The sequence below is a fragment of the Lichenostomus cassidix genome, chromosome 6 (assembly GCF_008360975.1).
Source record: "Lichenostomus cassidix isolate B80296 chromosome 6, HeHo_3.0, whole genome shotgun sequence".
Classification (NCBI taxonomy): Eukaryota; Metazoa; Chordata; class Aves; order Passeriformes; family Meliphagidae; genus Lichenostomus; species Lichenostomus cassidix.
This window is the reverse complement of record NC_139487.1, coordinates 7754398-7868634: the sequence shown is the minus strand read 5'-3', so window position 1 is coordinate 7868634 and position 114237 is coordinate 7754398. Positions and strand designations below refer to the sequence as shown.

Here is a 114237-nt window from a genome sequence, read left to right as displayed (position 1 = left end):
TTCTGAGACATGGTCATGAAGATGCCTCTCCTTTTTGCAAGATCCAGTGCACAAGTAATGACTAATAGAATCTTCTTCCTTAAGTAAACAGCATCACATTCTCCAGAACCAACCCCTACACATTATGTCAGAATCCTCCGCACCCACATGCCATGTAAGAGTCAATGCAGCGATGTTAATCAACAGCTTCACTTAGCACTTGCTGGGACTTCATTCCTTATTCTGATTTGATTTAAAAGAAAAGGTGAAAAATTTGCTGGGCATCAAAAATCTGGGCTACATTTCAGTGCTGGGATCAGCCGTTTTTCAGTGGAACACAAAGTTTTTTGGAATCCAGAGCACTGTATAAATGCTGTTTTATTTAATAATAAATAAATTGAAAAAAAAAAAAACCTTAGCAGACAAGCTTTTTAGTGAAAGCAGTTGTATTTGCTATAGCAGCTCAGCTAAAATAAGCACTGGAATCTCTCCTGCAGTAACATCATAAACATAACAATAGAAAAGCAACAGTATCACTGAATAATTCAGATTGGAAGGGACCTCAGGAAATTATCAAGTCCAATCCCCTACTCATAGCAAGGCTAACTTTGATGTTACATCTGATTGTTCCTTTATTTTGGCTAATTTATTTTTATATACATATAAAAGCATTCACATACCTATATGTATGAAAGCATCACCTACCTAGTGATGATTTCTTCAGTTCATACCATGGATGACCTTGAAAACAAGAATGTGCTGCATAACTTCACTTACAAACATTAATTGGGAGAGTTATTTCAGAGCAAGTTCTTTTTCTCCTCATTCTTTCTAGCTGTTTGGAATTTTAGAGCTGCAAATGCAAATTTGGGGGTCCTAGAAAATGCTCCTTGAAGCCTGTTGTTTAACCCCAGCCAGCAACTAAGCTCCACATAGCTGCAGGCTCACTCCCCTCCCCAGCAGGATGGGGAGAGGACTGGAAGCCTCAAGCTTGTGGGTCAAGACAAAGACAGTTTAATGTGACAGAAGAAATAATAATAATAATAATAACAATAACAATAATATATAATATACAAACCCAGTGATGCCCAATGCAATTTTTCACCACTTACTGACTGATGCCCAGACAGTTCCCAAACAGTGGCCCCTGGTCAGCTTTTCCTCAGTTTGTATACTGAGGATGATGCCATTTGTTATGGAATAATCTTTGGCCAGCTGGAATCAGCTGTCCCAGCTGTGTCATTCCCCTGCCCCCACCAGCTTCTTGCTGGCAGGGTATGAGAAGCAGAAAAGTCATTGACAATAGTGTATACTCAGAAACAACTAAAAATGTTAGTGCGTTATCAACATTGTTCTCATCCTAAATCCAAAACACAGCTCTGTACTAGCTACTAGGAAGAAAATTAACTCTAGCTGAAACCAGAACAAAACATTTTAACAGATCCTTAAAAACAACAGTGGAATCTTAGAGAAAATAAATCTGTAAACCTTTCAGCGCTATCATAACTATAAATCTTTAAATGTCCATTATTTTGGGAAAGATAATACTGCTTCAGGTAACTAAACAATGTCCTAGCCATCACCTCTAAAGCAGCAAATGAGTCAGTCATATGAAGGCATGTGTCTAGAAAAACATTAAGCTGGGAGCATAAATGGAAGTAGGTTGCGGAGAGAACTCATGCCCTCAGCTTTACCCTCCAAATAACATTTTAAAGGCAAATGTCTAGCCCTTGCTTTGCTCAAATTATGCTGTGCATTCCATCTTGCTAAAAATACATAAAAAATCATGTGTGAAACAGAGATAAGTAAAAATGGTGTCTTTTCAGGAAGCAGTGCCATGCAACACTCACTTGCTAATTGCCATGCAGCCCAAGTCTGAGCTTTGCTTTCAGAAAGGCTTCTTTGCCCCTACTGCTGCTGTTCTGCAGCTGAGCCACAAAGTTCACACAGCCTTGCTGCTCTGTAACACAGTCACTTCAATCCCAAATGCTTCTTATTTGGTCTTGAAGTTATTTAAAGACAACTGCAGAGACATCAGTGTACTCTGGCCCCAACCTTTTTAGGATTTGTGCTTTTACCTTGCTATACACTTTGTCTGCAGTCCCACTGATGGTACCTGTATGTAGTTTAGTGTGTTCCAGACCTGACAGAATTTAATCTGATTTTTGCCTTTTATTCTGTACATTTTTTTTAGAGCAGGATTAAAATCAGGTTAAGAAAATAGAGCCTGGTTAGAGTGGAGTTCTTCCTTAAAGGCAGAAAAAAAGGATTTTTTTGTACTCAGCTGGACTCCCCACAGCTCTAGTCCCAGAACTGATGCTGACAGTTCTGACTCTTGTAATACCTGTGCTTAAGCCAAATTTTCATCTGAAGAGTATCTTATCCCCAGGAGGCAGCCACAGATACTAAGGGAATGATAATGACAGGTCACAGAGTGAGTCTCTCCCCAAACTGCTTGCAGTTGTGTTAAACAAGAATTAATTACCGTACCTCTTAATTAGCCAGCCATAGCTCTCATTTGGCATGTACAAATGCTGAGGAAAACAATTTCTGAGTGAGAGAAGAGAACTTACCATCTGAAAGACAGACAGTCCTACACAACAGACTTGTCTGCTGCAGACAAGCTCTGCATTGCAGAGGCAGAGGCAGAATTTGGCCCACATTTTTAAAAGGTTGTAGTTCTGGGTTTTGGCTCATGCATTGTTATATAAGAAAAAGAAAAGGAAGTGTTCCTCTAATTGCTCAGTTTTCAGGTGACATTTGTTAATTAGCCAGAATATTTTTATAGCTTTGCCCACTGAAAGGGCTTACAAACCTGTGTTTTCGCCTTTAGCTAAAGAAGTGTTAGCAACTCCACTTCAAGGCAGAACAATGAGGTGGCTCAAACAAGAGATGTGCTGAACAACACCCCACACTCCTCTGAGACCACGGGTGCTCAAAGGGCCACGTCTGGTACTGCCGAGGAGGAGGTGGCAGCAGAGTCCAGCTTGCCAAATCCTATCTTCTGTATCTGCCAGAAGACTGGTCGGTTGTAACGTAATTACTGTGGGCTGAATTGATTCCTGCATTTCACATCACAGCAAAATTACATAAAGAGTTATTATTTTCTTCATTGGGAATCTCTTTCATTGTGTAACTGTTTTATTCTGAGCAAGCACTAGCACAGACAAAGAAGTATTTGTCCCACTCAGTGCTTGCAAGGCTACACCTGGGATGCTGTGCTCACTTTTGGTCCCTGGATAGGCCAGAAAGATCATGAAGATTTGAGAAGCTTATACAGAAGGAATGGCTGAGAGATGTGGGCTTGCTCAGCTATCAGAAAAGAAAGCTCAGGGGAGGCTTTATCAGCATATTCCAGTATTTAAGGGATGGCTACAAAGAAGATGGAAATTCCTTTTTTTACAAGGAAGCCCATGGAAAAGACAAAGCGTAATGGATAAAAATAACTTCTGGGGAAATTCCAATTAGACACAGGAGTAAAATGTTTCACAGTAAGAAAAATCAGCCATTGAAATACTCTTCCCAAGGAAGTGGTGGATTCCCCAGCACTGGACAATTTAAAGATTCAGCTGGACAGGGTGCTGGGTCATCTTGTCTAGATGTTTTAAGCCACAAACAAAGCCTAATCTTTTTTTGAGAGACGTTTGAATGACAGAGAACTATTTCTTAATATCTTACTGGTATTAGTTCTTCGTAGGCATGAGGACTATTGGGCTAATCTTAGGGACAAAGGAACAAGGGGCAGGGAGATGATGAAGGCTGCATGATCATGATTGCCCTGTCTCTCCACAACCTCCCACATACAACCATGCTTGCTCTGATTTGCAACGCTAAGCAATCTGGCAGATGGATTTCCTGAAATCCCACCTAATACCACTTAATTTTCCCTCTTGTTGTAAGAGCAGCCTCTGATACACTCAGCTTCTCCTCAGGCTGCAGCTCAGGGCTAGAGGTTCACGTGAGCCAGGAAGAGTCTTTCCTCTGATTTTGGTAGGTGGTATCTGAACCACTGAGAGAAAACTCAGTGACCCTTAGGTGTGTTGCTCGCTTTTCTTTTGAGAATGCTTAGCAGGGAACAATAGTTTGGCAGACAGGATCCTAGACTTAAACACAGATGATTTAGACTGAAATACTGTCACAGCCAGACTCCAATTGACTTAAGGCAAAATAGCTATGCTTCAGCTACTTCTCTGTGAACAGAGATAATTACTCCCTGCTGTACAGAACATGTAAGAATAAATCCACTTTAATAATAAGTACAACAATGTAGGCACTAAAATAGATCAGATTAATTTATTTTTGGTGAAAGCTTAATTGCACAGTACTGGGAACACCTGAGATCATGTCTGAGTAGTAGCATAACTGCAGCAGTCTTGAGGATGAGGTACATTTTTTCATGGAGACAGAGACATGAGGGTGGGAAACAAAAGTTAAAAGAAGGGGAAAACACCTTGTATAGAAAAGAGAGGAGAAAGAACAAATGAAAGCAAGAAGAGGTTGGAGAGATGTTGTATTTTCTAGGCTGCAGGGCAAAATTAAAATACTTTATAAAATAAAAATGCATTAATTTTATGTTTCAAATTTCATCTCACAGCCACCTTCTGAATTTGTATGAAATAAGACTGAGGTTACTAGTGCAACCGTGGGTAATTATGTCCACAAAGATGCTCAGAGAGCTGGAGCAGCTCTACTGTGAAGTCAGGCTGAGAGAATTGGGGCTGTTCAGTCTGGAGAAGGCTCTGGGGAGACCTTAGAGCACCTTCCAGGGCCTAAAGGTACAAGAGAACTGAAGAGGGACTTTTATAAAGGCCTGTAGGACATGGCAGAATGACTTCAAACAGAGAGGACAGGTTTAGATTAGATATTGAGAAGAAATCTTTTACTATGAGGGGGGTGAGGCCCTGGCACAGGTTGCCCGGAGAAGCTGTAGATGCCCCATCCCTGGAAGAGTTCAGGGCCAGGTTGGATGGGGCTTGGAACAACCTGGACTAGTGCAAACCTCCTCCAGCCGCCCCTCCCTCGCTGCGACAACCACGACAGAGAGGATGGCGGCACGGCCGGCTGCGAGCGGCCGGGCAGCCCATGCCCCGCTCCGCCCCTAGGGAGCGGGATCCCGCCTGGGCGGGGCGGAGGAGCAGGCTGGAAACGTCCCTGGCCTGCGGAGGCCGCTGCTTCCTCTCCTGCTGCTGGCGGCCGTCGAGTGAGCCTCGTGGGGCGGCGGGGAGGCGGCTCGGGGTGAGCGCTGCTGTGAGGGGAGAGAGGGGCAGGGGATGGCCTGGGGGTGAGTGCTGCAATGAGGGGAGAGAGGGGCAGGGCGGCCCGGGGCTGAGCGCTGCTCTGAGGGGAGAGAGGGCAGGGGGTGGGCGCTTCGCCTTCCCCCGGGAAGGAGCCGGGGGTGAGCGCTTTGCTGAGGGGAGAGAGGGCCCGAGGTGGCAGGGCGGCCTGAGTTTGGCTGGAGGCCGTGGGACGGGGCTGTCTTAATTTTATTCAGAGTTAATTAAAGTGGTTTAATTTAAATATCACCTGCGGTCGTGAAAGAGCGTTTCTGGTTGGTTTGCAGTGTCACCTCGAAGGCTACTCTGCTTTATTTGCAGGTTCATTTTAGTTTGTTTTGTCCTATATTTTTCATTTGAAACAATTATATTGCGTCTTAACGTTTGCAAAGCAGGTACTGAAAATGCATTTCAGCAGAGCCCAGGGCAGTGGTTCCCTTCAGGCTCCCTGCCATGAGGAACCCAGGAGTGCAGCCTGTGCTTTTTATTACTACAAACTTTTTTACCAAAGTACAGTGAGGTCTCCTCCAGAGAGACACAGCGAGCTTCATGTGCAGGTGGTGATGGCCACTCCTGCTTGTCCGTGTGTTCCTCTCTCCTAAAGGAATTTTCGTCATTTAATCTCTAGTGTTCATTGCTGTGATCTTTAATGCAGAAAGTATTTTGCTGTGCAAACAAAAGAAATGGACAGTAGAGAATTAGCCTTCCAAAATGAATGCTTAAACATAGCTTCAGAACATGACCCAAAAATACTTTGATTTCTGAATTAATCTTTAAATCCATGCTTTTGCAGTTACCTGGCCCACAGCCCTTTGGTCATATTCTAATGTCAACCTTTACATGATGGCAGAACCACTTAATCTTCAACATAATGAAGTTGCAGATGCAGATTTAAGCAGCAGGGTCACAGGTACCAACTTACTGTTGCAAAGTTTTTAGTTTTGAGGCTGAGTTTCTGAAATATCTGATAAAAACCAGTATTTTGTCATCAGGCAATACAGGGTCTTTCTGACAGGTGTAGAAACAGTACAGAAAATTTTAACAGCAGCACAAGTGCAATAAGAGAGACTTGGTTCAAAGTTTGACAGAGGTATCTTGGCTTTGTTTTTCTGCGATTGTGAATATGCTTGATTATTGACATACATCATCAATGTGAGTATGGCTTATAAATACAACTCCTAATTATCCAAACTTGTGCCAGCTGAAATGCCTTAGAAACTAAAAACAACCACCAGGATAATCAAAGTATTAGGGAATTTGGACTGATATGTGGGGGTTGGAATTCCTTCATAAATGTTTCATGCCTCTTAAGTGCCTTGGTACTGTCTCATCCCTGTTCTCTTACTTCATGCTGGGGAGAGGGAAAGGCTTCATTTTGGGAGATCCAAACTAGCTTTGTATACAAGCATCTTGGGTCTGGAGAGTTCCTGAAATTTGATTTCATGTTAGGTAAGAGTTTTAGTTCAGGCAAAGTTTACAAGGTTAACTTGCTTCCAGGTGGGAAAAAAAGGGCCATGTAAGCTTTATGTTGTTTCAGTGGAGACCTTGGATGGGCCTGCAAGATTGGAACAAGCTCTGAATGGCACGTGTGGCCTGTAACTGAAACAAATTCTTTGTAGGTGGATGAGTTGCCCACTTATAAAAACAGAGCTCCTACTATATAGATATGCAGACTTAGCTAAATGTCTTGTAAGAGTTGTTTGGTAAAGAAAAGCTTGCAGGAAAGACCACAAGGTTTATAAGGCACTCACTGGAAAGTCAGAATCTCTTGTTTGAGTGTTTCGTTTCTCAGTATTGAGTGATAAGCACAGAATGGTGGAACTGTTGTTTTAATAATACCACTAATTGCATTATTGAATAAATGTAGTATCAGAGTGAAAACAAGTGACTTCCAGAGTGTGTCATGATCCGAGCATCTCAATTCGCTCAAATGGGCTGACAGAATAGTAGGAGTGGCCAAGAGCCTTGTTTCTTCCTGCAAATATTCCATAACAGAGACATGTGTTAGTGTTGTTAATCAGATCCCTTTGCAAATACTTCTGCTTCTAGGAAGTTCTATGGAAGACAAAACTGGTAGAGAGAACTGCATAGCTGCAGCTGATAAAGGAAATACTGTGAGTTATTTCGCTTTATAGTTGCCTCAAGTATTCTGAGCATTTCTAGATAGCAGAAATTATCAGCATGTATTTCTCCTTTGAAGAACTTTGAAGTTTTGTCTCTTTTTGTTGTCATATTTTTGTATATTAGAATATTTCTATCCTAATAGGCAGCTTTTTTCTAGGGAAAATGACTTCAGGTTTTTCTTTCACAGGTGTCACATTCTGATTGGATTAATGAGAAGCCAAAGAACTTGCAATATTTCTCTAAGAGTGCTTTTTCTATTTGCTGTGATAAGAGTTTCTTGAGTTTGTTAGTCCCACCCCATAAAGGGGGCACTTGCCATCGTTGTGGTCTGTTTGGTAAGTGCCTATTGTCCTGTAGTCTGTGACATACAGTACATTTATCAGTGAAACCAGACCAGGTTTGCTCAGAAATGTCTTTAAATGGATATGTATTTTTAACTCCCAGACACAAGTATAGACTATTCAGAACATAGTAGGAGTAACAGAACTGACAAGTAGAAGAGAGCATCTCCTTATCAAAAGTGATGGGTTTTTTTTCCTTTAAGAGTAGAAGGAATTTGGGACATTTGGGCAGCAATGTCTAATAGCTATATGTCAATACAAATACCTATTTGTGTGTGCTTAGAACTGCAGGGGAGCTGTTTGGTAAAGCAGTTATTTAAACAGCTGTTGTCCCTTCCAGTACATATTTTGCTCAGATATCTCTTTATTTGTTTCTTGGTTTTTTTTTAGGAAAGCTCAGATGTTCACAGTGTGTGCAAACATACTATTGCTCTGCAGATTGTCAGAAAAAAGATTGGCCAGCACATAGAATAGTTTGTGATCCCATTAAACAGAAGTAAGTTTGTTGAAAGTTCTGCCAAATAATCTTCACCAAAAGACAACATCCCTCGCAATACAACATAAATGACCATGGGAAAGCACTATTACAGTAAAATATGTTGCTTATTCTTAGTACTGCATTATCTTATGCCTGTTATTATTACATATTAACATATTTGCCATTCTGCATTTTCTTGGATGAGGAATAAGTGTTGGCAAAAATCACATACTATGAACGCAGCCTTTTATCTCTATTTGGAAGTAGATTGTATTATTAATGCTACTTGTCAGTCTTTGAGTCTTCAAATTGTCATGTTTTTCTTTGATTACAGTTTAAGTAATAACAAAACTGAGACGGGAGTTTATCTAAAGGTATGGAATACAATTTTGAATATGTCTTGAATGGATCTGCTGTGAGTGAGTGGCAATGTGCTTAATGTAACCTGTACAGGAAAGGAACAAGTTGCTCCTTTTAGAAAAATCAGTGCTTCATGTGAGAAGTTACTGGGAGCAACATTCAGAAAAATGTTGCTTCTAGAGCTCTTAGAAGCACTATCAGACAACCCTGCTTTTGTTTGAAAAAAAATTGTGAAAAAGTTAAAAATCAAGATGTGTGATGTTGCTAGAGAAATACTGTGGGAAGGAAACAGATGTAGTGTGTCCAATTCAGAAAACTTTTGGTGTCTCGTTTCTGTGAAGAAACCATGAGCTGATTTTTGGAGCTTTGGAAATTTATTAGAGAAACACGTTTAACTGTACTATTGTACAGTAACAGATAGAGATAAGCTGTTGTTTCTCTGCTGTAGCAGGAACTAAAGATGACACAGTTCTCCCTTGTAATGTTTTGAAGCCTTTCTTGATCTTACTTTGAGCCAAACATTTCTTCCAGTCTTCCTATGAACTCTTCTGCAGGAGTTGATTTTTCTGTCTTTGTGGTTTCTTGGGATCACATTTATGCAGGTGAATAAATGTGCATACCTCCAACTAGCCTCATGTTTGCACTGTAGAACTCCTTTGTCATGTACTTACTTGAAGTAGCTTATTCATATGTTTAACTCTTTGAAGGAATTTAGAAAGGAGGCTTCATGTCATGAGACTTCTGTTATTCATCCTGTTAGTTCCTGTTGTGTGTGTGCTTGTGTCTGGGTTCTGATGAAACTGATAACTGATGGTGAGGGTCCTTTATACCAAATGGTTGTACAATATGAATAAAAAATTTGCAGTAAGTTTATTTTCAAAGAACATAAGGGGTTTTTTTTCCTTGTTCACCTTTTGAAACTCACATAAGTTCTACAGAAGGAAGAGAGCTTAGATTGCATGTTGAATGATATTTAAGTAGTTTACATTAAATTGTTAGAATTTTTAAAAATGGATGCCAGCAGTTAAAGGAGTAGCTATAATCTACTCTGGTGTTTTAAGTCTACAAGGAAGCAGGTGGAATTCAATTATTCTTATTCATGAGAGGATCATAAGTGGAAATTCTAGCTGAGTTGTCCTGTAAAACAGATGTGAGGAGGTGAATGTGTGAGCCTTCAGCACTTGTTTTTCATTGATGTTCAGTATATCTCTGCAATGTTTCTTGAAGTGATAAAAAGTTCTTTCATTTTGTTTGTTACTACAAGGAGCTACAGCTGAACAACTCCAGATTAAAAATAACTTGTACCTGTTTTAAACAGGGTGATTCAACTTCTGTGGATTCTTACTTTTTAGCCTTATTTCCTAGTCCTTTAGAAGAGAGTTAAGAAGTTAGTTGAATTGATAGCACTTCAAGCCCCAACAGCAGCCTTAACTTTAATATGCAAGACAATATTTCTGAAGGCCTTAATTATTTAGTCACTTAGGGGAAAATAATCTGCTATCTCCTCTTGTTCTAATTATAATTATTTCCAGTCCATTAAGTGTTTCTTTGCTAATTATGATCCAAAGGGAAAAGGATGGAATGAAGGCACTGCCAGCTTTTTTCCCAGCTCATGGAAAAGCACTATTCAGTAATTGTTACTGATCTATTACAGGAGGAAGTGAGGTTGAGTTTTGCTGTAGATGTTGTTCTTCCAGATTCTGGTAAGTGCTTGGTTGTGTGGGTAAAAAAAACCAACAGAATTAAGGCTTTTATGTTCACACCTCTCCCCAATACCTGTAAAATGGGAGAATTTTTTCTTTTGCCCTCCTCCCTCTTGTCACTCTCCCAACCTCTCCCTTGACTTCTTGTTTTCCAATTCTATTTTATTTCACCTTTCCATAGAATGTCAGTGCCTGAAATACCTTGTTAGGCTTAATAACCTTAAATTACTTTTCCAATAGAATTACATTAACTTCAGTGTGTTCTGGATTATCTTGTTTATTTTTCTGTTTTAATAGATGCATGAAAATTTGGTACCATTTTGTTTCTTTATCTCATGCATTTTTAACTCTTTAAAAACTACAGTATCAATGTCTAGTTCCACACAGGATTTTATCAGCTTTCATTTTATTTCATACATGCTCACTAAAGTATCCCAAAGAAAGTACCATCACTGGATATTGCTGTATCTAGTTGGAGAGCTCTATAAGCATGTTTGTATTTCTAACTTAGCAGCCTCAGTGAGAGACAAGACATGCACCAGAGTTTTGAGAACTCAGAATTCAGATTTTCAGTTGAGCTGGGTGGCTTTGATTGTCAAATCAGATCAATACATGCAAGCTGTACCTTTTGTCACGTGAAAGACTATTATTTAGGTTTTCCTCTGGCTGCAGAGCAGGAATGATATAATGCCAGGAGCATATTCATATCATTGATCTGCAGCCCACAGGAACTTTGAAGGATGTGGTGGTTGATCCTCTTAGCTTGCTAAACTTCCTCATGTGCAGGAAGCTTATCTCCATGTCATACTCTGCAGTCTATAAAAGGATTGTTTACCTAAGTCCCATGTAAATTCAACTGATTCAGGATTGTGCTGGGCATATTTCACATTTGGTTGCTTCACAGCACACTAGTGGCAAAGTGATACATAACTTTCCAACCTTTTGGAGAGAAGATCATATAAATACCACTGCATTCTTGAAATGTTCCATGCATTCATTCCAAACTTCACAAACAACTGAAACACCTGTATTGAGGTTTTCGTTTGAAAATAATAGTATTGAAAGTTTGGAATACTGCTTCATGCATCAGAAATGGAGTATGTAATAACTAAGAAACCAAGATTTACAAAGACATCTTGACTAAATCATTACATACGCAGTGTTGTAAATGATGACATGAGTTACAAATCCTCGTGTCTGAAAAGCTGTAAGCAGTTTTTCATCTAACAGTTTTTAGTGACTACACATGAATGTTGACTGTTACTGCTTTACTCACTTAATGAAGTCAAACAATCTTGGAGCTATGAATTTGCTCAGAAAACTCAAGTGGCTGAGCTACTCTGAAATTACTTTTGTTTTGCATTTTAAACATATTAAGTGCTGAAAAAAAATAGAACATGCTCACCTTGTGATAGAGATATAGGTCAGGCTCAGAATGGTTCTGAAGTGAAACGAACTGATGGCTGTTTTGCTATAACTGGTGGATATATATTTATTCTTACATCTGTATTTTAGAAGACTGCCTAAATAAGGCTCCCTTAGAAATGAAGTCTCATTTAACTCCAGGAAGTAATGCCAAAGGAGGCTCTCCAAGAGGTAAGCAAGCAAATCAAACTGAACTTGGGGAATTCTAGTTCCTGTGCTGCATGATATTCTAGCTGCTCACTAGTATCACTTCAGACATAAAAATGTTGGCGAATGGAGCTTCCTTCAGGTCACTACTGACATGAGCTCATACACTTCTTAATGGTATAAAATATTTGTTTAGAGATTGTTATGTGAGTGTTAATCTCATAACAACAGGAGCCTTCAAAGTCTGAAGAATCAACAGAAAGAGTGAACTAATTCAGTATGTTTGTATTTTCAAAGTCAGCTAGCTTTTGATTGTCAAAAATTTTTCTTGTTTGTGTACAGTATCAGAAAACCATTCAAAGGGAAGAGAAAAAAAAATTCCTGAGGATGAAGACCCTCCTCACTGTGCTAATTCAGTTGCCAAGTTTGTCTCTTTAAGTATCGGAGATGAATTTTCTGGTGTGGTTTCCCACATTCAAAATCCAGACACCTTTTTTTGTCAGCGGATACAAAGTGCCCGTAAGTGATGGGTTGGAAATGGGATGTAGGATGTCTAGTAAGGCATTTTTCTCTTTGGTAGAGAGTGGCTGGAGGAAGGTGCTGCTATCTTGAAGCCTGGCCTGAAATGGTGATTCTGTGGAACTTCAGTCCATGCCTCAGTCAGTTAAGAGCCATGGTGTTACAGAGGATAGTTTTTGGCAGTGTTAGCTGTTAGTATCACTTACTACTCTAAAAGGTACTGATTTGTTTGAGTAGTGCAAAGTAGAAAAATTATATGGCTTGGATTTTAGCAATCAGAAGCTAATTTGTATCACATTTAGTGTTAAATGCAAACATCAGGTGTTCCAGAAATGCTTCTGAGTTTGTAATGACTTCGTTTATTTCTATGTACCTCATTATTCCCTGTAACAGTGTTTAAGAAGTGTTTTTTTAGACTGAATGCGTGGACTGAAATTTCTTGTTACCTAGTATGGGGAGAATACCCGAGTATGAGAAGGTCAGTGCCCAAACCCTGCTTTGGTGTTTCCTGATAGAGAAAAACGTGACTCTCTAGTGGGCCAGAGCATGAGGCTGCAGGGACTTCAGGTATATCTCCCACAGTGCCCATAAACAGATGTCTGGGGGAGAATAAAGAGCAGAGTAGGTTGTGAGATGTACCATCCTCCCAGTGCTGCCAGTGGGTTTTTGTCAGCTGAGAGTTTTGGCAGCTGGATGTGATCTGGTGTATCTCCTACAGTGGATTTTTCTTCTGTCTCCCTGTGCAGCCTCTTAATTCTGGCTAATCAATAGCAAAGTGTGTCCTTTGGGAAGAAGTGACCTACCTCATCATCTGCCTGTTGTTGGAGGAGCTGTCTTCCTTGGTTTCTTGGCATGCCTCCACCAGCTTGCTTTCAGTTTCCACTGGCTTCAACTTTGTCCCTTTGCTGAAAAAGTATCACTTGTTTTCCCTGTCTGCTCACTGCTGTGATTCCTCAGAGGCACATCAGGATTCTCTTGGATGTTACTGATTGAAGAGCCCTAGTCTGTTCAATGTTAAACATTTGAAATAATCTCCATTAGATTACAAGTTGTTATTTTAGGCTTTGAGCTTAATTATTTTGTAATAATTGCAAGACAGGCTATGTTCCAAAATGTATGTCTTTTAACATCAGGTCGACTTGCTGAGCTTGAAGCATCTCTTAATGAATACTGTGACAAGTTACCCAGCAGTCCATCTTTCCGTCCTGCTGTTGGCAATGTGTGCTGTGCCCAGTTCACAGGTAAAAATAGAGTGAAAATACTAAGTAATGTCACTTAAATTTATTACCAAAAAAAGATACATTTTGTAATTATATTTAGAAATGTCTCATATAGAGTTTATTTGTCTGTGGTTTTCAGCTGTGGATAATGCTTGGTAATGATTAGAAAAAGTATATCTATAAAATACCAATTTTAAAGTGTCCTTTTAGTGTGCAAACTCTTAACACTGGATTCAGATTATTTAGAATAGCTTTTTAAGAGATCATGGAGAACTTTGGGTTTTTTATGTTGGTAAGTACTATTTCCCCAGGACTGAAAATAAGTGTATTTCAGACCCCAAAAAATCACAGAAGAAATGGGGTTGTTTGTAATGATGCTGCTCCTCAAAATGCTGCTTAGCCAACACCTGGTAGTCCTGAACTGTACTGACATGGATGTATTTTTATATTGGTCTGTCAAAAAAAAAATCATTCTGTTCTCAGACATTACACCTGTATCTTCCTTTCTAGAAGACAACCTTTGGTATCGTGCTGCTGTTACAGCTTATGCTTCTGAAGATACTGTTTTGGTGGACTATATGGATTATGGTAATTCTGACTCTCTTCCGCTGACCAGACTTCGTCCTTTGATTCCAAGCTTAATGGACTTGCCAGCTCAAGCCATAAGATGTAGCCTGGCAGGTATGAAGTAAATGATAGACAGTTTCAAACAAGTAAAGGGGGAAAACAAGTGGTATTACATAACCATCACACCTGTAGTATCCCACATTGAAATATGGGGAAGGATGGAGGTAATGGTAGGCATTATTTCCAGAATTCTTAACTGTCATGGCATATCTACGAAAAGTGAAAAATATTGCTTAATGTGCTTGCAGTTGTTGTACCTTTCCACACATTGGTGAGACTTGGACTGACCTCAGGACCTTTCCATGTTATGTGACCTTTTAGGTGTGAAGCCACCATTAGGAACATGGACCTCAGATGATATCTCTTTCATGAAAAAACTAGTGAAAGACAAAGTGTTGACAGTAAAAGTAGTGGATAAAGAGAGTTCTAGATCTGTGGTGGAGCTTACAGATGCATCAGTTACTCCAGAAGTAAATATATCAAGCCTTCTCAGAGAGGAAAGCTGTGCAGCTGAGGAACTGAGGATGGCCTTACCGGCAGCAAGAGTGAGTGATGTTGAGCAAACCAAGGGTGAGTATGGTGTCTGTATGTGTCCAGGTGTGCACACTTAACAAAGTTGTAATTGCCTGCTTTTGGAAGTGGTGTTTTGGTTAGAAATGTTACAATTTCCAGTTGAAGTAGGATATGCCCAGTTATTACGTGCTTGTTCTTATGTCCTTCTCCATTAGTGCAAACAATATTTCCTCTATTTTCATCTTAATTGTCCTATATTTTACACACAAACACACAGACCTTGAAAATTTGACTGCAGTAGCTTATAAAGCTTCAAGGCTATGCTCTAAATTGCCTTGTTTGAATTTAGAGACCAAAGCTTTGATATGAGAGATTTGCAAAAGTTACATTGAATTTCTTTGAAATCTTGGGGAAGATTCCTGGCCTCTCTCATATGAAGCATGTTAAGTTCATTTTTGCCATCCTGTATCTGGCAAATATGTATATTCTCTTCTGATCCATTGGTACTGAAGACAGGGGAAGTCTTTTTGTCAAGTCTATGTTCAAATAATTTTGATCTTCCTCACTAGATGCCTTGTGGCCGGGACATGACTATTCCTTGTCTTTTTTCAGAAAAGGAAGGAATCTTACATAAAATTGAAATGAACAGTAACTTCCCTAGCTATATCTAAACATATTTTGTTTTGTGGCCCTCATTCAGGACTTGTTTTGTACTTCTTGGTTTCTCTCACCATTTTTAAATTCCCCTCACTGAGCAGGAGCTGTTGAATGCAGGTTTTAAACAGAGTGTGTTCTCCAATGTGCCATGATTTAGTGTTCCCATGATCTATTCTACAACTTGTATTAAAAAATAAGATTCTTTCAGGTACTTGAGTATAATAAACAGTGCAAATTTTTGCAGACAGTGTTTCTAGTAATCTTTTTTGTTCTTCCTCCTTAGATTGTTTCCAGTAGTCTTGTTGACAGATGTCTCCCTCTTCTATACTCCCTGCCCTGTTTCCCAGGAACCAAGTTTCCCCAGTGTTCCTCTTGCTTAGGCTGGTGCCATCTACTCTTTACCTCTTTGTATGATTACTCTTCCCTGTTATCTGTGGCTTCCCCTTTCTGGTAGTGAAGAAATACATTAAACAACTGGCATATTTCTCTTTCTTGGTTTTGCTCTGCAAAGAGGCTCTCACTGGTAATTGGTCTGTTGGACAATTTATAACAAGAAATTCAAGGACCTGAATGAGCATTCAGGATTTTTATTTCCTGTAGAAGTTACTTTAATTTTTTTTCATTCTCTGCTTTTCTCTATCCTTTCTAGAGGACACAGCGAACAAAAGAATGTGCAAGTGGATTAAATTAACTCTTAACCAAACCCTCAGTGTCATAGTGTGTACAGTGTACAATCCTGGAGAATTCTACTGTCAGATTTCAAATAGCCCTGGTAAGTTTATTCAGCTTTATTCTTTTGGATATTTTCTTTGCTTTCTGATTTCTCATTTATTGTAGTTCTAATGAATTACTATTTCAAGTGCACTTATAGCACAAAGGCTTACCTTTGAGTTTTTATCAGAGGTAAGAGGTTTTTATCTTTATGTAAGAATACAAGTGGAGTGACAAAGAAATTGGATCATGGTATTAAAAACTGAAAATGCTGAAGATAATTAGCAGAAGAAAGTGAAAGAGTTACCACAACATAGCCAAAGGATATCTCAGGTTTTTTTTTTCCACTGAAAGAGTGCATTGGAATAAGTTGCCCAGAAAGGTGGTAGAGTGGAAGTGTTCTAGAGGCATCTGGATGTAGCAGTTAGGGGTGTTTATGGTGGTGCTGTGTTGATGGTTGGCCTAGATGATCTTGAAGCCTTCATGATTTGGTGATTCTGTTAATAAAAGCAAATAACAGACATGTCCCCTGTGCTAGAACAGTATTTACTGGAGCTCTCTGCTAGTACTCTCTTGTAATTTATAAAAACCTGAAAAGATACAAAAATTGTAACATGAAAATGAGAAAATGGATCTATTGAGTTGTGACTTCCTCCTGGATAAGTTAAAAAGTAATTGTGTTTATCAGAAGTCTGTATAAAGACTTCTGATAGCCACTGGCTTTTTAAATACTAGAAAAAGGATGTGACAAAATTCAGTGGCTGGAGTGGGAGCTAAAGGCATTTAAACAAAAAATACTGAGCAGCTCTTAAAAATTGAGGGATGTTTATTCCTTGATTTATTTAGTCAAGGAATACATTTGAAGGTTTACAAGTAAACTGTACAATGAACAGTATTGATAAAGTTCAAGTCAGTTAATTTCATTGATCTCATCCTTGTTTTTTGTCTTTCTAATTTTCAGAGTTACTTGCTCTAAACTCACTTAATAAATCATTGTCTGAATACTGTCAAAGAATTCCACCACATGTTTTTGAGCCTGAGAATGGAGACCCTTGCTGTGCTTTTTACTCTGGCAAGTAACAGACTAAAATAGTTTCATTCTTACAGGGTGAACATTAAAAATTAGTTGATTGTTTGCATTGGCAGAAGACAGCAAAGAATTGTATTTATTTACTAACAAATGAAAGCTGGTAGACTTACTACATGTGTGAAGTAATTACTAATTCTTGTTTTAAACTTTTTTAAAATTAGGTGATGGTAACTGGTATCGTGCTGTGGTGCAAAATGTCACTTCAAATGGAACTGTTCGAGTGAGCTTTGTGGACTATGGAAATATTGAGGAAGTACCACTGGATAATATCCGACAGATCTCATCCTCATTCCTAAAACTCCCATTTCAAGCAATTAAATGCTGGCTCTCAGGTTAATCTTCTTCCTCTTACAAGAGCTATTGTATTTAGAGACTTACTGTTTTGGGGGAAGGAGGTCATGACAGGGAATACTGTACAGAGCTCTGTTCTTTTGGGTTTCTTCCTTTTCTCTGCACTGAGCTCCTGCCACAGTTTTGTGGAGTGATCTGCATGGATTTTGCTTAGTGTTTTAGTGGTCAAAGGGAACTTGTTTAGTTCTGCTTCGTCTGTGGTGCTTACTGGCTTTTGGTTGCTGCCTTGCTAGGAGTAAATGTGCTTTTGTGCAACTTTATTAAAATTTTTGCAGGCAAAGGAGCTAATCTGTTTAAATGAAGCTAGTTGGCCTTTTAGTGCTCTCTCTTTCATTTGAATCCTGAAGAGTTTGGCACTGTACTGCTGTTTCTCAATCTTCTGCAAATTCCTTTTCCACACCATTCAAAATTCTGCAGATTTTTTATTTCTTTCTGATGTAGTCTACTTGGTTTAAAAATAATAAAATGTGGTTTTGAGCTTTTTCCTGTTTCCACACTTTTCAAAGTGACTTTCGCTGTTCCCCCACCCACCTACCTTTAAAACACTTGAGTTTTGACTGCTTCTTTGATAAAAAAGCCTTATGATACTCATTCAAAAACAGTCTTGTTAGTGGTGTTTGTGCTAAGGCAAAGTACTTACTTGGTAGGATCATAAAATATAGAAGACAAAACTTTGTAGTCCTGAAGAAATGTGGTCATTTAGAAAAAAAGAGGAAGAGGGAGAGCAGTTAAGAGGATGAAGAACAGCGTGGTTCCCTAGGGTAGTAAAAGTAGCCTTGATATTTCAAATTATGCTTTAAAGAAACTTATTTTAGAAGGAAATTATAATGTTGAGGAAAGTCAGCATTAAGGAATGGAGATACTTTAACAATTATTTTACTTCCTAGGTATAAAGCCTGATAATAGCAAATGGAATCCAGAAGCTGCAACAAGATTTCATAAGTACACTTCAGGGTTAGAGCTTCAAGCCACAGTAACTTCCCTTTCTGAAGATGGGGCAGGTGTAGTGCTTACTGACAATTCCACAAATAGTCCAAAAGTGATCAATGAGATACTGACTTCAGAAAACCTGGCTGTAAAGGAAGTTGTACTGGATAAAAATAACTTTCCAAATGAGTCTGTTGATGAAAAAGGTAATTAAAGGAATGTTAACTTTCAGATTGAGCAAGAATTTTCAGTGTTCCAGCCCTTAACTCTTATCTTCTTGTTTAACTATAGTTAATATTGACACTAAACATGTATAGTTTTGCTTATATTGTCAGTTCTTACAGTTGAACACCAGCTGCCCTGCAGGTGGCATTATAGACAAAAAGAGAGATGAAAATCACTGTTTGTCTTAAATGAATGCTGTTTGACTCTTTGAGAGTTAGAGAATTAGAAATTTTCTATGACTGAAACTTTTCTCATGTTTGCTTTTCAATTTCTTATTTTTTCTGAGGTGTTTTTTACTTTAGCTACTTTCAAATACCAACAGTTTATGAGCAGGAAAAGGAGCAGCAGTTGTCTTGGTTTAGATTTGTCTTCCTAAAGGGAAGATATGTAGTTGTGTCTGAAATTCAAAAAGTATTATCAATATCAAATAAAAGAACAGTTCCTTAAAATATCTATATGCTTGGAGGACAGTGATAACACTGCATTTTCTTACTATTTGTATTAGCAACCTCCCTTGGACACTGGAAGTCAATTGAATTGGCTGTGGATGAAACAATGAATGTCTGGGTAACAGAAGTGGTAAGCCCAGACTTGTTCTATGCTATACCAGTTGCAGATAAAGGTAAGAAAAAGTGTTCACTGTTCCTAATACCAGTGAGAAGTCACTGTTGGAAGCTGGTTAATAAAATGAAAGTGTATAGTGAACTGAACCATGTAGAAATGTATCTTGGATGGCAGGAAAATATAAAAAATGTGGGACCAGGGGGGCTTAAAAAAATGCTCTTCATTATACCTAAATGTGGTTAGTTAGTGAATGTGGGCTTTTTTTTCTGTAGGTCAAAAGAAGCTCTTGAGGGAGCTGATTTCACTGGAAGACTATTGTAGATCTTGCAGCAAACAGCCCTTCCAGCCAAAACTGGGTGAAGCCTGTTGTGCTCAGTTTTCAGGTGAGACAATCACTTGTCCTTCCATTTCCTTGGCCAGCTTTAAGTTTTGCTTTAGACAAAGGAAAAACACAAACTTCAAAGTGCTTATTAATTGTTCTTCTTGTCAATTGGCCTTTTATGTATCCACCACAGTATTTAAAAATTCCTGGAAAACTCTACATATTCTTGTTTTCAGGATAAACTGTGTTTATAAGATGATTCTTCACATGTGACCATTCTTGTCCCAATTTTTTCAGGTAATGGCCATTGGTACAGAGCTGTTGTTCTGGAAGCTTCCCATTCTAAAGTGAAAGTACTGTATGGAGACTATGGGAACACAGAAACTTTACCCGTTTCAAAGGTGCTGCCAATCACTGATTCCTATTTAAAGCTGCCTTTTCAGACAATTACATGTTCACTTGCAGGTAAAAAAAAAAAACCTCACCAAAATAAGCAAAAAAACCCCCACCCCGAAACCCCCTGACTGGTTTCTTGAACATTATAAATTTGTACCTGTTCTGGTGGTAGTGTTCATTCTTTAATACTGGCAAACAACGTGATGATCTTCTGCAATAATATATTGGTAAACTTGGCAAGAGATGGTTTAGAAAACATGTTTTTAGTTCATTATCTCTAGAATTTAAACTATTTATATTAGGAAAATTTAGCATAATATTTTCCAAAACATGTATCTAAGATTCAAGTTATATCTTAAAGGAATTATTTATATAACAAACCTGATGGTTCCTTTTTTGCAGGAATAGAGAAAGCTGAGTGGTCTCCATTCGTGATTTGCAAGTTGAAAAAACTGTTACTGAAGCAGTATGTCACAATTACAGTGAAAGAGATTAATGGAAATGTCAATTTAGTAACAGTGGAGAAACGCTTTGGCAGTGCTTACCTGAATGTAGCTGACGAACTTCTAAAGGAGGGTTTGGTCAAATCCTGCAGTGCTGAAAACTCACACAGTGAACATCAAGGTACATACTTTGGCTTAATTACTTCAGTTTGCTTATTCTAAAGAACTTGTAAGCACATGGCATGTCTAAATCACTTTTCCTTTTAAAAATCTTGCATAATGCCACGTCACCTGTTAAATTAGGGAAGCAGTGTACGAGTGTATTTTGCTCATTCACTTCGTTTTTTGTAGGTAATGGAGGTGAGACCAGCTGCTGCTGCCTGGAATTAAAAGTGCAAGTAAGATTCAGTCCAAGCAATACTTTCTTTCTTATGTTTCCAGAATTCAAAAGAAACTTGTGTAGGAAACAAATGGGAGTAGGGGGATAATAGCTAACTGAAACATGGAAGTTACGTGAAATGTATTGTGACACTTCTTTTTTTGATACGTGGTAATAATTAGAGTGCCCTGAAGCTGAGGAAGAATTGTGTATAGAGCACACAGGCTTCATCAGTCTGTACTTTGCCCCACAAACAGCTCTTATTTCATTTTTTTAGAGTGTGAAGTCTCAGGAGTGTTACTTTTCTCCATTGTCTGATTTAAGATCCTGATATCAGTCCTAATTTGAGTATTTAATCAATTAGGTTTGAGGAAGCTGCTTCAGGAAAAAAAAAAATAAAGGAGGGGAGGGACACATACGTGGACAATGGGAAGTCAGCTACAATTCTGTTGCCTTTTTCCCCCTCCAGAAGATTTTACAACAGAAAGCAACTGTATATTTAATGAATTAATATGGTACTTAGCTGAGTTTGTCATGTTGGGATCTACCCTGCTCTGAAATCAGCAATTAAAAAAAAACAGAATTGTATATTTTTAATTCTTTCTGCTTATTCCACAGCTTAAAAAGCATGAACAAGTCCTACTCTTCCTTTTAAACAAGTTTGGGAATCCAGATGGATTCACTGAAATGAAAAATCTGTTGAAGCACTAAGTCTCTGACATGCACCATTTAATTTGCAAGTCCTCCAAGTTGTTTCAGTTCCTTTTTTGGAAGATCAAGTGCATCCATCAGCTTAAAAAATTTGGGTCATTGTGGAAATTCTGTAGTTTAAGTACTTGCATTTTTCTGCATGCTTGGATTGTTATTGTGACATAAGTATGTAACTTAGAGGATTGCACAGCTGCAAGCTAAAATTTCAGTTTGGTTCTTGTTTTATGCCACCATGTGCTGCTAAACTTTTTGCTTTTATTTTCCTGTTGAATGCACAGAGGTTTGTAGAATGGTCATTACATTGTAAGTCTGTTCTGCAGACTTGCACTGGAAATTATTGTAATTATAAGGCTCATTTAACTTTGGTACCATTAATATTACTTGAAAAAGTGTGTATCTTTTTGATTACTCTTCTTTCAGCCTAATTTCTGGCCTGAAGTTAGACTGAGATTTGTACTTCATAAACTTGATTTCACTATCATTAAAGGTTGAATGTTGTCTTGGACTGCATACAGGTAGTTCTCTCTAAAATCAGTAAACACTTTAATGTGCACAGTTCTTCCTTTACACTTACGCTGTATAATATGCATCTGTCAATGTTATTTTGAAGTGAATTGTGTTGGAGCTGTCTTGTGTGTAGCTACATCATCAGGATTTTTACCCCATCACGTTTTCACAACATAATAGAAAAGACCAGTTCTGGGATATGACAAAAATACTGAATCAAATTATTAGCAGATTTTCAGTATTTCTTCAGTTGAATACGTAGTTGTCATTTCTGCCTTATTCAGGAATGTCAGATTATTGTTTGTGGAACACAGTAGACATACGCTGATTGAAACTGCAGGGTCAGTTTGAATCTTTGTTCAGTCTTTTTGTTCACTTAAAATATATACTTCAAGTTTGGGCTTTTGCAGATTGGAAGAATCTTGAGATTAAAATTGTTGCAAAATATTTTTCTTTGACTTAATGTTTTATTACAATTAAATCGCCTCTGATTTTTTTCCCCTGTATCTTAGTTTTTGTTGCATCATACTCTTGAAGTAACTAATAATTACATGATTGCTTGCACTTGGTTTCTAGGGTTCTGTTTGTGCTCCTACTGCTGAACCAAGATTGTGGCTGTGTCAAGTGTCCTTTGACTCCCTGGGACAAGAATGACTTGCACGAGCATTTGCCCACATGCTAAGCACCTCACTGATGTTTTAGTCTTCCCACACCTCTTGTTCACTTGTCCACATCCTCCCTCTCCTAGCAACTACTCAGTGCGTTTCAGAAGATGAGTTTGACTGCAGTAGCCAACAGCAGCCACTTTGTCTGCATTTCCTGAGCAGGAGAAAGGAAAAGTGAATCTTGGCTTGTCTTACTCAAGTTAAAAAACCCCTGGAAAGCAGGAGTTGGTGTTTTCCTGAAGGCACCTGGCAGTAATTGGTGAAGTAAGACTTCATGTGGTTCAGATATTTCTTTCACCCCTTATTTTCAGATGAACTCTTGGGAGCATTAATGCAGGTACAAATCAAGCAAGAAGTGTGGAACCCCAGTGGAGTTCATGTAGCCTTGGGTTCCTCTTGCATTGTTTTTTCTCTGCTACTTTTAGTCTGTAACTGAAATCTTTTCTTGGAGCTACTTTAGGGCTGCTGTGAGGCAGAGTAACTATGTGTGGCAGTACATCTGCTCTGTGCTGCTGCCGGGTCTGCTGGCTCTGCTCCAGGGCTGCTGACATTTTCGGCTGCTGACAGTTCGGAGTCTATGGGAGGAGCGGATACACCAATGTTCTTCCTAAATCTAACCTACAGCAATGTGGGTGTTCCGGGGGTTGTTTCCCCACCCCCCAGTTCGTAGTTGTAGGTGTCAGGCTGTGGTGGATGAGGAGGAGAGGCAGTCACAGCTGAACACTGTGTAAATCCAAGCGGGGAGAAAGCTGCTCGTAACCCCCGCAGGTGCACAAGGGCTGCGCAGAGGCTGTCGAGAAAAGGTAAAAGTGCGACTCGGAGCGCTTTTTTTCCTCCCTTTTTTGACTGAGAACATCTTAAACCTCCAACTGGGAGGGTGGTGGCCGTGTGGGGTTCAGAGGTGCTGGGGGTACACTCGCTCATCGGAGCCGGGTGTACAGCGGGGTTCGAGGGAAGCCCCCGTTCGGCTTCTCCTCCGGCTGCCCCGCGCTGCTGCCTCCCCAGCCCAGCCCAGCGCGGAGCTGGGCGCGGCGGCGGCCGAGCAGGATGGGGAGGCGATGATGGAGCCCGCGAGAGCCTTCTCGGGGAGGGCTGGGGCTGGTCTCCAGCGGGCTGCGCGGTCCCGGCAGGGCCACCTTCCTGTCCCTTCGGCAGAGTGCGCGGGGTAGCGGGGATGGGGCAGCTGGGGGCAAGGAGGAGGGTGCAGGAGGCACCCAAAAGGCTGGTTCTGCAGCCGAGGTCCCATCCCGAGTCTGGAGGAATCCCGGTCGCTGTGCCTGTGGTCCCCCCGTAGGGACCCCCGAGCTAGGTGTGGGGATTGCTTTAGCTCGGTTGGAACACAGCATGAATCTTTTTGCTCCAGTAAATAATGCCGTGCTGTGCTAGTAAAATAATAAAAAAAACCCACCATCCAGAAAACCAGACTCAGCCCGTGCTCTAGTGGTTTAATTAGTTTGTTTCTAGCACTTTTTGGGGTGTGGCCAGGGGAAAGTGCTGAGCCTGCCAGGGCAGGCTTTCCAACAGGTTGTGTCTCATGTCCTTAATGAAAATCTTTCTGCAGAAGACACGAGAACAACTTGATTAAGTCTTGATGATCAAGGAATGAGTGAAGGATCTGGGATGATACCTGTAATGTGTCTGGATACTTGTAGTTCATTAAAGAAATGAGAGTAGCTTTTTTGTTATTTTGCATAGTAAAGATGAGGCATTACTGTGAGACAAGTCCTCCAAACAGTCTGATTTTCCCACTTTATTCAGCACGGGCAGTGTTGGAGAGGCAGTGTGTTTGCTGACCCACTCCTCATCTTCTGTGCATTGGGGTATCAACCATGTAATCTTCAGTGTGTGTTCTTACAAATGTATGGGTCTTCCAGGAAGACTCTAAGAGGAATAAGTAGATGGAATGCCTTGGAAAGTGGGCCTCTCTTGACCCTATCACAGTCCTAAAAAAAAAAAATTCACATGGAAGATCCCTACTGTCTAAAGTAGGGCCTTTAGGCAGTCTCCTTTAGGAAAGGCCCACAGACCACTGTCCTGAAAATGCATGCAGGTAACAGCTTGTACGTTTGTGGGAGTGATGCCATGGAGATAATTCCCAGGCTGTGGCTTGTTCTTTGGGGCTTGCAGAGATGCAGCAGGAAGATAAGGTGAGCATTGGGTTAGTTTTTTAAAAGGGGGTAGGTATGAGATGATCTCAGCACGTATTGTAATGTGAGCACTACACTGAATGTCAGAGATGTTAAAAAAGGATTTTTCATCTCTCCCTTCAGCCTCTGCTATAGGGAATCACTGAGGCTGACAGCTCTTCCACTCCATTCTTCAGGAACCATTCACACCTGCTCCAGGCTTAGGTAGATCAGTAGTTGATGAGTAGTTGATCCACCTCAGGTGTGGATGTTTCTGGCTGCTGCAGAGCATTGCAGGTCAGGCCAGACACCCAGCTGGAGATTCCCTGCCCAGATTTGTACAGCTCAGGTGAGGGGTGACAAAACCAATTACAGTAATTGCTCCAGAACCCATAGCCATGAACGAGTTCTCAGTCGGGTATGTGACCAAGTTACATGTGTGCTTTTATAACCTCAGTATAATTATATTGTTTGCTTTTTTATTTTCTTATGCTACTATTTGTCCTAAGACGCCAAATTCATGCAGATCACTCTTCCTTTTTTCTCAGCCACTCAATAAAACATTTCTTCCCAGCATCAAGTGCTTGTGATGCTTAGGCAGGCTTTGGCTCCCTTGGGTGGGTTTGCATGTGGCAAAAGATTAAAAATGTGAGATGTTCATTGAGACACTCCTGCTGCTCTAGCCACAGGCAAAGTCAGTAGCATAAGTACTTCTGTCAGAACAAACTACACACTAAGTTTAGCAAAAGCTCTCAGGTCAGAAAAGTATCTTTTATTCTGTAACTCACAGAGCCTGATCTGCAGCATGTTGATTTTCACAGTACCCCAATGTGAGCAGTGCTCCAAGATCAAGGTCTCCTTATGTACAGGAGCCCTTATCTTGGGGGAAAAGAGCCTCTCAAAACTCCCTCGCTGCAGAACCAGGTGGGGGTAAATAAATGAGCTGGTTTCGAAGAACATCTTGTGGAAATTTAATTGTGTTTATCACTTGGAGAAAAACATTGTCAAAACTTCTAAACTGAGATTTGTGCTGTTTAAGGAGAAATTAAACATTTCCCTGTTGTCTTCCTCCTTCCCCCTCTTCAGTTTCAGCTCCCCCTGTCAGTTGCCCCCCGGCAATGCCTGTGGCTGGGTAGAGCAGATGCCTAGGGCTCCTAATAGAAGTTTCCCAGTGCCTCCAAACCTTGGCAAGAAGAAAAAACTAAAATTTAGTTAGGGAAAACAAGCTGAGAGAGACTGAGAAAGGAGACAGCAAGGTTGGTCTCTTCTCTTCCCTCCCTACACCTGAACATCAGGTGAGCACATAGCAATGGGCTCCCCTCAGCAAGCCATTCCCAGCAGTGACAGCTTGACTTAAGAACATGTTTTAATGAGTATGCAGTGTAGTTTTTCCTTCTCTCTCCCCTATTAAAGCGGGACAGTTTGAAAAATGAGTGATATTTTGCAGCGTTGAAGGACGTGTTGGGAAGGTACTTGTCAAGAAGAGCTTTTTTTCCCCCTCTAACTCTCTCCCCCTCTCTGGTCTCACTCCTCCAAATACAGCACACATGGTTACTCTCTTACTTAGCTTCCAGTAAGTTGTCATCTTATTCATGTGTCCAAGTGAGAATTGGGGCATTAAAATAGGAATTTTGACTGTGGTTTAAAAAAAAAATTACTTTTCACTTGGTAGTGAGACTTTTTTGAAATTCCCTTTCTTAATGGCTGAGAGGATAGAATGAAAAGGTCCTTCACTCACCACCCCATCCCCCAGCAAAGTGCTGTCTAAGGTTGCTGCTGCTAATCCTGGGCTAATGCTGAAGAGCAGCAGGTGCTGATGAAGCTTTCTTTCAATTCCTGCTGCTGAGAGTTTGACTGGGCTAAAAAGCAAAGAGTTCATCCTGCAGATTAATTAATTTCAACCCAAGATAACACCAAGTTGTAGAAACATCTCGACCTGTCAATGTTTTGTATGAAAAGGACCTGAAATCCTCCCACACCTGTCACATCTGACTGCAAGCAGAGGCTTGTCCTGCTTTGGGTGATGTGCACTCTGGAAATAGCTCCTAGAAGGAATGTCCTTGAGGCATGGCAGAAGAATGACTTTTCCTCTGTGGCATGTGCAGGGCTTGAAGCTCCTGAGGGCCACACATTGGGGCTTCCCCAATAAAGTCACGTTTTGTGTTGACCTCCCTTTACTTAGCCTGGGATCTGTTAATTTGCTGGGAGTGTTGGGAGGATGTGATGAAGGGTGATACTTGTAAAGCACCTGGCACTGCAAGACACAACATTATGTCTCTGTAATCCTTAGTGGGGTGATCGTGGACGGGATTTCTTAATCCTTTCTTCGTTGTGTCCCCATGCAGGTAACTGAGCATGGCCTGCTACAGGTATCTTGCCTTGTCTGATATGTCTGTATATAATTTGCTGTAGAGACAAGTTTTTCCTGAGAAAAATCCCTCTCTGATTTCTTGGAAAAACAATTAATAGAGCTCGTTATCAAGAAATATACTTACTTGTCTTTACGTGAAGAAAATCTGCCTTTGCAATGACAGAGGCAGACATCCATTGGGAATCTGGTAAAGTGTGCTGTAGTGAGTGCTTTTAATCTTAAGAAAAGATAAATATACATATTTGAAATAGAAAGCCAAGAGCTCTACCAGATACATTTGGTCTATATCTGGGCATGCTTGAAAGTGTCAGTGAAATCCACCTATGATGCGATGGCAGTCTTGCTGATTTCAAAGGAAAAATGAGCAGAAAATTGACTTTGCTGGACAGATATGCATAAAAACATCTCCCCAGAGAGCCAGTCCTTGGCAAGCAAAAGTCATTAAAGAGTCTGGGGTTGAGTGTTGTTGGAGGCTGGTGATGGGGACACGCAGCAGTGCTGCTCTAGGCAGGAGCTGAGGGACAGCTCCCCTGTGCTGGGCTGCACAGCAGGGACGTGTCAGCCGGAGCTGATGGAGAGGGCGAGGGGAGGCAGCTCGGACTGTGCTCGGTGAACCCCTGGGGTAGCTGCGTTCTGCTCTCCACTGCTTTCCCCAGGGACACGGGGCCCTGGTGGGACTCAGCTGTGAGAGGGAGGTGCGCCGAAGGGGGAGGAGAGGTCTGGGTGGGCATGGAGAGGAGGGGAGGCAGGGCTAGGGAATCCTTCCCTCCCCCTGCCAGGCCTGTTCTCTCCAGATGTGATGGGAAAGGAGATGAGTATGTTGAGAGATTTTCTTTTCTATCATTCCCTCATTTTCATTGTTTGTCTTTCTATCTGTTCCCCACCCTTCTCCCCAGGGCAGGAGTTACTTTTGTCCCTCAGGCAAAATGTTTCTGAGTTCATCACCTGAGACAACCAGCAAGGAGATGCTCAGCTGCAGGTAAAGAAATTGGTTCTAGGAATTGGATTTGTATTCCTCTCTTCTTTTTTTTTTTTTTCCCTCCAGATTTGCCATCATGAACCTCTTGTCCTTTGAGTCCATCTGCATTTTCCTGCTTTCGCAAGGTATGTTTAAAGTTGTCATTTTGCATCAGTGGTTTTTGTCTTGGGTGCTTCCTCATCTGGCAGGAGTTCTTTGCTCTCCAGGAATGAGAGGAATGAGAGCCAAGTCAGTGCCTCTCCAAGAGGTTTAGGGATAAACTTCTGAAACCTAATTTCACACAAAAGTGGAGAAAATAATATCTGGAGAAACAGCTTTTCTGAGAATTTGAACATATGTGACCAATCTGTATGTAAAGTGTCTAACCAATATGGGAAAAGCTGATGTTATGGTATTAAAAGTACATAAATTTGTTTGCTGTTTATGGCTATGATCTCAGAAGCCTCAGGCTGGCCTAGCTCTCACTCTTGCAGTGTGTCCCTGCATGCAGTGAGCAGAGGGACTGTCCCATGTGCTGGAGTCGTGTCCTTGGCATTTTTCATGCTTTCTGTGTCCCTGCTAGAAGGGATTTCCTGACGTAGATACACTGCTGTGTCACCAAATTACGTTTTGCAACTGCGAAATTTATGCAGCAAACTAGCATTTTTGCTGTTACAGCTTAAATCTTGTGTGTATTGTTTATGGATGATTATCTGTTTGATCCCCCAGCTTTGCTGGTGTTGGCTATACAACAAATCCATGTTGACCATGAGATGATTGGCAAGATCTCAGCTGCTAGCCAGTGTAAGTTTGTTTTATAAAGCAAGCATTTTCTATTTCTGAATTCCTTCTTTCTTTGTTTTTTTGTGGTTTTGGGGTCTTTTTTAAAAGTGGGGGGTTTTTTTTGTTTTTTATTGTTGTTTACATTTATTGGTCCCCATTCAGTCCATAAAGTCCCCAGCAATGCTCTGGCAATCACGGCCCTGTGGCTGCTTCTGCCCTAGCCTGGCTTTCTTCCTCATTGGTGTTAGCTCTCCTGGGATGTGATCTACTCTGTTTTTCCCAAATTGGCTATTTGCCGACTGAATGGTGTTTCTGTCAGTTCCTTCAGAGCCTGTTCCAAGCAATTCTGATTTAAAGAGCTGTGTTTAATTAAAGACTTGATGAGACCTCCCACGTGGGTAGTTTTTTTCAGGCTATAAAGCCAGCACCAGTCAGGGTGCTGGGAGCAGGGCTGATGGGACTCTGGCTGGCCAGCATGTGTTCACCTGCAGCTCCCTTGTTGTACTTGCAGTCAGTTACCGATAAACTCTGTAGGGAATTTTCTCTTGATAGCCATGTTTTTTCTATTGTCTGTCAAAGGATAAATTGCATTTATTCCTATGCCAGGCATGCCCTCCAGCTCCATCCTATAGCACCATGCATTCAGCTCACACTTTCCATCCCAAGGTGCTGTGTTTGAGTGTTTCTCCTGGCTTCACATCCCTGAATCCCTTGGTGGTCTGCAGACATCTCCTGCTTACAAGTCCCTGCAGAAGAGCTGCACTGCACCCCTCAACTCCAGAGCCACCTGAGGAGTGTCCCTCCATGCTGAGCCCAGTCTGGGAGCTCAGCAGTTTTCTCTGTGCATGCATAGGCAGGGATAACAGCCCTGCTGCATCTCCAGGTTCAGCCCAGCTCTGAGGGCAAGGCTGACAAGCCAGGACAGTGCTGGCAGGGAGACTCTGCTCCAGCTTGTCCTCAATGCAGCGCCCCAGGGCAAGGCTGGGTGCCCTCTTAGAAGAGCCAGTGACCCAGAAGGGAATGCCTCACAATTTTCTATCCCTGTAATCTGGTATTAGAAAACCCTAATTATGAATTCAGGTTTTAGCTAGCAGGAATGATTTGGAAAAAGTACTGATAATAGAAAATTATAATAATGGGGTTAGAGTAATGTCAGAAACCAACACGGCTCTTCAGGACTTGGAATGCTTGATCTCTATTGAGCTTCTGGATTCAGTTTCCCTTGAAGTTGATTCTGGCAAATTCTGCAGAAGAGACTTTAAAATTTCCCTTTAAATGCTTTGAAAATGACTCTTCAGAGTCTGCAAACTGCCATTTATGTATTTATTTATTTGTGTCAGTGAAATTGTGGGTTTCCACTGCAGCAAAAGCACCTCAGAAATGTATGCTTGGGAGCAGTCATGTTCATGCAGGCTCAGAAACAAGACACGTCTCTGAAGAGGAGGTAAAAGGCAGATTTTTATGAAAAGTGTTTCTGTCAGTGTTTGGGAGCTGTTCAGAGAGTTTGTGTTCAGGAAAATAAGAGTCTGTTTTAAAAAAATGTGCTGCAGATGAAATGCATTGGGCACCATGGGACTCGGTAGACTTTCCAAGCACCCCCTGGATTTGCATCTGTGCCTTGGGCCGGGAGAGGCTGCAGGTCCCACTGGGCACAGCCACCTCTCCCTACTGCTCATCCTCCCTCCATGCCCTCTCTGGAAGAGCATCTCTCCCTGTATTTAGTGATACTTCACTGCATTAGCTGCTCCTTTGCTGTCACTGAGACCAGGCTGGAGCCCTGAACCCTGAGGTGAGAGGGACAAACTGAGAGCTGAGCTGAAGTTGCTACAGGCCAGGGCGGGGGTTCATATGGGTTGTGAGCACTGAGCTGCCCCAGTCCATCCTCTGCAATTTGTCTGGATTTTCAGCTCTTGGCTGCCTTCTTCCAGAGACTGGGGCTAACAAAGTGTAGTTTCATGGTGTATATATTTTTTCTCCTAGTGATGCAGTGCTCTGCCTCGTTAGATGTCCTTTTCCTCCTGGATGGCTCCTACAGCATTGGCAAAGGAAGCTTTGAAAGGTCCAAGCACTTTGCAGGCAGGCTCTGTGATGCCTTGGACATCCATCCAGACAGAGTGAGTGTCTGGAATATCTTCTCTCATTCTCAAACAGCTTGGCAATGTGTGGAAAGGCCAGTGGTAATGTGCTGAGTGAAATTGCAAAATTCAACTGATAATCTGTCATGGGGGCAGAGTATTTATTCAGAAAAATGCAGTTTTGAAGTAGTGTGGGATTGGAGGACACTTCTTGATTCTTCAGAGACTTGAAACAGTTCCATTTGATCCTGAGAAAAGACATAATGCTTCAGGTTAAAGATTATGATTTGGGGGTTTTTTACTGATTTTATTTTAGTAGATTAAAATGGTTGGATCTTTCTGTCACATTCCACAAAACTTCTTGTAAGACTTCAGTGAAGTATTCTTGATGTATTGCCCAGTACAGATCATTTAGTCTATTTGCATTTTCAACTATAGAAAATGGTTTTAGAGAAGATATTAGGAAAAGTATTGGTTTGTGTTGCCTGCTGTGCTCAATGCCAGAGGGAGCTTCTCTTAGTAATGGGAAGATTGCCTGCACAGTGTATAAATGGGTTGGTGTAGAAGGTGTTATTTATAAACTTAAAGCCCCTGAGGCTGTGAGCTGCTCTGAGTGGATAAATATAGATCCTGAGCTGACTGTAACTGCAGCAGAGGCTCCTGTTGTTGGCAGATAAACTTTTTGCTTTGTTTATAGTCTGTGTAGACAATACTGGAGTTCTTGCCCTATTTTGAAGTTCATTTAGAGTGCCAGTGGCTCAATAGAGCAAGCTCAAACAGAGCTTGCCTCTATGCAATTTAGTCTTCCCAGGTCTGTAAATTGATCAAAAGAGTAAAGCACAGACACCTTTCATGACCTTTAACCTTTTCTTTTAGGTCCGTGTGGGAATGATACAGTTTAGCTCAACTCCCCACCTTGAATTCCCACTGAATTCTTATCTAACCAAACAAGAAGTGAAAGAGAGAATCAAAAGGACTGTGTTCAGGTCAGCTTATTTTAAAGCTCTTCTTTTCTTCCTGGGCTATGAATAACCTCTGGATTGAGAGGTTTTTTGAGGTTTAGAAATCTCTGCTTCTGCTGTGCTTACACCAGTGTGATGCCCTTGGGGAGGGAGGTGAATGAGCACTGTGGTCCATGATCCACAATTCACTAAAAATGTGAAACCTGGTCTGTGTCAGTGAAAGGTGATAGGAGACAAAATTTTCAGTGTCTCATTATAATACAGTAAATAAAGAGTTTTCCAGGTCTTTATGTCTATTTGAACCTGGCAGTGAGTTACATCCTCTGTGGAAAAGCAAGCATGGTGTTCCCTCACGGCTGAGCAAAGGCAGCAGAGTGTGCTGCTTCATTTTTTGTGGTTACAATTTCCTTTGTCCTGTGAGTTAGTGACAAACTGCTGGTCTGTAGATATCTATATGTCCTTACTGAATTCAAGAGGATCAGTTTTTCAGACAGAAACCTTTTTTCTTCCTGAATGTTAAGACTTGGATGTCCTCCCATGACCTCGGTAAATGGAGCCAGAAGTCCAAAGAAGTGCTGTCCTGAGATCCTCTCAAAATAGACTTTCCATCTCAGAAAAATACATTTGGATCTACAAAGGGTCCAACAGTCACCCCAACATAACTCTTGTTTTGATGATAGACAAGGTACTGGTAAGGCCTGTGGATGTCTACTCTTTTAGCTGATCTGCATTAGGACTAAAGATTAGATCAACATTTCCCGTGGAAATGCTCTCAGCATGATGTACATATTGCAAGCAAATGTGATCACTTTTGCATTTTTCAAGCAAGATCAGTTGGCTGGATTTTGTTTTTGATGAGTTTAGCAAATCAAGAAAACCTCTCGTGTACTGTTACAGGAAAAACTTTGAGAAAACAAGATACATTCCTCCTCTCTGGTTGTTGTTGAAAGTCTGTGAGAGCAGAGAAAGTGGAGCAGCATTTTCTGTCTGGCACTGCATTTCCTTGATGACAACAGATGGATGCTGACAGATCAAAAAGAAATAAGGACTTTTTGCCTGGCTGTTTCATCTAATTTAAATGAAAAGCTGACATTCTGAAGTAGATAAAATAGTTGTGGATGTATTCCAGTTGGCTTCTGAAAAAAAAAATGGGTGTTTGACATCTTGGTTGAGAGATCCCTTGATGTGTTTCTGATGAGCCTTTGGCCAGTGAGGTATTTCCTGACTTCAGCCCAGAGCTGACAGCACTTGGAAGGAGGCAGCACCAGGCTGAAGTGAAGCTATTGTGATTTATTTGGAGACTGCCGGTCTCTCTCTGTGAATGCTGTCCAGATTGCTTTGGAATTCACTGGGCAGCTCCAGCCATACTCAGTGGTAATCTCAAGCTAAATTTCATATTAATTTCTTTCATATTAGTCAGCAGCTGGTTACAGGAGAGAAACTTTCTTGGTGCTGTCTCTGAAAAAAGACAATAGGTAAAGTCCAGATCTCCTTGTACTTTAGAAAATCCTTATTGGAGTAATGCCTCAAATATGCTTCCACTGTGTCAAAACCCAATGAAGCTCCAAATGCAAATTAATAAGCAATTTAATGAGCTCTTTATTAACAACTTCTAATCCTCAGGGCTCACATGGGCACAGTGTACTGAGTTGATCAAGATTTAGTCATCACACTGACTATGCTCAGTGTGTATTTTTCCTCATGCAAAGCACTTTTCATTGAAACATCTCACAGTTGCAGACATCTGGTCAGAAAAAGGCAAATTTGTACTTTCTATGAACACATGGTCACTGAGTATGCTTGTAAATGATGGAGTGCAGAGGAGGAAGAAGTTCAAAGCAGAGAGGTCTGGCAAGTACAGAATGAAAAAAGTTTCTGTGAAAATCAGAGGGTAAGTGGAAAAAGAGTGAAGTTGGGCATGAAGAAATGGTTTTCTAGAGCAAGCAAATCAGGAATCAGGTGGTAGGGCAAAGGCTGGATGTTCAGAAAGCAAATGAGGTGTGTTTGTGTCAATGCCGACAAAGGAGAACATGAATCCTCCAAGGAATGCATGACACTTGTGGTTTGATTCCCCTGGATTGCTCTGGACAGCAGTAAAAACAGCCCTACAGGGCAATCAGAGGAAATTATTTACAGCACAACTCCTTGGACAGAATTAGAAGACAGCTGGAAATGTTCACTCTGCTCTAGTGGCTTAATTATCACCGGGTCTGTGCCATGTGTGGCATGTGTGGGAGGTAGGGAATAGGGGCAGCTGGGAATGATCTCACCCAACCATCTTGGGATTCCACCAAGCCTCATCTTGCAAGACGGAGGTGAGACTACCTTCTACCTCCTCTTTGAGAGCTCTGTTATGTTAACTGTGGCTTTTACTTAAAGAAAAATTCAGTGTTCGGCTCAGAATGTAGATATTCTTTCCTCAACCTGACAGACATGATAGTTTTATATATAATTTTGATGACATTTCATGGTACATAGAAAGGAGAGCTCAGTCTTGAGTAGGCATCTCTAATAGTCATTTAAAGTTAAATCCTAAAAGCAGAGCAGGACAGTCCCTGTCCCATGAAGTTCACTAGAAAGAATTAACAATTAGAGTAAATGTGAAGCCCATGAAAATAGCCACACTTTGTCTTTCTCCTCCTGGACCTCTGTGTATATACAGCACTCCCCTTTTCTATTCCATTCTGCTTTATTTGTAGCATCTGCTGCCATGAGGAGCTCCTTCCCAGGTAACATCCAGTATGTTTATGATCCAGTTATTAAAATTATCTGAATGCTTCTGCCTGAATTAAGGTGTAAATGAGGCCATATGCCGAAGTCAACAATATGGGTTTTATTTAGCAGTAAATGAAAGACAGAGAGAGAGAGAGAAACAAGTAGAAAAGAGGTGGGGGGAGAGAAAGAGTGACAGAGACAGATTAAGTAGAAAACCTCATTGCTCTGGGGATCCAATCAGCATCTCATTGATGCTTTCCACTGGGGCTTCTTGGTGCTGAGGGTTTCCTGCAAACATGGAGTTCAGTGGATTGATGTACACTTTGTCCAGGTGGGAATGCCTAGGTAACTCCCCTGGCGGGAGGCAAGTTTGACACTCTTGCAACAGACTCTGGATCTGTTGCATCACTTTTCATCACGTGTAGTGCTCTGCTGCAAGGCCTCAGCAATGAGTTTGGGGAGCATTTTGGGGGTCTTTGATGGGTTATGGCACCTCCTCAGCTGCACCTCACAGGAATGTCCTGTGGATGTGGCCTGCCCCGGGTGGGGGTTTTACAGCTGAGCCAGTTTGTGTGAGGAAGGATGGGTGTTCATGACCTCTAACCAGAGGTCACACCACACCCCCCAAAACCCTCCTCTTCCCTTCTTGGTTGTGGGGGAGAGTGTGCACACCTGGCCTCAGCAGGTGAGCCTGTGGCCTATGGAGTCCCCCAGGCCAAACCCAGCCAGAGCTGTTTTTCAGAACGGCTGCTGGGTTTGGCTTTCTTGTGGATACATTCTTCTCCCTTAGTCTTGTTTCCTTGTCCCTAGACCTGAGGTAATTGAACAATAGTGTCACCATTATCTTACCATAAGTTCTCTTTGATGGCTTAACTCACAGTCCATAGCTCTAGTCAGGCATCTTCAGGGAGGGGTGGGCTTGGGTGGTTGCAGCTTCTTTATACAGTTTTGGTATAATGGTGTTTAAGGCATGAACCATTTCAGTCTCTGACAGAATGCCACCTCCATGCATCTTGCTGTGCAGACACTGGCCATAACCCTGCCTTCAAGCAGCATCCCTTCTCCTGGATGCACTCTTCTTCCAAAGGGACCTCTCTTGTCATTCCCCAGGCTTTGTGCTGATGTGCAGCATTACGTCCCAGACAAGACAGCTCTAGTGTCTACAGGCTCAGCAGGGCAGTCAGACTCTCAGGTTAAGACTCAGCAGTCAGCAAATCCTATTCTTTAATCATCTCACAAGAAACGAGTCTCAGGATTTCTAAAGCATCTTTGACTAAAGCTCTTCTCTGGCTTTATATCTTTTTTTCTACTTATGCTGCATTCAAGGTTGCTTTTCTGTGGGAGTTATTGCACAGCTGAATGGCTTGATGCCTGCCATTTCCTAACACTTAGCAGCAGCCCATTTTACCTGCTGATTTATGTCACTGCTGGAATGTGCCCCTTCTGGCACCTGAGTCCTGCTGTGGGTTTAGTACTTTGCTACTGAGAGGATTGGTGGCATTAAACTAATTGGTTTATACCTTAGGAACATTCCCTTCTCTGGGGAATAAGGAAGTTGCCAAAAGGTACATGGTTCCTTCTACCACCACAAACAGCTTTTGTAGGGCCAGGCAAGAGAGAGTAGATGGTCTTGTAGGGAAGTACCTGGGATCAGTGCTCAAGTCTGACTCTGTTGTCTTTGGTCCAAGATGACACTTAAAGAAATGACCCACATTTTCAGATGGAAAAACAGAAGCTGTAGAGACATTTGTCAATGCTGGAAATAAAATTCATATATCCAAGAGCTCTGGTTACTGAACCAATTGCAGAAACACTGTGCTGTATGTTAAAAGTCTCTTGGAGACCACTCTGGGTTGGAGAGGAGGGAGGTAAGGGTGAATAGATGGGAAGATAGGTGAGAAGAATGACAGGATTAGATATCCGCATGGATATGTTATGTGGCAACCAGCAGAAATAGGCTACATTTCCCATTACCAGAGGGTAAAAATTTGAAACACAAATGGTAAATTCAGTAGCAGGGGAGGAATTTTGTTTTCTTTTCTGATTATTTTCTGCTTTCTAGAGGTGGGAGCACAGAGACAGGTCGGGCTCTGAAGTACATTCTCCACAAGGGTTTCCCTGGTGGCAGAAACTCAAGTGTCCCTGAAGTTCTGATCATCATTTCGGATGGAAAGTCCCAGGGCAGCACTGCAATGCCTGCAATGCAGGTGAAGGAGAGACACATCACAGTTTTTGCAGTGGGAATCAAGTTTCCAAGGTACGAAACTTTCCAGAGTGGGAAGTAGATGCCCAGCTAGCCAAATGGCAAGTCCTGGTGAGGGGGGGCTCGTCTTGGGCTAGATATGAGTTTTGGAAAGAGAAAAGGTGTCCTAGTTTTTGCCAGGTCAGTGTTATATGGGTTTTTTTTTTTGCCATAGCTGAAGGGGTGTGGCTGTGGCTGTGGGTGTGTCTGGGAGATAATCCATAGCATGTTATCATTGTCAGGGGTTGGGAAAAGGGACTCTCTCAGAGAGGAAGGGGATTCCTTCCTTCCAAGGTGGGGAGAAAGTGTGGTGGACAAAACAGTCAGTATTGAGATGGACTTTCCAAATAAATTGATATTGTCTTACATCTTTTGTTATTAATGTTGCCATTGCTGCTGTTACTGTTTGATTTCTTATGTCATTTCTGTTCCCAGTAAATTGTTCTTATCTCAACCCATGATCTTTGCCTTTCATGTTTCTGGCTGGAAGTGAGAGGGGGAAGCAAGTGCTGGCCTGGTTTCAGTGGGAGCAATAAATTGGGGAATACCAATTAACCATGACAAAAAGGAATTTTCAGGGTTATACAGGCATGGAGGAAACACTGACTTGGTTGCTGATGTAGAAGGAGCACGAGAGTGGATGAAGAAAACCTTTCCACTGCATAGAGCTATGATACTGACCGAGACTAAACATGTCTTTGAAGCTGAAAAGTGCCACGGTTTTGCATCAACTCTCTTTTTTGCCCAGGGTTGGTTTTGGTTCTTGATTCTTTGTGGGGGAGACTGAGCAGCTGACCTGTCCCTTGCTTGGCAGGTGGGAGGAGCTGCACATGCTGGCCAGTGAGCCCCCTGAGCGGCACCTGCTCTTTGCTGGAGATGCTGATGATGCTGCCAACGGCCTGTTCAGCACCTTGAGTGACTCTGTCTGCACTCCCACAGCTCCAGGTGACCCTGCTGGCCCCACCTCCATGCCCATGCTTTTAGCTTGGACCATGGCACTGAGTGAGGACAATGAGGCAGTGTCAGGAAACATACAGAGGAATAAGCATGTGTTGTACTTCGAGGTAACATGCTTCTGGTGCCCAGACTGGGTGGCATGCTCTCCAAATACCTCCAAGCTGCAGAATCCTAAATCTTTCTACATCGTGGTTCACCTTTGAATATGGGAATATTGGCTTTTGCTCATGTGACAGGGGATAGAGGGATAAACAGAGTTGTGTTAAATTTTCTAATGGATTTGGCTGTGTGTTAAGGGGAGGCACCTAGGGCTTGCAGGAGTTACAAAGGATAGAACTGGGATGGTCCAGAGGTAGCAGAAACTCAAATACCTGAATGATGAAGGCACCAAAGGGACTGAAAAGCTGTCATTGAGCCCTGAACTCAGCAGTGTGAGATTTATAGTAAAGCAAAGATTGAATATTTAGCTCCCCAGAAAGTGGAGTAGGCTGCTGAGCTTTTCAATGGGAAATTTCTCCTCTAGGGTCTCATGGAGGCTCTTGGAAACTCTGTCCAGTCTGTTGTTGTCAGGTAGTTGAAAATGGTTGTCTTATCTCACAGCCTTTGTATTTTCAAGCAATTGATGTTAGTTTGCCTTTTACTTTGCTGCAGGCTGCAAAGTTGAGTCCCACCCTTGTGAACGCAGGACCCTGGAGACTGTGAAAGAGCTGGCTGGCAACTACATGTGTTGGAAAGGCTCAAAGCAACCCAATGCAGTGCAGGCTTCACTGTGCCCTTTCATCAGGTGAGCTGGACACCCACATTTCTGAAAATGAGTGGGGCTGAGAGATGAGAGATACAGTAATGGGACTTGTATCTGACCTTGTCTCTTTATTGGGATGAAGACCTCTCAGAAAACTGATGCAAACATGGTCTCTAGTCCTAGGAAGGGTCTCTGCTCTGATCATTGGCTGATCTGAGAAGTAATCAAGCAAACAAAAGGATTTGTTTTAATTCTCAAAATACATCCATAATCTTTAAATGTAAAGATTACAGTTGAATTAAAAAACAAAAGGTAGATTTGATGAAATTGTGGTTTTCCTTTTGCTACCTCATTTAGAATTGACTTTTTATTTTTAATACTTGTTTTGAAATACTGTGTTTTCAAAGGAAAATTTGTTCAATTGAAAACACAGTAAGGTCCACCTTGAAGGCACTTTGTTAAATTTTAAATTCATGATAGGTCTTGTTCTTCCCGTTTCAGGTGGAAGCGAGTCTTGATAAAACACCCATCCAGATGCTTCCGAACTGTATGTCCAGGTGGGAGTTTGCTTTACCAACATTTTAATTTATGAAGCAGAAAAGGTAGTAATTAAAGAACAAAAAGACAGGGATTTGCTTTCACTTCTCAAAAATTCTGTTCTGGGTGTGAGACTGTGATCCATTTTTTTTCTCATGGCAGATGAGATCCATCTTTTTTCTCTATGACCAGAGTTCTTTTGGACTAAAATGTCTCCCAGTAATTTCTCCTCCACTTGAGGAGCCAGTGAATCCTCATCTGTGTATGTCCCAGGAGCAGAGTCTTGCACTGCTTCCCAGTGCCTGCAGGGAGTCACTGCTCTCCAGCTGGAGGAACATGCAGTGGTGCCTTCAGCCATCCACTTGGTACCATGAGCAGCATCAGGTTAGCAGGGAGCCTGACACATGCTGATCATCAGCCTATTTTTGTGGCTGTTGAAGTAACTGTGGTTCTTCAGTCCTTTTTGCAAGTTCAGGTGACAGTGGCTTTATTTTCTTTATCAGTACAATGCTGTCCAAGCAGCAGGCCAGACCCTGACCCCTTCATTGCTGCTGTGGATCTGGCAGGGCTGCAGGACCTTTAGCAATTCTCTGTTTGTATGAATATGGTATCACTGGCATTGTTGCAAATCAAATGAAGTCACAGTCTGGTTTGCTTTCTTGTCATAGCCTGTTGGGGAGAGCCATCCCAAAAGGAAATTGCCATGGAGGTGAGGGTACATATGGCCCTGTGTTAATTCAAACTCTGTAGCAAGAGGGGCAGAGCTGTGACCTTTTTTCCACTAATGGTGATGCTCATGTTGGCAGAGGATGGGCGGGATAAGGTCCCTGCTGCCTCCTTGTTTTTCTCTTCCCTGGTCCTGTTTAGACCCTTGTGACTCTGAGCCATGCCAGAATGGTGGCACATGTGTCCCAGAGGGACTGGACAGTTACCACTGCCTCTGCCTGCTGGGCTATGGAGGAGATGTCCACTGTGGTAGGTGTGAACCTATGCTCTATCTCCTTCCCTCTGGGCTGTGTGCTGCCTTTGTGGTGCCCTTTGTGCCACCATGGGGACAACTGGGGTTGGGCCACAGTCTTTGGACTCTTCTCCAGTAGACAGGCCGAGTTTAGTCTGATGCTGATCACAACAGCAGTAAGAGGGTGAAGTTGTCATTTCTGATTTGAGGTTTGCCATTCAAAAGTTCATGAATTCCCATAGATATTTCCTGTCTCTAAAGGCTTATATGGTATCCAACCAAAATAAAGCCTGCTCCTGACACATTTGTCCTCCAGCTCATGATATGAGTGGCAAAATGTTTGGGTTACTGGATATAATGTCCCCTCTCCACAGGGCTTCCAGTAGGCCCCAGCTGGGGTTGCCCTACAAATGACTAATTGCCTCCTCCCTTTGCAGCAGCAAAGCTAAGCCTTGAGTGCAGCGTGGATCTCCTTTTCCTGGTGGACAGCTCAGCAGGGGTCACACTGGAAGGGTTCCTGCGCTTCAAGGCCTTCCTCAAGAGATTCCTCCAAGCCATGGTGGGCCAGGACTCACCAATGAGTGTGGGGGTGGCCCAGTATGATGACCATGTCAGGATACCCATTGAATTGGGCCAACACAAGGACCCATTCAGTCTCATGAAGAGTATTGATGCCTTGAATTTCAGTGGAGGAAGAACCCTGACAGGCAGAGCCCTGCAATACATTGCACAGCATGGTTTTAGGAGTACCCCAGTCTTTGCAGATGTGCAGGATGATGTCCCACGTGTGGTTGTCCTGCTCACCGACTCCAAGCCCCAGGATTCGGTGGCAGAAGCCACTAAGTACACAAAGGACCAAAATCTCTTCTTGATCGGCATAGGCAGCAGCTTCATGAGAGCAGAGCTGACTGAGGTGACTGGCAATCCACAGCAGACCATTGTCTACTCAGACCCACAGGACCTGTTCAACAGGATCCCAGAGCTGCAGAGAAAAATCTGCAGTGTGGGCAATCCTGAAGGTAAGACTGCAGTATGGGCATTGTGGGATGAGTTTGCCAAACCATGCAAAGGTGTCTTGAATTCCATCAGGGAGGGAAAAAGGACAGAAGAACAAATGTCATTGTTTTGTCAGTCGCAGATCCGGGGACTAACCTTCCATGAGTGATTTTTGTTATGGACCTCTACCTATGGGTTTGAAAGACACACAGATCATCCTTCAGTCAGTGATCAGTAGTGTTGAATTTTGCCCATGATTTCCTCCCACTGCTGTTTTTCTGTCAGAAAAAAGTACATATATATTCTGAGAGATACCATGTTTGTGCTGCTTTCCACAGGCTGCCAGGCTCAGTCTCTTGATTTGGTATTTGCTGTGGATGCCTCGGCTGGAGTTGGCCTGGAGAACTTCCTGCATCTGAGGCACTTTGTCAGGAGCAGCTGTTTGCACTTCGTCATCAACCGGGATGTCACCCAAATTGCCCTGGTGATCTATGGCAGCAATGCTCACACCGTGTTTGCTTTGGACACCCATACAAGCAACTCTGCTGTTCTCCAGGCCATCAACCAGGTGCCTTTCCTTGGGGGCTCAGGCTCTGCTGGCAGTGCCTTGCTGCATGTTTACAGTGATGTAATGACCGTGCAGAAGGGAGCAAGACCTGGTGTCAATAAGGTGGTGGTGCTGCTCACCAGTGGAGGTGGCATGCAGGATGCAGCTGCCCCAGCTCAGCAGCTCAGGCACAATGGCATCTTGGTGTTTGTGGTTGCCATTGGGGACACACAGAGGGACATGCTACTCAGAGTTGCTGGGTCTCCCAGCTACCTGGTCCACATCTCCTCCTATGAAGACTTGCAGTATTACCAAGGCCTTATCACTGAAAGGATCTGTGAAGGTAGGAGAGCCTCCAGTCCTCATTCTCTGTCAGTGCCACCAGCTGCTGCTATTGTAGGTTTTCTGATGCTTTGCTGACTGAGCTCCATAAGATCTTTTGCATTTTACAGATGGGGAAACTATGACACAGAGATCTGATGACTGTCCAAAGCAATCCTAGAGGAATAGTAACCAGCTTTCCTAAGGTTCAGTCCAGTGGGTGGGAGTGGGCATAGTGTGACTAGCTCTTTCCAGTCCTGCTAGATCTAGGTTCTGCTTTCTCTGAAAGAAAAAGAAGTTTGCTCTTTTTCTGATGTTGCTTTAAGTCTGTAGAATTTGCTGTGTGTTACTGTACCCCTGCAGTGTTGCTGGGGGAGGCTTAATGGAGCACATTTTTGTGCTGGTCCCTGAGGGAGTTCTCTGCTCTCTTGTTCAACAGCTTTGTTTCCAGGTGTTTGCAAAGTGGTGAGTCTGAAACCTTGTCACTCCTGTTCCTCCTTAATACCCCACTACTAAAGTTATTGTGTAGGCTTTCAAGATTTTGTGTTGCACAGTATTTATTCTTAGAATCAATCCATTTTGAAGCCTGCAAACTGCTAAACTAGCCCTTCAGACAAATTAATTAATCTTGTTTGTAGGACCAAATCCTTATCTTCAAAGTGGAAGAATTTTCAAATATTCGTATAAAAACTCAGGGTGGTGGTGGGGGAGGAAAGGTGCCTTGTTTTCTCATTCAAAATAGCCTGAGTTTAACATCTAGCTATTTGCTGTTGTTATGTTGTAATATGTTTGTAAGGTAAAAAGGAGAAGCATGTTTGAGCTTCAGCACAGAGTCCTTTTCATCTCTGGACAAGCCTTTATCTCCTTCAGTCATAGAAAGGGCTACAGCATCTTCTCTTTGGGCTGAGGAGTGCTCTCCTGGCAGGCTCTGCAGATGGTTTCCACCTGGAGTTTTTCAGTGTGTTTCTGTGGCAGTGGTACTTTCAGCTGTGTTATTACAAAAACAATGTACTGTACCTTGAAATCAGCTAAAACGCCAGGGGTGAAGGGGAAGAGACAGCAAGGTTCAATGAGTCAGGGTAATAACATATCATTTCCTGAGACTGAATTGCTGCTTTCATTTCTTTTGAAGGTAATCACTGTTTGTACTGGATAGGCTGAGACCAAGGGCGATGTAAAGATAAGCCTTTCACTCAATCTTCTACTCCCAAGTCCAAGGCTTAATAACAGAATCATTGTCTGTCAAAGGACTTTAAAAAATTTATGACTCATGTTAAAAGTATTTGAGAAACAGACCCTGCCTCTGGATACCTGGAATATGGTTTTAATTCTGAGACTCAGCTGAAAAGAGTCCAGAAAAAAAGGACCCAGGGTTTAGGAGAAAAGATCTCAAACATTAAATACATATGAATCTGATTAATGGAAATGCAAGTTATTGGGCTTATCAAAATGCAAGAACCTTATTAAGGTGTGTTAACAGCAGGCTTGAGTTCAGAGAAATAGTGTTGGGGCTCAGTGATTCCCCAAAGCAGGGACTGTGAGGTTATGCCATGGAGCAGCCCTGGAGAGATCTGATGGACACATGACATGTAGAGCAGAGCACCATGGAGCTCCCTGGGGAATGGCAGCTCCTGCAAGATGAGTGGTGTGTCCAAGAGATCCAGTTTTCATTGCCAGTGGCTCTTCCAGCCCGATGGAAGTGAAAATTTCCATCCTTGGGGATATACTATCAGGCAGGACACCATCTGAGATGTCCTATGGAGACAAAAATGTTTTTGAACCCAGCTTAGTTCCCTATAAACTCAACTGGACCTAACGATTGAGATGTCTCAGGTCTTGGACTGTCAAGAAAAAAAATTCAATTATAATTTTGCCAATGTTTGTTGTAGGTTGAGACTTGATGTGCACATATCTGTACAGGGAGAACGACTATAGCATGTGTTAAGCTGTGTAGAAAGCTCCCTGACAGATAGGGGATAGTGTTTGTATTCTTTCTTCTTGTCCTTTTTCTATTCCCTATGGCATTTTTATACCCCAGAGCAAAGAGTAAGGCAAGCAGCTCTACACCACATAGTTGTTGAGCAGAGGAATTTCACACCCTCACCAACACTGTGGTGGTGTTGCCAGCAGACTGGAAGCAAATCCCTCTGGGATGCTGCTACTTAACCTAATTTATTGGCAGCCAGGCAGCATTGGAACACTGCCAGCCCTGCTGACAGCTGGGCTCTGTTGTGCTAAGAGGGCTGGGAAAGCTGTCACATACTTCATAACAACAGAACTAATAACTTGGGCTGCACTTGCAGGCTTCTCTGAAACCTCCTAGAAAAGAAGCCCAGAAATTTTCCCTGTGTTGTTTTCCATTCATGCCATCCTCGCTTCCCAGCTGGCAACTTCTCCTTGTTCCTCTCTAGTAGAAACTCTGTCCTCCTTGGGGCAAAGTGAGGTTTGAACTTCAGTGGCATTTGGGATTGTGATCTTATTAGAGCAAGGCATGTGTCTTGCTGTGCATTGTCTGTGTCTGGATGTGGGGAGCTTGGGGGTACTCACAGCTCCAAACATGTTCCATGTTGCTTTTCTGTGGTATGCAGCCTAACATGATGTTGCTCTTTCAAGCTTTACTAGGAATGTTCTCCTCCAGATGAGGACACCTAGCAAAGCCACAGGGTTGTGGCTTGTACCCTCTGCCATCTTAATGTGTTTTTCCAGTCCCATTAGCCCTTGATGACATTTTTGCAGCATTCCTGATGGATGTATATCCTAGCTAATAACATTCCACATGTGCCTGAGCCTCCTGTACTGCTTGTGTCTGTTGCAGAAGCAAAAAGCCCAGTGAACCTGTGCAAGCCCAATCCCTGCATGAACCAGGGCGTGTGCATCCTTGGGCCGGGGAGCTACCGCTGCGAGTGCCACGGCTGGGAAGGACCCCACTGTGAGACCAGTAAGGATCAGCTGACAGCCCCTCCGAACTGATCCCACATCTCCACCTCTCCCTGAAGCAGAGAAGTGGCTGTAACTCTTGGGCAGCTGTTTGGTGGCCAGGTCTTGGTGCTGTGGTGGTCTCTATCTTATGGGAAATGGAGGGGTTTGGGCTGCTGAGGGGAGCAAGGGCTTTTCTCCAGAAGCCGTGTGTTTATATACATTCACTAAGTGAGTTGACTGTGAGGGGACCCCAAAAAGGTCTAATAATTTTGAAATCTTCCACTCTGTTCTGTTCTCGTTTTCCCTCTGCCCTGCTAGAAGAAACAATCTTTCCTAGCCTCCCCAGGTGGAAAAATTGGACTCCTTTTTAATGGGAGGGAGCAGTTTCTGTTGGAGCATGATGCCCTCCCTATTACTTTCAGTGCTGTCCATGGTGTAAAAGTCTCCCCATTGCCTTCCTTCTCTTCAGCAGGGGAGCAATGGCCAGGAAGTGGGGAGTCTCTGGCTCCCTAGAGGTGGCCCTGTGTCCATAGCAAGAAGTTCTCAATTTAAGTGGGTTTTCCCCTTGCCCAATATTTTGCTTTTTACCTGAACCCAGGAGTTCTGACTTCCAGCCTGTGGCCTCTAACATCTGTCAGCTAATGCTAAGGGAATGCTTGCTTGGTTGTTGTGGACTGAGTATGACCTTATCCCTTGCTCCTAAAGCCCCTATCCCACATCTGTGCTTCTCTTCTGCAACAGGAGTTCTCCGGGGTGATTCTCCAAGGTCTCCAGTTCTCCCTCCACCTTCCCACGTGCAGTGGAGTCCAGGAGGTTTGCAGCACTTCACCAGAGCCCTCCAGCACAGCAAAAGGCAAATGGATCAGAGGCACTGACACAGATGTGCCAAGTGCTCCAGTTCTCTGTCCAGGAACACTTACTGCCACTCACAGGCACCATCCAGCACTGCCCTTGGCAGTGGTGGTGTTAATCCAGCACAGCGACTGTGCTGAGGTCATTCACAGTTCCTGCATTGCACAAACTGGGCTTCCCAGTGCTCTCTTTGTTTTATAATTGAAGTAAATATTTGTGTTTAAGTATTTCTGGCATTTTGCATTTTCGCATCCAGTTGGTTTTTTTTTTTTTAACAGATTTTGAGAGATCTTTTAGTTAGTCTAATAATATGTAGAAATCTGAGCAATTCTGGAGCTCCTGCTGAAGGGGTGTAACACAGATGATGCACTTGCAGCCAGGTGCTGGAGTGAATGGCTCCTTACATGCAGAAGACAGAGGAAGAGGAAGGAGAACTGATTACAAGCCTCTACTCTGTTTCATATGTTGTCCATGCTGCTTTCTTCCCTGAATTTATTGTGCTGTGATGGTTCATATGTCTGCATAGACAGTTTGGCCACATACTTGCATGCTTTGGAGCATCAGCCTCACTGCATCACTAGATCAATTTGCCCACAAACCTGGGGTAAAATTTACATAGCTGCTGCCCCAAAGCCCATGGTTCCCAGTGTTGGGTTGTTCTCTGCTGACTTTCCCATGGTGTCTGTCACCTCAGGAGAGCACAACCAGGTCTGCACAGGGCCAGGGCAGAGGTATTAACTGTGACTGCCAGAGCTCATGAGAATAGTGTCTATTGTTCCCAGAAGAAGAAAAATCCCTTCACTCAGATGTCCTGGCCTCATGTTTGAATAGTAACATTAGATGGACAAAGAGAGACACAAATTGCTCAGCAGGTTTGTTGTCAAAAGAAAAATGGTCTGAAAGCACTCTCAGGGATGAAAGCTGGCACTCAGACAGGAAAAGCACTGTTGTGCCTTGTGGGAGAAACCAGGCTAGGAGGAAGAGGAAATTCTCCTTTCTTTCCACTGTCACTTTGGTAGATTGTCTGTGTCCTAAGGCATAGCAGAATGGAGGCTTAGTTGAAGGGCTGACATTTGGGATACAAAGGGAAACTAATCTATTAATGTTACTTAGGCATGGCTGTAGCTCAGCATTGCCTCTGCTGTTAACCTGTCAGTCTTCTGTTCACGTAGGGAGAATGGGCTTGATCAGAGTGCAGAAATGCCTGTGGAGCTGGCTGGATTCCTGACAGACTGCTCTGAAAAGTCTCCCATACCTCCTTGTGCATCCTTGTTTGTGTGAAGGGTCCAAGGGACCCCCCTTCTCAGCCTGCTGCCCTGGTGGGTTTGCAGGTCCCTGGGGCTTTCTCTGTCATCATTTGCCTAGCAGCATCATTAGCTCACTCCTCCCAGGCATTTGTCCTCTGCGGGATCAGTCTGCCCTCTCAAACCAGCAGTGTATTTTTACACTGTCTGGGACACAGCTTTGGAGCTGGGACATGCTTTCCTGGCCTTCTACAAGTGCCTAAAGACTTTTCCTTTTGCTGTTTGCAGGACAGTTTGTACAGTGCTGCTGAGCACTTTGCCTTGTGGCAAATTATGTGGTATAATCTGTGAGTTCTTTATTTTAATGCTCAGCTATTAAGTATGTTTTTGGCATGTGTGGGCTGTATGGGGGACAAAGCAGGCTTGCCTGGGTCCTGGGCTGGGAAAACCCTGCATTTTTATCATCCTGCTGATTTAAAGCATGTCAGGTACAAGCATCTCTGTGTGACTGAGGAAGAACAGACTGCAAAATCTCATGCTGGAGACGTTTTAATGCTGGATAGGATATATCTATCTCTGTGCATCAGTTTGTCAAGTAGAGCTAATGTGAGAGATTTCAGGAAAGCTGATTTCTAAACCCAGTCTTTGGGCTGTGGGTACATCTGGCTGAGGTGCCCAGAGTGCCCCAGGGATCCTCACGTGTCAGGGATCTGCGTGTGCTTCGACTGTGACCTTCCTCCTTACATACCTCCTGAAAGCAGGTGATTCCTGAAGCCTTGGATAGATGCTCAGACCTTCTCTGGCAGCAGCAGAACCCACCAGTTCGTCTGTATGGGACAAAGCACTTTGCAAGGTAAGAAGGTCATGGGGCATTGAGAGATGGGAAAAGCCAGGATGATAATTAGGATATATGGGGTGGTCTTGGAGAGACCTGCTGATCCTGCAGACAGGCAGGACACTCCTGAGCAGTTTTTGGAGCTGTTTTCTTTGTAAAATTTTGAGTTGAAAGTCCTGGCTAATTTCTAGGCACTTTCTCTTACAAATCTTAATTAAGTAGGTAAGTGACTTGGGTCTCTGACATAATTCCTTATTAAATTCAAAGACTTGCTTTGATTCAATCAGAAATATTTAATCAGACTTTACTTGAAGTGGGCTCATTCCCTTGAGGCTGGGTCAATATTTGAGGCTGGCACAGGCACTGAGGAGGTGGTGCCTCTGCAAAGCCAGCACTAATCCTGTTTGGCATCAGAAGAGTGCAGAGGATGCTGTCTGTGCCAGGTTGCCATTAGATGTCTGGGCTGCTGTTATTAATGGAGCTGTGAATTACTCTCGCTCTGTAGGGTTTTTGGGTGAGCCTTGACTGGTCATGGGCCATGTGCTGACTTCAGGAGAGAGCCTGTTTCTCCTTTAAAAAATCTTGGATTTAAGTGCCCTGATTTTCACCCCATTAAGTCTTGCCATTCCTCAGCAAGCAAAATCCTGCCTGTTTGTGGTGAGTAAATGTTGTATGGTGCCTGTACTGTAAAGGCTGCAGCAAGGAAGCTGGGATTTGATCCCATTGTGCCATTCTCCCTGCATGCAAGGCCAGCCTGCAAGAGGTCTGCTGATGATCCCTGTAAAGCCAGCTGGCTTCTTCAGCTTCAAAAACCTCTGCAGTCTTACTCTCTGCAGTAAATTAATTTGATTCATACCTAAAACAACTTACATAAACATTCAGGCCACCTTCTCCACTGATACAAGGTAATTTTTTTTTCCTTTAAAATCTGGCACTTCTGCATTAGTGGAAAATCAACATGCTCACGAGCAACCTTGGTGTGCTAGTCAGGAACCCCCAGGAGCTGGTGTAGGGTTGTTCTGTGTATCCAAAGCAAGAACTGTGGAAGTACTTAAGTGAAAAGGTTGCTAATGAAAATGGTTTGTAGCAGGAACTTTCCCTCCAGAAGAATATGGGCTTCTGCTTGAGACACTTCAGGCCCCATGGTGGCTTGGCTGCAGTGTGCACAGGTGAGAATTGCACTGGAATAACAAACAAAGCAGTAACTTTGTCAGCTGGAGCTGATACCAAGGTGTTCTAAAGCACCTGTAGGCAATGGGGCAGCGATGCTGGGGAAGGACAAAAGCAACTGCTGCTGCTGTCCATTCAATGCACAAAACCAGCCCTCCCAAAGTGAGTTATTTGGGGAGTCCTGAGCTCAGAGGCTGACAGAACACTAAGGGGCTCATGGGCAGGTTTGTGTCAAGGGGTGGGTAGGAGAGGCCAGGGAGTGGGACCTTCCCCAGGACTTTGTGCTGTAGCTACAGTGCCTCTCCATGGGAGTGGAACCACCAAGAGATATTTCACAGATGTGTCTGTTTTGGTGTTCATTCTGTAAAGGCCTCGACTGTTTTCTTTACCAACTTTTTTTCCCTTCCTTTCCAGCTAAAGCCCATCCCGGTTTTCCCTCAGAGACTGCAGCAGGCACTAAGCCTGCACACAGTTGCTATCTAGTGGCCACAGGAAGGCAGTGGAAGGTTTTTCACTGCTGGTTCTGTGCAAGAGGACTGTGCTATGGAGATACAGGCAGGAATCTGTTACATATATTCATATAAATTGTCGAGGTTACTGCTATTTTTCAGTATGTTAGATTTCTGAAAATTTACTTGACAATGCAGTCACTATTATTTAAGCTATAGTCCATTGCAGTTGTAGACTGCATAGCTAATAAGAACTTTGTAGTAACTAATAGTGTTGGGGATTTAATGTACTTGATATCTACTGGAAAATAGAGCAGGGACAAGCCCCATTACTGAGAAAAACACTGGTAACATAATATACTCAACATTTTATTATAAAACCCTCTAAAGCGCCACTTTATAGGTCACAGTTACAACAAAGGAAATGCCTTGAGTTAGGAAAACAATGGGGACACAGAGACATTGTGTAACATTTCTTGTTTGGGGAAAGTGTGTTGTTCAGGACTTGCCTATGTTTACCATTTCCTCATGGGGACATCCCAGCAGGACCACTGAAGCTGACTGGGCTGTGAAGGGGAAAGCAGAGCTGCTCTTGTCCATTGCTGTCTCAGTACCACTGTGAAATGTCTGGACAACTTCTGGAGGATGACAGCAGAGTGTACAGGGAGGGCACAGTACTACACGGATATTTAGGGTGTAGAGAGGGTCTCCTGCCAGCTCATCATGGGTCAAAAGCTTTATGGAGTCTGCAGCCTTCTGGTGCTCTGGAGAAGGAAGTCCCCAGGGTCCTGAACCAGAAGTGTCAGTGGTTTATTTGCATGAATTTTTCTTATGTGCAAAACCTTGCTTCCAGGATACCCTGACCAAGAGTTTTGTTGCATGCTGGTTCTGTGTTGGGGGGAAGCAAGCCCAGAATCCCTTGTCAGCCCATTTTCACTCACCCCAGTGACACCACCAGCTCTGGATGTCACAGCCCTGTGCACCCCACTGGCTGTTTGGCATTTGTGTGAAGAAAGAACAGCCCTTTATAGGTGGTCTCAGGCTTGTCAAAGATTTTCAAGGGTGAGGGAAGTACAACATTTTTCCTGTCTGTCTTTACTTGGGCTCTGATGTAGCCACAGGACCCCAGGGACAACCCATCCAGGGAACTGCTGCTGCTTTAACTTTGTGGGGTTGGAAAACAGCTCCAGCCCCATCCAGTCAACCCAGTTACTGAGCCTGGGCTCTGACACTGAAGGGCCATCAGAGGAGACAGGAAGAGGTGACTCCAGGCCATCAGAAATATCAGCAGGTTACAGGGAGGAGAGGTGCATAGATTTCTGTCAACCCCCTACCACCCTTTAAATTTCAATGTCTCTTAAGTTTAGCAGTTCCAAATATCCAACATCTTTCATTAGATAATGAAAGATTGGCCAGGGCAGAGAGCAGTGGGCTTTGTGGTCCATACTGCCAGGGCCCAAAAGCAGTACTAAGTTTAATGACTGGGAAATAAGGGTGACAGCACCAAGATGGCCAGCAGCTCAGCAGGGCCCTGGCAGTGCAGCCTTACTGCAGGGCAGGCTGCTCAGCCCTGCCAGCATGGAGGGACACAGGGATGTCTTCAGCACATTCAACAGCTGCAGCTCTGAGGAGCAGACACCACCACAGCTGGGGCAGGAGCATGGGGACAGCTTTACCTCTCCTCTCTTGGGAAAGGGCAAACCCTGAAGGATCCAGCTTTCCCATAAAACAGCTGAGCAAGCTCTCAAATATGACTTTTTTTTTTTTAAATTTTTTTTTTTTTTCAGAACAAACTCCTCAGGTGAAGTAGACCAAGATCTTCAAGAAAATGAACTGAATCTGCTTGGCAGATCTTCCTTGCACAGAGCTCCTGGTGCTGCCAGTCTGTAACACAGCTTACAGCACAAGAAGGTGAGCAGCTCAATATTCTAACAAATCTGCAGCTGGTAGGAGATGCTGGAATGCATCAGGATACTGGTTAAAAATGCCTTGGACAGGCTTGTGTGTGCTTCTCATTCATGTTTGGGGATAGCCCTTGTCTGAAGGCTGGATGAAATGCAGCTGAGTGATGACTGGCAGCAAGACAAGTGAGACTTTAGTTGACTCCATTTTATCAGGACAAGTTGAAACCCACCAGGCTGAGGAATAGTAGAGGCCCTTTCTGAATCCACTACAGTCACTAATATAGAAACCTTAATTACTCATTGATAAACCTTCAGAGTAGAAATACACAAAACACCCCTATGTACAGTAACATTCTTGTTTACATCAGCTGGGTTAGGACTTCAATGGAAGGATTGCCACTGGTTGTTATTGTTTTAGCTACATGATTGGGATTTGTCTGGAAAGAGCAAGTTCATTTGGGATAACTCATGTCAGCAGCTGTTGACTCCAGTGCTGTGTCTGAGCTATTGGCGCCACGTGGAGGAGGCACTTGGTGTGTGGTGGTGTTGAACACCCAACCTCCACCGACAGATGGTTGAATCCCCTGGGCCATGCATGGGCAATTCGAGTCTTTAGTCCATCTCTGAACAACGTGCTTCTAACTAGCTCCCTTTTTCTCCCATTCCTGCCAAGGAATAAAAGCAAATTAGTCGAAATGCAAATCAGGCAAGCTGCAGTAGCAATAAAGCGCATAGGATCAACATGATCACCTGGTCCGAGTGGTTTTGGCTGCAGAGTGGGTCAGGGATATCTCTAAGTTATAAACAATGCATATATTTATTAATTTAAACTGTAGGCAAGGTGAACCCAGGTGCAAAGACTGGAGGAAAACCAGGCTGACGTGCTCTGAATTGTGTTGGTCAGGGGTGTTTCCCAGATGTGAGACCCCCCAACAATGCCATCCCACCACAGCCAGTCTGCTCCACTGCCATGAGGGAAAAGCAGTGGCTGTCCCAGGTGGATTTTTCTGCTGTACTTACCTTAGCTTTTTGTAGGACTGTTCCCTTCCCTGTGACCATAACAGATAAAGGCCTGTTTTTTAAAGCCGTTGCTGAATTGACCGGTGAGTTCTCTGCGCTGGTTGCTGGACTGGCACTTTTTACCTGAACCTACAGTAAAAAACATAGAAATGGTTTTGACTACAGACTACTGAGAGAGATTGCTGCCTTTCCCCACCATCTCTTAGTCACAGTCTCATCCCATTTGCACTGAGGTGCATTTTTTCAGTGACGTGCCCATTTCAAAAAAACAGCAAGGAGGTTTGTGGTGTGTTTGGGTTTTGAGGACTCAAGTACAAGTACAGAGCAGGGTCCAGGTGGTGAAGAACTCAATTTCATGGGAAGCAAGTTCCCAAGAAGGAATTTAGATGCCTGAATCTCTTCCTGCAAAAACCATCCCTTAGCTCAGCCAAGTGCAGAAGGAGCACTAGATTGTTGTTACATTACGTGTATTATATATAATAATTACACATTTATACAAGATTACATTTTACAATAATGATGCTATTATTAATTATTATATTTGTAAGCAGGCTGACACAGTGTGACTGCCTAGCTGCCAGAAAGCTGCTGTGCCTCCCAGGGCTGCCCCACATACCCTTGGGGCTGCGTTCTCCAGGTGTGTGGTGTCCACCGCTGTGCCCAGTGTCACTGGGCCAGACTCTGCCTTCTTCAGGTTCTCCTTCACCTCCACCAGACTCAGCTCCAGGTCCACCCTCTGGTTTTCCTTCCTTTTGCATTCTTCATCTATCTCCTTCAGCCTCTGCTCCAGGCTCTTGTCTGTGAAGGGAGGGGAATCTTGGTGCCTGCTGAGAACTTGGGGAGTTCCTGAGGGGAGTAGGGACCAGAGCATGTCCTGTACTTTTTCCTTATGTTTTGTCCCTAGAGGGACTGTGGATCTTGCTCTAGTGCAATTGAGGCTACACGGTTTGCTCAAAGCACCAGGTTCCCCCTATCCCTTCTGGTCCCAGGAGGGCCAGGTTCACTGCCCCCTCTTTCCCCACCTTGTCTCATTTCCACATATCCCACCTTGCCCTGCTCTACCTGTGCTGCTCCCAAGCATTTCCTTCAGCTCCCGTCTCTCCTTGCGCAGCTGGGTGAGCTGAGCCCGGATTTCATCCTTCTCCTTCTCCAGCCGTTCTTTCTCCTCTGTGAACCGTTTCACCTCTGCCTCTGTCCTGTTCTTGCCCAGCTTGGTTTCCACTGCTGCTGCTGGAAACACAGCCCACCAAAAAAAGCTCAGTTAGGAAAAAAAGCAGGAGGGAGTAAACCTTATCTTTCAGGTGCTTGAGAACAAACCAAGTGAGGGCCTGGAATGCCACCAGCCACAAGACTCAGCACATAGACTGTTTCAGAGCAGAGGCAAGTTGAACCACAGGGCACCACATCCCTTTAAGCACCCTTAGGCCACCTGAGCAGCCCACTCACCTGGCAGTGGCATCTTGGGCCGGTGTGCAGGCACCAGCTGGGGACTGCCTGCTGGAACTGTGCCCGCTGGCACCTCAGGGGCCACCTGAGGTAAGGTGATGTTCTGCTGCTGGCTCTGGATTTTCACAGCAGGCACCCGTGGCAGGGCCTCCTCAGGCTCTGGCTTCTCTGGGTGTTTCTGGGGAGGGGAAATAAAGTGGGATGATGAGGTGTAGGGAACTGGCTCACTGATTAAGCCTGGCACCACAGTTTGGACAGTACCTGCTCCAAGGTCTCCGCTGCCTCAGTACAGGGCTCAGCCTCCTTGGCCACGGGAGTTGTCTCAGCTGTGCTCTCTGGGGCAGCCTTGTTGGCAGCCCTTTCTAAAGTTGGTGAGCTGAGGGGTGAAGACTGGCATGACATCTTGCCAGCACAGTGTAGGAAGGACTTCACTGGGGTGAGATCCAGATACACTCTGTCTTGGTCCCCCTCCAATTTGCTCTCACTCTTGGGTGCTTCTTCCTGAAAAAGAGACCATCTGCTGCAACCAGAAGTGCAAGAACCATCTTGCTGTAGAGCAGCACTATCTCAGGCAATCTGGAGTACTTTCCAAAAATCTTAGAGGAACTAAAACCCCAGTCTCTAAGTCATTCCAGAGAGGGCTTTTTGGTGTACTGAAGGAAAGGCCCCTCCTGCTCTCCTTCAATAGGTTTCTCTGATGGTAGCAGCAGCTCTATGCAAGGGTATCACACTGTTGTACATCCAGCAACCCTGCCAGATTCTTTGCCTTTCCTGAGGTAATAGTTCCACTCCCAGCATGACCCATTGTTTCTGTCCTTACACACAGGACTTGCTCTTACAGGCATGAAAATTAATTTTGAAAGGCCAGGCTTCAAAAGCCCACTATCACCAAGTAATTCATGCTGTTTGCTGATGAAAACTGGGGCATTTTATCCCAGCTGCCATAGGATCCCTACAGCCCCTTTCTGGAAACCTCTCTCCCATTCCTTAGCAACTCCTCTCTCCAGCACTTGGTTCTGTTCCACTGCAAAAGCCAGGATTTCCCCAGGGGCTGAGAATCCCCCTCATCACTGTTGAGAAACTCCTCCTTTCACTGCTGGAGACTCCTTGTGGCCCCATGTTTGCCACGGTGTCCTCACAAAGCTCCCTGCAGCAAGGTGTCTGTCTTACCACAGGCAGATCTGGCAGATCCACATCATCATACAGCTCCTCCTGCTGCATCTTGCCCTTGGGCAGGTTGTCGATGTAGGCATTGGGCTCAGAGTATTTCCTCTGCATCAGGCTGTGAAAAGGCAGCAGGACATTCCATCAGGAGGGATGCTGCATGGCTGTGCAGTGCTGCATTTTGGGACATCTGAGCATCCCCATCCTGAAGTCTGGGCAAGGCCAGGCAGCCAGATGCAGGAGAGGAGAAGGCAGAGCCATACAAGAGCCATACAAAGCAGTGTGATCACTGCTGCTGTTGCCCATTAAGCAGCTCCCACCAGAGTGGAGCTGTATTTCCCCTCAGCTCTCTCCCTTCTTGCCCAGCCCTTGGCCACAGCAGCACAGTCACCCTGCCCCAGTGGCATGGAGAACAGGGTGGCTGAGAGCCCAGCCTGCCTTTACAAGAGTCACCCAGACCCATTCCCCATGCCCCATGGCAAACTGCAGCTCAGGCCAGATGCACCCTGCTAGGACAGTAAGTGCTCTCCTGTCCCAAAAGAAAGTGACTGATCTGCAGCTGTGAATTTACCACCTCTTCCCATTGACAGCCAACCTCCCACAAGTGGACAGTGCCCTGCTCTGGCTTGCTTCCCTCCTACCAGCCCCACACAGCCCCAGCCATTACAACTGACATACAAGAAGGAATTCTTCGCAGCGCTCACAATGCAGGAAACCCTGTCAGCATCCACGTAGTCGTAGGTAAATTCCTCCGGGTCTGTTTTCGAGCCTGACTCTGACAAGAGGAGGCCCAGCCAGTGGCCCATTTCCTCTGAGGACTTTGCCTGCAGGGTGATCAGACAGACAGGACAGGTTGCAGCAGCAGTTTCTCCTCACTCACAGGGCTAATGGTGGTTTAGATTGGGTAGGAAAACATGCTGGAAATCCCCTGGGCTTCCAAGAGGAAAGATGAACTGCTGGGTATTTGTAATAAACCTGAAATTGCATTAAAAGTACCGCTTTGCATATGGACTGATTAAAAAATTTGGTAGCTACATAAATGTAGCTCTTTGCTCTACTCCTTCCTAAGATTTCTAGTCAGTCTGCATTTTTCTTTCAGTGGTGATCAATGCAGCTTCCTACAAGAGCAAGAGAAGTCTCTGGGGCTGGAGATGCTGGCAGAAAGCAGCTTTAGGTGAGAAAGGCATGCCGGTTTTATTTCGCACCAGCAGAGTGCAGCAATGGGATTGCCAAAACAGAGGCAAGGAGCCCCGAGCCTGCGAGGTCCTGCTGCCAGAGCACAAACCCCTTCCAAAGCTTTTTGAGGGGAGAGGAGAAGGGAAGAGTTTGAAGCATCAGAGCCCCTTGCTTTAACGTGGTCAGTACCCAATTCCCAGCGGCAGTGAGCAGTCTGACGTTTTGCAGCATGAAGAGTTAAATTCTGTGCCTTGAAGTCAGCTCTAGCAAATAGCCACATGCACCTCCCAGTGCAGGGGACTCCACCTGAAGCAAGAAGCAACTGGCTGATGCAGCCACCTTTTGCATTGATTTGAGGAGTGAGAGCAGTAACCACAAAGTAAAATTCAGGGCAAGTGAATATATATACACTTTCCAAACTGGAAAGTGTATTTTAAGCTTTCAGTCTGTTTTATTTAGCAGACTTCAGTCCCTGGGAATACTGCCAGCCAGTCAGTCTGTACATTGAATCTGACATTGAGTCTGACATCCCAAAAAATACAGATTCTTCCTTTCACAAAATGTAAATTTTCCCAGCACCTCTTCCTTACATCTGTAATTGGGCAAAATTTCTTAGATACAGACAGACCCTGAATCAGAAACTAAACAAAAACATCTTCCAATTTCACTGCATGCCCTCAAAGTCAGTTGTTTAGCTATAAATATTCCACCCACTGGAAAAATACAGGAAATTGCTCACATTGTCCACCTCCTACTCTAATCATGCTGTCGTCAGAGAGAAGTAAGATTAGAGATAAACAGTCCTGGATGCAGGCAAAGGAAAGTAACAGATGGAGATGAATTCACTTGCACTTTCAGGGGAAGATCTGTGATAAACTTACTTGGGATGCATGATCCATGGCTTTGAGGTTCTGTTGTCAAAAGATGAAGTTTTCTGTCCTTCCTAACCACAGACTTAAATCCCTAAAGTGGCATTTTTCTCAGATCTAACATTAACCATCTGCAATGCACTCCACAGAACTTAATTATCCAAGGTTATCCTGCAGTCAGTGGAGAAGGATGGGCATCTCCAGAGGACCCCCCATGAAGTGCCTGAAATGAAGGCTGAATGGTCCTCTGGAAGTGTCAGCATCAGGCACAGCCTGGATTACCAGCTAGGTGGGACACATTCTAGGTGACCTCAGGCAGAGAAACCAGTCCTACTCTTAAGAGTCTGTTTTGTTGGACTGAGGGTTCCTCTGGAGGAACTCACTGACATTTAGACCTCCTAAGGTACCCAAGCTGGTGACTTTAAGCAGGGCTTTCTTGGAGATATCCACCCTACCTCCAAAACCACCCGCTCTTCCCCGTTGTGCAGGATGCGGAAGGAGTAAAGATGATCAGGGCTTGGCTCTGGGATGATTTCACAACCTGCCAAACTCAGGGGCTGCTGAGCCAGCTTGCTTCGGTTCTTGTCCTGGTAGAAATGGAGGTGCCCATCTTTTATCTGACACCACCGTGACTTCCACTGGCTGTTCACCAGCACATTCAGGTAACCTGCAAGCAAGCACAGCCTACTTAGACACATTTTCCATTTAATCCATATTAATTTGTGTGCCTGGGGATGTCTAACGCATAAGTTATGAGATCACCACACAATACAAAGCCACAGGCACCAATAAAGAGAAAACCACAAAGATAAGCTGTCCTATCCATATGAAACAGGGTGAAAAGGGTAAAAATCTTTTGAAAATGAGACCCTTGAAATTCAGGATAGGTTTGGAGCAGCAAGTTGTCTGCAGATGATTGGACAAAGTTGTCCCAGGTGGTGAATACCAGCTGATCCTCACAACTCTCTCTGCAGACTCCCACACCCTGGGCAGCACAAATGCCCTCTGTGTGCATGACTGGTATTACCCACCCTTCCTCTTGGATCATCCTGTGAGCCACAGGCACCACAATCTGCATGGATTTACTGGCAGGACCAGCTGGCACAGGCAGGTTTGAGGAGGATGATGCCTGGTGCTCATCCTGCCCTGCACACTGCCATCCAGCCCCGAGACAAGTCCCTGCACAGGGACTCATGTTCCTACTTACTTGAAGTCTCCAGGGATCTCTCTGGGCTATCCAGGGAGCTGGACTTCTTCCTCCCAAGGTTCATCAGGTTGCTCAGTTTCAGGCCAGTTGCGCCCTTCTTCTTAACTACCAGAAATGAAAGACACATGCATGGCTTTCCCAGCTGAGGGTCCTGCCCCCACCTCACACACATCCCTTGCAGAGGGCAAACCTGTGACTCAGGCAAAGTGTAACAGTCCAAAGCCCAGGGACCTCATGAGCAAGATGGCACCAGTAAGGTCAGTTAGGGATTTGTGGAAGATGCCAATCTGTATTGCTTTACATGTGGGTTAGCTCTGACCAAAGGCCAGTCACTGCAGGAGCAGTGGGAAGTGTTTGCACAGCTCTTGCTGTGCAGGAACGAACCTCCCTTCACTTTCCTACACTACAAAGAATTGAATTAAGAACCATTACCCATAAACATTTACTGTAGTCAAGTCTTTCCTCTCTAAAACACAAGGGACACAAGGTAGGGAGGGGGAAAGCTTATGTCCAAAGAGTGTCTAGCATTTTTGCACTGAGCACATCAGTCGGTGTGTGAATAAGGTTGTGGAATCGTCAGGTAATCCTGGTAAGAAAATCAAATTCCCAGGCAATGAATGCACACACAGCTTTCATCAGGTCTGTTTGAGGTGGCAGTGGCAGAAGCTACAGAAGCCCTGGCCTCATGCAGGGTCAAGGGCCCATTTTCCCCGTTGTTCCCAGGTTGAGGTTTTACCATCTTTTGTCTCAGCTGTCTCTGGGTGGCCATCAGTGCTGCTCCCGCTCTCAGAGGCTGCAGAGTATCTCTCAGACACCTCCACCTGTCAACAAGCACCAGGCACAAGCTCCACAGATGCACGTGAGCCATTCTTCCAGCCAGAATGTGCTGCAAGGACCTTTTGCCCCCTCTTCCATATTATGAAGTCCCACCCTCTCTGTAGCAGATGCTTTAAGCCAGACATCCCCTGCTGGTTCACTCACACTGTGCCCTTCCCATTGTTCCTGAACATGCCCCACCCCAGCTGGGCTCACCTCTGAGGAGACACAGTGGCACCCCTGGTGTCACCCTATGGCCTCCTACCCTGCAGCCTGGCTGGTGGGGACATTTGACAGTCCCTGTAGTGGGACATGGGCAGAGGAACTGTCCAGGTGCCCAAAGAGGTTCATTTTGGGTGTCCATCAGAGACTTATGAAAGTTTCTTTCTCCTCCCACTGTTTTGGAACAAGCTGCTCTCAGGGGAGCATCCCCTAAACCTGGACTAGAGATGGCCCAAGTTCTGGTGTCCAAGGATCTGTGTCCCTCCCAAAGTTCTTGGTGAACACAACCATCCCATCAGATGAGATAGCAGCTTCTGCCCTAGATAGTGAGGAGCTAAATGCTGAGTAAGTCTGGGAGGGAAGATATGGCAACAAAATTAGAATTGAAAAGGAAAATGAAGATGGTGCCAAGAAAGCTCCTTTTCAGGAGCATTCAGGAGTACAGGAGTCTGGTCACACTCATATCAGTCTTTGCTTAGCTAAAACTACGGCATTTACACTATTTATTAAAGAAATAGGGTTGAAAAGCCTAAGTGCTAGTTCTGTCTGTAGAGACAAGATGTACCTTTGGGTAACTGAGACGCTGCGAGTCTGGGATGTACTGGTTGCCTTCACTGCCTCCTTCACAAAGCAGACCACTGGTCTCCTGGATTACCTGTGCAGAAGGAGAAGCCACAGCCTGTGAGAGAGCTGCAGTAACAGGATCAATTCTCCTCCCCTACCCAGGACAGGCAAAACCACAGCAGCCTGCAGACCCACGGTTTCCAGTCCCTGTGACCCTGGGGACTGTGCTGGTGCTGCATCAGGCATCCAGCAGAAATTGCTGGATCCAAGTCAGCTGGGAGAGGCTGCCAGCAAAGGCAGCCCTGGCGTCTCGCAGCCCTGTGGCTGTCCTGGGCTCCAGGAAAGCTCCTTCTTTTGCTGCTGTCTCAGGGGAAGGGCCACAGTTACCCCTGCCCTCAGCCAATTCATGCTGGGCACCCACCCCAGACATCCCCCCTGCCACAGCAGCTGGGCTGGGAGCTCCCTATGTGGCCTCCAGCACACTGAGGGCAGCAGGGAGCTGCAGGAACAATCTGTCCCACGACATGGAAATGAAGTGGTATATTTGTATAAAGGCTTGCAGTGAGGAAGGGAGCCAGAGCATGCAAGGACAGGGCTGAGATAAGATCTGGTCTCCCAGCAAAGCATGGGAGCAGTAGTGAGGCAAGTTTTGAAAGTGTCACTGACCCTGAGCCACTGCTCTGCCTGGTCTTTACTCTGCAGCCCCAGCACGATGACATCAGCGTTTGTGGGGATGATCTTCAGCTTGTGCTCTTTCTTCCTCACTTGCTTTTCCTTGTGAATGACAGTGCAGCCCAGCAAATTCACATCAAGCTGAGGGTTGTGGTCTTTGGAGCTCTTGTAGCACTGGGGAAGGAAGATGGGAACAGGTGAGAGGCAGAGGAGGAACTTTCCTGCTTGCTGGAATGAACTCAACCCCATAAGTGACTCAGTGCAGCCACATGCATTACGTACACTGAACACAAGAAAGTCCTACAGTTCTAAATCCATGTCCTAAAAAGTCTGCACAGGCTACACACATATAGATACACATAAATCTATGTACATGTGTGTGTACAGATACACACATCTATGTACAGATACATACATCTATGTACAAACATATATAATCTAAAATACCTTTTACTGACAGAGGATCAAGTATGTGGTTAGCCTCTGGGATACACATCCCCTCTGCTTAACCATCTCAAGAAATTTCTCCCAAAAGTGTCCCTAGAAATTTTGGGAATTGTGATTTTGGCCATAAATGTGCCCTTGTGCCCCCTTCAGGAGTCCCATGCCCACATTCCTTCTGAAAATGGAATAGGATCCCCAAGTCTCTGGGACATGGTTTTTGAAGCATTGCTTCTAAGGGTACTTTGTTTTTGCCAGCTCGTTAACATGGCCTGAGGTGTCACTTCCTTCGTCAGCTTATGAAAACAGATCCTTTTAGAAAGAGAGTAAGTAGAGCATCTGCTCACCAGCAACCTGGTGTCCTTGATAACACACAGCTGTTTTGCCCACTGTCCCAGCCACTTCTTTCTCCACAGGAAGGCACAGATGCGGGCGTCCTTCATCAGCTCAATGGTGGCCTCTGGGGATGGCCACTGATGGGTTGCTGACTTGCCTTTGCTGCTCTCTTCCTCATCGTAAGATTCATAGGAACTACTAACAGCTTCACCATCTTCTATAACAAAAGCAAAGCTCTATCATAAATCCATTTTTAGAATTACTCTGAGCCAAACGCTTGTCTCAGCCATGCTCACACATGCACTAGCTTCCAGTGCAGAGATGTGTCTTTTGAGGCTCTCCTTGAGGAAGATAATTAATAGGAAAATCACCCTCACAGATCCTTTTTTCTTTTTAGCCCAATATGAATCTCAATGCGGTATTTTTTTGCCTAATAGCCTCTGTTTGCAAACACTCAAAAGACACTTCTCAGCTGACCACAAATTTGAGAACATTCTCTTAGACATTTCCTGAGGTTTGCCGCTTTCCCCTCAAAGATGCTTCTTCTACTTTCCACTTCAAGCCAAACACGCACAATTTTTAAGGCAAGAGCAAGCTACAATCAGCCCTTGTCCTTTGAATGACAGAAATAAAAATGGTATTTGCAAGGCCATGCAGCAAGCAATGATCTATTCTATTTGCGGTATCATTCACTTCCTCTCTCTGGTCTAACAGGTCACTCTCTCTCTACTCAGCATCTAAAGGGACAGCAAGGGGCTCTGAAGTGATGTGAGGAGCAGTAACAACATTTTTTATGTCCACTCTTAAATAGATTGCTATGTTACCAGGATGAGTTGGAATTTTCAATACTCAGCTCTAATGCATTGCAGATTATTGGACTCTTCAGCTGATCACTGGTACCAGGCTCATCAGAATCACTGAAAATGTTCCCCCCCACTGCAGGGAGATCTGCAATGCTCTGCTGGCACTTACAGCTCTAAGTCACAAGATAAGCTCACAGAGCAAGATGGTAACATGTGGGCAGCATCTGTGTAGGGTTCTGCATTCTTTTCCTACCAAACAGCATGGAGGAATATTGCTAATTTTCTCTCACTGGAATTTAATTTTGATTCTCACCAAATCTTAATATCTACATAAAAGTAACATTATCAGATTGGTGCAAATTAAAAGAAGAAAAGCAGTCAGAAAAGAGAAAGAAAAAAAGCCATTAGGAGCTTCACTGAAGAACATTTCAGTTGGGTTTATTTGTTCTTTAAATAAAAGGAACTGAGATGCAGTAACAAAGCTACACTCTCACTCCCAGTGAAATCTCACTCTAAATCTCCCTCAAGTGATCAAAACTGTACCAATTAAACTTTTTAAAAAGCAAATACTGCTTTTCAAAGTCTCTGAATGGGGCACACTACTGGCTCACCTCTCCGTACCCTCAACATATCAAACTGTCCATCTTTTATGGGAAAACTTCACCTCTCTCAATGCACTCTCACTACGCAGACCTTGTCCACAGGAACCTTGTATAGAAATTCAGATGGAGTAAAGGTGCTGAGGTTTCTCAACTCTAGAAACACCAAGAAGCTGAACCTCTGCACTGCTAAGGGACCTTTCCATATGCAGCAGCAGCAGCAAGGGTGCATAAGGGAACCTCATCTTCCAAATCCACATGGGGCTCCTTATCCACATGGAGCTAATCACCCCTCTGGCCCCTTTTGGAAGTCTCTGGTGCCTCCCTCAGCATTAGGTCTCAGGCTGACACCATCCTCCCGAGAAGTCCTGGATACTCTTCTGTGCATCAACTACAACCACATGTGTGGATCCTCATGAGATGAGCTCTTCCCCACTTGAAGAGCTGCAGCCACTGCTGGCCTGGTGACACTGCTACAGCCTCATGAAAGAAAGGCACTTACCAGGCTGTGCAGCTGGCAAACTGGGACAAGCCTTGCCTGGTGGTTTGTGACAACCCTGTGGTCACTACTAAGGCTCATTCAGTCCCAACTCATAGAGCTCAGGCATCGGTGGTCATGATCTTGGATGTCTTTATCTAAATCCACCTCTGCTTTCCTGTGAGTCTTCCCATGACCTCCCAGGGAGCTAAATCAATGCCATAAGGCAGTAAGCTCCAACAATCTTATACTCCCAATCTGCCTTTGCCCCAGTGGAGCACCTTCAACCCTTCACCAAACAGCTATTTGTCAATACAGCCAGTGTTACCACATATCAGCTCCACAGCGGCGACAGAACCAGGGGAGCAAAGGCTAGGAAAGTTCTCATTGTTGTCCTGAGAACAGGGAAAGCCACAAAAAATAATGCTTTGTGCATAACAGACAGGGAGAGGTAGTTACCCTCCATGCATGTAACAGGCAAATCCAGGGGGAGGTACCTGATAATCTTTGCTAAAACTGAGTTTTTGGGGGCTTTTTTTGTGGGATTTTTTTGTTGTTGTTAAGAAAAGGCACTTCAGGTTTGGAAAGCATGCCATACCCATTGTTATTGTGGCATAAATAACGCCCTCAGTAACCTGCAACCCTGGCCTGGGTCCAGCCGCAGCAAGCCTACCAAAAAGACCTGCACAGTCAAACAGAAAGAGAAAAGGAGACAAAGAGAGAAAGCCACAGATAAGCAACAGAGAGAACAAGGGTGTCAATCCCCTCGGCCAGTGAGGCTGTCCCATCCCTGCACACCGTTCATAGGATGAGACCTCAAACAGGGACAGCATTTTCAACCCATCCCCTCAAAGAAGGCAATTCCCTTTAAAACAGAATCTTCGTCATCGTAATTAAAAGCAGCCAGGGCAGATGAGCTGTTTCAGCCGGAATAATTATTGCTCAGTTGGCAGCCACGTCGCCCCTCTCTCGCGTTTTCACTCTGCTCCTTATCTCACCCTGCAATTATGCAAAGGCTGCTGATAAGAGTTTAACACATTTCAGCCCAAGAGGGAAGGCAAGCAGCAGCCTTTGCCAGAGCTGGAAAATGAAAGGCAGAGCGTCCCCAACGGAGGGGCGGGAATGCTGCTGATGAAAGATGGACCCTCAGACCCAGCGGACTCGCCCGCCTGCTTCATTTTAATTAATTCACCCTCAGTTTGCTACAGTGCCTCACAGTCCCACCTCTGATGCTGCACGAAACCTCTATCTCCTCAGCCCATCTGGAGGCTTGCTTTCATGTCCTTTCTTGGCAGTGCACCCACTTATTTTAGTGGTGTTCCTATTTTTGTCTGATTTCACTACGCCCATTTGTTTGGGGACACATGGGTGTCTTCCAAGGCTCCTGCTGTAACACTGTCACAAACAGTATCACAGAGGGACTTTTCACAAGAGTTTACAGTGACAGGACAACGGGGAATGGATTTAGATTGAAAGAGAGTAGGTTTTGATTAGATTTTAGGAAAAAATTCTTTACTGTGATGAGGAACTGGCACAGGTTGCTCAGAGAAGCTGTGGATGCTCCAGGCTTGGAAGTGTTCAAGGCAAGGGCTGATTGGATCTCTGAGCAAACTGGTCTAGTGAAAGATGTTCCTGTATGTGGCGGGGGGATGGAACAAGATGGTTTTTAAAGTCCCTCCCAACTCAGGCCACTCTATGATTCTATGAAACACCATCAGCAGCTCCCTGTACTGCCATCCCCCTCCCTATCCAGCTTGTGGGGAAAGAGCGTGGGCACAGAGGGCTTGGGGGGTTACTGGGGTCAGGCTTTAGCATCTTTAGCCAGGGCAAAGCCATGCATGTCCACACTGCCCTTCAGCAATCACAGTCACACCAAGGTCCCAAATAATTTGCTAGCAATAGGCATCAACTGCCTGGAGCAGGTACAAAGTACTATTGACATCTGATAGGGCACGGTGTGGGACAGGGGAAAGGGATGGGGAGCTTTGTGCTTGTTGAAACAAAGGGCAGGACAGGGACCTGTAGGTTTGCCCACATGCTGCAGCCTGATCTCTTGAGGCAAACCAGGGCACCAGCATCGCTGCCCAGCCTCCCCTCTGCACAGCACAGCACAGAACAGCACACTTCACCTTCTCCTGAGCCCCTGCAGCCCCCTCTTGCCACATCCCTGCTGCTCCACATCTCTCCCTGCTCCTGGCTCACCCCCCAAGGAACCACCTCCGATGTGAGGTTGCCAAAGAGCCCTGACATTCTCATGACGCTGCCTTCTTTTTCATCACAAATGTATTTTGTAGCACACCAGGAGGTTTGTGTAGAAGGGATGTGCTGGGCTCTGCAGAGGGGACCAGTGGCTGAGCAGTCACAGGATGTAAAGGCACCACACACCTCAGTGTGGAGGAATCACTGGAATCCTCTGTCCTCTGCTGGCTTCACAGGCTCCTGTCTCCACTTACAGCTGTGATACTGCTCAGTAAAACACAGAGCCTGTTGGTGCAACAGCTGTTCACAGCAGCCACAGAGAGCCACCCAGCGCTGCCTCATTTTGACAGAGTTCCCATCATTTGAGCTTTTCTCTCTTTTTGCAGAGCTTTGATCTCTCATTTCCTTAGGCATCTGACCAGCCTAGATTTCGGTGGGTGGTTGGGTGTATTTGCATCTCTGAGCAGCAGGTTACCAAGGAAAAGCAGGGGTGGGAACTGGGTGTGCACTTATCACTCCTGCCAGCCAAGTCTCTGAACTGAGGGCGAGTTCATGGAGCTGCCTGGATAACACAAGCTGGGTATCCCAGCACATGGATCCATGGCTGTATTCCAGCTAATCTGTTATGTGTCTTTTTATGCCATGGCTCTTAACATGTTATCCACTTTCCCAATGTGCATAGGGGGGAAAAAATCTCCTTTATCTTACAGTGCAGGCAATTGGAACCCCCCTGCCTTGGGGATGAGGCTTCAGCACCCTGGGCTGCTCCAGCTGCAGGAGGGCTTCAAAGGGCATCACTGCCCTCACCTCAGCCAAATGACCCAGAGCCTTTCAGCAAAACACATGGCAGAGCTGGAGGGGCCTCTCCTCTCCACCAAACAGCACCTTTCAGCCCGGACATGATGAGCCTGCACCTTTTCCCACCTGAGCTGGGCATGATCTTCCTGCTCACTGACAGGGAGTTTCAAATCCTAATAGTGCATACTGGGGATGGAGAATCCTCTCTCAGATGGAGCTCAGGTTCAACAGCCAAGGGTTTAGATCCCAATCTTTTACCCTTAACTCTCATTTCTTTGCTTGTCTCGACTCTCCCCGCTCAGCTCTGCCCATGCCAGGCACTCTGCTGCAGCCAAGGCTGATAAGGAGAGATCTGCTTCTGCAGCAGGGTGATATGATCTATCTCCTATGGGCTTAAATGGATTATAAAGCGATGACAAGATCAGCTCTGCTATCAGATCAGAGAAAGGCAATCTCTCAGTGAAGGGTGTTCACCGAAAGAAGGATGCAGGAATACACCTTAAAAAGTGAGAACGTGGGAGCTCAGCAGCATGCAGGAGCCTCCTCCCAGAGGGGTGGGGAGCCCACAAGTGACAGGAATGGGTGGCACTGCTCGAGGACAGGGCTGTCCCAGGCGGTGGGTGTGTGTGAGGGAACCCACACGCTGTCCCCTCACATGAAGCGTGGCTTTCTAATCAAGTTTACAGATGGTTAAACTGCCACAAGAGACAGAGCTGAATAAAGAGCTAATTATAAAAACAGTTATCACTCCTAACAGACCAGTAAAGCCATGGATTTGGAGCCCCAAGGGGACAATTAGAGCACTAGGACACGAATGCAAGCCACCACAGCTTCACCACTCAGTCCTGAATAGAAACTTGTGTTTGACTGGAGCCTATCTGGCAGAAAACCACCAAGACAAAGAGAACCCCCAACAATTTGTAACATTTTACAGTGATGTTAATGTTATGTTGACCCAAGCATATTACTTACTTCTACAGGAAAGTTAAAAATTTGAGTAATTGAGTAGTCTTTGCTTTCCAGCTAGTATTAGGTCCATAATATCAAGTGAGATGAGCAGCAGTAAAGAAATTTGTCACACATGCTGTAAGAAACGTCTGTGATTTCATTGACTCATAAACCTCAAGTCCTCCATCTCCCATGTGAACCCCCTCCCCAGGGTTAGCTGGGATATACCATTTACAGAGACATCATAGGGCTCGGCCTCTTCATAGTATCCCTCTGGGGATTCAATCTTGGGGACTGGAGGTTGTTTTGTTTCGGGAATCTGCAGAATAAACACATGAAAGAAGCATGATTTAAGGTAAAAACAGATCCTTGAAAACAATGGGGCATCCTTTTTCCTTTTTTTTAGCACTCAAGTGCATCCCAGTGGATAGATGTGGTACAGTTAGCTCAAACATAAATTGGAATTACTGTATAATTGCATAATTAATGTTACTTTCTTTCATGTTGCTGAAAGCCCTGGGAAGATCAACTCATAGCAGCATTTGCAACCCACTGGCCTTACCATGAACTGAGATTTCTGCCTGCTGCTCTGACCCCCCCAAGCTGCCCATTGTAACTGGGGATGGTCCTCTCTGCTATGGGGTATCTTGTCAGGGAACCAGAAAGGAGGACAATTGGCTTTACACTGGAAGTGTAACATGAGCAGTCTCTGGTTGTGTCTGCAAGTCTCTGCCTGATTGAAACCAACAGCTAAAAATCTCCACTTTAGAAACTATACTGGGAATCTTTAATTGTGCTCTTAACAAAAAATGAAGGAAATGGATAAACAACACCAATGGAAAATAAGCCTTTGAAAAGAGTCCAAGTGCTGGAAAATCCCTGTGGTGCCTGCCAAACCCCTCCCTAAACACAAACAAGGGCTGGCAGGAAAAACATGCCTTGATCCTTTAGAAATACCAGTACATGAGGGAAAAAAAAAGGTTAAGAAGTAAACTTTTTACTTATCAGGTGATTCACATAGCTATTGGGCATGAGACAGCAGAGCTGGAGATCAGTAGGTTGAGAACAGAGCTTATGCTCTTCCCAAACACCTGGCATCCTATTTCCCACCCTGACTGACAGCAGCATCTCCCTGTTCCCCAGTGAGGTGTCCCTGCTCCTCACCGAGGTCAAACCACCCCCAGGCACCTAACAACAGGATGCTCTGTGTTACAGTGCTTCAGCTGACCCAGCTGAGGTTGTGCTCACAGAATGCTCAGGGTTAAAGCCCCACTTCCCCCAGGAGCAGGGGCACAAGAGCAGATCTCTCTGCAGAGACAGCAGTGTTCAAGGTCACGAATCATGCATGGTGTAAGCCCACATGATTGCTCCTGGGGGCTTGGAGAAGAGGGGCCAGCTGTGCATCAGCACTGCAAAGCAGTCTAAGGCAAGATCATTCCATTTGCAGGTCATGCCAACATCATGAAACGCAGGTGCAAAGCTGCCCGTCCTGCCCTGGATGTTTCCACCAGCAGCTACTGGTGCCCAGAAGCAGAAAGGAAGCTCTGAAGGAAAGGATTTCCTGGCCAGCAGCTGCCCACAAAAGGAAGCTGCTGGCCTGTGGGAGTGAGGAACCCTGACCACACCAAAGTCACGCGTCTGTTCCCACGTGGGCGAGCTGCCCGTGGCTCTGCCAACCTCCAAACTTCTCCAGTGTTAAAACTCCTTCTTATGTGGGTCTGCCAGATGCTGTGAGCAGACTGAACTTTCCTTCCAGAGCCACGTAGAACACTTCTGGAAAACACTTGCTCTCCAATCACTTAAAAGGTTTAGGAACTACTTGTCCAAATGTGACACATAAAAGAAACAAAAACAAACCCAGTCACTCCAAGGCTTTACTTAATTCTTTCCCTGGCTAGGAAATGTGTCTGTAATTGCCATTAGTGGTGGCCTCCTGCGTGTAGCCAGCTCACTTTGTGCTGTGGCCATAAACAAATTGCCTACACAAAGAAATGCTGTGAGTTTATTTGACACCATCCCACAACTGTCAGTGAAGGGACAGCTCTCTTTTGTTTCCTATAGGCAATGAAATCCAACAGGGACTAGGTGGGACTGCACCTTGGCTGCCCCAGAAGGTATTCATTTTGTCTCCTCTTTCCCTAAGGGCATGGAGTGGTTTACTCTCTAACTTAAGTCAAAGGGAATATATATTGTGTTATCTAACCCTGCTGGCCCTTGCAGAACATTTGCCTGTTGCATTATGGCACAATGAGCATACAAATATAACCACCCTGGGCTCTGCATCCATGCCACAGGACTTCCTGTGGATGGCTGAGGGAAGAGGCAGAGCTGCCAGGGCTGTAGCAAAGGAGAGGTCACCAATGTCTGAGCCATGGCCTGCAGAACACATTGTTTAAAGATTGTTTTGGGACAAATCCAAAGAAATTGGTGTGAATCCATCTGGGCCACCCCTGTTGGGTTGCCCATTGGCTGCTGGTGTCAGTGGGTGCAAGTGACAATCAGCTGTACAGAGATTTATCACCAGATTTCTCCTGTGCCTCAAAAGGCAAGTGTAGAGCAACACCACAGGGTGCCTGAGTGTCACCAAACCACAGGAAACTGTGCAGAGCTAAAATAGATCCAATCTGAATTCCTCTCCTAACCTCCCAGTTTCTGTGTGAGAAGCTGTGCTTCCTCCTCCACCACCCAGGTGGCTGTGGCTCCTGCCTGCACTGGGAGCTGCAAACACAGACAGGGAAGATCCATTTCCCCATGAAACCAATCTCCAGATATTAAAGCTCTCCCAGCTCTGCTCCTTGAAGGACACTCAGGTATCTTTGCTACCAAAGCTCACTGACACTCAGATGCTCACAGTGAGCAGCTACTTGACTGCAGCATCCACAGGAGGTTAGCTCCAGTGGTAAGCAGGTGGAAAAGGTAATTCCCAGCACAGGTCTGGGAGAAGACAGGTGCCCTTCTCAGCTAAAATCCAAGACCATTTTCTTCTAATTCCCTCATTTAACTTTCTGATTGCCCAGTCAGAATGCACCAAGCACAAGAGAAATGCCTCGGGGACAGCTGGCTGCTGCTTCCCCAATGGGTGAAGTGGTGCCTTCATTCCACCTCCTGCCCACCCTGAAATACAGAGCTAAACAGAGATTCCAGCTCTGGCCACTGCTCCCAGGCACTCCAGCTCCAGCCATGTGCGTGGGCAGAGCCCTCTTGGGCTGGAGCAGCTCCCAGCAGGCAATCACACTGCATCTGAGGGTTTGCCAGCTGCATCCCATCCTACCCCCTGTTTTCCCAGCTCCTCCAGCTGACTCCAGCTGAGCCACACAGATCCCTGGGCAAAAGTCCTGGGGTCTCACCCTGCATCCTCCTTCCTGGGAAAGGAACAGATCCTCCTTTGTGGTTGATGGATGCACCATCCCATCCTCCTCCATGCCTCCTCCTCCTCCCCATGCATGCTCCCTGCCCTCCTTTCGTTTCACATCCTGAAATCCCAGCTAACAGCAATTCCCACATTGCATCAACCACTGAACAGCAACATCCAGGGTCTCGAGGATGACCTGTGTCTAGGACAGCTGGGTTGGCTTGCTGGCACAGAGACAACATCCCACTGAGAGCTGATGGTGTTTAACTGCCTTATAGCTGCCCCACAGAAAAATCTACAGTGCTAGCAACTCCTCCTCACAAACCTGTGGGCTGCACAACCAGAACAGCACCAGCACCCAATGCACAAACAACACCAGCTGTGAGCAAATCTCTGGGAATAGCCAAACTGAAAAGGGCTCTGGCAGAAAGAGAGATCCTGGTACTGCCCAGGGACCACTCCACCACCCTGCAGCTGAAGGATTTCTGGCTTTACCAAGATCATCAGCAGCCCAGGCACAGCTGATTTACAGCTTAGGAGAGATTTCCAAAGCAACAGCTGAGAGTCATCACCACCTTTGTTTCTTTGAAAACCTTCCTTGAGCCTGGAGTGCCATGCAATGGGTGTGGGTGTCCCTGGTAGAAAGCACAGCCCAGTTTGCACAGTGCTCCTGCACACTCACAGGAAGCTCCCACAGCTCCTGCTCCATCTGTGCACAAGCTTTGGAAGGCACAGGGGTTTCTGGGTGTCCAGCCACCCCAGGCCACCATCCAGCTGCAACACCTGCACCAGCCACACACTGACCCACAGCCTTCATAAAGATGAAACATAGAGCTGGGATGCCCTAGTTCAATGGTTTATTGTTATTTTTTAAATAAAGCTCACCAGGACTCTTTGCCTCACTAACATACACAGGCAGAGGTTTCTCCACTCAGCCATGCAGGGCAGGATGTGACAAAAGTGAAGCCTCAAGGAGTTCAGATCCCCAGGCTGATGCAGTGAAAAGCAAAGGGTGTGACAAACTTACCTTTGGAGGGGGGAGGTCTGGCAGGCTCTTCTGAGGAGGTGACAAATGCAGTCCTGAGTCTCCATTGGTCAGGGAGCTTTTCTGATCCAGCACTGCAAGGCAGAAACAATTATACGGATGACATGTGGCATTTCCCAGCTGAGCACTTGCTACCCTGGGCTGTGCTGGTGCAGCAAGCTGCTATTTCAGTGGGAAGCAGAGTGACAATTACAGGCAGGGCTGCAGGGCCACCATGTCATTTCAGGCCAAAGCCAGGAATGTGGCACTAGGAGACCCAGCTAAAGAGCTGACCTCTGGTTTTAGGGCATGTTTTTCCTTCTGGAGGGAAAACAGTGAATGCCAGACCCACTGGTGAGACTTTTAAAGGTCTTGAGAAGCAGCAGGGGCAGACAGTACACAGTATTTGGAAATTCATGGCATTTTAGTCATTGCTAGCTCTGATCCCTGCTGCCACAAGCAGACAGGTTGGTGACTGGTCAGTGACCATCTGCTTCTCTCCTACTTTTCCCAAATAATGGATCTAACACCACCCTGCTCCCAGGACAAACTGCAAAGGTGGCTGCCTAGCTGAGCCCACAATGGCTTATCAAAGCCAGCCATGATCAGTAATGGGATCACTGCTCAAGGAAGGGTTGCTCTTGAAGCAGCCCAGGCCAAACATGGGAAAGGGCATATGGCAGCAGAACTGCTCCAGGCGATCTGTGTCTGCCTCTGCAAAGCCAGATTTTCCAAGCAGCTGAAAGCAGAGTGATTCAGTATCAGGAAGGTACATTGAAGGCTCAGAAAACTTGTGTTCAGTCCCCCTTCTCCTATCACAGAACTCCTGGGTGGCCTCAAACAAGTGCCCAAATCCCATGACCTCTGAGACAGTGCAATGATAGACATACCCTGTCCTTCTCCAGCTACATTTGCCAGCATCACAAATCACAGACTGTTTCCTTACTGGGGGTGGGAGGGAAGGAATATTTTTCCCTAGACAAGCATTAACATTTTGCAGGTGTCCTCTGATAAAGATGTCTCTCTAAAACCTGGAGTTTGAAGAGGATTTAGATGAGGGAAAGAAAAAGAAAAACCACCCAAAATCCTGCTGAAATTCACATCTCTACTAACGAGTAATTCTCTGTGCTCTCTGTTCTTTGTAAAAGTGAATGTCACCTGGTATTTGGGCTCAGAGGATCGCAGTGTCCACACCAGGAGCCCTTCACATCAGTCCCACCTCCCAGACTCCTCCCCCTTTGTCCTGACTTCCAGAAGGAGATAGCATTTGGCTCATTGAAGAGACCCATGGACTTGCTGTGTTTCTCAGGTAAATGAGATCCAGTAAATGATGGTACCTTCATCACCCACTGCAGGGAATTCAATTACTGTGCCACAAAGAGGCATCTCAAAAGCAGTGCTCTGTTCAGCTCAAATCCTTACCGATGAAATTGCAAGTAGATGCAAGGAGCAGGAAAATACATTTTTGTGCTGAAATGGCATATTTTAAAGTTGGCGGGGTGCTTTTGGAGCTGATATACTATCAGTTTGGAAAGCATTTCACCCTGTGCTGCTGGAATATGCTTGAGCACAGCTGTTGTGGGGAAGAAGTCTTCAGTGCACAAGAGGATCTGTCAGCCTCAGCCACAAAAGTGTGGTCCCCACGTCCCATTACAGGCACAGAATTGCAGTAGATAAAAGGGATAAAGGGAGCTGCATAATCACTGGAAGATCAGTATCACACCAGTGGGCACCAGGGCCCCTTCCATCTGCTAAACATGAACCTGCAGGGAACTCTCCATCCAGTTACAGAGGCAGGATCAGGGCTCTACACCCAGCTGCAGCTGTGGCTAAGATCCCACACATGTCTCACTGACTCAAGCATTTCCAAATAACTCAGAAGTTTTACTTGGAATAGGGAGGTTGTTGAAAACAGAAAGAGAGAAGTGCCAGGTCCCACAGGGAGGGACTGAGTGGGCAGGGTCATGGCCTTGATAGGGAAAAGTCTGAAATAAAAAGAACCACCTCTAAAAATAAATAGTCTGAAATTTTCCCTGTGTTTGAGCATGGCAGATCAGTGCAAGCTTTGCTTTACCCACCCAAATGAGAACTTCTACAAAGAGATGTTTCTGTTGCTGCTCAGCTGCTGGGAGCTACTGGGAGGCTGTGTGATCCTACTATAGAGCATTACAGCATCACCCAGAGGGCCCAGTCTGGAGGTCACACTGGGGCTGCACGTGTAATCTGGGAGGACATCCTGTCTTCAGGGCCATTTGAAGTTAGCCCAAGTTTGGCTGCAGGTAGTTTAAAGAACAAATCAAACCAACCAAACAAAATAACTCACCACAAAGCAATAAAACCAAAACAAACAACTGTGGAAGTGGAGCAATTCCAACTATTGCAGGACCAGGAGCAGGCTGCACTGCTGAGTCCTTGTCTCATCCCTTTGGACTGGAAACTCTGGGGCAGAATCAGCCCCTAACTAGGTGTGCATTAAAGAAATGTGTGTCACTAATACTCTCACTCCATGCAATTATCAGGAACCGCTTTCATGGTGAACTTCAAAGAGGAAGAACATTTTTAGACAATTATGTTCTTTGCTGTGTTACAAATTCAAAACCTGTGAAATCTAAATTGGAAATGAATATTTTATCTAGGTTTAATTTCTTGGCTTTTACTCTGCAGAACTCTCACATCCCCAGGAGATGAAGGTGCTCTGCCTGTGCAGAGGGTGAGGGCTGAGCCTTGTGCATTCGCCTTGCAAGGTTGTGACAACACAGAAAGAGCAGAGCAACACAGCAAACAAGAAATACATTTTCAAGGTCTCAAAGATGCAAAATTACTTGTTTTGTGGCCAAAGAAAGCATGAAGGCTTCCTTAAATACTTCAGGCACTGGAGCTTCAAGCCTTAGAAGGCAACATTTTTATCCGAAAATAACGACCTCCAAAGTGCTACTTCCAGGAATAACCTCACAGTGTTGGCAAGGACCACTATTTCCAAATAGTGAAAAAGTTATGAAAATGGCAGTCCTTCCACACCAGCAGCTGCTTCAGCCCTCAGAGCTGCCAGAGCAAGGCTGTAACCTTGTGTGCCTTCATCATCCCATTAGACATGATGAAACCATTAATCTTCAGCTCCCTACCTTTGTCTTGTTTCTCTTGGTCGCCCTGCTGTTTATGGACTGTCACTTTGTTCATATAAATATACTCCTCATCGCCACCTGCAAACAAAGGGAAAAGTGAACTCTTTACTCACATGCTGCTTTCATGCTGCTAAGTTTTTCCACCAAGGCAGATGTAAAAAGTGTCTCTGCTGAGCACATTTGGGGAGAGCACGTTCGTTGAGGCAATGTGCAGGAAAAATCCCAAGCAATAATAAAAAGCAGAAAAATTAAGTGCTTTATAGTCAGGAAATTCCGTAAGTTAAAATTTCTACTTAAACATTAACTTGGCCAAACAGTACATCCTGTGTATCTTACAAAGTGGATTAAATAAACTTAAGGTTTAATAAGGAAAACAGAAAGGATCAGGAATCTTGGGAATCCTTTGCTTGTAAAGCTGGACACATAGCCATAGTAATTTTACATAAACAATTAGAGGTCTCTGCAAAAATAAACTCAGTTTCATCTTCTCCTTCTAATTTTCATGTCTCCTCTTCCCACCAGCCTCCAGGAAAATGTTGTCTCAAGACCCTGTGGCAATTCCCATGACAGCCCACCACCCCATCCTTGCTTTTCCTCATCTGTACCACTGGACTTGGTGTAGACTTTCAGAAGGTCAGAGAGGAAGCTCTTCTTCACCACGGCAGTGCTGCTCAAGTTCTCCTTGTCCAGTATCCTCAGAAAATCTTCAAGTTCTGTGAGCAGCTGCTCGAGAGCTGCAACAGAAGCAGAGACAACTGTTGGCAAAGCAGCTGGGTGATGTGTCAAAAGAGGACATACATTAATTCCATGCTTTCCAAGATCACTTGCTTTTTCTGCCCAGGAATAGTTCATATGTAATTTTCCAGCTTGAACCCTGCCTCTAGCTTTGGAAAGAAAGTGGGTCCCAAAGCCAAAAATCTCCAACTTCCCTTAGTCTGTTCACACTTCAGTGAAATCCCATGTAAATACCTATTCTTCTTCCATTAGGACTTGTTCAAGCAAAGAAAACCTGGAGAGTTTTTGAGCATTAGAGCTGAGATTACATGAAAGCAGCTTGCAAGGTCTTGATACCTGTACCTTCGGTCCTGACAAACATCTTTCAAACCTCATTTGGCTTGGGACCTACCAAAAGTTCTGCTTTTTGCTTCTGCTTTCTAAGCCTCCTCCTTATTTGGGAGAGATGGGGCCTTGGCAGCCTGGTCTAGTGGGAAGTGTCCTTGCCCATGGTAAGGAAGTTGGAACTAAATGATCTTTAAGGTCCCTTCCAGCACAAATCACTCTGATTTATTCTACCATTATTTCTCTGTCTGTATCAATTTTAAAATGTTTGTGTGTATTCCAAAAAGAAAAAAAAAAAAATCCCCAACCCTCCACATAAATAAATCCCAATTCAGCAACTTCTCAAGCCACCTTGCTTGGGCAGCAACCACAGAAACCATTGTATCCCGTGAAACTGAAGACTCAAGACTCAGCAGCATCTCTCAGAGCCTCAGGAAGCCCTGCTGTACTCCAGACATCCCTGCACACCCAAAACAAGCAGCTCGGACACGCCACTCCCCAGCACCAGCGGCTGAGCCAGGCTAATGGGTTTGTTTTCCTGCCGAGGAGGTGCTGCACAGCCCTGCCACCAACAAATCACTGCTCTGACAGGGCTCACGCTGAAGCAACAGACGCTTAATTGCTTGCTTTTGTTCACACCAAAGTTTATCGTGGGCTAATTAGCAGCAGGGGCGGGAGGAGGAAATAACAGAGGATTATGCGGAGAGAGGCAGCGCCGCGCAAGGCTGACTGTGCGGGAATAATGTGCCAAAGCCAGCCGGGATTGTCCCTCCCCTTCGGAGGCTCCCCTGGTGCTAAGGATCTGCAGAAGAGACGGGCAGGGAAGCTTGGGTTTGCCACCACCACCCTGCAAGCCAGGCAGTGACTCCTCAGCACTCCGGGGAACTCGGGTAACTTGAGTGGGGAAACATTCATTCCCCTTTACTTACAGCATTTCCATACCGAGTGATCCCACAGAACCCTTGTGAGTTGCAGTGCACACCCACGAACTAGGAAAGTGTTAATATTTTGTTTTCATAATACAAAGCATCTGAGCATTTCTAGTTAAAGAGCTACCACATTTAAGGTCACAGAGAACACTTGTTTAAGGGCAGGAGAAAGCCATCCCCTTTTTACTCCCCCATCTTCAGCCACCAGGCAACCCTTCCTTGGGTGAATACTTGTTAGAAGATTGATAAACAAATTGTACCGTAAAGGTTTCTGTTGCTAGACATTAATTGAAAAAACTTGTTACTGCTTTCAAACTGAATTAATCTTCACCAGTCTGACTCTAAAATAGTCTAACGACTCCAGATCAATCAATAACAGCTCCAGAGGAACCAACCAACTTGTAGTTATTCACAATTCATTCTATACCCTCTATGCCAAATTAATTATCTTCTGGTCTGATTTAGGATCAGTAGGGAAGGGAAAGCACCTGCATCATGCTGTGTTAACTTGAATGTCTTTGCTAGCTGCTGTTTTGCCGAGAGAAAACAATAATTACTTCAAGAAATAGCAGCTTTTTTCCATCAGCTATGAGGAAACAGGTAGCATTTGCTGATAATAATACTGGAGGCCAATAAGCAATGAATGGTGTCAAACCTACTCCCAGCTGGTTTCTCTGAAGCTCCAGCAACCCTGTTTCTTCCAAGTTTAAGGAAACCCCACCAGGATAAATCACAGCCTTGCTATACTCGTCTGCTCCAGTGGCCCACTTCAGAAAATTCAAATTGAGGTCAGTTCCTGCTGGTCAGGCCAGCTGGACAGGACATTTATGTGTCAGGGATGGTATCAGAAGAAACAGCACCAGAAACACCTAACTTTAATCTGAAGCTTCAGGAGTGGGTCAGCTCCCAACAGCTGCCCACGTGGATGTCACAACAGTGGGTTTGCAGGGAAGGGGGTATAATTCCCATTCCCTCCTTGCAGGGAAGGGGGTATAATTCCCATTCCCTCCTCCACCCCCAGACTGCAGAAAATGACTTTATTCTTCTCCCAGGCATCCACAGCTAGCACACACACAGGGCTGAGCGCTTATGAATAGCACAGCCCATACAGTAGGTTACATTTTCCAGCCCACCAAAGCTGAACTCAGCTTCCAGTGACTCAAAGCAGCTCATTTAGGATGTGATCCTGGGGCCATGGAGGTCAGTGGAAAGACTCTGTCAGACTTCAATGGATTCAGACTTTGGGAACTCAAGAGAGATTAGTTTTGCTCTTCTTCTGCCGGAAGCAGTATATAAGCCATCTGCTCCTATGCAACTATCTCTCTGATCTCAGCTGGTCATTCCCAATCCAAACCTGATACCTGCAAAAATAGACTCCACTGGCCATTCATTCTCTCCTATCAGAGGGAGACCAAGCTAATACTTGTCAGAGACTGATGAATGTGAGAAGTAAAACAGATTATTATGATGAAGGTCTATAAGATCCTCTGTGCAAGCCTTTATCACAGCAGGTCCCAGCAGGTCAATAGGTCTAAAAACAATTGAGAACCCTTGCACATTAAGCCATCTCAGGATTTTGAGTGCTGGAAGCCACTGCTTGATCTCAGCTAAAGACCTATCACGCTGTGATGGTGATGTATGGAACATGCTTGTGGTAAAACCAGGTTGCTGGTTATCCAAATCAGCCTGAAACAAATGGTTCTCTCTCCAAGCTGCATTGTTTTGCTCTCCTTATCTTAGCAGTTTAGAAATGAGAGCACATAAAGAGATGATTCCTGTAGCTAGGCTTGCCCGGCAGGGCAATAGTTACAGATGCAAGGAACGTATTTGCAAAATCATATGGCTGTGAGGAGCAGGATGAGAGATCAGAAGTAGACAGAAGCCCAAGTCACAAAGCAGAGAAATTCCCAGATGCTTTTTTGAAACCTTTTTCCATTACTACAACACTTTTCTCAACTCTCATAGCACTTCTTTGTGACTCAAGTAATACTTCTGGTCCCACCTCAAATAAAGAACTTCATAGATCTCCTTCAGAGAAAACAGGCAATTACCTCTGAGGTTAAGACTGACAGAAAAATGAAGAGGCTTGGCCAAGGTCACCATGAATACCTGCACTGAATCCACTCCTCTCAAGCACCAGGATATGACCCACTCCAGTTCCTTACAAAGCACGGCCACAGATCTGGGGTACCATGAGAAATCACAGCACAGCTCATGCCATGTTCTTCTCCATGGCAACAGGCATCAGTAACTGGATAAAACCCATAGGAATTTCACAACACGCAATGGAAAGAGGTGTAGGAGCATCACAGTCAATGGGCAACTTAACTGATTTGCATCTGCTGTGAGTGGATAATCATCACTGAAAGTTTGGTAGAAAGTGTAGAAATATTACATTTTACTGATGTAATAAGGACTTTCAGGGTCGGAGTTACAGTCAGAATTGCCAGCTCCTTCTTCTTGCATGCACTTAACTGGATGATATGTCCTCCCTTCTGTCACGCCAAGACAATGCAACCCTTTTTACAGAAACTCCTGGGCTGCCTCTGACCACTACAGGCTCTCTCAGTTTGAAGGCTGCAACTTGTGTTGCAGCAATAAGCAAAGAGATGCTTTAAACACGACTGATCTGTTCCAACGGCGATTCAGTGGCAGCAGGACAGCACTGAAAAGGCTTCTTTTGGCAGGAGTCTGTGCCTTTCTTTGCAGACTGAAAGTCTCTTGCATTGCAGCAGTGTCTATGCTAGTTCATGTGAAGCTAGAGCCAAAAATGAAACAGCTTGCAAAGCCCTCATTGAGGAAGCACATTCCTTGCAAAAGAGCTGCCAATTTTGCCTGACACCAAGGTCACTGAAAGGTAAATGACCATTAAACTAGATTATAAAAGCCATTCCTACCAATAACCACTGATCTCTGTCATTGTGCTACAATAACAACCTAGTTCTACATCTAATTACTTCATGTCTTGGCCTTATGAGAAATGGAAAGACAGGCTCTGAATGAACTTTCATTCAAGTTTCAGTAACCACTGGGCAGGATTGTATTAGACAATTTAATCTAAATTCAATTACTTATTTCATCAAGGTAGAGGGGCCCCAGCCACCGGACAAAGAACTGTAATGAGATACATACTAAAAGACAAACACTTTCCTCTGCTGAGATGAGAGGTGAAAGATAAAGAGTATCATTTGCTAACAGGAAACCAAGGCACTGGGAGATTAAGTGATTTGTCCAGCAATATGGGCATATTCTTCAGCAGATCAGGAATATAAACTAGCTTTCCTAGGTACCAGCCTGCAGATTTTGTTTCCAACACCCCATCCATGGATCCCTAAGTGGTGTGAGACATTTCACCCTCCTGCCTAAAGCAGAGTCTGGGTTTGGTACCTTTGGCTTCACCCTTCCTTCCTAGGAGCTGGGCTAAGGTGCTGACAAACAACTCCATTCAGGCACCTGGTAAGTCCCTGCAGGCTGTCGCATGCCAAGCTTTTTGCTTCAAAATGTGGCTAGCACAGGTTTTTCCCATGAGAAGTTTTCTTGTGTTTTGTAAATAAAGATAAAGTTTGGATGTTGTTGGAACAGTGTCTCAGAACTTGGGCAGTGTAGGCCTGGCCAATCAGGCCTGGGGGAAGGCTTCTGACTGACTAATCTGGGTGACTTTTGAGAACTCTATATATGTGATGAAATCAAAACAATAAAGGTCATTCCTTCTTGCCACTGAGAACTGATGCATTCATTACTCTGCTAGCTGCTCAACAGCGACACAAAATCCTTGGAAACTCTAGAGATAGTAGAGCTGATAACAGCATTGCAAAGGAGCCAGTTCAGAGGAGCAGAGGGGTTCCTGAGGGGTATCTTGAGGTACCTGCTCATGCCCAGCCTCCCCAGACTGTCTCCACCATGCAGTACGTCCCAGGGCAGCCTTTCAGCCCCCATTTCCCGCTGCCCAGCCCTGGCTGGCAGCACTGGGATTCCCCAGGGGCTGCTTTGGCAGAAAGCAGTTCCTTTCTAGCCCTGCTTTCTTTTTTTCCTTGGCTGCATAAAATGAATAGGGCAGCTGACGAGCGTGCAGAGGGGACAGGCAGGCACAGAGGCAGCATTCAGGCTGCTGAATAGCAAGGGCTGTCAGAAGAGCAGGAGGACCCAGCCCAGGCCTCCTTGGCTAACTTGGAGTCTTACAGTAACAGTTGGGCTTTGCAAGAGGCAAAAGTCACCCACGGTTACAGCTAGAGAAGGCCATTCTCCCCAGCTGTGAGGAAAGGCAGATGTGTGGATGGTGACAGCTGTAGCAGCTGGATGACCCCTACACCGGGCCACCTTCCAAAACAGCAAAGCAGATCCTTCCTCAGACAAACCAGCCCTCCTCGCCCTGCCAGCTGCAGGGTCGTGCAGAGGAGCAGTGAAGAAAAGACAACAGCAGTGCTTTGCCCCCTCTGCAGTGGATGCAGCTCCTCTGCCCTGCTCTGGATGTCGCTGGCTTTGGCAAAGCAATGCAGGGAAGGACAGGTGGTAAATGGCTCATCCAAATACATTGAGAAGAAGCATCCAAATACACTGTTCCTCTGAAAAGCATCCCCATCACACTGAAATCCCACCAGCATTCACCCAGGGCAAGGAGCAGAATTAACCAGGTGAGTGCAGATAGAAGTTTACCACCTCGGTTTTGACCATCAGAAACAATGCTTTACTTCCCACACTTGTGCCTATAATGACTGGCCAGCCTTTCATCTTCTGGCTTTTCATTAGGAGAAAATAAAAAGCCCATCCCTCTGTTGTCCAGTTGAAACTCCTCCATTTTTTTTTTATCCACAGAAAAATAATTATGAATGTATAAATATTTGTAGAAAAAAGAAATCTCCCCACAGCAAAATGAGAAGTGCTGTGTTTATCGAAGGAAAACCCACAAAAACCCTCTCTAAGCTTCTGGCAAACAATGAACTTTCTCACTGGAGAATCACTGCTAGATTAAAGAAAACAAAAGGCGAAATTCACAATCCTGAGACAAGCTAAAATCCCTCAAAATAAAACTTGAAAAAACTGTAAAACTGAAGAGCTCCTATCAGAGTTTTTCTAGTAAGCCAGACATGTGTCAGAGAGTTATGACCACTGTCACAAAGCTGTCTGATTTTTAGACACAATGAGTGCTCACAGGGAAGAAAGAAGGAAAAAAAAAACCCACCCAGACTGGTTCTATTGATGCACCTAAAATCCAGCACCACTTGGATTCACACTCACGTTGGGAGTTTGGTCTTTGTTGCAAAGTATGATTCATGGAAGGCCAGAGTCAAACAATGTGTTTGGCTGGCTGTGGGCTGTGAACTGAGCAGATGAACCCAAGCAGCTCTGCGTGGGCTGCTCTGGAAGTTTGAACAAGACTCGTATTGAGAAGTGGCAGCTCCAACCCAGGAACTCTGAACTTTAACAGAACGGCAGCAGAAAATGCACACAAAGCTTTTTTCAGTTAGCTGAGCAAACAACAGACTCCTCTTCCCTCCACTGGAAGGTGGGAAACAGCATCCAAGAAAAATCAAGAAAAAAAAAAAAGGGAAGAGAGATGAGAAGCAAAACATGAAAATTACCATGTCACAAGGAGATTTTACTGAGCACTCTTGTATTTTAGTGCCGTATTGCTCTAGTATATCATAGAAAGGTCCAGGTTGGAAGGGACCTTAAAGATAATTTGGTGTGCAATGGAGGGTGTATGCATGACACTTCACAGGCAACACAGTGATGCCTTTCTTTTCAAAGGGCCTCAGCCTTTCCATGACAGAGCAACTGGTGAGTCACTGGAGGTCCCCCACAGCCAAACAAATTTATTGGATGGCATCCGAGAGATGCTGGCACCTCTTCCCTTTGGAGCATGCCATATTAGCAGACTGCCCATCAAACTCACAAGATCCCCAAAGCTTCACCAGGCTACAAACTGCAGGTCTGTGCTCAGGTGCCTAATTTGCTCTTAGCATCAGCAAATAGGAACATATCACAGAGGGCCGTGGAAAACCGCACTGGGACCTGGGGTGGATGAGACTGCCCCCTGAGATGTGCCACATCCTCAGCATGCAGGGAACCAGGTCACATCCAAGTGGTGTCACACAGTAACTCCTGCTGGAGCAGAACCCAGCTAGGAAAACAGCCAGGAAGCAACATCAGTGCAGTAGTCAAGAGGGTAAGTAATGATCAATCCAAATCAAGATGTCAACTAAAAAAAAAGTTGGAGTAAGTCAGGCAGGGCAGGATGTTAGAAATGAAACTGTTTTTAAGGTAAATGTCCCCAAGAGCAGGGCCTGGTGGGCTCCTTTCCCAGCGGGGAGGAAAACAATCCCAACAATTTGTGCAAAGCAGAAATTGTGTTTGCTGCCAAGCCCCAAAGCTAAATCCTACAGTGGCGTGACAGAGACACCATTTTCTCTGAAGCTGCCACTATTGATTCCCTTCTGCCCCCCGTTTTTTCTAGTGCTTTTTCCCCTTACTCCTTCAGTTTCCAGCCAAGATTGGTGGTTGGTTGATTGGTTTGGGCTTTTCTACCTTGTGAAGTGTTGCTCTCCTCTCCATTCCTCTATGAGTCTGACTTCACTGGGGGGGCTGCTGACCATCTGACCTGCAACTTGAAGCACATCTGCTGTTTGCTGTCTAATGTAATGCACAGCTGTACCCAGGAATGGGTTACTAAGAGGTGGCTGATCAAATAGAACAGCTGCCTTCAAAAAAAGAAACATGCAAAAAGCTCAGCTAAATGCCACAAACACACACAGCTCTGTGGCTGGAACCTCATGCAAGAAGGCATCCCACAGCTGCCTGCTTGGCACAACCTTGTTCTCCTCTACCTTCATGCAGACTTTGCTCCATGAATGGGGCCATGTGCTCCCTGGACCTCAGCTCAGGTCTTTGCCAAGGCTCCTGGTTGTAGTCAAAACACTGTGGCAGACCTTGCATCACCCCTGCTCATCACTGCATGGCTGCACCCAGAGGAAAGCACATTTCCATCCCTTTCCACATCACAGAACAGCAGCAGAACAGAGACACACAACAGTCCTAACGTCTGCTGAGCCCACAGCCACAGGACCCACTCTTTCCCATGGAAAAAGGAAGCCTGGGATGCCTTGCTCCCAAAACACTGAGTGAGAAAATGCAAGGTCCTAGTGAGATGAACTATCAAAATGATGGTGAATGACAGCCCTGGAACAACACCCCACAGTTTGCACCAGTTCAATACAAATACAGGAGGCTAACTGCCAAAAATATTTTGAGATGGATTTCTCTCTCGCAGGCAAGACACAAATTTAAGGAAGCTGCCAGATACACACAGGGTTGTGTTGGTTTTTTTTTGAGAGGACAAGCACACACATACATAGGCACACACCCTCCTAAGGCCTCATATCAAAGCATTTTCCCACCATTCTCTGTTGATTTAATGGCATCATTTCTCCAATGAACAATAGGAACACAGCAGAAAGGGAAAGCAATAATGTCTGAGAAAGCAAAAGCAGGAGCTCTGGGGTCAGAGAGAAAGACAGACACACAACGCTGGAGTCCACAGTCTTTCCTTGCTGTTTCCTCTGCAGCCAGGGCTTTTCAAGCCACAGACTCTTTTTTTTCTCTGGAAACCCAGTGTCTAATCATCAGCAGAGAAACCTGCTAAAATCCCCAATACCAATGTTCCCCCCAGAAAAAAATCAAAAATCTAACCCCCTCCCCAAATTCCCTCATCTACAGATATCACAAAGGACCAAATTCCACACTCCTTACTAACAAGATTCAAAGCAAATCAGCATTTACTACACTTCAGTTTAGGGTTAAGACATGTAGAAAGATCAGCTTTAGGAATACTGCAAAGAAGTCAAATTGCAAATCCTCTCCTGCCATGAGTCACCACTGCTCAGTGAGTACCTCCCACCAGGGCTCCAACATCTGCCACCAAAGGAGGCCACAGCTCCCACCCACCACTCTCCCACACGAAAGGGGAAGGCACAACTGCCAGGTGACCTGAGGACATTCCTCACTCTTATATTTATGAGATGCCACCTTTATTCCTCTCCCACACCTCCAAAATGACATTTCACTGAAGTCAGGTGGCAGAGCAGCCTCCCAGGGGCTGGCAGCTCCCCTGTTTGCTGTGGATTATCAAGGCAGCTGGGCACCACACGAGCTGTTTCAAGACACATGTGCCCTGTGAGGAAACCCCAGTCTTGTCCTAATGGTGCAGTGATGCCCAGAGAAAGAGAGGCTCTGCCCTGCTTCACACCCCAAACATCACTTGCATCACTCAACAGGTTTTCAAATGGTGTTCAAGATTTTTGGTGCCATTTGTCATCTGCATTATTAATTCATCTTGCCAAGAAACTCCCAAATGTATTTTCTTAGAGGAGCTTTTTTGTCCAATACTCATAAAAAACAAGTATTTGTGGCCTTGGGAAAAACAAGTGTCACTCATGGGGAGGATGCTGAGACGAGAACCTCTCCCAGGCCACCCAGTTTATGCAATGGCTGCACACACATTAATCTTCCAGCACAGATCCATCCACCATGTGACAGAAACATGTCCTACTAAAACACAGGTGACAGTACTTGGAGACTGCTGGAGCTGCACACCACAAGTGGCAGGAGACACATGAGCTCCCATTTGTCTCCATCCAGGCCCCACATGGTGTGATGTGACTCATGGAGAATGGATCAGAGAAGCCATGGGCATTTACCTACTGAGATACACAACTTCTGCAGTGACTGAATGGACAGCTCCTGGTGTGACTCATGGTGACAGACCTGTCCCACTGCCCATGGATGCTTTACTGCATGGGAGAATCTCTTACAAGGTAAGGTAGACGAAAGCACCCAAAATGCTGCCAACCCTGAGAAATAAACTTTAATTTACCACTAGGCTCACAGCAGAAGGCCCCACCTGCACCCTGAGGAAGTCAGGCTCACAGAGATGCCCTGGAAGAAAGAGGAGGCTCAGGACAAGACAACCCCATGGCACCTCTGCCACCCATCCCAGCAGGGCCTGATAGGAGCCCAGGAGGGCTGAGGCAGTGGAAAACCAGGACAAAGACTGGCATTTCTTTTTTTTTCCATGTGAATTGGATAACGTCTCCCTTTCTATCTTGCTAGTCATGGGAAATGAAAGACAGCTCTTAAACCAGCAAAACAACCATTTACCGGATAAAAAAGATTTTCTTACTCTGTCTGTCTTGCATTTTGTTTACATGAATGAGAGCCAGTTATCCAGACTGGGAACAATACTCTGAATTAAACCTCTGAAACCCATTGCATAAATATGCCAAAGGTATCGCTAATCCTATCACAAATTTAAAAGTTAGAGCATTGTTTTCATTTACCACTACAGCAGAAAAATTTGTGTCAAGAAACTGCTGATGAATGAGTTCAAGCCTTTCCAGCAAATTCAGCTTCCTTGGAGCTTTTCTAAACACACTTTTGACTCTTTCATCTCCCCCTTAACACATTTTGGAAGCACCCTTATAACTTGGCTATAACCCACCCAGCCTGGCATTTCTCTTTTCTCAGGATTACATGCTAATAAACACTTATGTCACCCTGGGTACCCGAGGATCATCTGTGGAGCAGTGGTTTGGGATCAGCAGCTCGTGCCTAGCTCCCTGCGGTTGGGGCAGGCCACACCACCCTCCCTCCAAACCACATTGCTGTGTTTTCCATCCAGAAGATGAACGTAATTAGTTCAGCATTGGCTCTAATGAATTAATAAACTTTTAATGAAAGTAATAACTTGAAGCAACTCTCTGTTTACTCAGTGCTAAGTGCAGCGTGGCTCGTCCACCACTGCCTCCAGCACTGGAAGCCACTCAGTCAGGACACGAGAAGCATCCTGCATGCAGGAACTGCCCTCGAGATAGTTTTCTAGTACTCACAGGTATAAAGAGATGCAGATCCTCACCTGGGCCAGCTGGTAAGGCACAGCCAGCCCAGCAACCTTCCTGCTTGGCAAACTGTTGCCCATTCAACTTTAGGGCCCAAAGAAAAAGAGAAGGCAGAGACGTTGCTTTGCCTACCTGTTCATGGAGCAGCACATCTTGGACATGGCTTAGGAGAGACCACAGGCTGCCACTGTAAACCTCTACTCAATCTTTTGACTTTCTTTCCACCAATTCTGAGCTCAAGCCCCAGCCCCAAAGGCAAAGCCACAGAGCATTTCAATCTTCTCAGGTTAAGAGAAACACAAGGATTGCTTCTGTTGCGGTTTGTTGCAATTTCATTTGCTTTATTGCTATTTGCACAGCCTTTCCAAGAAGTAGACAGGCAGGTGAAGGAAAGACAAATGACTAGAAAAACACTCCCCATTTCTAGGATTAGGCATATTTTGTTGCAGAAGACAGCGAAAACAATAAAAAGTGTGGGTGTTTATGAGATAAAGTAACCATAATATTAATTTCACTCACTTGTTTCAGGAAAAAAGAAAAAAAAAAATAGAGGGGCCCAGTCCTTCATCATTTACCTTTGGTTACAAAGAAAACCAGACAATCTTTTGTTTGTCCCAAAAAAGGTTTCTTTAAGGCAGTCACCCCAGGACAGGGATTTCTCTCACACTGACACCAGTAGGAGTTTGCTACCTCCCCACACCCACCTGTGTGAAAAACTACTCAAGGGGAAAAAGTGCCTGGCCTGGCAGCCAGGTGGAAAGGGCAGGGAGCAGTGATTAGCTCCATCTCAGCCTTCAGCAGGGACATCTGTTACAGCCACCTGGGCAAGCTGCTAAGCAGGTCACACTGCAAAAATGCAGACCAAAACCACAGGAACAAGAGCTGCCAAGCTCTCAAGAGCTGTTCAGGCCACCAAACTCCTTTGTCACAGCATTCAAGAAATGCACACTCTAGATTTCCTCTCCATTTTGAGTAACATCTGTCTGAAATTTCCAGATGGGTCATGCCAACTTATGCTTCCACAAATTCCCCCTCCTCAGGGGCAAGGAAAGTGCAGGAAACCGTTTCAGAAATGAAGACAAACTGGACCTGCAGTAACCTCTCAGCAACAAAATAATACATTGCACTTTCCCTACCAGTGGTTATCCATCCTTATCCAGAGCTCTTTGGAGGAAGTGCTCCAGCACATTTCACCCACATCACCGATGCTCAGACTGGTTTCACCGAGATGTTTTCTTCCCTTAACACACCTCACTGCATCCAGACCTCTGGCTCCCACCTTGGCCGTCACACTTTTCAGATTTTCTGCCCTATTTGAGGTGTCTGCAGGAACTTGCTCTCCTGGCTGACACAAGGCACACTACCTTTCTTGCATGAGTCAGCAGGCAGCAACAGGAAAGCCGTTCTTTGCACTTGAAAAAGAATTAAGTGATTTTGAAGCAGGGGAATGTTTTGGACTAGTTAACTGACCGACAGCATGAGCGCTTCAGAAGAGACTGCATTATGAGCAGCAAACTTCAAAAGGAGGAGTGACAAGGCCAGAGTGTTTGTAGTGCCTGAGGAAGTAATTAGAATTTAAAAGGGACACAGATTGGACAAGTACACTAGGCTAAGAAAGATGAACTGCTGCCAAAAAAGTTTCTTTAGCTTTCCCAACTCTCTCTAGCCTGTATTAGAAATGCAGTTTCATGAATATCTCTGTCTCAAAACATTTTTACAGAAAAACCCTTGCAGTTGTTGAAAACACAAGAAAGATGCCACCATCAAAAGCTAGATGCCTCCTGCTCCCATTTCTCTTTTCAGCTTATTAATAGCTGTCTTGCTTTCATCATTCCCAAAGAGGAGAGGGTTTTTTTGCAAACCTCTCAGAGATAAGACGTTTCTCAGACCAGAGGTTTTGTATACAGCACAGTTTATCTTCCTTCATCAGAGGATTGGATTTATTTTTTTTTTTAAGCAAATGCTTCAAAGGCTTCCAGGGTGGGTGAGCACTGCTGTTTGCTCTGCCCATGAGTGACCTGCCAGGTCAAGAGCACTGCTGCAAGTGGAGAGGTGTGATGTTGGTCAGAGATGAAAATGCACGCAAAACTCAGTGGTTTCCAGTCACCAAGGATGATTGCTAAATTTCTGCTGCTTTGAGATCTCTGCTGTGGAGGCTTTGAACTGGTGATTCAAACAAATGTGAGGCTGCAACAGCAAAACCACAGCAGAAATGTCTGTTCTGGCTTTCCCCAGCAAGCTCAAGTGGCTCACAACAAACTCAACATTTATCCCCTTCCACCAGGAGGTCTCAACACTTCTGAGACAGCAAAGGCCAAAGCTAGAGGTCTGCAGTAAAATCCAAGGGCAGAAGAAGGGCAGCTTTGGAGTGAAGCCAAAGTTGGTGTTCCACCAGGGCCATTTGTTCCCACTATCTGTTCTCTACCTGAAGACATTAATGCCAATTTCCTTGAACTTCTCCCCTACAGTAGAGACCCAACAGTTCATATTCAGACAGTGACAGACACAACTAAAATGAGTCAACAGCTCCCAAAGACAAACAGGGCTCTGTTGTCTCACCAGGTGCAGGTGAGATGTGGTGAGTCAGGTTGGAGGAATGAGCTCCAGCAGCAGCACCTGGCACAGCCTGTCCCTCCCCACTACCCCACTCTCAGCTCCGTGGGTCATTGCAGTTAAGGCTCTCGAATTGCTTATCTGTCAAGTGGGCAAGAAAAAAAGATTGCTGGGAGTTTGGCAAGCTTAAATGGGCTTCCAGTAACACTGAGGAAGCTCACAGGATGTCATAACACAAAGTATTTACTGAAAATCGTCTGGGCATTCAAATGTTCTTTATGTATTTAGTACCATCTGCCTCAGGCTTGTAGATGCAACCATAATCTCAAAGGGATGAAAGTTTTCACCCTATGATGTCACTTATGCCCACAGGTCTAATGGGGACTTTCTTTCCCAAGCTGTTGACTCAGTTTTGAGGGAAAAAGAACAACCTTTGTACAAATGCAGCTGCTCCTCACAAGGTTTACAAAGGGTGCCACATTTTGGGGAGACTGGCAAAGTTTCTTGTTATGGAAATGAAGATACCACTTTAAAATTTGCTCCACGAGGTATCAGTGGTACCATGAGCCTGACCCATACAGAGACAGCCAGTGGGTGTTTGACCCATGAATGAAAGGCAATTGGACATGCAGCTGTCTGTGTTCACCCCTGTAGCCAGTGCCAGGATTTGGGCTCCTTAGAGGTGTCAGCTCAATGGGCTGAGCTGGTCTACCTGGACTCGTGGATTTGCACTGGAAGTTGGAAGGTTGTGTTTAGAATGGCTTACATGTGAAAGAAACACTCCTCTGAGAACACTGAAATTGGAGGACACACAAGTATTGGTGTATTCCTGTGCAGTCACCACAGATATCTACTGGAACTGTACCTTCATCTTATAGATCTATGCAGCCCTACTGAAGCCTACCAAAATGTTTTCATTTAAGCCAAAGAAGGATACTCTTTTATAAGGAAACTCCAGGATTATGCAGGCACAAGTGGACAATGCAGAAATTTCCCAGTTCACATTAGATGCAGATGTCCAGCTCTGAGGATTCCAAAACACCAGAGAAAAACCAAGATGAAAGTGAAACAAATGCAAGCTGTGCTTTATTGAGACATGAAACCACAAAACACTCCATGTTCAATGGGAAGCCCAAACTTTGGGATTCTGTTTGTTTTGAACAATAAACCCCACTAGTAGAGCCCTCCTCAAGGGTGGGAGGGACTGAAGGACCAAAACCAAGCTCACACTGTGCAGCACCACAGGCAACTGCTCTGCACACTTAACACCAGTTCCTCTGAAGCTGCTCTCCCATCTTCTCCCGTTTAAGTCATTCCCTACACATACATGTGTACATGCTGCTACTATTCCTTGGGGTAGGAGCCCCTGCAAAACACAGGCAGTGACCTCTGAGGCTCAGGCCTGGGTACCTGGGTTTCCTGGGCACTACCATCACCACAAAGGCTGGTTTTGATCAGAAATACCAGCCAGGACCCAATGAACTTTCATGAAAAGTACTTCTATGCAGCTTCACTAAGAAAAAAATTAAAAAAAAAAACAAACCATCACTGTCCTGATAGGTCAGGATGCAGAAAAAACTTCTACTTTTTGTGTGAGAGAATACCAGGATGAGACTTCTTTATGCCAGTAGAGTTCCCCTGGGCCAGATTCATTAGGGCAACTCCAGCGACTTCATCCCAGTGGGGTACTACAAAGCCCTTTCAGGTCCTGTTAACTGCAGTACCAGACTAAAGTTTATGGCCCTTTTGCATTAGCCCAAAAAACCCAAAGCAGCTGGGAATTACCAGGGATAGCCACAAGACTGAAAACCAATGTTGAAAAACAAACAACACCCAAACCAAGAATCACAAGGCAACCTTGAACTTCTGTTTGGAAATATTTAGGCAGGATGTCTTGCTGAGCTGACACATCTGGTTTCCAGAAGGACTTCAGATGGGAGCTGTGCTGGTCTAAAACTTTTCAGGATGCCATGAGAAGTGGGAAAAGAAGAGTCTGGGACAGTCATTCAGCAAGAGGAAGACATGGAGTTAGAGAGCCCCAAGGGGACAATTCCTATGGCTATCCGTGCTCAGCAGGGACTTGGACATAACTTGAAGTGTCATTTGCTCCTTGCATATACCAAGTAGAGTAAGTGAGTGATGCAAACGTTATTTTCAGTTCATCTATTTCCCCTAATCCACCACTAACAAGCCCATCTTTTTGCAACTCAGAAGGGCAGACCTGTACAAAGTACTGGCGTGACTGACTTATTGATGGCCCTGCTTCAACTAAGGATGTCAAGCACATGCTTACCTCCACCCCTTCACAGCACATCCCTGCACTCACAAGTCACTCTGAAGCAAGTCAGCAGTGGGCTCTGAGCCCATGCTCAGGCTGGGGGAGGGATGTCTCAGCAGCAGAGCAGGCAGGAGCATGCCTGTGCTTAGTCAGTTTAAAACCTCCCAAAGCATCCAGCCCAGCTACAGAGAGGAGAGGAGCTCCTGAGATGTACACAGTGCTCATTCCTAACATATTTCACCTTCCAGTACAGGCAGGATGCAGGACCCAAAGTTTCAATAGGACAAAAATATATTTTCTTTCCCTTGCTAAACAAGGTGTGGCTTAGGAGTACCAACCAGATGAAAAAAAGGGCTGGTATTTGCACCAACACAGCCCTCCCTGCACACTTCCCATTCAAACAGGCATCCCTTTGCAAAAAGGGGAGAGGTTGGTCTCTTGCTTTGTATTTTGTCTCTTGCTTACCCAATAAAAAGATCATAAATCACAGCTGGTTTCCAGGTCCTCATTATTGTCCAAGCAGCATTAACAAAGGCAAGAAGGCAAACTCAGCACGTACCCAGGGGACTTGGAAACACCCAGCCATTCCCAAAATAGGAGCAGCTTGGTGACTCCCAGCTGGAGCATGGCTGCCCCCCCTCCCGGCCCTCTGCTCTCCCAGGCAGCGCTGCAAGCAGTGGGTCAGGAGGTGCATTCCTCAGACAAAAATACTATGAGAAAAAATGGCCTAGAGGCAGCACCAGTCCCCTGCAAAGCCACTGGAGCTGCACTGGCCCCGTTCATCTCCAGGATGGTATTGGATCTGAGGGACCCCTGGGAACATGCCTGTTTCTCACAACATCCCTGCAGAGTGCCTGGCACTGCCTGCAGCCCTTGTGGGATGATGCTGCAGTGCCAAAAAACTGTGCTGAGACCCTGGCTGCATCAGGAAGAAGGGAGATGTGCAGCAGCACTCATTTAAAAAAAGCAAACAACCAAACACACAAAAAACGGCCTAAAATCAGCACAAACCCCAACAGCAATCAGCTCATTGCCATAGGAACAGGTTTAGTGTTATGGCAGCCTGACAACTGGGTCCTGTAGGCTGGTGTCCTTCTGGTAACCTTGGAAAAATCATCAGCTTTTAATTACAAATCTGGGGGAACATCGGATATTAGTGTTTGTACTGCCACGTTACATCTTGGCTCTGGTTAAGGCTTCCCTTGGCTCCCAAGGTGCTGGAAGACAAACATGTATTTTCTTTTCATTTCAAGATAGCTGAAAGCCACAGCCTGAGCAATGATGAGAACTGTATGCGATTAGGAATAAATGAATAAAACATTCTTAAACAAACAAACAGAAATCCCCTGGCTTCAAATCCCCAAGCAGGACCCTGGGGAGCAGAGAAATGCAGCAGTGAGTGGTGGAAACCGTTGGGCCAGCAAGCCTGAAACAATTCCTGCTACTCCCCAGCAGAGTGGACTCATGGGCAGCATCAGCCCACCTGTGAAACAGCCAGCAGGACACAGAGTCTGAATTTTGGGGTCTTGGCACAGAAGGTTCTGGGTGTCAGCACAGCACGATGTACAGGTTGATTTTTCCCACCCACAAGGCATGATGCAAGCTGCCTGCTTTGAGCTCAGGCAGATTTGGGTTACATGCAGATAGCCAGTGCTTTTCACCAGCGAGGTTATCAGCAGGGATCCTCTGGCCTGAGCACCACAACCCACAGTCGCACCCGTAGCACGTGGAGAAGACCTTTCCTTTATTCACTTCCCATTTCCTGCCCATTTGTTTCAGCAGCAAACTCCCTGTTCTCATAGCGTGGGTGGATTATATGGAGAAGGAAGGACCAATCTCTCCCCACTGTACTTCTCTTCCACTGTCTCTATTTCCCCATCACACAATATCAGGATCATGAACTGTTTCACCCTGCTCCTTCCAGGAAGGAGAGGCTTTGCAAACACAGTCCATCTGCTGAAAACCAGCTTTTCCAGGTAAAGTACAGACAGAATTAACAGCACCCGCAAGCAAGGCTGGACATGCAGTTTGCACCAAAAAAAAAAAAAAAAAAAAAAAAAAAAAAAAAAAAAAAAAAAAAATCAATCCTACAGTGCAGGGGGAACTGCCTCCCCTGGGTAAATGGCATCCCCAGGCAACTTTCCTCATTAAGAGGAGATCAGCTGCCAGAGCAGGTGGAGGAAGGCGAAACCCAGCACAATAAACCAAACCTCTCTGTTCTGATTTTGTTATTCCAGGAGGAAAGGGGATGGAAGGGAAAGTGAGGAGGCTACAAAACAACCACCTAACTCTGAGCACAGAACCAGACCGGGCTCAGCCCCTCTGTGCCACAGCACAGGCTACTCCATTCTAAATTGCCCCAGGAGCAGCCCTGGTGCTCCCTCTTGCTTACCCTTACGCAAGTGAGATCAAAGTTACCTTGCTGCAGGTTGTGGCCAAGGCAAGAAGCAGCCAAAATGGCCAGAACTGCACAGGTATCCCCCACCAGCACCTTGGGTGCTGTGGGGTGAGTGCAACCAGCCAGCTCAACTTAGCTGTGAGCATCCCAAATCCTCAAAGCTCTTCCCCTCTAAAAGCCCTTTTCCATGCTTCTGTTTCTGCCCTGAGCTCATGTGTGAGGATTTGTAAGGAAAAAGAAGGCAAATTAGCCCAACAGTTTGATGCCTCATTTCCTTGAATCAGCACCTATTGGTCACCTCACAGCCAAAACCTGGTGATCTGGGTCAATAACGAGCCTGAGGACAGGAACGGGGTGTGGGGGGAACCCACCATTGCTGGCCAAGATCTTCTCAGTGCCTGTCTCTCCTCCTGGCCTCCACAGCACTCCAGCCTTTCTGTTTGATAAATACACACTCAGTGCCAAATGACTCAGCCCAGCTTCCCCTCAGGATTTACAGCCGGGATCCGGGCAGTGGTGCAGGGGAAGGTGCAGGGAGTGGTTTTACACCATGTGAAAACAATGTCATTTGTTTTGCTGGGCACACTCACCCTCCAGCAGGAACGCTCCAGCTGGAAAAGTGAAGCTGAGCAGGGACCATCCTCCCCGAGTGGCTGTGCAAGGCTCCTTGCAAGGTGCATCCTGCACGAAGCTACAGCAGACACATGGGATCCTGACTGGCCAGGCCCTTCAGCAGCTTTCCACCAACACAGCTGTGGCTGTCAAAGACACTGACTCAATACACTGTAATTTAAAACAAAACTAATCTCTTCAGTTAAAAAAAAAGAGTTGGTTATCCTGAAGGTTTATTCCTTTTCCCTCTCCTGAAAATAATCAGAGATTACCAGGCTACTGGCTAAGAACCAGTGTGCTGGAGGGATGGAAACCTTGAGAGTGGTCACACTCAAGGAGTAACAGATGTGCCTTTCCACTAGCAATCCTTCCTGCCCAACTGAACTCCAATGAGGGTAGGAGACCTAATGCGCCAAATCCTCCGGTGAGGAGCATCCCGGGGACACTTCCAGCCCTATAAAAGCAGAGGGCAGCCAGGGAGGATCAACTGGCAAACACTGTACTTGGCTGGGCTGGAGGGCAACTTGGCCAGCAGATCTACCCACATCAACCACAGCTGGCCAGGGGTGGGAGCTCACCTTTTGTTCACAGCACAGGAATGGAAAACAGCAGCTTGGGAGGGCCTGGGAAGTGACTGACCTGCCAAGAGAGACTTCATGCTGAACTAAGCAACCAAATAAAGAGAGTGATTTTCCCCCAGCCAAGCAGAACTGCTAACGAAACCACCTTTCTGCATGACACATTTAGCAGTGCTTCGAGGAAATCAGGGAGGCAGTAAATCCATTAGCACAGAAAAGCCTCATCTTCCAGCCCTGACAGCACACTGTCAACACTCAAGATTTTCATCTGTAGAATAGCTTTAGAACCACAAATTCGCAGATACCTGGAGTGTGTCAAAAGTAGATCCAGGGGAATGGGATGGGTGTTCAACTGTGCAGCTGTGCCATATGTTATGGGAACACAGGCCCTGCTCCAAGGAGCTAAAACTCCCTTGACTGACACAGATTGTGCCACTGGGGAGAAGCACTGTAGGATAGCTTGTGTGCTCTTTTGTTTAAAAATTTCTGCTCTGTCACTGAGGGTGTATCAAACACCAGCATGTGTTAGGACTGGACTGATGTGTGCTCCCCACTGATGATGCTTGTTGCCATGAGGGCACACCACTGGCTCATGGTCAGCTTGGTGTCCACAAAGAGGCTTTTTGCAAAGGTGCTTTCCAGCTGGTTGGCCCAGCATGTTATCCTTGGGGTTATCCCTCCCCAAGGGCAGGACTTTGCCCTTCTTTCTTGAACTTCAGGAGATCCCTGTTGGCTCATTCCTTCAGGCTAGTGAGGCCCCTCCTAACAGCAGCACAACCATTTGGTGCATCAGCCACTCCTCCCAGTTTGGTGTTATCTACAAAACTGCCCCTTCAACCAGGTCATTAATGAAGATGGACAAGTGACTGGCCTCCCGCTGGATTTTGTCTCTCCAGTCACAATCCATTGAGCATGGCAGTTCAACCAGTTTTTGCCTCATTTCACCATCTACTTCTTGGGCTTGTACTTCATCAGTTTGCCTAGGAGGATGTTTATGTGAGAGTGTTGAAATAAAGTCAATAAACACCCACTGCTCTCTCTTCATTTACCAAGCTTGTTGTTGGAGTTTTACACACATCAAGACTGGGACATGATAAGGTATAATAAATAAAGCCAACATTTTCCCAAGCTGTCTACTCATCAAAACCCAAACTAAAGTAGTAAGGTATGTTGGGGTTATTTAGAGCGAGCAACATTGTGTATCTGTGGGTTGTTTGTATTTCTGTTTCAGGATGAAAATACAGAGATAAGAATACACATATATCATCAGACAGACAGAATCTGGTTCCCTCACCTGTATTTCTAGATGCTACCTTAAAGCAAACAACAGATGCAGTAGATAGATACGTGCAGGCTCATTTTAATCAGAATTCACCTGCATTCAGTTTACAGCAGAAACACTGGCACTGTGTCAAGTTACATCACACCATTTTGGCAGCATCTGAATGCCTCCCACTAATGCATCAGACTTTCTCTCTTGGCCTTCCTTTTCATGGGGTTAGAAGAACATCTTGTTCAGAAGATTTGTATAGTGTATACAAAAATCATACAAACAGGTTGATGCTTCTTTGTTAAAGTCTTGGGCTCTTGGCCTCTTGCCTGAGCTTCATCCCGAGAGAACAATTCACTGCACATTAAAGAAGCCTTGATCTGAATTGCACCGATGGACTGGGTTGCCACAAGCAGACTGACCTATTCCAGCCAGAGGAAGGAAATCAGCTTGGGGAACCCTTGCTGTGCTGACAGCACCCACAGTCTTCATACCACTGTAAAAGCCACACACGAGCGGCTCCTGGCGACAAGTGACAGCAGTTTTGGACTTTCTGTCCTTATGTACATGCACAACTCTCACAAAATGGCTAAACACAGCTTACATGGCCTTCAACCATTCTCCCTAGGCAAGGTCCCTGTCTGCCCACCCTGAAGGCAAGAGTTCAGGTAGAGCACAAACCACAGTCTTTTTCTTCTTCAGCCCCAAAATTTAGCCAAGTTCTTTACTTATCTACTAGCCCACCCATGGACAGCCCGACCCCTTGGACCATAACACCCCAACCTGGGCACACATATGAGCTGGACAAGACTATCCCCATGGCTGAGTACCCCCACTGCATCCTAAGCCAGGAAATAGCCAGTTTTCCACCCAGAGACAGGCTGTAAGACTGGGGAAAATATATTCCTTTTCAATTTACAGCTAACAAAATCCTCACTTTAAAGCAGTCAAAATACTTCATATAAACTTTTCCCCATTATGTGGGTGGGAAGAGAGCTGAAAAAAAGCAATTTAGAATAGTTTACTCAGGGAAACACAGAAAGTGCATTTGCTAGCACAAAGTCATTTTGGCAGAAATTTTTCTGTTTGTCTTTCCTGGTTTAACCCACCCAGCATGCTAGATCTAGGGCCTAGTTTCCTTGAAGTCAGTGGGAGACTTTCATCAATACAGTGAGAATTTAGTCCTCAGACTGAAATAACACAGATTATGTATACAGTCAGTCAAAAAAAAAGCAATTTAAGAAGCAGCTTTTCAGGTTGAAAATTGTAGTTCAAACACAGACATTAACAACATGAGGGCTTGGATAGCTCCAGCCAACAGGCAGAGCATAAGAGGTCCTGTGGAAATAGGGACAGTAAATTCCCCAAAATGAGTTTATTTGTTGGCAAAGACAGCACAATTCCCTTCTGATTTATTTCTACATTGAAAAAGATATTCAACAGCTTCCCAGCATTAAGACATTTTCACCCCTAAGTCCTAAAAGGGCTTAAAGCTACTTATGCCCCGTTACTGTACATTTCCACAACAGTGTGGAGCCTTGGCAGGCTTCTCAACCAGCTGGTGACACTCAAATCCAGCAGAATGTGAGGAATAAAATATTTTTCCTCCCAAATTTCTGAGCAGCTGTTTCTCAGGAAAGACACTGGCCAGCTTTCAGTGAATCTGCAAAGCTGCTGGGCAGGAAGTAGACACAATCACTTTGACATTGCTCACAAAGCCAGGGGTGTCTTCACCTCTCTAACATAACTTTAAGAGGGATTATTCCCTATCACAGGGAATATTTCTTGAGTTAAGATAAACAGGCTTTCTAGAAGTGCAAAAGAAATGTTTAAGGAACTCTGCTCTCTTCACATAGTAGCCCCTTCTGTATCTCTTGAATGAGTTCACTTTGGGAAACATCAAAGTTATTTCCCAGAGCCATAAACCTTCCAAACAAGGAACCCATAGCACTACTGAGATCCACGTGCTCCTCTATCCTCTTCCCTGCCTTTGGTTACAGAGCTTCAGCCCTTCCATGCACTTACAGTGGTGTCCACCATGAGCTGATGGTGAGCCACATTTAGGTGAAGATATACACAGCAACAAAAGGATTTGGTTTTTGTTTAGTTTTGTGGGTGTTTTTTCCCCATGAGGCTCGCCAGATGAATCAGCTCACAGGGTGGTCTGACTGTCAGAGCCAGCACAGAGCTACCAGCAGAAGTGCCTGGCTAGGGAAGTGCAGGTACCGCAGATCCCCTTTCGGGTTCCTGAGAAATGTTTAGTAACTCAGGTCCTGCACTGTAATGAGACACTTAGAAACCTCACTCACTTCAACCTGCCCTTCAGGCTCTCACTGGACTGGAAACTGTCAAGGTCAGACTTTCCCACCACTTTTTACCTCATTGCTCTCCCCACTTCTGGCACCTCTTAATTCGAAGCCACCCACACACTCAGTTCATGTGACAGCTCCATCCACTGACATTTAACAGCTGACATTTTTGCCTAATTTGTTGATTCAGAGGCATGTTTTTATACACAGAAACAGTTCAGAATATCAAACCTATTTCATGTGGGGAAAAGTCTCTCACGAAGCCCATTGCTTCCCACCAGAAGAACCCTTCTAGTTAATATGTGCCTAATGTTCATCACTAAAACACCTTCAGTAAGTCCCAGTGTAGTATCCTGATCAGTGCCACAGTGTCCAAGGCACCCAGAGCATGCACTGTAGTGCAAAACGTTCAGACAGATGGAAAAAAGTGGGTAAGTTTCACCCTGAACAACCAGTATGAGTACATGGGCATCCTAGGCTCTTACTGCTTCCCACCTTCTACAGATCTTCTACCTTCAGACCCCAAATGAGTTTCAGGTTAGTGGAAACCTTATTTACTTCTGATGGGTTTGGATCAGGCCACTCCTAGGTTAAAAACCCCACCAGCTAATGGACATGCAACATACATGGAGCTTCCACTCCTATTAGCAGGTCTGAGACAACACAATTTTCCACCCATGCATTAAGCCAGTCCAATACTGACATCAGCTCATTTCCATTGATCCTGATTACATAATAGTGACTTAATTCTCCACAGAATTGAATTTTCCATATGTTTGGATCTTTTGCAGTTGCTACATGACTTCCTTGTTCTCTGCTGAAATATAATTTATTACCTCTTTGTCTTATGCTTAAAAAGTATGGCATTTGCTGCAAGCAGAAATTTCTACAGACTTTATGTTTGTTTTCTGATACGTTTATCACATCAATTGCCTTCCATCTAAGAGACCTCCACAGCCATACTGCAGTATGGATGTCCCTATAGTTTCGAGGATTGACACCAATTCTGGAGTGAAGTCACATTTTGCTACAACATACATAAAGAGTAACTAATAACCATTATGGCACCCAAGTCTTTAGGTACATTTACTGCTATTTATAATTCATAAACACCAATTTTATGAGATCTGAAAGTTGTCCAAAAACCCCAGCTGATTGCAAAGGTTATAGTTTTATGGCTGCAGATGAAAATTTTCACTGCTTGTGTCCCACCCAACAGACAGGACTCTCTGTAAAATTATCATTGTCCCGCAGCAGCTTCACTAAGAAAACACTCCTTAACACCTCTGGGCCATTTCCAGGAGGACTGGAGCCCACATTTCCCATCTCTTTGAGAATATACACATTTCCAGTGTTACTCACAAGTGCTACTCTCCTTTAACATTCATGCAATGCCACTGGGTAAAGCCATTAATTTTCAAAATCCTTTTATAGCAAAGGGAGTTCTATGCACTCAAGTCAGGAGTAAACTGGAGCATGGGAATATCAAAAACACATTCAAAACTATTCTATGGAAAGACTGGGATTTAGGGGAAGGACATAACCTAAAAGAAGGACCCCTGGGTTGAAGAAGTCCTTTCTGTGGCAGGAGAGCCACTGCCCACAGTGAGACTTAAAAAAATAAATTTAACCATCTGCTCCTTCATAGAAAGGAACTCCTTCTGCCTCTGCAGGTCTTTGAAAATGGGTGTTAGTTCCTGGAAATGCATCATCAAAACAAATCATCATAATGGTATGCACAAAGGGAAGTTGGAAGAGGAAGAGAAGGATGTGATGACATCTGGCAGCTCTCAGCCCTCTCTGCTGTAGGATGGACAGCAGGTGCCACCTCCCTCCCACACACCCCAGGGTGAAAGCACCTGTGACCCTTTCACCTCGAGGAAGGGACACAATCCTTCAGCCCTGTTCCACACCTGCCAGAGGTCAGCCCCTCAGCTGCACACACCTGCCAGAGGCTGCTGGGGCTGCCCTGCATGCTTCCCCAGCAGGGGCACAGAGCCCTCCCATTACAGGTAGTCCCTGATGCCTGCCTGTAGCTCAGCACCTTGCTGCCCTCCAGCCACATTCTCAACACTGTTTGCAAGCCTTGAGCTTCTGACCCCTCTCCAAGCATAACTCTGCTCTCACACTCACACAAGCCTGAGAAATTGTATGGTGACATTACAGTGGAACAGCCACTGCCTGCTGAGCGCAGGGTGGCTGTGACACAGAGCCAGGACAGCTCTGGTTTGGTGACAGTGTGGAATGTGGGTGGCTGCATCCTCAGCACATCCCCTAGTACAGACACACCGTCTCCAGTTCTCACATCATAGCACTGGCTGTTCTTGGGCATCAATGAAAATAGCTTTTTGTTTGCCATGCCAAGCAAGGAAATAATCTGACTCTTCCATTATATACATCCAATACTAGTAATCTTATACGTCATATCCATAAGAGTTACAAGACCTCCTGACCACAGAATAATCCTTAGAAGAACTGAGGCAAGCCACTTCACTGGGAAAATTTTGCATTTAGACAGGCAGAACACCAAAGGATGCACACTCTCCAGACCATGGGATGATGTAGATGACCTAAAGGACTTTTCCCCTCTCTAGGATGAGGTATGTCACCTCCATACCTGCATAGCTTGGGCCATCTAACCAGCCTCCTATTTTGTAACAAATTCTGTGACCAGGGCTACAGGACAGACCAGGTAAGTCCTGCTTCTAGGCATCACTGAAGGACCTGCACATCTTCAGCATCCCAAGTGAGCCCACTTGACGGTGCTCTGCTACCCAACAGACTGGTCACTGCCCCAGCACCCTGCTCCCGCTCCCATTGCTGTCCAGACTGTCAAGCCAAGGCAGCAGAACAATAACCTTGTGAAAAGTCAAGAGCTGTCTGCTGGTGAGAAAGAAAACTAATGTCAGAGATGGTGCAGGCAAGGAGGTGGGATTGTGAGACGGAGAAGAAATGAACTCCTCAGCCTCAGCCACCGAAAAGAACCAAGAAACATTCTTCAGGTGGATACCCATTCGTTCTCAGCCTAGAGGACAGTGGCACAGAACAAAATGTAGGTCAGGGACTGGATGCAGAATAAAGCTGCAGAAGTAATGAGCACCAGTGACACTTTCCTTTCACACTGGGGACTGCCAACAGCCCGTGGTGTGGAGCCAGATGTATTTCACCATGGCCCCAGGACAGCGGCCACGCCACACGGCTCTCGCTCCACGCGTGTGTGCAGCAGGCGCAGGGACCCAGCCGTGCTTCAGCTGTGTTTATTTGGCCAGCTGCAGTGCCACAAAACACAGCTGCATTGATGGGGCTGGTCACCTGGCTCCAGATAAAAGCAGCTCAGTAGCAGGAATCTGGCCATCCCTGCTCTGTGCAACTGGAGCCAGCCCAGTGACCGAGCAGGGTCTGACCGCGTCCGCCTTCTGCTCCAGAGTGCTGTGAAAGGTGACAAAGAGGACGATGCATCAAGGCAGGGTGAGGAGCAGGCAGCAGAGATGGATTATGGAGCCTGACTTGAGGCCAGGAGATCCCACTTTTCATCCTGGCCCCACCTCTGGCCTGAGCTGTGCTGCAGGAAGTCTTTCCCCTTCCTGCTTTGTCCGCATTGCTCATTATTCCTATCTCAATAGGAATGATCTTACCCCACCCCCAGTCCTTTCTGACTTAAGGAAAACTCTTGGAAACCAATATCAGATGTGGATTTTTTTTTTCCTCCTTTCAGAAAAGCCTCCACACTTCATTTCAGATGTTTATGGTTTTCATTTTCGCATAATATACACTATGACTGACGTGTCAAAGCCATCATAGTCTAAATCTTTGGGTTTTATTTCTAAACTCACTATAAAGAATTGTTCTTTGCTACTGACTGAGTCATCTCCTCTAGATCAAAGCCTGTCCTGCTCAAACTGAAACAAAACAGTTTGGTATTTGACTCTTTCATCTAGAAGCCAGTTCTGTCTGAGCTAAGCAGCAACTCCCTTTTCATATTCAAAACAGAACATTTTCCTTCCTTCTGTCAGTATGATGGCAGAGCAGCCCTGAACATTTGTGAATAACCAACAAAAAGCAACTCTATGAATGAGGAAAGGCAATTGTACAATCAATGGGTGAAAGAAAATTTGAAATTCCATCCCAGAATCTGGGATAAGCAAGCATTCCCCAGAGCACCATTTCATCAGCAGCTGGAGTGGCTTCAGCCTAAAGGATCAGGGAAGGTGAAGATGTCCTTGCTGAAGTGTCCACAGATGATTTGGCTGCGTTTCCTAAAGCGTGTCTCCAGTGTGGTGGAATCTCCTCATCTTACACAGTCCAAATAACTAACACAGTCCAGACCCTGGTCTGGAGCAAGGGTCAGCCACGTCACTGCTATGAGTACCCAGAACTGTGAGCATGTCTGCCTGGATAAGGAATTTTCAGCTCCACATTTCTACTCTGTCACAAATAAGCTTTTATTATATTAAATTCAAAGGCATTGTTTCAATTGCACCAGAAATATGGTTAAGTAATGTATCAATATAAATTGGTAAAACTTGCAGTCAACCCAATGTAAATCTTAGACCCAGTCTGGTCCTTGTGGTCAGCCCATTGACTATGCTGGAATGACACCAGGAATTAATTTGGCCCTTCCCACCTCACCTAAATGTGGGCCAAAAGACATTTATGTTTATCAGGGAAAACAAGAACATATGCTGGAAACAGAGTACTTCCAACAAAAACCTCAATCCAGCATGGGAACAAAAGCAAAATGCAAAGATTTTGTAGCTAATCAAGAGTGTGTGAGGTTGTCTGATCAGAGTTAAACGTTAGAAGAATACCTTAAACACAGCATGGGGGTATCATCCAGACCTACACATTTCTTACTGGAGACACCAAGCTACCCAACAGTCCACGGCTCTTATCCTGGTTTTGGGGCAACACCACCCTCAAAGGGACAGCCAACAACCTATGTTAAGTGCAAGGATAGTCCACTTTATCCCCTGCACAACACTAATAGTACACACGGTTTAGGACCTTCAATCCCTCTCACCTTTCTTTGTGCTCAACACCCACCTGTGCTCCTGTCAGTCCCCATGGCTTTGGCATTCCTGTGGGAGCTGACCACCAGAAGAATAAAAGACTGACCATAGCTGAAATGGTATCAGCAGCAAATGAAAAAAACCTCAGCATATAAAGCCTAGGGAATGTCATTATTTAGGCCAAAGAATTGAAGGAAGGCTGACGCAGCCAGTCCAAAGAAACACGAATATGAAATCCCATGCTGTTTAAAACAGATTTCCAGCCAGAGTCAAACCTTGCCTCTGGGTGCTGCCTCTGCAATTCAGGCCATGCTCTGGCTGGGCTGGACCCAGCAGGGGTCAAATGTCTGGATGAATCTCCCCTCCCTTCCTACAGCACTCCAGGTTTTTCAACCTCAGCATCGCCCAAAGCTTGCTGTATTTATTTCTAAGTAGTATAATAAAACTGTCACTGCTCTTTTAGTTTAAGAGCTCCACTGAACTATCAGAATTAAAAATAAATCATTCTGTTTCGGGGAATGCTGAGCCTCCTGGGTCTAGAAAGCATTTGTTTCTCTCCTCAGCCAGACGTGGGAATTCAGCCTTTAGGATAAAGTATGGGATTTTTGATTGCCATTTCACTCCCCTCCACTCTGCCAACTCCCACTTCAATTTCCAGAAATAGATCTCTTCTACACTCACAGAGCATCTGTTTAAACAACCTGATAGGAAAACTACGCTCACTGAAGTTAACTAGTGCAGAATGCCAACAGGCACAGGCTTCAAGCAACTGCATCCTCGCCCAGCCCTGCTCTGCTTCACACATTGCCAGCTTATGCTGGCTCAGTATAGACCATAGTAACCCAGATAAACTGAGTCCATCAGTATTTTGGCATGTACAGGTGATTAAAGCAAGAGCCCACTGAGCTGGAAGTGTGACAAGCTACCATGATCCAAATGCTCAGGTGACAGACCACATCAACAGTGTCTCGATAGCTGTGGGTCACAATCAGAGCCAGAATTACAGTTCAATGTCCCAGAAATCAAAAGTATATGTTGGCATAATTAATACACCTTGTGATTGATTTACTGGTGAATTTTCCTAGAACCAGACCCTGAAGTTCACACGGACTCAAATGTAAGCCAAACCACACTTGGAACATTGATGATTTTCTGACACACTTTAATCAGTTACAGGGTCTGTACAGAACTACATTAGTTAGGGCAGCCAGCACCAAACAAGTCAATAGCTCCTTTCAACACCTAGACAGCCTAGTTTCCAAGAAGTATCATCTCATGAGGGGAACAATTTCAGAGCTCTAGCTGTAGCAAATTAAACTGATGTGGCATGCTGGCAACTATATCATATCATCAGCTACCACTGCTCATTAGAGAAAGGTGAGAGACACTGTGCATGGATGTGTGTGTATCCTGTAACGTGCCTAGAGGAGAGAAAATGGAATAAAGCTGAAGCAGTAATGAAAACCTGTGTTTATATAAAATAATACCATGCTTAACTCAAGAGTAAATCATTTACAAGTGCTGCTTTGCTAAATAGTTTGGTAGCTGACTTCTGTTGAAAGAGATCAGATCCTTGCTAGCAGAAACTTATTGTATTAACTCCTTAGTGTTACGATTATTTAAGTTATAGACAGAAACCAGTAACACTTGATTAGGACCTTCATGAGAAACTTACTCCTCGTGTCTTACAGCTTTCTAACAGCCTGGCCGAAGGAGGTATCACCAGATGAACTCGTGTGTGAAGGGTGAAGGAGCTGCTCTCAGACATTGCTAACTTGTTCCAGAGGTCACTGTCTTTTAGGGCTTTTATGTCACTGTGACCCTGCACAGGCTAAGCATCACCAACAGCCACACTCAGCTCTGACACTGCTGCTCAGAGAAGCAAGACACAAGTCAGTTTGGAGCACAAATACTGGCGTGGGAGAAAACCAAAATCCCGCAAAACTGTCACACATGCATTTCACTGGTGACAGCACAGCTCTGGGGCACTTGTGACCATCTTTCAACCAGACAGGTGAGGCTGCTGAACTCCAAAAGCAGCTGCAGGCGCAGCACTGGCTACACCTAGAGCCCCAGGCACCAAGTGCAACTGCCCCAGATCAGGTAAACAACCCACATGGACTGAAAAAATCCAGGAGAAAAAGCACGTAGCCACCATGCTGCCCAGCAGATTCCAGACCTCTGCAGCTGCAGGGTGAGCATGGTGAGGCCAGTCTGTCCCCAGCTGTCTGTGACCCCAGGCTTGGGGAAGAGGGCTGCTGGATCACAGGAAGCAGCCAGGTTTGCCTGCCTTTGTCTGGCATCTCCATCAGAACCAGCTCATGCAATTTCACACACAACTCATCCATTAGCAAAAAGAGCTGCCTTCACCCATGTGCATGTGTAGTGAATTTCCAACAGGGACCAAAAGTCTGGCTGTAGTTGAGTGACATGAATGCACATCCCACCCCTCTGCCCAGGTAACCACAGAGAGGTAAAGACAACTCAGCTGCTTTGCTAACTGAGATCAATTAGTCTGAGTGTTCTCTTCTTCTTTATCATATTTCAGCAGCTACCAAGAGCAGGCAATCCTATAACAGATGTGGAACAGTACATTACAATCCCAGCTCTCTGCCTGATTCTGCATTCCCCAGAGCCATGGAGAAGTCTGAAAAGTATGATAATAAAAAGAGAAGTTCCCACCATTCAAGACTACGTGGCACATTTTTAGAGACTGCAGTAGGAAACAAAAGATCCATGAAGATGCTGGATTTACACAAAGGAGAGAGGACGTGCTCCCCAGCCAAGCAGCCTGGATGAAGCTGCTGATGGGATGGATGGAGCAGACGGCCTCCAGCTGTCACAAGCCACTGCACAAGTCTGGGCTTGCCACATCTCCACTTGAAAATTCAGCCCAAATTTCCAGACTTGTGATATTTTGCTCCCACAAGTGTTGGCTCTCTAACTGCTGCAACCACGTACCTGTTACCACCAGGCACCAAAAAGCATCTCTGTATTCTACTGATTTCAGCTCACTCACAGCGGGACCATCAGAAGTCAGAGCTGTTTGGCACTGGGACTGTCTGAACAAATACATGGGCTGCTTCCAGAGATGACAAACTGACAGTGCTACTGGAAGGCTGTGGGGCTGCAGCTGGCTTGGTTGCATTCCTCAGCAGAAGAAAGCCCCAAATTTCACTCACACTTGTGGAGGACTTTTCAGCTAAAGCTACTTGTGACATCACGTAACCTTGTGCAACTCAGGTTCTCTGTGAGCCAGCTCTTTCTTCCCAGCCTTAATAGCTGTCATACTTTTCAGTGACAAATAGCAATGATGAGATCTGCAGAGTGACTTTGGATCAGAGATGTCTTTGCAGATACCTTATCTCATCTCACAGGAGCTGCACACACGCTTCCCCTCGCCACCTGCCTCAGAGCACATGCAGGCTCCAGGACAGAGATCCCCTCCTTGCAGCAGACCAAAATATGCTCCCCATCTCACTCAGTCCAAGAGGGAAGGGCTTGAGCCACAACTTAAGCACGAACTGTAAGAATCTCCTGGCTCAGACCCACCTCTTTCAAAGCACTGCTGCCAAAGTGTTACACAAACTCCTTCAAAAAGCATCCCAACTGCTTAGCTGTCCACCTCTACACCCCAAACTCAGTGCCAGCTCTGGAACGCTTCATTAATTATTAGGAAGATTGGGAATCTAAAGATAATTTTTAAAAGATTCAGTCTCCTGTAACACAGAAGGAAGTAAAAAAGCCCCACCAGTGCTGGGGGTGGCTACTGCTCCAGGTTGTCTCTGGAGGAGATTCCTACACTCAGAAATAAGGAGCCCCCAGGCTAAACTGCCAGCTAAGACTTGTGAATCCTTATTTCCCAGGCTTTTCCTAAGCTTCACCCTACACTTTTATCCTAAGCAGATCCAAAGGGGAAAAAAAAATAAAAAAGACATCAGAAAATCTTTATGCAACACAGAGCACAGTCCACCCAACAAAGGGAAATACTTTTATTAAATTGCAAGAGGCCAAGTCTGTATGTTGCGTGGGAGTTCTAGTCTGATCCCATAATTCTGAGTTCCTTACTTCCAGAAAGAGCTGTTTATAACCAAAGACAAGGTTGCCATGCACCAAACCATCCTCAGACCTGCTTTCTGTGGAATTTTGTACCTGGAGAACAGAATAGGATTTTCTCCCCTAAAGTTCTGCTCCCTGGATTCAAGTAAATCTAGTAATTTTTTACTTTTTTTTAAGTAAGAACTTTGGGTACCAAGAGATTGGTGTCTTCCTACCAAACACTTATAAACTTATTTTTCTTCTGTGAACTCCTACAGTCATTCCTCCAGTTCACACAAGGTTTTTAGCCATGCACCGTAGCACTCAGCAAGAAGTTCCCAAATTTAACCCCTCTGCTTCACAGTGCAGCACAGCTCTTACAATGGCAATGCCTTCTCTCAACTACTGCCAGGGAATTCACCAGTTCACTGACACTTTTTCCCTATCCACCACCAAACCAGAGCCAGCTAAGCAGCTCCAGCCCAGAAAGTGGCTCTATCAACATCTGCACCAGCATCTCCTTGAAGCAAGGCCCTGTCAGACACATCTCTGACCCACAGAGCTGTGCTGACAGGCTGCAGCACAGACTGGACCAGTCTGTCTTGTCTGTTGACCCAAAAGGAAAGCACAAATTACTCAACTTCCAAGACAAAGTAAACAATAATATGCAGGTCATCAAACTGGCTGTGTGACTGCAGGATCCCAATTCACTTGTTGGGTCTGGATCTGTGCTTCAGAGAGGAACACCTAAGCCCTGGGTGTACATGCTCTGTGTCACCTTTGATGACAGGTGCACCTCTTTATTTTGGTTCCCCGAGATGTTCCCTACAGCTCTAGACTCTCTGGTTGCTACTGCCTGAAGATGCACTTCCATGCCTTACATGAATCCTGCCTTTCCAGAGGGTACAGCAAATTAGAGATTACAAAGACTGCTCAAGATAACAGCATCCCTAATTCCCTTTGATGTAGGCAGGATGGTTGCAAGAATAGCATTGGCCATTGAGGGAGCTTGGGATTCACATCCTGAATTTGCCATGAAATCTTAAAGGATTCAGCCAAGTCACTAAATCCTTCATATGTGTTGAGATGGGAACACTGAGGAGCAAGAGATGAGCAGGTGTCCAGAATTCACATTCAAAAGCCTGGGGTGCTTTGGTGCACAGCCCTGCACAGTCTGGGTGACATAAGCTGCCCAGTTCCCTGCTTGCCCCCAACTCATCACTGCTGCTGGGAGCTGGAAGAGTCAGCCATGCTCCAGAATAAAGCAGCACAAGCATTTTTGCATAGACACTCCCTGTGTTCCTGGCTGTGGGCGTTCAATGAAAGCGATCAGTGAAAACCCTGGAACAATAAACTCATTCAGGCAGTGTCTCCAGTCCCCAGCCGGGCACCCAGAGCCTGCTGTGAGGAGTGGTGAAGGTGTGAGGAGGAAGGGGAATGGAACATTGCTTACACACAAAGGTAAAGGAAGGGCTTGTGCCCTGTCCAGAGCACCCCAAAAGCAGATGCCCAAAGGCTCAGAGCTTGTGAGCTAGCTTTTATTCTTTTTTTTTAATTTTTTTTATTTTTTTAGCAAGAAAGCTTCTCTCCTGCCTTTAGGAGCAGGGCTCTTAGCAATTTTGAAGTGACACAGATGGGGCACAGACCCCAGAGCAGCAGGGCTATAGAAGTACTGCTCCCCTGCCCTCCACTGCATGGATCCCTGCACCTTACCCTCAAGAGATGGAGCCAGCCCAGGGATCATTTTGGGGTAGGAAAAGGAGCACCCCAAACGTGGCAGTTACAGACACATCTCCCAAGAACCATTACTGCTCATGAAATGGGGCTAAGGCCAGCATCCCTACAGCCCATCAGCAGTGAGCTTGTCCTGGTGTGGAGAGCACTGGAGAGCCTCATGTGTGCTTAATACAACTCAGAGTATCCTCCTGTGCCAAGAAATGCAGCTGTGCTAGAAGAGACAAATACTATACTGGCACAGGTGACAGTGTAGGATGGCTTGGAAGGGTGGGCATGGCAGATGTGTAATTCAGATAGGCTGTGGTTTCAGTCACAGCAAAAAGTTTTCACATCCTCAATGCCTGCAGAGTAAATAACTCTGCACTCCTGCTGCCTATCCCCCAACAGAATCTGTTCCATTCTTCCAAACCAGTCAGGGTCCCTCTCCCATAAGTGAGAGTTCCAGCAGCTGAAAGTTGTATTGGATTTGGCACAGAGCAGTACATTGCCCTGCTTTCTCCAGTTGCCACACCAAGACAATCAGCTAAACACAACAGCTGTGTGGACAATCAGCTGAGGAGAAACCACATATGTCTGCACAGAGCCCAGATCTTGCTCATATGAATCAATCCATTTCCGACTCTGAGGAACAACAGTTTATAAAGGGCCTCAGATTGTTACCAGGGCTTGTATCTTTCATTCACGTCTTCACTTTGCAATCTAACTCCAAGCATATCCCTTTGTATGCGCAAGAACATGTTAAAAAGAACATGTGCCCAAATCCCAAACAGACCTACCCCTCTTTCCCCTCCCAGTTACTAGCAAGCAAACACTTCTTTCTACCAAGTAACTATTTCGCCCCTTATCAATATGAACCTGTTGGATTCTGTTAAGGAGACAACCTCTCCTCCCTGGGCAAACAATGTCAATCTCGGTGGAACACTGCAAACACTTCCAAGGACCCTCCAAGAAGAAATGTGAAGCTTGTATCTTTGTTCAACAGAGATAGTAAGACATGAATGCCAAACACTTCTCTTTGAAGGACTGAGCTGGAAGTTGCTCTGATTTCCATTACAGAGTTCTAACACATTAAAAATACAGCAATAATATTACAAACCTCTCCATCATCACTTGACATTTTGGACTATGAGCATAGGGCTACATCACCCATGACCGTGGTGACAAGGGTCAGTCTGAGAGGACTTGACAGAGATGGCAGGTAAATAAAAGTGTCACCAACACATCCGTCACCAGTAACAGTGCACTCAGCACCTCCTCCCCTCCCAGGCTCAGGAGATGGTTGGTCACGGACCAGCCAGCCATGTCTGACAAGCGTGGTAAGGAGCAGGCAAGAAACCATAATGCCCCTAGAACAGGGAGCACAAGCTGGGACAGTTGCCATATTCAAAGGCAAAACACATGAGAAGGGGGCAAGAGAGCACTCACAGGAAATAGAGGAGGAGCAAGAAACGAGCAGCTCTGTCCTTGTCACTGCATAGCTGTGGGTCCAGTGACCTCCCTCAGTCACACCTGCTCTCTGCAGATCTCCCTCTTGTCCCCTTGGTCTGTAGCTCTTTGTGCCTCACACACACTTGCTAATCACAGGGAGAAGGTGCCTTTTAAAACAGCATCTTCACCAACAGAAGATATTCTTTAGGGCAGCCTTGCAGAAAAAAACCCTAGTGAACATCAAGATTATCCTTCAGGGCTTAAACTGCCTAAGAGGAACCAAGAGGCAGTGTCTTCCCATGCAGCTGGCCTTGCAGCCTCATTTACAGTGGCTGGGAAAGGAAACCCATTCCCAGGAGAGTTTCACAATCCTTCCTTCACTTCCTACCATGCAAGTCCAACAGCCTGAGCTCTTCCCACTCCATCGGTGCCACCCTGCCAGCCACCAGCCCCATCTTCCCAACCCACCTGGCCCTGCATGCTCCATCCAACCAGATTCCTGTGGCTGCTTCATCTGCCATTGAAACAGGAGACACCTTTTGCACATGCCAGCTTTTAGTCTGGATTAATGCACATCCCTGCCCGTGTTTAAAGGAAAGAAATGCCGCTGTTTGCTGATGTTTGCAAACTTAACTTCGTAAGTAACAGGACAGATCTTGTAGTCAAATTCCCCTTCCCAAAGGACCGGCTCATTTCTCAACAGCTCTCTTTGCCTCCATCCACCCCTCTCACTACAGGATTTCCTTGCACAAGCACTCTGCCTGGCTAGTGGCAAGGACAAAGACTTCCCATAGCACAGCATCAACAAGTTATCCCCCCCCAGAACAGGCACATATCCCCCGTGCTTATTAATAACAACCCACTTGCCTGCCTTCTCCACCTGCTCCTCAAGGCTTCCAACCCCCACACGTTCTCCTCCAGCCCCAGGTGAGCCGGGTCACTCCCCGCACTGGGGACACCTCCCACGCACTGCCCCAGCTGTGCCATCACCTGTGGCTGTCCCGCAGGGCTGGCGGTGCCTCATTACCGCCCCCGGCTCCACACTCGCCAGCGCTAACACAAAAAGCACTGCCAGGGCTCCGCGATCGCTTGCGCTCGCTGTTTATTCACCACACATGTGCAGAACATGCCCGCTGCTCTGAGGGAGCAGTGTGCATATTTAAAAAGACAATATACAAAACATAGCGGAATCTTAATGAATCTACTGCTTTGCTACTGGAACTGAATGGAATTGCGCAGACCCTGCCAGGATGGAAAAGAAAAAAAAACCAACTACACAATATTTGACTTGTAATATAATCCTTAACATCGCTTTTGCAGTATGTTATTATTGTTCTTATCAGGACTGTAAAGCATCAATTGTAAGGAGGAAAAGGCTCAAAATGCAACAGGCAGCACAGTGCCAGCCCTGTCAGAATGCTAAAGTATTGCACAGTGAAAAAAACCACACAGTCCTGGCAAAAGTTAACTTCACACAGTATGATACCTCAACATATGGATGAGCCAAAGCAGGATTAAGGAATGAGAGCTATTAGCTCAAATGAGGTCTAAGCAAACCTTTCTGGTTTGACAGTAACCAGTACACATGGGATCTGGCAGAAATACATATGTTTAGTACCAAGTTCCCCACTTAAATGGTCGAGCTCCATGAGGAGGACAGCAGTTATAAGGACAGTCACATTTCCTCTCAACAGGTAAAATCTACTGCAGACTTAACTCGGTGCTACGCAAGTGCTGGATCCACCTCCTCCAGGGGAGGTTTCTACACACCAGCAGGAGCAGAAATCACAGAACACCAACACACATCCGAGTGCTCCATTCCCGGGCACCTCATCCCACCTCCTCCCTCGTCGGCTGGCAAGGAGCACTCGTGTTTGAAAAGTGCCCATAGCAGCACAGACCTGAGATGTGCCAGTCTCGGTGATCACCACCAAGCAGCATCACACAGGAAGCGCCAGAGCCATTGATTGCGGGGAAATAAATGGGCTGTGGGTGACAGCCAGCCCGGATGAGCCCTGCCAGGGAGAAAGCTGGGAGCTGCTCACCTACCCTCTCCCTGACCACCAAAACTATTTGCGTTTAGAAAACAGGACACTCAATGTCGTGCCGGCTCAGCCTGGGAGGGTGGGAAGCCCACGCAGATGGGCGGTTTAGGACCAAAGAGAGAGCGAGCAATGTCAGACGACTGAGCGACTGCAGAAAACGCTACAAGACGCTGCTTTTAAGCGGCAAAAAAAGGTCCCGATCTCCGGATCGGGTAAAACATGAAATTTTCCCACATTTCCCTCCCTTTCCTTCCCTTCCTACCCAGTGCCCGGGGCAGGTACGCAGGGACTTCCCATCCCCGGTGGGACCTGCCCGCGCTGCCCGCACCTTCCCCCTCGCTGCCCCGCCCGGCCCCACTGGCGGCACCGCTTCCCTCCATCCCCGAGCTGACCCCGGCCCCACTCGCCGGCATCGCCTCCCCGGGAGCCAGTTCCAGTCCCCACTATCTGCCCAGCTCCTTCTGCTCCGCGGAGCTAGACCCCCGCCCTCACCGCCCGGTCCCACTGGCGGGACAACCCTTCCCGGCCCCAGGAACTCCTGCCCCTCTCGCAGGGACCTTCCCCGCAGCCGATCCCGGTCCCACTCTCGGGAAACATCGCCTCGGGATCTGTTCCCACATCCCACCGCCGCTTTCCCACGCGGGGGGACAGCGTTCCGCAGGGATCCGTGTCAGTGGGTCTGTCACCCCTCACAGACCGCCCGCCCCAACGCCGCCCCATCAGGTGCCCGACGCCCCCTCAGCGGTGCCCGCTCGGGCTGCCGCGGGACACGGACACGCGTGAGCGTGAGGCCCGCCTGCCCTCACCTTTGTATTTCTCCATGGGGACGCAGCGGGGCCGCAGCCCAGCGACTCCCGAGGGCTCCGGGACACACCACCACCCGACTCGGCTCCGCTCCGTAGGCTCTTATTCCAGCAGCGCCGGCTCCCCCGGCCGGCCCGGGCCGCCCCGCCCGCCGCCCGCCCCGCCCCGCCCCGGAGCCGCGGAGCTGGCCGGGATCGGCGCTCTGGGCTGGGAGCGGGACCTGGCTCGGGGATGGAGGGCTGTGACCGAGCAGCGGACCCTCCCCGCGGGCGTGGGGCCCCTCGGCGGCCGAGCCCCAGGGAGAAGCGCCGGGCTGGGGCCGCGGGCAGGAGGGGAGAGCTCTGAGTGCTGGACTGAGGTCGTTAGGTGGCTGCTGGGACTCCTCAGGGGTGCCCCGTGTTCGGGATGGTGACCTGTGGCTGCAGTGGGGCTTCGGACGCGTTCAGAGAAGAGCCCTGGTTATCCCGGGATAGCCGTGTGTGGTCCCGGTGCCACAAGCCCAGGTCGGAGCTTGCCAGCAGCTCACCTCCTCCCTGCTCCCGGCTGGCAGGCTGGAAAGTTGGGCTCTCCTTCCTGGAGAGCTCGGAGAGCTTTATCCCGGAGCCACTGAATTTGCACTCTCCTTTTCAGTGATTTCTTCAGGGCTTCCTGATAAGACCTGGCTCCTGGACAGAGCCAAGCTCACGGGAACACATCCCTCTCCTTGGGTTCCAGTGGCATTTTT

General features: G+C 45.4%; 3 protein-coding genes across 13 annotated transcripts; 2 read left to right on the top strand and 1 right to left on the bottom strand.

The window, feature by feature from the left end:
* The first annotated feature begins 5038 nt into the window (after positions 1 to 5038).
* TDRD1 (tudor domain containing 1) lies at positions 5039 to 21995 on the top strand. 7 transcript variants are annotated; one of them, XM_085064795.1, is made up of 22 exons: positions 5039 to 5179; positions 6046 to 6162; positions 7302 to 7366; positions 7564 to 7711; positions 8108 to 8213; positions 8530 to 8569; positions 10210 to 10258; positions 11777 to 11854; positions 12173 to 12349; positions 13483 to 13590; positions 14080 to 14250; positions 14518 to 14766; positions 16016 to 16138; positions 17039 to 17149; positions 17329 to 17499; positions 18406 to 18651; positions 19176 to 19292; positions 19507 to 19617; positions 19854 to 20021; positions 20355 to 20576; positions 20747 to 20793; positions 21393 to 21995. In XM_085064795.1, the coding sequence occupies exons 1-22, from the start codon at positions 5062 to 5064 to the stop codon at positions 21483 to 21485; spliced, it is 2835 nt and encodes a 944-aa protein (XP_084920921.1). In that variant the 5' UTR covers positions 5039 to 5061; the 3' UTR covers positions 21486 to 21995. The 7 variants fall into 7 exon arrangements, with proteins under 7 accessions (XP_084920921.1, XP_084920920.1, XP_084920922.1 ...); XM_085064794.1 differs by having other exon boundaries at positions 11774 to 11854; XM_085064799.1 differs by having other exon boundaries at positions 5093 to 5214; positions 11774 to 11854.
* Positions 21996 to 23200: 1205 nt separating this feature from the next.
* VWA2 (von Willebrand factor A domain containing 2) lies at positions 23201 to 45945 on the top strand. 2 transcript variants are annotated; one of them, XM_085064807.1, is made up of 15 exons: positions 23201 to 23460; positions 24928 to 25132; positions 28200 to 28258; positions 28842 to 28916; positions 30876 to 31009; positions 31847 to 31956; positions 36710 to 36904; positions 37704 to 37834; positions 38498 to 38630; positions 39090 to 39145; positions 39993 to 40100; positions 40521 to 41102; positions 41418 to 41969; positions 44763 to 44885; positions 45608 to 45945. In XM_085064807.1, the coding sequence occupies exons 3-15, from the start codon at positions 28210 to 28212 to the stop codon at positions 45739 to 45741; spliced, it is 2382 nt and encodes a 793-aa protein (XP_084920933.1). In that variant the 5' UTR covers positions 23201 to 23460; positions 24928 to 25132; positions 28200 to 28209; the 3' UTR covers positions 45742 to 45945. The 2 variants fall into 2 exon arrangements, with proteins under 2 accessions (XP_084920933.1, XP_084920932.1); XM_085064806.1 differs by lacking the exon at positions 24928 to 25132.
* A 3827-nt stretch (positions 45946 to 49772) lies between these two features.
* AFAP1L2 (actin filament associated protein 1 like 2) lies at positions 49773 to 113677 on the bottom strand. Of its 4 annotated transcripts, none has more exons than XM_085064801.1 (20): positions 113516 to 113677; positions 75182 to 75310; positions 74577 to 74654; positions 71458 to 71549; positions 67307 to 67397; positions 63732 to 63815; positions 61265 to 61470; positions 60471 to 60650; positions 59806 to 59895; positions 58939 to 59023; positions 58203 to 58307; positions 57451 to 57662; positions 55629 to 55774; positions 54957 to 55068; positions 54048 to 54287; positions 53787 to 53964; positions 53403 to 53570; positions 52957 to 53138; positions 52341 to 52469; positions 49773 to 51985 (listed from the first exon to the last, which is right to left on the bottom strand). In XM_085064801.1, exons 1-20 carry the CDS (start codon positions 113529 to 113531, stop codon positions 51959 to 51961), a joined length of 2550 nt encoding a protein of 849 aa, XP_084920927.1. In that variant the 5' UTR covers positions 113532 to 113677; the 3' UTR covers positions 49773 to 51958. The 4 variants fall into 4 exon arrangements, with proteins under 4 accessions (XP_084920927.1, XP_084920928.1, XP_084920930.1 ...); XM_085064802.1 differs by having other exon boundaries at positions 61265 to 61467; XM_085064804.1 differs by lacking the exon at positions 63732 to 63815.
* Between the last annotated feature and the right edge of the window lie 560 nt (positions 113678 to 114237).

Excerpts from the sequence above, each read along its gene's own strand:
- TDRD1 (XM_085064794.1), top strand. The coding sequence starts at position 5,062 with ATGCCCCGCTCCGCCCCTAGGGAGCGGGATCCCGCCTGGGCGGGGCGG. Across the intron at positions 11,855-12,172 it reads CAAAGGAGGCTCTCCAAGAG|TATCAGAAAACCATTCAAAG; the intron begins GTAAGCAAGCAA and ends GTTTGTGTACAG. Across the intron at positions 17,150-17,328 it reads TTGCTGTGCTTTTTACTCTG|GTGATGGTAACTGGTATCGT; the intron begins GCAAGTAACAGA and ends TTTTAAAATTAG.
- VWA2 (XM_085064806.1), top strand. The coding sequence starts at position 28,210 with ATGAACCTCTTGTCCTTTGAGTCCATCTGCATTTTCCTGCTTTCGCAA. Across the intron at positions 28,259-28,841 it reads CATTTTCCTGCTTTCGCAAG|CTTTGCTGGTGTTGGCTATA; the intron begins GTATGTTTAAAG and ends TTGATCCCCCAG. Across the intron at positions 31,010-31,846 it reads TGGACATCCATCCAGACAGA|GTCCGTGTGGGAATGATACA; the intron begins GTGAGTGTCTGG and ends CTTTTCTTTTAG.
- AFAP1L2 (XM_085064801.1), bottom strand. Across the intron at positions 71,550-74,576 it reads CCAAGAGAAACAAGACAAAG|TGCTGGATCAGAAAAGCTCC; the intron begins GTAGGGAGCTGA and ends TCTGCCTTGCAG. Across the intron at positions 51,986-52,340 it reads CAGTCCTACAAAAAGCTAAG|GAATGGGAGAAAAAGGGAGC; the intron begins GTAAGTACAGCA and ends ATTCCTTGGCAG.